The 144,179-nt window shown below is 47.5% G+C and overlaps 1 pseudogene; it reads left to right on the top strand.

The window, feature by feature from the left end:
- The first annotated feature begins 115,248 nt into the window (after positions 1-115,248).
- On the top strand, positions 115,249-115,988 carry LOC144504656 (peroxiredoxin-1 pseudogene; annotated as a pseudogene).
- Positions 115,989-144,179: the final 28,191 nt, after the last annotated feature.

The following is a 144,179-nucleotide window of genomic DNA, read 5'->3' as shown; positions in this document are numbered from 1 at the left end:
GTAGAGGGGGGAGGCCAGATGGATCTCTGGTGGGGGGAGAAGGGAGGGTCTGCTGTCACTCTGCGGGCGATCTGTGAGGGGGGGAAGCGAGGCAGAGGATCGCGATCGGTCTGGGTAGCGGGGGGGGGTGGGGGGCGGTGGGTGGATAAGGGCGACAGTTAGGTTGTGGGAGTGGGGTGATGTCTGTGGGGGCCTTCGCTCCTGCTTTTCGCTCCCGGTCCGCTTTATCCGCTTTTTTTAGTGTCAGGGTGATTAGAGCGGTAAATCCGTGGGGTTCAAGGGGGATAGGGCCTGAGCGGTATTGTTGTCGGCGCAGGCTTGATGGGCCGAATGGCCTCCTTCTGCACTATAGGGATTCTATGAGTCATCGAGCAATTATCCCCACCCCCACCACCTCACTGAAAGAAGTAACGGAGGGGAGAGAGAGGGCCAACGTATCCTCTGTTCAAAGCGATGGGTGTAAGGTACGGGTCCTGACTCTGATACTGGCACCTTGACAGACACGGAGCAGCGTGAGTGATCAGAATTATTCGGAAGGAACAGCAGTTCAAAGGTTTAGTCTGACCTTAATACGATGTACCCAGTGCAGGTCCGGACATCTTCCATTTCCTGCCTGCCAGTAGCACTGACAGTGAAATTAGTTAAGTAAACACGTTATAAACATTATTCATCCATTAATCCATACCTCACGGGTTGAATTTGAAAGATTGTGGAACTGATGTCTTTTATCTTGTAAAGTACCTTTGCCTGCATTTTCTCAAGCACCTTTCACATTTCAGTGATTTTATTTTGTGGCAGGATGTCTTATAAACCTAAAAATTAAAGCGAAGCTCAGAGTGACACAGACGTCACTTCCCCCACTTCCTGCTGGCAGGAGTGAATGCTCTGTCCCGCCTGACGGGTTCCAGAGTGGGGTTGCAGGGGGAGCGAGGGGCAAAGTTACAGTTTATTTATTAGTGTCACAAATAGGCGTGCATTAACACTGCAATGAGGTTACTGTGAAAATCCCCTAGTCGCCACACTCTGGCGTGTACTCTGGTACACTTCGGGTACACTTCGGGTACACTTCGGGTACACTGAGGGAGAATTTAGCACGGCCAATGCACCCTAACCAGGACGTCTTTGGACAGTGGGAGGAAACGGGAGCACCCGGAGGAATCCCTCACAGACAATGTGCAGACACCGCACAGACAGTGACCCAAGCCGGGAATCAAATCCAGGTCCCTGGAGTTGTGAGGCAGCGGTGCGAACCACTGCGCCACACAATGTACAACAGTTGAGGAAAACAGTTCAGGGAAACTTAGATGATTTGATATTAAGATGTGGTTGCAGTGGTATCTCAAACCTTCCCCATCTGTACACCTTGCAATTCTTTTTCAAACGAGGGAGGCAAAATCAAATTTGGTAACTGGATTGCAATCAGTTAATTCACACTAAGATTCACCCCACGTTGCTGATGCATTTAACTATTGGACGGCACGGTGGCACAGTGGTTAGCACTGCTGCCTCACAGCGCCAGGGACCTGGGTTTGATTCCTGGCTCGGGTCACTGTCTGTGTGGAGTTGGCACATTCTCCCCATGTCTGCGTGGGTTTCCTCTGGATGCTCCGGAGTGTGGCGACTAGGGGAATTTCCCAGTAACTTCATTGCAGTGCTAATGTAAGCCTTACTTGTGACACTAATAAATAAACTTTACTTTATTTTCCTTCACAAACCAACTGCTCCGAATGCTGAGGAATATCACATGGACTTGTACAGTTTCAAACCGGAACCTACTCCAAAAGAACCTCACCCCCTCCCCTTTAACCCCTTCTGCACCTCAGGATCTCTGTTCGGTTATAACAGGCATGGAGGACGTGGGGCAGAGAAAGCTACTCACGCATTCAAAAATCCTCTCCTTTCTGAGAAGATAACACCATTGTTAGTTTTTCCACATGGAATGCGCACAATGGTGTGACTCCATAAACATCTTTATATTTTCTTCAAATATATAGCGCTCTCCTCCGAGCGCACACATCACACAACACATGTACACCACGTGGAACAAGCACATATGCTCACATGCACACGTCGTGTTCCATTTCACCCACAGAGCAAGAGCTCCATGATCACTGTACATTTGGTTACTTCCTTTATATCAATGTGAATTGCCTCCGGAGTTTGGAATGGAGGCCTCCAGCGACTGTGGACCCTCGAACACGCACCAGCGGGTAGGAAGAGCGTCTCCAAGATCTTCCAGCCTCAGTGTCTTCGAGGAACTCCACCTTCCAGCCTCAGAGTGTTCCTGGTGATCCATTTTGATTTGATTTGATTTGATTTATTATTGTCACATGTATTAGTATACAGTGAAAAGTATTGTTTCTTGCGCGCTATACAGACAAAGCATACCGTTCACAGAGAAGGAAAGGAGAGAGTGCAGAATGTAGTGTTACAGTCACAGCTAGGGTCAACTTAATGCAAGGTAGGTCCATTGAAAAGTCTGTCAGCAGCAGGGAAGAAGATGTTCTTGAGTCGGTTGGTACGTGACCTCAGACTTTTGTATCTTTTTCCCGATGGAAGAAGGTGGAAGAGAGAATGTCCGGGGTGCGTGGGGTCCTGGATTATGCTGGCTGTTTTGCTGAGGCAGTAGGAAGTGTAGACAGAGTCAATGGATGGGAGGCTGGTTTGCGTGATGGATTGGGCTACATTCACAACCTCTTGTCGTTTCTTGCTTCCATCTTATTCCTTCAACAGTGGGTCAGTTTTGTCTGGGCACCTTTTAAAAACGGCACCTGGTTCTGATGGCTATCTAGCCCATGATGCACTATCAATCGAGCCAAGACTGGTTGAGAGCAAGACAAACAGGCTTTTATTGGCAAGAACTTGGAGTCATCCCTATCGGTGATCTGGTCTGAACTGAGAGCAAGGGGGGTGGAGCCACCGCCTTTATACCCAGACCAGGGGGAGGAGATTTGGGCGGAACCGACAGGGATGTGCCACATATACAGGTAATGAGAAGTGCTAACTACAGTGATTAACCACCACAGATAACAGATAACAGTGGTTTACCACAGCCCATCCCACTGCAAGACATCCCGCAAAACCCCCCTCCCCAACGGTGCATATTTAACGAGGCTGGGGTAACTGACGCAGCGCGAATTCCCAGCAGCCTCCTTGGCGGGAAATATTTAAGGGATAGAAACAGGTGCTCATTGCTTTCATTTTGAGAGACCAAAAGTGGGTTCCAAAAGGACCAGCCGAGGAGCAACAATATCTGGTGTCTTTACGCTTGCCTGAGAAACATCCAGCCTGAAATTTGGATTGACATATTTTCCAGGCATCTGCGTAACCCTCTGAAATCGGTGTTAGGCAACTTGCATGTCCTAATAAAAGGCTTGCTGCCTAATTAAGGGCTGGCAAGAGAAATTGGGAGCGCCCTGAGAAAAGCAGGCCTTAGGCCTCATGTCTGGGCCTCAGGCTTCAGACCTCGGGCCTACCTTGCTCAGGCTTTGGGACATGGTGAGGTCTAATCAACGGCTACCACTGAAAAAGTAAGTGCCAATTTTTAATATTTCCGACTTGCGACTTGACAGCATCTCAACTAGTTGCCCGATAGGGAAAAAGACAATTCAGACCAGTATTCTTATTTCCCTGTTTTTACTGGTGTACTATTTTAAGGTATACAAGACCTGTCCAGAACAGTATTCTCATTTTCCCCATTACACTTTTTTTTTCCTCACTCTACTCTTCCCCACACTCTGTCTCCTCCCACCGTGTTTCTCCCAGAATGGTCTAAGGGCCACTGTCAGCGAGGCAACAGGCCCAAACTAGTTTCACGAGGCCTGAGAATCAATTTTGCTGCAATATAAGGATATCTGGCACAGCAGGGGTTAATGTGGGTCCGGGAAACGACTGCCCACAGTGAGAGGTGAAGAGACAGATGACCTGAGGTGAGGGAGAGTTGTGAAGTGGAAAGAGACCTGCGTAGAAGCAAGCATGGAGTTGATGGAATTAGCTCATTGCTTGGGCTATACCTGTACGTACGTGCATAGTTACCTGTTATTAATAAACTCTTAGCGTTCAACCACACGAGACTCAGAGAACCTCATTGTGAGGTTCTACTGAAGATGTAACACTTGCCATCTTTGGACCTCTTAATCCTTGGATGGAAAGTTTGTTCCCTGATCTGCTAACCACAGTAACCTCCAGAACTTTCCATGCTGTTTTTATTTTTCCCAACTCCCACACTGGACATCCACTGCCCTAATTGAGTGACGTTGCCAATCTGGACTGCGGCGCCCACTCACACCAGGAGCTGAATAAACTCTGCCCACTCGCTTGGACACCGAGGGAGATGTTCCTGCCATTTGTCTGGAGCATGGCTTAAACCCAGGTCTCTCAATCTGGCTCGCTGCACCACCCAGTTCCTCAACTAGTTTTAATAAGCTAAAATGGGTTAAAAATAAAGAATGCTGAGGAAAGAACTGAAATATGAAAAGGAGACAGTGGATTAACACAACAGATTGGTCTTGGGTTAGTGATTTGAGTCATAGAATCCCTACAATGCAGAAGGAAGCCCATCGAGCCTGCACCCACAACAATCCCACCCAGGCCCTATCCCTGTAACCTCACGTATTTACCCTGCAAATCCCCCTGACACTAAGGGGCAATTTAGCATGGCCAATCCACCTAACCTACACACCCTGGGACAGTAAGGGGCAATTTAGCATGGCCAATCCACCTAACCTACACATCTTGGGACACTAAGGAGCAATTTAGCATGGCCAATCAACCTAACCTACACATCTTGGGACACTAAGGGGCAATTTAGCATGGCCAATCAACCTAACCTACACATCTTGGGACACTAAGGGGCAATTTAGCATGGCCAATCCACCTAACCTACACATCTTGGGACACTAAGGAGCAATTTAGCATGGCCAATCCACCTAACCTACACACCCTGGGACACTAAGGGACAATTTAGCATGGCCAATCAACCTAACCTACACATCTTGGGACACTAAGGGGCAATTTAGCATGGCCAATCCACCTAACCTACACATCTTGGGACACTAAGGAGCAATTTAGCATGGCCAATCCACCTAACCTACACACCCTGGGACAGTAAGGGGCAATTTAGCATGACCAATCAACCTAACCTACACATCTTGGGACACTAAGGGGCAATTTAGCATGGCCAATCCGCCTAACCTGCGCAACTTTGGACACTTAGGGTCAATTCAGCATAGCCAATCAACCTAACCCACACGTCTTTTGGGCTGTGGGAGGAAACCGGAGCACCTGGAGGGAACCCACGCAGACACGGGGAGAACGTGCAGACTCCGCACAGACAGTGACCCAAGCCGGGAATCGAACCCGGCTCCCTGGCACTGAGAGGCAGCAGTGCTAACCACTGTGCCAGCTTGCCGCCCACACTGCAAAGTTTCCAACGCCTCACCCTGAAGAGTCGCTTCACAAAGTGGCAACTTTCACTTCTCCTTTCTGAGGCTGGTAGTTTCTGTTTTTGTTTGAAGCTCGATAGAGATCCTATCTGCAGCGCAAGTGCTATCAATAAACCTCACAGACAGTGGTAGACTCTCCAAACTCATTCCCTAAAGGCATCTGCTGAATAACACAACCTAATTATAGTCAAACAGCAGTATGACGCCATAAAGCCAGTTTAGTTATTATCTTCAAACACTTACCCAGACAGCTCGAGTGAATTAGTAGGTGCCACCAATGTGAATGAACAAAATTCTTAGTTACTCGAAAGCAAAATAATTATTTTTCCTCTGCGATACATTCGACATTATTCCCTTCCTAAATATATATACACACAACACATAATTAGGGTAATGTGGCAGATGTGCAGTGTTTTGCTGCAATAGTGAGTTTTAGCAGATCATTACTTTCCATGTCTGAGGGTTTGTTCGGGAACAGAACCTTACTGAGACTTTTTTTAAATTCATTAGTGTCACAATTTGGCTTACATGAACACTGCAATGAAGTTACTGTGAAAATCCCCCAGTCGCCACGCTCTGGCACCTGTTCGGGTGCACTGAGGGAGAATTTAGCACGGCCAATGCACCTAGCCAGCACATCTTTCGGACTGTGGGAGGAAACCGGAGCACCCGGAGGAAACCCACACAGACACGGGGAGAATGTGCAGACTCCACACAGACAGTGACCCAAGCCGGGAATCGAACCCGGGTCCTTGGCGCTGTGAGACAGCAGTGCTAATCACAGTGCCACGGGGCCACCCCATGATTCATGATTGTCTGGACTGCGCAACGTGAAGCACAGTGAGATTTCAGTCACTTAGCCTCACACTGGCTCCTGCCACGCTGAATTGCGCATGTGTCAAAACTTCCGGGGTAAAAAGGTGGAATGATAGAAAGGAGATCCATGACCAATCGAGCAGCATCCCGGGAATTCAGTCAAGGGATTATCAAGGAAGCTGTTTGGACTTCCAACAAGATAAAAGAAAAGAAATCCCAGGAACAGAACATGACGAGGAATGGGGAAGATGCAACAAGTAGCCAATCATGCGGTGACTGTATCATTTTTCCTTTTCACGTCCCAAAGTCTCTGTGCCATCTTTCCACACGCTCATTAATCAGCAGAAAAGCTCTGACTCCGTTTTCTCTGTAAGTACTGGGCCACAATTCTCCAACCTTGCCCGAGGCTGGGATTCTCCAGTCCCGCTGCAGTGAATGGAGATTCGGCTGGGCGCCAAATTCTCCATCCTCCCTGGCAGCGGCGACGAGGCGTGAAGGGCCGGAGAATTCCGGCCATTGCCTAAAAAGAACAGCCTTGCATTCATCTATCGCCTTTCTCCACCTTCAGACCTCCTCATGAAACAGACGGCACGGTGGCACAGTGGTTAGCACTGCTGCCAGGGACCCGGGTTCGATTCCCGGCTTGGGTCTGTGTGGAGTTTGCACATTCTCCTCGTGTCTGCGTGGGTTTCCTCCGGGTGCTCCAGTTTCCTCCCACAGTCCAAAGATGTGCGGGTTCGGTTGACTGGCCGTGCTAAATTGACCCTGAGTGTCAAGAGATTAACAGGGTGAATGTGTGGGGTTAAGGGGATAGGGTCTGGGTGGGATGGTGGTCGGTGTAGAACCGATGGGCCAAATCACCTCCTTTTGCACTGTAGGGATTCTATGAAACCATTTTGAAGTGTAGTCACTGTTGCAATTCAGGACATGCAGAAGCCAATGTATGCAGAGCAAGATCCCACAAATGTCAATGTGATAATGACCCAGATAGTTTGAGCTAAGCGAAGGGTCAGCATTGGTCAGGACACCAGGGTGAATTTAAAAATCACACAGGGTGACGCACAAGGGCAGCAGCACTTCCTGAGTTTGTAATGTTTGCGTTAACGTTTGTCACTCATGATTAATTATGAAGTGTAAATCTTGAGCCAATGCAGGCTGACAGGTCCATCAGGGTTTACCTAAAGACAATCCAATCAGCAGGCTACAACTCCCAGCGTCAACATATAGCGACAATATCTGCAAAGTGTTACGGTTGAGAGCATGACCAATCATGCACACGGTGTCATGTTCAGGAAGTCCATACTCTTCAACGCAAAATTACTCGCAACACAAGTTACCAGGAAATTCTTGAAAACAGTTAAAAACTGTTACTTTATTTTTGTCCATTCCTGAGGACAGGAGAAAAGATGAATTCTACTGTTAAAATAGCCAATAACCTTTAGAAAGATATTCAGATATTCAACTAGAAAGATTATATGACTTCACAATAAGCTTTGATTTGATTTATTATTGTCACATGTATTAGTACACAGTGAAAAATATTGTTTCTTGCGTGCTATATAGACAGAGCATACTGTTCATAGAGAAGGAAACAAGAGAGGGTGCAGAGTGCAGTGTTACAGTCTTAGCTAGGATGTAGAGATAGATCAACTTAATGTGAGGTAGGTCCATTCAAAAATCTGATGGCAGCAGGGAAGAAGCTGTTCTTGAGTCGGTTGGTACGTGACCTCAGACTTTTGTATGGTGGAAGACAGTATGTCCGGGGTGCATTGGGTCCTTGATTATGCTGGCTGCTTTTCCGAGGCAGCAGGAAGTGTAGACAGAGTCAATGGGGGGGAGGCTGGTTCACGACCCTGCCCTTGCGGCAGAGCAGGAGCCCATACTAAGCTGTGATACAACCAGAAAGAATGCTTTCTCTGGTGCATCTGAAAAAGTTGGTGAGAGTCGTAGTGGATATCAAACTTTAAGACTTTAAATGTTACAACTAAAAAAAAGTAGCTAAACAGTATTTTAGTCGACAACTTACACTCTAAACTATTTGAAGGTTACTCCACTTGTAAAATAAATAAACATCCCCCTCCACATTTATATTTTATTTTGTTCCTTAAGTGAATACTTCCTTCTCCAGAAACCAGAACAAAGTTATTATCAGCTGCCGATGGCTTGCTTCCTTTTCCAACTAGGTAGCTTCTAATCCACCTAACTGTCTTTCATAGTGAAGGTTACCCTGGAAATGTCTCCCTCTCACCAAAGTTAGGTGAATCTTCCAGCCTCATTTAAATCCTTATGACTTGGCCTCTTTAATCTGAGCACAAGCTCCTCCCCATCTCATTCTACATGGTACACAATAGAGACTGGCTGCCTGTCTGTTAGGTTCAGTGTTACCTCAGGAAAAGCTACAACCCCATCTTCCTATGAACTACCCCCTCCTAAAGCACATCCACATGGCTGCATGAATCATATGGGCCTTGTATCCAGGTAGAAATGCTAAATCGCCATCCTTTCGACCCCCCAACTCCATTTTATTTTGAGAGTAAGTAGACAGTTTAAAGTATACCATTTATAAAACTTGACATTTCTAAAACCTCGCTGTAAGACTTGGAGATGGATAGTTCACCCGGATTCAGCATAGCAGCTCCTGCCATTGTCCACAGGGGTGAGATTCTTGCACCTATTTCACAGTTAGATAGCTGCCCCAGGAAAAAGAACTCCTATCCCCTACCCACGGCACCTTTTCCTGCAATCGCAGAAGGTGCAATACCTGCCCCTTTACCCCCTCACAGTTCCAAGCCCCAAACATTCCTTTCAGGTTAAGCAGGGCTTTATTTGCACCTCCTTCAATGTGGTCCATTGCATTCGCTGCTCTCAATGCATTCTCCTCTACACTGGGGAGACGAAACGCAGACTGGGTGACCACTTTGCAAGAACACCTTTGCTCAGTCCACAAGCACAATGTTAAAGAACAAAGAACAAAGAACAGTACAGCACAGGAAACAGGCCCTTCGGCCCTCCAAGCCCTCCAAGTAAATATTCATCATGGAGTGCGGTTACAAGTGGTGTACCTCAGGGATCTGTTTTGGGGCCACTGCTGTTTGTAATATTTATTAATGATCTGGATGAGGGTATAGTTGGGTGGATTAGCAAATTTGCTGATGACACCAAAGTCGGTGGTGTGGTAGACAGTGAGGAAGGGTGTCGTAGTTTGCAGGAAGACTTAGACAGGTTGCAAAGTTGGGCCGAGAGGTGGCGGATGGAGTTTAATGCGGAGAAGTGTGAGGTAATTCACTTTGGTAGGAATAACAGATGTGTTGAGTATAGGGCTAACGGGAGGACTTTGAATAGTGTGGAGGAGCAGAGGGATCTAGGTGTATGTGTGCATAGATCCCTGAAAGTTGGGAATCAAGTAGATAAGGTTGTTAAGAAGGCATATGGTGTCTTGGCGTTTATTGGTAGGGGGATTGAATTTAGGAGTCGTAGCGTTATGTTGCAACTGTACACAACTCTGGTGCGGCCGCACTTGGAGTACTGTGTGCAGTTCTGGTCCCCACATTACAGGAAGGATGTGGAGGCTTTGGAGAGGGTGCAGAGGAGGTTTACCAGGATGTTGCCTGGTATGGAGGGGAGATCCTATGAGGAGAGGCTGAGGGATTTGGGATTGTTTTCGCTGGAAAGGCGGCGGCTAAGAGGGGATCTTATTGAAACATATAAGATGATTAGAGGTTTAGATAGGGTGGATAGTGATAGCCTTTTTCCTCTGATGGAGAAATCCAGCACGAGGGGGCATGGCTTTAAATTGAGGGGGGGTAGTTATAGAACCGATGTCAGGGGTAGGTTCTTTACCCAGAGGGTGGTGAGGGATTGGAATGCCCTGCCAGCATCAGTAGTAAATGCGCCTAGTTTGGGGGCGTTTAAGAGATCCGTTGATAGGTTCATGGACGAAAAGAAATTGGTTTAGGTTGGAGGGTCACAGTTTTTTTTTAACTGGTCGGTGCAACATCGTGGGCCGAAGGGCCTGTTCTGCGCTGTAATGTTCTATGTTCTATGTTCTATGTTCTAAGCCTGTGCCGCTCCTTGGTCCAACTAGACCAATCGTTTGTATCCCTCCATTCCCAGGCTGCTCATGTGACTATCCAGGTAAGTCTTAAACGATGTCAGCGTGCCTGCCTCCACCACCCTACTTGGCAGCGCATTCCAGGCCCCCACCACCCTCTGTGTAAAAAACGTCCCTCTGATGTCTGAGTTATACTTCGCCCCTCTCAGCTTGAGCCCGTGACCCCTCGTGATCGTCACCTCCGACCTGGGAAAAAGCTTCCCACTGTTCACCCTATCTATACCCTTCATAATCTTGTACACCTCTATTAGATCTCCCCTCATTCTCCGTCTTTCCAAGGAGAACAACCCCAGTCTACCCAATCTCTCCTCATAGCTAAGACCCTCCATACCAGGCAACATCCTGGTAAACCTTCTCTGCACTCTCTCCAATGCCTCCACGTCCTTCTGGTAGTGCGGCGACCAGAACTGGACGCAGTATTCCAAATGTGGCCTAACCAGCGTTCTATACAGCTGCATCATCAGACTCCAGCTTTTATACTCTATACCCCGTCCTATAAAGGCAAGCATACCATATGCCTTCTTCACCACCTTCTCCACCTGTGTTGCCACCTTCAAGGATTTGTGGACTTGCACACCTAGGTCCCTCTGTGTTTCTATACTCCTGATGACTCTGCCATTTATTGTATTTAAAGTTTATTTATTAGTCACAAGTAAGGCTTACGTTAACACTGCAATGAAGTTACTGTGAAATAGCATGTTCCCGACCTTTCTGCTGCATGCCATTTGAACTCAATACCTTTGCTCTTGTGCCTACATGTCTGTCCTTAGCCTGTTGCAATTCTCCAGTTAAGCCCAATGCAAACTGGAGGAACAACGCCTCATCCTCTGATTAGGCACATCACAGCCCTCAGGACTCAACATTAAGCTCAACAACTTTACACCCTGACCGTTCATCTCCTTCTTAAACCCTTTTATTAATATCCCGTACATTTGTCTCAATGCAAACCCTGCTGCCCCCGCCACCCTCCCTAGCTGGGCTATCTGTCTCGTGTTCTTGAAGTTGCTACCTCTCGTTGCGATCTCTCCGAGCTATGGTTTAATATCCAACACATTTCTTCCTCTTTTCAGGTCTGGTGAGTCAGAGGGCCTCAAAATATTAACTCTGTGGCCGGAATTCTCCTCCTCCTCTTTGTCTCTCAGTCAAATCTCTGTTCACCGCAGCAGGACTGGAGAATCCCAGCTGCGGGCGAGGCTGGAAAATTCTGGCCCGTTTTTCTCTCTCTCCCTACAGATGCTGCCAGGCCGGCAGAGTTTTTCCAGCGTTCTCTGCTCTTGTTATACAAGTGCGAACTGTTGTTGAGTAAGACATTCCATCCTTACCCCCGCCCTTTCTTGCAAATGTTAAAGATCTTGCAGCAGAGACTCATGACAGGAATGGAGAGATTGAAATCTCTCAAGCCGCTTCCAGTTTTTTTGCCGTTAAATTTTGGCACCCAAGTCCATGGTTAACAGACAAACCAAGTCTTCCTGGTTTTGACCTCAGCAAGGGAAAGTCAATCGTGTTCAAACGTAATGAAGCTTTACTGCTGATGTTTCAATCTGTTCCCATCAGCATTTTATGGTAAAAATGGAATAACGCAACTCATACCGATTGTCATCCTGGTCAAAGTAAGAACTTAACCAGTAGTTTAAGTGTTGTTAACAGTCTGTATAGTCAAGGAAATCATAGAATAGATCATAGTTCCCGACAGTGCAGAAGGAGGCTATTTGGCCCATCGCGTCTGCACCGACTCTCCAACAGAGCATCTTACCCTCTCCCCCGCCCTATCCCCGTAAACCCACACATCTCCCAAAGAACAAAACAAAGAACAAAGAAAAATACAGCACAGGAACAGGCCCTTCGGCCCTCCAAGCCCATGCCAATCATGATGTCCTAATTAAATTAAACAAAGACTTTCTGTCCTTACTCGGTCCGTATCCCTCTATTCCCTCCCTATTCATGGACCCATCCAGATGCCTCTTAAATGTTGCTAATGTGCCCGCTTCCACCACCTCCTCTGGCAGCGCGTTCCAGGCACCCACCACTCTCTGCATGAAAAACTTCCCCCGCACATCTCCCTTAAACTTTCCCCCTCTCACCTTGAACCTGTGCCCCCTTGTAATTGACATTTCCACCTGGGGAAAAGCCTCTGACTATCCACCCTGTCCATGTTTCTCATAATTTTGTAGACCTCTATCAGGTCTCCCCTCAGCCTCTGTCTTTCCAGTGAAAACAATCCCAGTTTATTCAACCTCTCCTCATAGCCAACACCCTCGAGACCAGGCAACATCCTGGTGAACCTTCTTTGCACTCTTTCCAAAGCTTCCACGTCCTTCTGGTAGTGTGGCGACCCGAACTGCACACAGTACTCCAAATGCTGCCTAACCAAGGTTTTATATAGCTGTAACATGATTTGCTAACTCTTGTACTCAATGCCCCAGCCACTAATTCCCATGGTTAATCCATCTAACCTACACATCTTGGGACACTAAGGGGCAATTTAGCCTGGCCAAGCTGCACATCTTTGAACTGTGGGAGGAAACCAGAGCACCCGGAGGAAACCCACGCAGACACGGGGAAAATGTGCAAATTCCACACAGTGACCCAAGGCCGGAATTGAACCAGGGTCCTTGGCGCTGTGATGCAGCAGGTGCTAATCACTGTGCCACCGTGCCGCCCTGTAATGTATAATGATAATGAATATTTTCTGAATTTTGTACGATAAGGGAATCTGGACTTGCTCACAGCACAGTATTTGAAGTAAGAAATGCTGATGTCAGGTGTAATAGGAACTGTCTCCACACCAGTAATTAAGATTATAATATCTTATCTCGAATGTCATTCCAATCGCCCTTCACACACAAAGAGATTCCGTCGCTGTTGTTTAGTCAGTAAATGCAATGGTTACATTAGTCCATTAAAAGAGCAATGAGATGATTGATCTTTGATCTGTCTTCCTTTCAGAAGACTGTAACCTCAGTAACCTCTGGATTCTGCAAATCCTTTACCGTGGGATCTTGAGCACAGGTTGAGCAGCAGCTCATCCAGAGCCTGGAGTCACTGTCAGTGCAGCGCTATCTCCATACTGCCCTTGCCATGTTAGCCTAGGCTGAGGACTCAAATTCTAGAATGGCTCTCGGACCCCAAAGCCTTCTGGTTTAGACAAAAGGGTGGTACACACTGAGCCAGGCTGACAGGTCCTCCATCTATACCAGAGTCAGGGCTTATGGGTGGTTCAGGCAGGAAAGTGGTGTTAAGGCCACAATCAGGCCGGCACGGTGGCACAGTGGTTACCACTGCAGCCTCACAGAACCAGGGACCCGGGTTCAATTCCCGGCTTGGGTCACTGCCTGTGTGGGGTTTGCACATTCTCCCCGCGTCGGTGTGGGCTTCCTCCGGGTGCTCCGGTTTCCTCCCACAGTCCCAAAGACGTGCTGGTAAGGTGCATTGTCCGTGCTAAATTCTCCCTCAGTGTATCCGAACAGGCACCAGAGTGTGACCACCAGGGGATTTTCACAGTAACTTCATTGTAGTGTTAATGTAAGTCTACTTGTGACTAATAAATAAATAAACTTTAAAACTAAAACATCGGAGGCTGAGGGAGGCGACCTGATAGAATTTTACAAAATGATTTTCACAGTAACTTCATTGCAGTGTTAATGTAAGCCTACTTGTGATACTAATAAATAAACTTTAAAACTTTATTTTCATAGAATCCCGACAGTGCAGAAGGAGGCCATTTGGCCCATCGAGTCTGCACCAACAACAATCCCACTCAGGCCCTATCCCCGTAACCCCATATATTTACCCTGCTAATCCCCCTGACACTAGGGGCAATTTAGCATGGCCAATCAACCTACCTCACACATCTCTGGCGTGTGGGGGGAAATCGGAGCACCCGGAGGAAACCCACGCAGACACAGGGAGAATGTGTAAACTCCACACAGACAGTCACCCGAGGCCGGAATTGAACCCGGGTCCCAGCGCTGTGATATTCATCCCATAGATTGGAATCATAGAATCATAGAAACCCTACAGTGCAAAAAGAGGTCATCTGGCCCATCGAGTCTGCACCGACCACAATCCCACCCAGGTCCTACCTCCATATCCCTACACATTTACCCACTAATCCTTCTAACCCACACATCTCAGGATACTAAGGGGCAATTTTAGCATGGCCAATCAACCTAACCCACACATCTTTGGACTGTGGGAGGAAACCGGAGCACCCGGAGGAAACCCACGCAGACACGAGGAGAATGTGCAAACACAGACAGTGACCAAAGCCGGGAATCGAACACAAGTCCCTGGAGCTGTGAAGCAGCAGTGCTAACCACTGTGCTACCGCGCCGCCCTAGATAAAGACTTAGATCCTCTTTTTCTTTAGAATGGGTAAATAGTGGCTTGGAAATCGGGATAATTCCCTTTTCTTCCTCTAAGGAGCATGGGAATGTTTACACCCTCCCAAGAGGGCCGAGAGACCTCAGATTAACACCTCTGACAGTGCAGCACCCCCCGCAGTGCTGCACTGCAATGGTCTGCCCTGATTCCTTCTCTGCTTGAACCCTGCGTCTCGAACTCCCAACCTTCCGACGCAGAGAGCAGGCTGCTGTCCCCCTGAAGCACGGCAAACAATCGGGATCTGGCCTGGGAATGTGCACACGAGAACAAGGCAGAAGGTCAACAAGGAAAGGAAAGGAGTGCGGCCTTTGGGCGACTGTGTTTCCACACCATGCTCAGAAGGTTCAAACGGTGATGTGTTGCAATTAAACTACAAGTTGAGTCGGTTTGGAGTGGAAACCCATTTGAGTGGCTCGATGCCAGGAAAAATAATGTTTTACAATCAGAGCTCCGTGAAGTAAAAACACTTGCTGCTTATCTGAAGCACACTGGGGTTTTATTCTCAGTATATCTGATTCCTGAGCAGGTGTGAATGAAATTCTCCAGCACCCAGACAGTGAAACAACTATCACAGACCCATTGTGAATCCCAGGGAGTCTGAAAGCATTGGGAGTCCAAGCGGTCTGTCGATCCCACACGCAAAACCGGCAGGAGCTATTGTGGGCTCCCATTTTCCTCCTTCCCCATGACGACAGGGGGTTAAGGTGGCACAGTGGGTTAGCACTGCTGCCTCACAGCGCCAGGGACCCGGGTTCAATTCCCGGCTTGGATCACTGTCCGTTCTGCACATTCCCCCCGTGTCTGCGAGGGTTTCCTCCGGGTGCTCCGGTTTTCTCCCACAGTCCAAAGGTGTGCGGATTAGGTTGATGCTAAATTGACCCTGGTTTAGCAGGGTTAACATGTGGGGTTATGGGAATAGGGCCTGGGTGGGATTGTGGTTGGTGCAGACTCGATGGGCCGAATGGCCTCCTTCTGCATTGTAGGGATTCTATGGATTCTATGATCCTATGAGAGGGCTTAAGGTGGCAAACTGGTTAGCACTGCTGCCTCACAGTGCCACCTGGATTTGGTTCCCGGCTTGGGTCACTGTCTGTGTGGAGTCTGCACTTTCTCCCCGTGTCTGCGTGGGTTTCCTCCGGGTGCTCCAGTTTCCTCCCACAGTCTGAAAGACGTGCTGGTTAGGTGCACTGGCCGTGCTAAATTCTCCCTCAGTGTTACCTGAACAGGTGCCGGAGTGTGGCGACTAGGGGATTTTCACAGTAACTTCATTGCAGTGTTAATGTAAGCCGACTTGTGACACTAATAAATAGGTGGTCAGGGTTATGGCCATGTGAGAATGGTAGCCATGAGAGGGGGCCAAAACTGAAGAGGCCATGAAACCAGCACACCAGCTATCAGCGGGAAATACTAGCCCCACGCACTTCAGTGCAGGAGGAGGCCATTTGGGCCATCGAGCCTGCACGGACAACAGTCCCACCCTACTCCCCTAACCCCACGTATTTACCCTGCCATTACCCTTGACATTAAGGGGCAATTAAGCCTGGCCAATGCACCTAACCAGCACGTCTTTCGGACTGTGGGAGGAAACCGGAGCACCTGGAGGAAACCCACGCAGACACGGGGAGAACGTGCAAACTCCACACAGACGGTGACCCAAGCCAGGAATCGAACCCGGGTCCCTGGCGCTGTGAGGCAGCAGTGCTAACCACTGTGTCACCCCTCATTACAGTGCAGAAAGAGGCCATTCAACCCATCGTGTCTGCACCGACCACAATCCCACCCAGACCTTATCTCCCGTAACCCCACATATTACCCTGCTCATCCCCCTGACACCAAGGGGCAATTTAGCATGGCCAATGCAGCTAACCAGCACATCTTTTGGACGGTGGGAGGAAACCGGAGCACTCGGAGGAAACCCACGCCGACACGGGGAGAATGTGCAAACTCCACACAGTCAGTAACCCGAGGTGGGAATTGAACCCGGGTCCCTGGCGCTGTGAGGCAGCAGTTCTAACCACTGTGCCACCGTGCCACCCCCGATGCAGGCAGCCTTATTTGCCTGCATGACAAAATAGTTTGGATTGTAATTGGGCTTTTCCTGGCAATGTCATGGAAAGAGGAAGGATTCCTTTTATGTTGTGGATTCACAAATTCATTGTTTATCGCAATGGTTTCTGGAAAGAATGTTCTCCATCAAAAGAAAAACTGGTTGCAATAAATGGAGTGCTGATTCACTGCTGCCGCTGTGTGAACACCTTTCCCCAGATCAGAAGCTCGTGGCTGGACAAGTGAGTTCAGTCTTTCTCTACACTTCCTGGCTATTCTTCCAGCTCAAAATGCAAGCTCACCACAGTGACAGCGTCTCTCTCTATCTCCGTCTGCCCGAGAGGAGGGGAGCTCAATTAGAACTGTGGCCTTCTGGGCTCTGGTCAAAAAGCCTGAGATAAATGAAGATTGTACCCAAGAAAAAACAGCTCGTTATCGTCCCCAAAGGCCAAACGTTCCACAGTTTCTGCCAAATGCCATCTATTTACAAAGAAACAAAACATAGTTCATATCAAACTGGGGACTTTCACTTTGAACCCAAGCAGTATTCCCTCAAGACGTGTTCGGAAACCAAGTCTCAAAAACAAGACATTGAAAAGGGGACGGACGGGAGTGTTCAAAGCTCTTGTGGTTGTGACTCACTTGAGTCCTCTGGGAGACCAAGTGCCACATTCCCAGCTGCCTATTTTGTTCCATGAATATATCGGTGGCACTTTTTGAGATACTTGACCTTATTTTAAGGTATGTTACGCAGAGAAAAATAGATAATTGCTTTGCAACGTCGAGAAGTTCCATCGCATTCACATAGGTGATCCCGTTTGCTGAAATCACATCAGCGCATTTTAACTCTTGCTGATATTATCACCAACTTTTACAGATGCACCATAGAAAGCATTCTTTCTGGTTGTATCACAGCTTGGTGTGGCTCCTGCTCTGCCCAGGACCACAAGGAACTACAAAAGGTCGTGAATGTAGCCCAATCCATTACGCAAACCAGCCTCCCATCCATTGACTCTGTCTACACTTCTCGCTGCCTCGGCAAAGCAGCCAGCATAATCAAGGACCCCACGCACCCCAGACATTCTCTCTTCCACCTTCTTCCATCGGGAAAACGGTACAAAAGTCTGAGGTCACGTACCAACTGACTCAAGAACAGCTTCGGTCCTTCTGCCATCAGACTTCTGAATAGACTTACCTCGCATTAACCTGATCTTTCTCTACACCCTAGCTATGACTGTAACACTACATTCTGCACTCTCTCCTTTCCTTCTCTATGAACGGTATGCTTTGTCTGTCTAACGTGCAAGAAACAATACTTTTCACTGTATGTTAATACATGTGACAATAAATCAAATCAAATCAAAATATTGGCTGGAGAATTTCAGCTGATATATCGACGGTCAATCTGTGATGAGTGAATAAGGTTGTGGCGACACTGGGGGTCTGCTGATATATCGACAGTCCTTTTACATTTCCTTCTGACCATAGGTGGATTTTTATTGCGTGTTAGGTGGATAGAAACGGCATTGTGTGCTTATAAAATGATACTGATGAATTGACTTTAATAAAAGTGAGATCCCACCGATGCCTGCGAAGGCTGGAATTTTCTGTTACGATGCAGAGGTTAATCTCCTTTACCTCGTTTCATAGTCTGTTAAAAGTGTTTGGGAAGGTGTTAACTATTCTTCATTAACGTTTAGAGGTTCATTAATATAAAGACCTGACACTCACTTTAAGTGAATGATTCACAACTTATTTATTTAACCAACCGGGAACTTTAACTAAACGAGTAATATGTCAATTAAAGTAATGTTCGACTGGAACGCTGTTCAAATAAATACAACGATCATTCATTCCCAAAAAATAATGATACTAACGTCGCCACTCTCAAAAAATATGTACAAACAGGTTTTGTGGCTTTGGAAAAAATCCTTTGGAGTTGTTTTATCGATGTTGCTGTTGGTAAACTCTGATTTGGTATCCTGCTGGTAGATAGATGGAGATTTCTCTTAAGAGATATTTTAAGCTGGTCGAGAGCCACTCTTGCCCTCTCTACATGTTGAGAGGTGGCAGCTTTTCAGTTCCACTCCACTGAACTGAACGAACTGCAGGCAGGCAGTTGAGTGCGTCTTTATAATCCTGATGACCTATCAATTTTCCTATACCAGGATTGTTCTGATGTTGTCAAGAACAGCAAATTCAAATTTGATAGGTTCCTGATCGCTGAGTGTCTTCTTTAAAATGATAGGCTGTCAAAGTGCAAAAGCCTGCAAAGCCTGTTACAAAGGCAACCCTGATGCTTGGTCCTTGTTACAAATGTTGCAGTCTGTGTACTCTGTGTGCCTGCATTTTAAATATCCAAGCACTGAACACAAAACCAGCTTTTAAAGGGGCCACACTTACCCCAAACTCAACTTTACAACATTTCCATCAGGTCCCACCACCACTGGCCAATGGTGAGCCATCTCCGTTGTCACGAAACACGTGGGGAGCAGCGGGGAGGGGAGGGGGTAAGAATTCAGCCCAAAAGGGAAAAGAAAACAGCAGAAGTTGGAAATTAAGAATGCCGGTAAAATCTATCTGAATTGGTCTTATCCAGGGAGGCGATGGCCAAGTGATATTATCGCTAGACTATTGATCCAGAAACTCAGCTAATGTTCTGGGGACCCGGGTTCGAATCCCGCCACGGCAGGTGGTGGAATTTGAATTCAATAAAAAAAATCTGGAATTAGGAATCTACTGATGACCATGAAACCATTGCCGATTGTCGGAAAAACTCATCTGCAGTACCACTGGCCCACTGCAATAGTTTAAGTTTATTTATTAGTGTCACAAGTAGGCTTACATTAACACTGATGTGGAGTTGTGGCATTGGACTGGGATGGGCGCAGTAAGAAGTCTCACAACATTCCGCAGCGCTCCGAAAGCTCGTGATTCCAAATAAACCTGTTGGACTTTAACCTGGTGTTGTGAGACTTCTTACTTTACATTAACACTGCAATGAAGTTACTATGAAAATTGCAACACTCCGGCACCTGTTCAGGTACACTGAGGGAGATTCCCCTTTGAAAGCCATAGAACTGAGGTGAGGAGAAATTTCTTCACCCAGAGGGTGGTGAATGTGTGGAATTCACTACCACAGAATGCAGCTGAGGCCAAAACGTTGTGTGATTTCAAGAAGAAATTAGATATAGCTCTTGGGGCTAAAGGGATCAAGGGATATGGGAGGAAGGGGGGGGATCAGGATATTGAATTTGATGATCAACCATGATCAAAATGAATGGTGGAGCAGGCTCGAAGGGCCGAATGGCCTACTCCTGCTTCTAGTTTCTATGTTTCCATAATTGAATCTCCCTCCACCAGCCTCGCAGTGCAGTGCAATCCAAATCCTAACCACCTGTGTAAGTTTAAAGTTTATTTATTCGTGCCACCAGTAGGCTTACAATGAAGCTACTGTGAAAATCCCCTAGTCGCCACACTCTGGCGCCTGACCGGATACACTAAGGGAGAATTCAGCATGGCCAATGCGCCTAACCAGCACATCTTTTGGACTGTGGGAGGAAACCGGAGCACCCGGAGGAAACCCACGCATCGAAGGAGACATGAGATAGAGTTTGGAAGTGTAAATAAATTTGAAACACAAAACTTCAACTGCAGGGTGAACAAGCTTGGAAATTGTGCAAGATTTTGGTTGAAGTTACCTCCAGCCTAGAAAGGGTTACTGAGAGCCAGGATCGGTCCTGTTGCGTATGTTTATCCAGTTATTCATAGAGAGGCTGTGTTGTATATGGAGTGTTACAAGGGGTAGTCTCCACTCAAGTGCATTCTTAAGAAAATAAATGCGAGGCTGCTAGTCAGAGAAGCGTTCTCTTTATTTAAACGGTCACTTGAGATTGCTCCTAGATTCGGAACGCGGCCTCGAGTCTGTCTGTCAGGTAGCAGCACCCACAGAATCTATACGAGATTGGGAAATGATTGAATCAAGGGCTCAGCTGAAGCTTTTAATTACTATTCTCACTCGCTAATGGGATGGCTAAACCACTGAAAGCGGGGCGGGGGAGGGAGTGTAAAAACATTTCAAAAAGAGCTTTGTGTGGGAGGGTTTTTACTTTATTGATGCTGGCTGAAATGGTACCTATTCCAGAAGCCGTGTGTGTGGGTATAATGCTTGTGCGCGGTGAAGTAATATATATCTGAGGAAGTGATGATGGGCCGTAAGGGGATAAGTGTTAAAACAAACTCAATGGCCAAAGTGAAGCAAGACTGTGTAGCTTCAGGTTAATTCACACATCCCACTCATTGGACAGGATGATATATAGAATATAGAACAGTACAGCACAGTACAGGCCCTTCGGCCCACGATGATATGTCTTCCACATCAGTGACACAGATAGGGTGGTCTAATCTGAAGGGCCATTTCAGCGGAGCACTGGGTTGACAGTTTTAACAGGGTTAAGCAGAATACTGTACATTCTTAAAGCATTCCTTCTACTTAAGCACACTTTGTTTAACCCACCTTAGAAGGGCTGAAGGACTTCAGTCACATGGGGAGACTGGGGAAGTTCCCAGGTGTCCAGGTCATCAACAACCTGTCCTGGTCCCCCCCATGCCGACACTATAGTTAAGAAAGCCCACCAACGCCTCTACTTTCTCAGAAGACGAAGGAAATTTGGCAGATCAGCTACAACTCTCACCAACTTTTACAGATGCACCATAGAAACCATTCTTTCTGGTTGTATCACAGCTTGGTATGGCTCCTGCTCTGCCCAAGACTGCAAGAAACTACAAAAGGTCGTGAATGTAGCCCAATCTATCACTCAAACCAGCCTCCCATTCATTGACTCTGTCTACACTTCCCACTACCTCGGAAAAGCAGCCAGCATAATCAAGGACCCCACGCAACCCGGACATTCTCTCTTCCACCTTCTTCCATCGGGAAAAAGGTACAAAAGCCTGAGGTCACGTACCAACCGATTCAAGAACAGCTTCTTCCCTGCTGCCATCAGACTTTTGAACAGACCGACCTCGCATTAAGTTGATCTTTCTCTACACCCTAGCAATGACTGAAGCACTACATTCTGCACTCTCTCCTTTACTTCTCTATGAACGGTATGCTTTGTCTGTATAGCGCGTGAGAAACAATACTTTTCACTGTATACTAATACATGCGACAATAATAAATCAAATCAAATCAAAGCTTGGATCATTCTCCTTAGAGCAGAAAAGGTCAAGGATGTTCAGAGTTATGAATGGTTTTTGTAAAGTAAATAAGGAGAAAATGTTCCCAGTGGCAGAAGAATTGACAACCAGAGGGTCACAGACTGAGGGTGATTAATTGATGAATGAACAGGGGCAGCAGAAGGTTAATGTGTCGAGGGTTGTGATCTGGAATGCAGTGCCTGGAAGTGTGGTGAAAGCAGATTGGACGGGAACTTTCAAATGAAAATCAGATAAATGCTTGACGGGGAAACATTTGCAGAATTGGGGGAAGGGAGAGGAACTATTGGGACAATAGAGGAGGCAGTGGCCTATTGGTTACTGTCATTGGACTAGCAACCCAGGGACCCATCATCAGGGGACCCAGGTTCGAATCCCACCACGGCAGATGGTGAAATTTGAATTCAGTAAAAATATCTGGAATTAAGAATCTACCGATGACCATGAAATCACTGTTGGAAAAAACGCATCTGGTTCACTAATGTCCTTTAGGGAAGGAAATCTGCCGTCCTTACCTGGCCTGGCCTACATGTGACTCCAGAGCCACAGCAATGTGGTTGACTCTCAACTGCCCTCCAAGGGCAACTAGGGATGGGCAATAAATGCTGGCCCAGCCAGCGATGCCCACATTATGTAAATTCATAAAAAAATATTGGATAGCTGTTTTGAAGGGCCAGCGTAGCCAACAACAGGCTGAATGGTTTCATTGTGTATTCTACAATCTGTGACGATGCGACAAATAGGGACTGGCAAGGCACTGTTCCTGTCTGATGGTGTACGGTCAGAAATGTGGGGAAACAAAAGTGTGATGGAAACATAGAAACATAGAGGATAGGAGCAGGAGGAGGCCATTCAGCCCTTCGAGCCTGCTCCGCCATTCATCACAATCATGGCTGATCATCCAACTCAATAGCCTAATCCTGCTTTCTCCCCATAACCTTTGATCCCATTCGCCCCAAGTGCTATATCCAGCCGCCTCTTGAATACATTCAATATTTTGGCATCAACTACTTCCTGTGGTGATGAATTCCACAGGCTCATCACTCCTTGGGTGAAGAAATGACTCCTCACCTCCGTCCTAAATGGTCTACCCTGAATCCTCAGACTGTGACCCCTCGTTCTGGACTCCCCCCACCATGGGGAACATCCTCCCTGCATCTAGCCTGCCTAGTCCTGTTAGAATTTTATAAGTCTCTATGACATCCCCCCTCAATCAACTGAACTCCAGTGAAAACAATCCTAACCTTCATGCCTTCAAACAATATAGCTGATGGCTCTCGGGTGATAGGTTCAGTTAGATTTTAGCCATTGCGCATAGATTGAAAACAGTTAAGTTTAGACAGCGACAGGCTCTCAACCCACCATTAGTAAGGAAGCAATTATTTGATATACGACATGTCATGTCTGGTGAAATGTGAGAGAGAGTGCACAGGTTTGGGTACAGGAGCTTAGCACGTTCCTCAACAAATAATTCTAGATTAAGATTTGTAGGCCGCAAAGTATTATTATTTATTTTTGAATGGGGTCAATACCTCGAGGTGGCATGGTGGCACAGTGGTTGGCACTGTTGCCTCACAGTGCCAGGGACCCGGGTTCAATTCCCAGCTTGGGTCACTGTCTGTGCAGAGTCTGCACATTCTCCCCATGTCTGCGTGGGTTTCCTCCGGGTGCTCCGGTTTCCTCCCACAGTCTGAAAGATGTGCTGGTTAGGGTGCATTGGCCATGCTAAATTCTCCCTCAGTGTACCCGAACAGGCGCCGGTGTGTGACGACGAGGGGATTTTCGCAGTAACTTCATTGCAGTGTTAATGTAAGCCTATTTGTCACACTAATAAATAAACTTTAAAACTTCTATGAGAAAACGCATTGAGCGCTGAATTTGAAATGTGTGGAATAAATCTGATACAAGAACATTGCCCCGCGTAATCTCTCTCCTAATGTGTTCATATCCAAGAGTGGCGCGGATTAAAGGAGCAAGGACTTGGGAGATTATTCCGACTCGGGAAGATGTATCCCAGTCCAGTTCCTTCTGTGGCCCAAGGGAGAGATAAGGAACAATCACAGGAAAAGGGTATAGTCGCACAGAGATACAATCATCTAATTGAATGGCAGAGCAGCCTTGAATGGGCTGAATGGCCTCCTGTAGCGGCTATTGTGCCCACAAGCAGCTCGAACAAACAAGCTGCCGTGTGGTTATCAGAGCGATGTAGAATCATAGAACCATTACAGTGCAGAAGGAGGCCATTCAGCCCATCGAGCCTGCACTAACATCAATCCCACTCAGGCCCTATCCCCCTAACCCCACGTATTTACCCTGCGAATCCCCCTGATACTAAGGGACAATTTAGCATGGCCAATCCACCTAACCCGCACATCTTTGGATACAAAGGGGCAATTTAGCATGGCCAATCTACCTAACCCGCACATCTTTGGATACTAAGGGGCAATTTAGCATGGCCAATCCACCTAACCTACACATTTGTGGATACTAAGGAGCAATTTAGCATGGTCAATCCACCTAACCCGCACATCTTTGGACTGTGGGAGGAAACCGGAGCACCCAGAGGAAACCCACGCAGACACGGGGAGAACGTGCAAACTCCACACAGACAGTGACCCAAGGCCGGAATTGAACCTGGGTCCCTGACGCTGTGAGGCAGCAGTGCTAACCACTGTGCCACCGTGTTGGATGTATTAACTGTTTCATTGCTTCTTTAGGGCCCCGTGCTAAATGCATTTGGCTGCTGGCCCAGTGAAGTAAAACATTTTGCGATTCCGTTTCCCCCCCCGTCTCCTCAAGTTCAAATTATGGGTGAAAAGGTTACGTTTTTATTGGAACAGGAGTCGCTGTCAGCAAATTACTGATCAAAAACGGCAATTTAAAGCACTCAGCCTTCAGTATAACAAGCTGCATACAGCAAGGTGGAGCCTGGTGACATTTCAGATTGTGATTCATTGGGTGCCTAGCTGGACATTCCTTTGCCAGATTTCCAGCACCCATTAGCATTCAATCACTAATCCTGCTGGGCTGATAACAGAAGAGCGAGGTTATCCACTTTAGTAAGGATAATACAAAATCTGACTACTTTTAAAGGGTGAGACACTGACAGAGTATTAATCATGGAATCCACACAGTGCAGAAGGAGGCCATTCGGCCCATCGAGTCTGCACCGACCACAATCCCACCCACGTCCTATTCCTGTAACCCCACATATTTACCCTGCTAATCCCCCTGACACTAAGGGTCAATTTAGCATGGCTAAAGAGATGTGTAGGTTGGAGGGATTAGCGGGTGGATATGGGGGTAGGGCCTGGGTGGGATTGTGGTCGGTGCAGACTCGATGGGCCCAATGGCCTCTTTCTGCACTGTAGGGTTTCTATGATAGGTCTCAGACACATCGTCAGACTTTAGGAGGAAACCAGAGCACCTGGAGGAAACCCACGCAGATACGGGGAGAATGTGCAAACTCCACACAGACAGTGACCCAAGGCTGGAATTGAACCCAGGTCCCTGGAGCTGTGAGGCAACAGCGCTAATCACTGTGCCACCGTGCCGTCCTAAATTACAGGGACCCTTGTGCACAGATCACAGAAAGTTAACATTTTGATTTTGATTTGATTTGATTTATTATTGTCACATGTATTAGTATACAGTGAAAAATGTTATTTCGTGCGCGCTATACAGATAAAGCATACCGTTCATAGAGAAGGAAAGGAGAGAGTGCAGAATGTAATGTTACAGTCATAGCTAGAGTGTAGAGAAAGATCAACTTAATGCGAGGTAGGTCCATTCAAAACCCTGATGGCAGCAGGGAAGATGCTGTTCTTGAGTCATTGCATATAGGTACAGTAAAGGAAACCAAGTGATATGCAAACCTTTCTTACAAGAGGTTAAAGTTAGGTTTAAGTTTATTTATTATTGTCACAAGTAGGTTTACATTAACACTGCAATGAAGTTACTGTGACAACCCCCTAGTCGCCACACTCCGGTGCCTGAGGATTGCACTATAAGATGTTTAACTCGAATTATATAAAGCCTTTGATAAGATCACACCTGGATTAGAATCCCTGCAGCGCAGAAAGAAGCCCTTCGGTCCATTGTGTCTGCACCGACTCCTGGGAAGAGCATCCTACCCAGGCCCCCTTTCCGCCTTGTCCCCGTAACCCCACACATTTAGCACGGCCAATCCACCTAACCTTTGAACACTTAGGGGCAATTTAGCATGGCTAATCCACCTAACCTGCACATCTTTGGACACTAAAGGACAATTTAGCATGGCCAGTCCACCAAACTTGCACATCTTTGGACATTAAGGGACAATTTAGCATGGCTAATCCACCTAACCTACACATCTTTGGACACTAAGGAGCAATTTAGCATGGCCAATCCACCTAACCTACACATCTTTGGACAAAAAGGAGCAATTTAGCATGACCAGTCCACCAAACTTGCACATCTTTGGACATTAAGGGACAATTTAGCATGGCTAATCCACCTAACCTACACATCTTTGGACAAAAAGGAGCAATTTAGCATGGCTAATCCACCTAACCTACACATCTTTGGACACTAAGGAGCAATTTAGCATGGCCAATCCACCTAACCTACACATCTTTGGACAAAAAGGAGCAATTTAGCATGGCCAGTCCACCAAACCTGCACATCTTTGGACATTAAGGGACAATTTAGCATGGTCAATCCCCCAGAGGGATATGGACCGCACAGAGGCAAAAAGTCTTTAGTTTAGTAAGGCGTCATGTGTTGGCGCAAGGTAAGCCGGAGGGCCTGTCCCGCTGCTGTACTGCTCTCTGTTCTTTGATAGATATTTGGGGAGTGAGAGAATGAGGAATATGGAGACAGGGCAGGAGGGTGGGATGGAGGTAGATCAAGCCACGATCTGGTGGAGTGGCAGAGCAAGATCCGAGGGGCCAAATGGACGACTCCAGCCGGTGCTTGTGTTGAGCACGAAAGTAAAAACATCGTCCAAGCAACAGGTTCACATCGGTGCGGGAAAGCTAAATATTTCCAACTGCACAACGCAGTCCGGGGGAATTATTACATCATCCCCTGGACATCATGTGTGCGACTTATCTTATTTTTGATAACGTTACAAGTTAAACATTCCATCACTCCTAACCACCAAACCTCGCAACCCCCCCCCAACAACCTCCCCCTCCCCACCCAATATTTTTATTCCCCCTTTTCTCAGTCTGATTAATTCTATACTGCGGTGCAATGAACATGACCAAATTTAGAATTTGTTCACGTTACGCCTTTTGGGTTTTCTTCCTGAGTTTAACATTATTATTGTTAGAGTTGGATCGTAAAGCCCTGCAACTTTTATAGCCTGGCTGTACATTTTCCAGAAGGTCCGATAGTCAGATACACGCAGTCCTGGTTATCATTAGCAAACCAATACCGGGTTTCGGTGACAGACTATAATTCATGTATTCAGGGCCCTTTTTTTTTCTCCAGCCTGTGAATGGTTTGATGTCTCTGGGAACCTGCGATATGAAAATGTTTAACTGTGGGGAAGCGGAGTGTTTATTCCCACGGCAGTCTCGCTTCAGACGGCTATTAGACGTTTTTTTTCCTCTCTCTTCCCTCTTTGGCTAATTTGGATGACACTTGTACCGCCCCCCCCCCCCCCCGTTGAAATCCCAGGCCACTTATCATAGCCACCCCCAACCCCCCGCCCCAACCTCACCACCCCCTCCACAATTAAACCACAGGAAATGTGGTGGCCATGGGCTAATAGAGCAAATCATTACACAGACTCATAGTTAATATCCCGCTTTGCCAGTGATCATTCACTTCCTGTGACGCTTTAGTGACATGCTTTTCCCCCCTCGCTGTCAGCCCGTGTCTGTCTGGTCAGGATGTTCACATGCTTTTGTGCATGATTTATTGCGTGTCATTTGTGCCCCCATGGCCGTAATTATGGATCGGCCGTACCTGACCTCACCTGCACAATGTGCGTTTCGATGGGAGGAAGGGAGGGGGCAGTCCTTGCCTGCCACCTGATGCTCTAACAACACCAGGTTAACATGGCGTTGTTAGACTTCCTACTGTGTTTACCCCAGTCCAACGCCGGCATCTCCACATCATGACCTGATGCTCCCACCAGGAATAGTGCGGGTGGCAGTGACATTATTTAGACGTTGACGCTATTTCACAGGCCTCGCTCCAGAAATGAACTAGATCCTCATTTCACTCGCAAATCAGCAGACCCCCAGTGTCGCCACGACCTTATTCACTCATCACAGATTGATTTGATTTGATTTATTATTGTCACATGTCGTAACATACACTGAAAAGTATTGTTTCTTGTGCTACACAGACAAAGCATACTGTTCATAGAGAAGGAAAGGAGAGAGTGCAGAATGTAGTGTTACAGTCATAGCTAGGGTGTAGAGAAAGATCAACTTAGTGCGAGGTAGGTCCATTCAAAAGTCTGATGGCAGCAGGGAAGAAGCTGTTCTTGAGTCGGTTGGTACGTGACTTCAGACTTCAGTATCTTTTTCCCGACAGAAGAAGGTGGAAGAGAGAATGTCCGGGGTGCATGGAGTCCTTAATTATGCTGCCTGCTTTGCCGAGGCAGCGGGAAGTGTAGACGGAGTCAATGGATGGGAGGCTGGTTTGCGTGATGGATTGGGCTACATTCACGACCTCTTGTAGTTCCTTGCGGTCTTGGGCAGAGCAGGAGCCATACCAAGCTGTGATGCAACCAGAAAGAATGCTTTCTATTTTGCATCTGTAAAAGTTGGTGAGAGTCGTAGCTGACATGCCAAATTTTCTTAGTCTTCTGAGAAAGTAGAGGCATTGGTGGGCTTTCTTAACTATAATAATCCCTGCAGTGCAGAAGGAGGCCATTGGGCCCATCAGGTCTCTCTGAGAGAACAACTTACCCAGGCCCTATCCCCGTAAACCCCATGGATTTAACAAAAATAGAAAATGCCGGAAAACCTCAGCAGGTCTGAGATTGCATCTGTGGCGAAAGTCAACTTTTCAAATCTGACAAAGGGTCATCCAGACTCGAAACGTTGGCTCTATTCTCTCTCCACAGATGCTGTCAGACCTGCTGAGATTTTCCAGCATGTTCTGTTTTTGTTTCAGATTCCAGCATCCGCAGTATTTTGCTTTTACCCCACTTATTTACCCTGTTAATCCCCCTAACCCACATATCCTGGGAAATTCAGGGGCAATTTAGAATGGCAAATCCACCTAACCCGCACAACTTGGGACTGTGGGAGGAAACCGGAGCACCCGGAGGAAACCCAAGCAGACACAAGGAGAACATGCAGACTCCACGCAGTCAGTGACCTGAGGCTGGAATTGAACCCGGGTCCCTGGCGCTGTGAGGCAGCAGTGCTAAATACTCATTCCTGCTCTGTAACAGTGTGTCGATCACAGGATCAGTCCATGACCACAGAATCATAGAACCCCACAACGCAGAAGGAGGCCATTCGTCCCATCGAGTCTGCACCGACCACAATCCCACCCAGGCCCTATTCCCATAACACATTTACCCTGCTAATGTCCCTGACATTAGGGTCAATTTAATATGGCCAATTTACCTAACCTGAGCAGCTTTGGACTGTGTGAGGAAACCGGAGCACCCGGTGGAAACCCAGGCAGACACAGGGAGAACATGCAGACTCCACACAGACAGTGACCCAAGCCGGGAATCGAACCCTAGCGCTGTGAGGCAGCACTTGCCCAACAGAAGTGCCAGTGCCTTTATTTTACTCTAAAGCAGCCCACTATGTTCCCCTTGTTGGGTTTCGTAAGAAAACATCCAATGCCAACTCCCGAACACCATGAGACACAGAGGTTTACAACACAGCAAGAGGCCCTTCGGCCCAATGTGCCATTAAGTGTCTATCTATTCTAATCCCATTTTCCAGCACCTGTTCCGCGGCCTCGTACGCTATGGTGTTTCAAGTGCTCATCTCAATGCTTCTCAAAACTGCTTAACGATCGAACGATCGAACGATCAGGACTAGGCCTTTCAGTCCATCGAGCCTGCTCCGCCATTCCATACAATCATGGCTGATTGGACACTTCAATGCCTTTTACATCCATTATCCTCATAACATTATTGCCAATCAGAACTCTATCAATCTTTTCCCTAAACATATTCAATGATGGAGCTTCCACAGCCCCCCGGGGTTGAGAACTCCAAAGACTCACAACCCTCTGAGTAAAAATATTTCTCCTCATCTCGGTCCTAAGTGGCCTCCTTTTATTTTGAAATTGTGCCCCCGGGTTTTGACTGCCCAACCAGGAGAAACATCTGACCCTGTATATTCCTTTATGTATTTTGTAGGTTTCAATGAGACCATCTCTCATTCTTCAAAACTCTATAAATTGCAAGCCCAATTTTCCCAATCTCTTTTCACAAGACAGTCCCACCATCCCCCGAACAAGTCTGGTGAACCTTTGTTGAACTCCCTGAATGGCAACAATATCCTTTCTGAGGTAAGGGGACCAAAACTGCCCGCAGTACTCTAGGTGTGATCTAACCAAACTTCTATACAATTGAAGCAAGACTTCACTACTCAAATCCTCTTGCGATAAAGGCCAACAGGTAGTATTGAGGAGGTGGGGAGGCTGCAGAAAGATTTAGACAGTTTAGGAGAGTGGTCCAAGAAGTGGCTGATGAAATTCAACGTGGGCAAGTGCGAGGTTGTACACTTTGGAAAAAAGAATAGAGGCATGGACTATTTTCTAAACGGTGACAAAATTCATAATGCTAAAGTGCAAAGGGACTTGGGAGTCCTAGTCCAGGATTCTCTAAAGGTAAACTTGCAGGTTGAGTCCGTAATTAAGAAAGCAAATGTAATGTTGTCATTTATCTCAAGAGGCTTGGAATACAAAAGCAGGGATGTACTTCTGAGGCTTTATAAAGCACTGGTTAGGCCCCATTTGGAGTACTGTGAGCAATTTTGGGCCCCACACCTCAGGAAGGACATACTGGCACTGGAGCGGGTCCAGCGGAGATTCACACGGATGATCCCAGGAATGGTAGGCCTGACATACGATGAACGTCTGAGGATCGTGGGATTATATTCATTGGAGTTTAGGAGGTTGAGGGGAGATCTGATAGAAACTTACAAGATAATGAACGGCTTAGATAGGATGGACGTAGGGAAGTTGTTTCCATTAACAGGGGAGACTAGGACGCGGGGGCACAGCCTTAGAATAAAAGGGAGTCACTTTAGAACAGAGATGAGGAGAAATTTCTTCAGCCAGAGAGTGGTGGGTCTGTGGAATTCATTGCCACAGAGGGCTGTGGAGGCCGAGACGTTGAGCGTCTTCAAGACAGAAATTGATAAATTCTTGATTTCTCGAGGAATTAAGGGCTATGGGGAGAGAGCGGGTAAATGGAGTTGAAATCAACCATGATTGAATGGTGGAGTGGACTCGATGGGCCGAATGGCCTTACTTCCGCTCCTATGTCTTATGGTCTAACATTCCATTAGCCTTCCTAATAGCTTGCTACACCTGCACATTAGCCTTCAGTGACTTATGGACAAGGACACCCAGGTCCCTCTACACTTTCTAATCTCTTACCATTTAGAAAATACTCTGAACATCTGTTCCTTCTACCAAAGTGCACATGCTCAGTTGCAGTGTCAGAGTATCAGCTGGCAGTGTTAAAGCATACAAGTTGGCTTGACACAGACTAATAATAAAGTTCATGTTGCCCATTCTTATCTCTATGTTCCCCTTAACCATATTTGGTCCACCTTTTATTAAACAACTGTTCCCTCTATAAAACATGCTTCTGATGATTCAGTAAAATGATGAAGATATAGAAAAATATATATATAATCCAGATATTTCAGTAAACAAAATTCTCAACTTCCAATGTGAAGAATTAATTGTAATAGAAACATAGAAAACTACAGCACAAAACAGGCCCTTCGGCCCCACAAGTTGTGCCGAACATATTCCTACCTTTTAGGCCTACCTATAACCCTCCATCCTATTAAGTCCCATGTACTCATCCAGGAGTCTCTTAAAAGACCCTATTGAGTTTGCCTCCACCACCACTGACGGCAGCCGATTCCACTCGCCCACCACCCTCTGTGTGAAAAACTTCCCCCTAACATTTCCCCTGTACCTACCCCCCAGCACCTTAAACCTGTGTCCTCTCGTAGCAGCCATTTCCACCCTGGGAAAAAGCCTCTGAGAGTCCACCTGATCTATGCCTCTCAACATGTAGTTTAATATTTAGTTTAAATCACCTTTTGGTAAAAATCCAAGTATTCTAACTCAAATATTGAAGAAAAGGAATAATTACCTAACTCAAAATCATGTCCTGGCGAAGGTACCGGATTTACTCAGCACTCCGAGAGACAGGGGGAGTCAGTCACTAATTTCCTGACGAGATTCAAACGGTTAGCAGAGGCCTGCGAATTCGGTTTGACATTAAATGAAATGCTCCGAGACCGTTTGGTGTGCGGAATCAATAATATGACCATACGAAAACGCCTGTTGGAGGAGGCCCAGCTGGACTACAAAACAAGCATTACAGCTGGCTTTGTCTTTGGAGAAAGCTGCGAGCGGAGACATGAATTACAGGGTATTCCAATGGAGGTAGATGCCCACACCAGTGCAACTGAGTTAAGGGACTACCACTGTGGGGCAGGTGACTATGTAGCTGCCCTCAGGGTGGATTCAGATACTAGGGAACCCAGGCCTGCTCACAGAACCACTCCTGAACAAGGCCAAATTAGGACTAAAGGAGTCCTATCATCTACTGGTTGAGTGACATGGGCGATGTAGGAACTCCATGTCCAAAGCCTTGGATTTAGTTTACGGAGGCAAAACTCACATCAAATCTCGTTAAGGTTGATTTGATTGTGATTTGATTTTGATTTATTATTGTCACATGTATTAGTATACAGTGAAAAGTACTGTTTCTTGCACGCTATACAGACAAAACATACCGTTCATAGAGAAGGAAAGGAGAGAGTGCAGAAGGTAGTGTTACAGTTACAGTAGCTAGGGTGTAGAGAAAGGTCAACTTAATGCAAGGTAAGTCCATTCAAAAGCCTGACAGCAGCAGGGAAGAACCTGTTCTTGAGTCAGGTGGTACGTGACCTCAGACTTTTGTATCTTTTTCCCGACGGAAGAAGGTGGAAGAGAGAATGTTTGGGGTGCGTGGGGTCCTTAATTATGCTGGCTGCTTTTCCCCGAGGCAGCGGGAAGTGTAGACAGAGTCAATGTATGGGAGGCTGGTTTGCACGATGGATTGGGCTACATTCATGGCCTTTTGTAGTTCCTTGCGGTCTTGGGCAGAGCAGGAGCCATACCAAGCTGTGATACAACCAGAAAGAATGCTTTCTATGGTGCATCTGTAAAGGTTGTGATCCCATCACAGAGATATATTGCTGCTGGAAAATTATATTGGAATTCCCATTATAATGCAATTTGGTGGAATTTTAGCATAGGAATTCTCATGGGAAATGTTTCTATTGCAGGTTCCATTGCAGAGTGAGACTGCACAGCCTTCGATAGGTCCACACTCCAGCCACAGACCAGAAAGGCATCACTGCACATTCCTGACACCTTTCCAATCGGTGGCAGGAGTTACAGTGTTTATGGGTGGCATGGTGGCACAGTGGTTAGCACTGCTGCCTCACAGCGCCAGGGACCCGCGTTCAATTCTGGCATAAATGTTGGAAGCCGTGCTATCGTGTTGTTCTTGTGTTGTAGCATTTGGTGTTATTCACCAATGGAAACATCCGGTGATTTGATTTATTATTGTCACATGTATTAGTATACAGTGAAAAGTATTGTTTCTTGTGCAGTATATAGACAAAGCATACCGTTTGGGCGGCACGGTGGCACAGTGGTTAGCACTGCTGCCTCACAGCGCCAGGGACCTAGGTTCAGATTCCCAGTTTGGGTCACTGTCTGTGTGGAGTCTGCACGTTCTCCCTGTGTCTGCGTGGGTTTCCTCCGGTTTCCTCCCACAGACTGAAAGACGTGTTGGTTAGGTGAATTGGCCATGCTAAATTCTCCCTCAGTGTACCCGAACAGGTGCCAGAGTGTGGCGACCAAGGGAATTTCACAGTAACTTCATTGCAGTGTTAATGTAAGCCTTACCTGTGACTAATAAATAAACTTTAACTTTTTGATTTGATTTGATTTATTATTCTCATATGTACTAGTATACAGTGAAAAGCATTGTTTCTTGTGCGCTATACAGACAAAACATACCGCTCATTGAGAAGGAAAGGAGAGAGTGCAGAATGTAGTGATACAGTCATAGCTAGGGTGCAGAGAAAGATCAGTTTAATGCAAGATAAGTCCATTCAAAAGTCTGACAGCAGCAGGGAAGAAGCTGTGGTCTATTGGAGTGAATCCTGGCCCGATGACCAGATACTGATTTGCGATCTCACTCTAATCCTCACTCTAATTTCTGGGTTAAAAAATAGCGATATGTTTCCCTCTACCCCTCCCAACAACCCCCTCTCCCCCACCCCCACCCCCCACCGCCCAAACACAGCAGGAGATAAAATAGTCCGGACACTGTGCATATCTAACCAAAAACAAGAGGCTGTGCAATGAGAAGTTAACCGGGAGGCGAGGAATGAATTTTTACACCAGTAATCTTTCCTATTTGAAGGAAGCTCCTTGATAAACTGTGTTTTTTTTCACACAAAATAGTTGTGTGTTGTGGCGGCGGAGTATCCCTTTTCAGGCCAAGCATTCTTTTGTCTCGCTGCATCAGTTCCTCCGTGGTATAGTGGTTAGTATCCCTGCCTGTCACACAGGAGAATGGGGTTCAATTCCCCACCGGGGAGGACATGATCTTTGTGGGGCAGCATGGTGGCACAGTGGTTAACACTGCTGCCTCACAGCGCCAGGGACCCGGGTTTGATTCCTGGCTTGAGTCACTGGTTGTGTGGAGTCTGCACATTCTCCACGTGTCTGTATGGGTTTCCTGTGGGTGAACATAAGAACTAGGAGCAGGAGTAGGCCATCTGGCCCTTTGAGCCTGCTCTGATATTCAATAAGACCATGGCTGATCTTTTCGAGGACTCAGCTCCATTTACCCATCCACTCACCATAACCCTAAATTCCTTTACTGTTGAAAAATCTATCTATCCTAGCCTTAAAAACATTCAATGAGGTAGCCTCAACTGCTTCACTGGGCAGGGAATTCCACAGATTCACAACCCTTTGGATGAAGAAGTTCCTCCTCAACTCAGTCCTAAATCTGTTTCCCCTTATTTTGAGGCCGTGCCCCCTAGTTCTAGTTTCACCTGTGTGGTGAACCATTGTTGGTTCCCACCAGGTAGTACTGAGCCAGGGTCTGGCCAGTACTATGAGTCTGTATATATGTTGCTGTCGGGGTTAGGGTTGGGTTGTTCTACTTGTTACTGTCGGGGTTAGGGTTGGGCTGTTCTACCTGTATTATAGTTATTATGGTACATCCCAGTCGGGCTCCGCCTCCTGGGAGAGGTATAAAGGTCACTGCTCTGTCTGGGACCCCTCAGTCTGGGATCGTGTATTATATATGGTAGCTCTATTGTAGTAGTTAATAAAATTGATGCGCGATATAACTCACGAGGCTAGAGATGCTCGAGGAAATAAAGGCTTTTATTAACTACTACAATAGAGCTACCATATATAATACACGATCCCAGACTGAGGGGTCCCAGACAGAGCAGTGACCTTTATACCTCTCCCAGGAGGCGGAGCCCGACTGGGATGTACCACAATAACTATAATACAGGTAGAACAGCCCAACCCTAACCCCAACAGTAACAAGTAGAACAACCCAACCCTAACCCCAACAGCAACATATATACAGACTCATAGTACTGGCCAGACCCTGGCTCAGTACTACCTGGTGGGAACCAACGATGGTTCACCACAACCTGCCAGTGGAAACAACTTCTATCTTAGCTATTCCCTTCATAATCTTATAAGTTTCTATAAGATCTCCCCTCATTCTTCTGAATTCCAGTGAGTATAGCCCCAGGTGCTCCAGTTTCTTCCCGGAGTCCGAAAGACGTGCTGGTTAGGTGGATTGACCATGCTAAATTCTCCCTCAGTGTACCCGAACAGGCGCCGGAGTGTGGTGACCAGGGGATTTTCACAGTAACTTCATTGCAATTTGAATGTAAGCCTACTTCTGACACAAGTACTTAAACTCATAGAACATAGAACAGTACAGCACAGAACAGGCCCTTCGGCCCACGATGTTGTGCCGAGCTTTATCTGAAACCAAGATCAAGCTATCCCACTCCCTATCATCCTGGTGTGCTCCATGTGCCTATCCAATAACCGCTTAAATGTTCCTAAAGTGTCTGACTCCACTATCACTGCAGGCAGTCCATTCCACACCCCAACCACTCTCTGCGTAAAGAACCTACCTCTGATATCCTTCCTATATCTCCCACCACGAACCCTATAGTTATGCCCCCTTGTAATAGCTCCATCCACCCGAGGAAATAGTCTTTGAACGTTCACTCTATCTATCCCCTTCATCATTTTATAAACCTCTATTAAGTCTCCCCTCAGCCTCCTCCGCTCCAGAGAGAACAGCCCTAGCTCCCTCAACCTTTCCTCATAAGACCTACCCTCCAAACCAGGCAGCATCCTGGTAAATCTCCTCTGCACTCTTTCCAGCGCTTCCACATCCTTCTTATAGTGAGGTGACCAGAACTGCGCACAATATTCCAAATGTGGTCTCACCAAGGTCCTGTACAGTTGCAGCATAACCCCACGGCTCTTAAACTCCAACCCCCTGTTAATAAAAGCTAACACACTATAGGCCTTCTTCACAGCTCTATCCACTTGAGTGGCAACCTTTAGAGATCTGTGGATATGAACCCCAAGATCTCTCTGTTCCTCCACAGTCTTCAGAACCCTACCTTTGACCCTGTAATCCACATTTAAATTAGTCCTAAATTAAACTCAAAATGAGAAGACGCGTGCTGTTCCCAGATATGGGAGGAAGTACAGTGACTGTCTCTCTCTCTCTCTCGGTCACTCCTGTCAATCCAGTTATCAGAACAGGGTTGGGACCAGTTTGCGACTATGCTCTATGCTGCCTGGCCTGATATGACTTCAGGGGCTTGGAATTCTAAACACTGCCAAGCCCGTGTGGGAGCCTGGGAACGAGGCCTGTCGAACTAAAATGGCATCAAGAAAGGAGCGGCTGTCAAAAAAAAACCTTTGAGGGGGTGGCTGATAAGGGGAAGGGATCGACAGACAGTCGTTTCAGAGAACACCACAAGCTCTGTGGATTCACTCGGCTAATAAAGCCAAGGAAATATGGAGGTTTCTGCACATTCTTTGATAGCAAAACGGCTAAGGAACAACATTTGCTTTGGCCCCGCACAGGAGTTTTCACCCTGGTCTCCAGTCTCCATTCCCACGCGCTTTTGGTTTATTTTGCTCCAGCCTGAAGGGGAAGAGGAAAATATAATCATGTCATTACGAGGCTTTAAATGGTCCAGTGTGGAATATCGACTGTAAAGTTAATACAAAGCCCAGCCCCATAATTGAGTTACTCTGGCAGTTCATCAAATTGCTTTTAGACTTCACCTCTTGCGAGTGTAGTCTCTAATTCAGTGGCGACCGGTGACTTTGATTTGTGCAGCTGCTAAATGCCTAATTTCCTGTTTACATAGCGTAGTTGTCTGTTGATGACGGTGATAGCTGAGCTGGCTCAGGCCACTTTGAAGTGATTTCAGATGTCAATGATGCCTTATTATTTTTAAGGACAGATCAGCCCAACATCCGCACGGTGGCACAGCGGTTAGCACTGCTGCTTCACAGCGCCAGGGACCCGGGTTCGCTTCCCGGCTCGGGTCACTGTCTATGTGGAGTCTGTACGTTCTCCCCGTGTCTGCGTGGGTTTCCTCCCACAGTCTGAAAGTCGTGCTGGTTAGGGTGCATTGACCCGAACGGGTGTCGTCGGACTGTGGCGACCAGGGGATTTTCACAGTAACTTCATTGCAATGTTAATGTAAGCATACAAAAGAGTGGTCTAGTTTGGACCAGGGGGCGGCGCGGGCTAATTGTTCTTTGTTTCTCGTTTCAAGGCTTCATTCTATGATCATCTTGCTGGTGCCAGTACAGAGCGAGACTGCGGATAGTTGGGAACCTGTCTCGGGGGCAGGGAATTCAGATGGTGTTCGTGGAAGTGGAAATGACTAGGGTTGGGAAGCATTTTCCGATCAGGGCCATTGTGATCTCCTGGACTCGTTTCGATCGCCTCAGGGGGTCGGAGAGGAATTTCCCAGATTTTTTTTCCCCATATTGGCCCTGGGGTTTTCACTCTGGGTTTTCGCCTCTCCCTGGAGATCACATGGTCTGGAATGGGGGGGTGGGGGTGAGTTAATAGGTTGTGATGAACAAAGCATCGTAGCTGAGAGGGACAGCTCGGTGGATAGGATATTAGGATGTAGATAGGCTGGAAAATTGGGCGGGGATCCTGGATTCAAGATTCAATCCTGGACCGGGGAGCGGCGCGGGCTTGGAGGGCCGAAGGGCCTGTTCCTGTGCTGTATTGTTCTTTGTTCTTTGTTCTATTACTTGTGGCTAATAAATAAACTTTACTTTAAATGGGGCACATGGGCAAGGACTGGAAAATCGCCCTCGTTAGGGCGGCACGGTAGCACAGTGGTTAGCACTGCTGCACAGCTCCAGGGTCCCGGGTTCAATTCTGGCCTCGGGTCACTGTCTGTGTGGAGTTTGCACATTCTCCCCGTGTCTGTGTGGGTTTCCTCCGGGTAATCCGGTTTCCTCCCACAGTCCAAAGATGTGCGGGTTAGAGTAACTGGCCATGCTAAATTGACCCTTAGCGTCCTGGAATGTGTAGGTTAGAGGGATTAGCGGGGTAAATATTTGGAGTTACGGAGATAGCCTGGGTGGGATAGTGGTCGGTGCAGACTTGATGGGCCAAATGGCCTTCTTCTGCACTGTCGGATTTCTATGGTTAACAAAGGGCTTTTTAAAAATTCCCCAACCAACACCAAAAAATTCAAACAAAGCGACTCATCAGACACTTTGATACATCGTACCCTCCAGCTCCAACCAACCCCCCCCCCACCACCCCACCATCCTGCAACAGCTTCTCCCTCCCCCGGTGACCTCCACACCGTCAGTAAGGTGTGTCTTATTCCTTTAGGAGTCATTTCCCTTGGCTAAAGTTCAATCGAGTGTACAGAGTGGTGAGGTGATTTCATGAGAGTTCTCGCTCACCCGCTGAGTGAGTAACTTGTAACGCATTCTTCGGATCTGTTTTCTCTGAGTGTAATGTATCACAGGTTTCATGGCTGGTGCTTATTACGTAATCATTTATTTTATTGGTTAGTCATCCTCACCGGTCTAGCCAAAGAAAGCAACAACTCACATTAATGCAGTGCCTTTACTGCAATAAAATGGCTCGGGACACTTCAGAGGCGCGATAGGCAAACAGAATCTGACACCGAGACACATACACAGTGTACGCGACCCAAATCCTGGTCAAAGGGATGGGTCTTAAGGAGAAGAGAGGGCAGTAGATAGACAGAGTGGCTTAAGGAGGGAATTTCAGAGCTTAGGATCATGTCAGCTGAAAATACAGTCACCAGTGTTGGGGCAATTAAGAATCAGGGATGCTCAAGAGGCCATCTACTTTCTCAGGAGGCTAAGGAAATTCGGCATGCCCACTACGACTCTCGCCATTTTTTACAGATGCACCATAGAAAGCATTCTTTCTGGTTGTATCACAGCTTGGTATGGCTCCTGCTCTGCCCAAGACCGCAAGAAACTACAAAGAGTTGTGAACGTAGCCCAATCCATCACTCAAACCAACCTCCCATCCATTGACTCTGTCGACACTTCCCGCTGCCTCGGGAAAAGCAGCCAGCATAATTAAGGACCCCACACACCCTGGGCATTCTCTCTTCCACCTTCTTCCGTCGGGAAAAAGATACAGAAGTCTGAAAACACGTGCCAACCGACTCAAGAACAGCTTCTTCCCTGCTGCTGTCAGACTTTTGAATGGAATATATTAAGTTGATCTTTCTCTTCACCCTTACTGCAACTGCAACACTGTATTCTGCATCCTCTCCTTTCCCTTCTCCCCTGTGTACTCTATGAACAGTATGCTTTGTCTTAATAGCACGCAAGAAACAATACTCACTGTATCCCAGTACATTTGTTTTATTCATTCGTGGGACATGGGCGTCGCTGGCTGGGCCAGCATTTATTGCCCATCCCTAGTTGCCCGAGGGCAGTTGAGAGTCAACCACATTGCTGTGGCTCTGGAGTCACATGTATAGAATCATTGAATCCTACAGTGCAGAAGGAGGCCATTCAGCCCATCGGGTCTACACCGACCACCATCCCACCCAGGCCCTATTCCCATAACCCCATACATTTACCCTAGCTAGTTCTCCTGTCACTAAGGGAGAATTTAGCGTGGCTAATCCACCTAACCGGCACATCTTTCAGACTGTGGGAGGAAACCCATGCAAATAGGGGGAGAATGTGCAAACTCCACACAGGCAGTGACCCAAGCCAGGAATCGAACCCAGGTCCCTGGCGCTGTGAGACAGCACTACTAACCACTGTGCCACCATGCCGCCCGTAGGCCTGATCAAGTAAGGATGGCAGATTTCCTTCCTTTAGTGAACCAGATGGGCTTTTCCGACAATCGACAATGGCTTCACGATCATCAGTAGATTCTTAATTCCAGATATTTTTATTGAATTCAAATTCCACCATCTGCCGTGGCGGGATTCGAACCCGGGTCCCCAGAATATCAGCTGAGTTTCTGGATTAATAGTCTGGCAATAATACCACTAGGCCACCGCCTCCCCACATGCGGCAATGATAAATCAAGTCAAATCAAGTCAAATCACGAAGCTGTCCCAACCTTCTCAACTTCACCACCTCCAACTGTCTGTCTGCCTGTTGCCACGGGGGTCTGACCAAGCAAAGTAACAGGGTCTTAGCTTCAGAAGCACCTGTGGAACAGGAGGGTAAGGAATTGGATCATTAGAAAAAATATTTAGTTGTATCCCCTTGGGTTCGTATCAGGGGGACGGGCTCCAAGAAGGGGCAAGCAACGCTATGTGACTGAATCTGTGCCAGGAGCAAGGAATCTCACTTGTTGTCTGTGCCATTCAGAGATTCTATTTGATTTGACTTGTTATTGTCACATGTATTAGCATACAGTGAAAAGTATTGCTTCTTGCGCGCTATACAGACAAAACATACCGTTCATAGAGAAGGAAAGAACAGAGTGCAGAATGTAGTGTTACAGTCATAGCTAGGGTGTAGAGAAAGATCAACTTAATGCAAGGTAGGTCCATTCAAAAGTCTGATGGCAGCAGACAGAAATTGTTCTTGAGTCGGGTGGTACGTGTTTTCAGACTTTTGTATCTTTTTCCCGACGGAAGAAGGTGTAAGAGAGAATGTCCGGGGTGCGTGGGGTCCTTAATTATGCTGGCTGCTTTGCCGAGGCAGTGGGAAGTGTAGACAGAGTCAATGGATGGGAGGCTGGTTTGCGTGATGGACTGGGCTTCGTTCACGACCCTTTGTAGTTTCTTGCGGTCTTGGGCAGAGCGGGAGCCATACCAAGCTGTGATACAACCGGAAAGAATGCCTTCTATGGTGCATCTGTAGAAGTTGGTGAGAGGCGTAGTGTTTGCAACCATAGCTCTTGAGGCTTCCCACTGGCACAGGTTAAACCCCCATTGCAAACATAACCTGACGGTTGATGGCTGGAAATGTAAAAGAGATGGCACAGCTTCCAGCAGAAGTCGAGGGCACTGGTTTCCATGGGGTACCTCCACGTGCCAGCACTAGTGTCATGGCAACACCAAGAGTATTCAGGATTGATTCCTGGGAAGAGAGAGTTGGCCCATAGAAACCATAGAAACCCTACAGTGCAGAAGGAGGCCATTCGGCCCATCAAGTCTTCACCGACCACAATCCCACCCAGGCCCTACCCCCACATATTTACCCGCTAATCCCTCTAACCTATGCAATTTAGGATTCTAAGGGGCAATTTTTAACCTGGCCAATCAACCTAACCCGCACATCTTTGGACTGTGGGAGGAAACCGGAGCATCCGGAGGAAACCCACGCAGACACGCGGAGAATGTGCAAACTCCACACAGACAGTGACCCGAGCCGGGAATCGAACCCGGGACCCTGGAGCTGTGAAGCAGCAGTGCTAACCACTGTGCCACCGTGCCGTCCCGTGAGGTGAAATCGAGTTAAATATGCCCACACGCAATGGAGAGGTGATCTCATTGAAATGTCTAAAGGGTTTGACAGGGCAAGTGTTGAGAGGTTGTCTCTCCTGGATGGAGACTCCAGCGATCTTGGGGTTGTCACAGGCGCAGGATAAGGGGTCAGCCAATTTGGTTTGAGATGAGAATTTTCTTCACTCAGACGGTTTGGGATTCCCCGTCCCAGCGAGCAGTGGGGGCTCAGTCATTGAATCCGCTCACGGATGAGATCGAGAGACACTCGGAATCAAGGGATTTGGGAATCGGGTGAGAAACTGAGGCTGATCTTATTGACAGAGGGTGGTGAGTGTCTGGAACAAGCTCCCTGAGGCAGTAGTAGAGGCGGGTACAATTTTGTCTTTTAAAAAGCGTTTAGACAGTTGCGTGGGTAAGATGGGTATAGAGGGATATGGGCCAAATGCGGGCAATTGGGTAAAAACCAGGTGGCATGGACAAGTTGGGCCGAAGGGCCTGTTTCCATGCTTCAAACCTTTATAATTCTATGAATGCTGCAGCAGGCTCAAGGGGCTGAATGGCCTCCTTCCTGCTCCTATTGCTTATGTTTTTGGAATTCAGCCCTGAGTCAGCATTTTGCCGGCTCCCGTACCTGGGCTCAGCAGTTCAGACTATGTGTGGTTTTGTACATTGTGAGGACTGTGAGGTCTTTATCCAACCGCGGGGCGATTGCTCAACTGCCAGTTACACGCAGTTGGTACATAATTGTTCGAAAAGCCGACCTGATTGCCCAACCCCAGTGTATAAATGAAACTCTTTCTATTGCACTGGGGAACTGTGCTGAAAACTCATGGATCTAAATCACTAACTCTGTCCCTCCCTCGCTCTCTCTCTCTCTTCCTCTCTCCACTGCTTGGCCAGTATGAACGTGATGCGCGTTATCACACACGCGGCTTGATGCTCAGGAAATAAAGGCTTTTATTTGCTGTAACAAGGCAGCTACTAATTATATACACGATCCCAGACTGAGGGGTCCCAGACAGAGCAGAGACCTTTATACCTCTCCCAGGAGGCGGAGCCCGACTGGGATGTACCACAATAACTATAATACAAGGTGTAACAGCCCAACCCTAACCCCAACAGCAACAAGTAGAACAACCCATCCCTAACCCCAACAGCAACATATATACATACTTGTAGAACTGGCCAGACCCTGGCTCAGTACTATCTAGTGGGAACCAACGATGGTTCACCACAGAACGTCAATCTGCATTTGCTGCTATTGTTATAGAATCACTTCCTGGAGAGGATCTAAAATATGCCTCGACTGGAAGGTGAATCCCCCAAGGTCCTGGGGTCCTGGGGTCTAATGTTGCACAATGTTAATGGGACAATACTATGATTAAATCGCATTCTATATTATGAGCAGCAAGGTGGCACAGTGGTTAGCACTACTGCCTCACAGCGCCAGAGACCTGAGTTCAATTCCAGCCTCGGGTCATTGTCTGTGTTGAGTCTGCACGTTCTCCCCATGTCTGCGTGGGTTTCCTCCGGGTGCTCCGGTTTCCCCCCCACAGTCCAAGGATGTGTAGGTTAGGTGGATTGTCCATGCTAAATTGCCCCTTAGTGTCAGGGGGACCAGCAGAGTAAATATGTGGGGTTATGGGGATAGGGCCTGAGTGGGATTGTCATTGGTGCAGGCTCAAATGGCCTCCTTCTTTCTGCACTGTTGGGATTCTATGATTCAATACAAAGAACAAATAAAATTACAGCACAGGAACAGGCCCTTCAGCCCTCCAAGGCTGCACCAACCATGCTGTCCGACTGAACCAAAGCCCACTACCCATCCGGGGACTATATCCCTCTATTCCCATCCTACTCATGTATTTGTCAAGACGCCCCTTAAAAGTCACTATCGTATCCGCTTCCACTACCTCCCCCGGCAGTGAGATCCAGGCAAAAAGAACAAAGAAATAAATCATAGAAACCCGACAGTGCAGAAGGAGGCCATTCGGCCCATCGAATCTCCATCGACAACAATCCCTCCAGGCCCTATCCCCGTTTAGTTACCCTGCTAATCCCTCTAACCTTTCACATCCCCAGAACTAAGGGTTAGTTTAGCATGTCCAATCCACCTAACCTGCACATCTTTGGACTGTGGGAGGAAACTGGAGCACCTGGAAGAAACCCATGCAGACACGGGGAGAACATGCAAACTCCACACAGACAGTGACCCGAGGCGGGAATTGAACCCAGGTCCCTGGCGCTGTGAGGCAGCAGTGCTAACCACTGTGCCGCCCAAATTCATTTAAGAAATTGACAAGACAAAATAAAACAACGCATTACAACTCTTGTTTTCATTCATGCCGAATATCATATTAATTTACAGCGATGATCCATAGAAAGCATTCTTTCTGGTTGTATCACAGCTTGGTCTGGCTCCTGCTCTGTCCAAGACCGCAAGGAACTACAAAAGGTCATGAATGTAGCCCAATCCATCACGCAAGCCAATCTCCCATCCATTGACTCTGTCTACTCTTCTCGCTGCCTCGACAAAGCAGCCAGCATAATTAAGGACTCACGCACCCCGCACATTCTCTCTTCCACCCTCTTCCTTGGAGATAAAGATACAAAGGTCTGAGGTCACGTACCAACCAACTCTTCCCTTCTGCTGTCAGACTTTTGAATGGACTTACCTTGCATTAAGTTGATCCTTCTCTACACCCTAGCTATGACTGTAACACTACATTCTGCACTCTCTCCTTTCCTTCTCTATGAACGGTATGCTTTGTCTGCATAGCGCGCAAGAAACAATACTTTTCACTGTATGTTAATGCATGTGACAATAATAAATCAAATCAAACCGAATCAAAACTTTAACATGGCACTTAGTGGCTTCTCTTCCATTCCGATGCACATTTCACCACACCAGTTCAAGTGTCCAAATATTTGCCAGACAAACACGCTGTGTTAAGCACACCTTCCGGCAGGTTTTAAGTGTCAATCGAGCCTGAAGGGCCCAATATCAGCGTGTAGATAAAAAACTAAGGATTGTTCAAACTAAACAGTAACTTTGCATTGTTGACACAACCAGGAATGTGGAAAAGAGCTTTCGCAATTGGGCTACTCTGCGTTGACTTAAGCTTTGCTTGTGCTGACGTCAGCTGCAGCCCTATAGGTAACCTGCCATGACTGAGTTAGCATGGCGTGGGTTCAAATCCCACTCCGGGATGTGAACACACATGTTCAGGCTGCCACTGTAGTGCTGAGGGAGTGCCGCCCTGTCAGGGAAGGCATTCAACCTGAGGCTTTATTAGTTCTCATGGTCGTTGACCAGACATTCCAGGGTGCTGTTTTGAAGAAAAGAATTGGGGTGTGGTCCCTGGAGTCCCGTTTAAATTTATCCCTTAATCAACATCGGTTAAAGCTACAGATTATTATCTGGGCCATTGTCTCATTGCTGTTTCTGGGAGCTTGCTGAGTACAAATTAATTGCCTATATTACAACAGTGACTAAAAGCACTTAATTAATTGTCAAGTGCTTTGGAACGCCCTGTGGTTGTGAAAGGTGCTATATAAATGCACCTCTTTCTTTTTTGATCAGCTGTGACTTTGAAAACAAGGAGTCAAAGTAACAGCAGCACTGGCCGTTACCCAGGTAACGCTTTCACTGGTTGGAGTCAGTAAGCTTTAAGGTGATTGGGCAGTGTACCATCTGAGGGAGTGCAGAGAAGTTTACCAGGCTGATTCCAGGGATGGCGGGACTGATGTATGAGGAGAGATTGAGTCGGTTAGGATTGTTTTCACTGGAGTTCAGATGAATGAGGACGGATCTCATAGAGACTTATAAAATTCTAACAGGACTAGACAGGGTAGATGCAGGGAGGATGTTCCCGATGGTGGGGAATCCAGAACCAGGGGCCACAGTCTGAGGATTCGGGGTCGACCATTTAGGACGGAGATGAGGAGACATTTCTTCACCCAAAGAGTGGTGAGCCTGTGGAATTCATTACCACAGGAAGTAGTTGATGCCAAAACATTGAATGTATTCAAGAGGCGGCTGGATATAGCACTTGGGATGAATGGGATGAAAGGTTATGGGGAGAAAGCAGGATTAGGCTATTGAGTTGGACGATCAGCCATGATCGTAATGAATGGCAGCGCAGGCTCAAAGGGCCAAATGGTCTCCTCCTGCTCCTATCTTCTGTGTTTCTATGGCCATTAGATATAGGAGCAGAATTAGGCCATTCGGCCCATTGAGTCTGCTCCGCCATTCGATCGTGGCTGATAAGTTTCTCAACCCCATTCTTTTTTTTAACTTATTAGTGTCACAAGTGAGGCTTACATTAACATTGCAATGAAGTGACTGTGAAAATCCTCTAGTCGCCACACTCCGGCGCCTGTTCGGGTACACTGAGGGAGAATTTAGCATGGCCAATCCACCTAACCCGCACTTCTTTGGACTGTGGGAGGAAACCGGAGCACCCGGAGGAAACCCACGCAGACACGGGGAGAACATGCAGACACCACACAGACAGTGACCCGAGCCGGGAATCGAACCCTGGCGCTGTGAGGCAGCAGTGCTAACCACCGTGCCGCCGCTGTCATCTATGTCCTGATCTTAAATTCTTTGTTGATTCCCAGGGAAGATATGCGTGATAGCTATGCGGACCGGGCAAGGAGAGGACAAAGATCAATAATGCAATGAGGAACGATGTCTCGATAAAACATGGTGGCTATGACGTATTCGCTGTTAAGCTCCCTGCGCGGTATTTGTGGTAGGTGGCTGCTGCAGTGACAGGCACTGTCAGCGCATACAGAATACAGCCCCGGCAACTGAGTAACTCACCTTCCCAACCCCCCGTCTGCCAAAAATAAAACAAAATAAACACCACACTCCGTAAAAATTAAGGTTCCCCAGGAGTCTTGAGCAGGCAATAAAGTTCGAGAGCTTATAATATCATCAGATCGCTGCCTGGGTAATCACTCCCAGGTAGCCAGGGCTGTCTGACACATGATGAATGGAGCTCTGCAGCGTCAGTTCACATCATTCTCAACCATGGATTAATGCTAACCATCAGTTCAAGTCCCACCATGGCAGTCAGGGGAATGTAAAATGGTTCATAAAAGGCTAGTATCAATAATGAAACTATCAGATTGTTGTAGAGGCTTATCTAATCCATTGACATGCTTCGGGGAAGAAAATCTGCCATCCTTACCTGGCCTGACTTATATGTGACTCCAGCAATGTGACTGAGTTTAATCCGGCCACTTGGTTATATCACTGTGTTCTGAAGATGGTCATGATGTGGAGATGCCGGCGTTGGACTGGGGTAAACACTGGGCTAAGAGCTCCGAAAGCTTGTGTGGCTTTTGCTACCAAATAAACCTGTTGGACGTTAACCTGGTGTTGTTAAACTTCTTATTCTGAAGATGGGCCATAAAGAGCTGGAAGGTTATGCTGAATTTGTCCAAGATGTGGAGATGCCGGCGTTGGACTGGGATGGGCACAGTAAGAAGTCCCACAACACCAGGTTAAAGTCCAATAGGTTTATTTGGAATCACAAGCTTTCGGAGCACTGCTCCTTCAGGTGCTCCGAAAGCTTGTGATTCCAAATAAACCTGTTGGACTTTAACCTGGTGTTGTGAGACTTCTTACTGAACTTACCCAAGACACTAGTTAGACCTCAGCTTGAATAATGTGCATCGTTCTGGGTGCCACGCTATAGGAAGGATGTGAACGCATTGGAGAGAGTGGAGAAGAGGTCTACAAGAATTTGATTTGATTTATTATTGTCACATGTATTGATATACAGTGAAAAGTATTGTTTCTTGCTCACTATACAAAGCATACCATTCAAGAGAAGGAGAGGAGAGGGTACAGAATGTAGTGTTACAGTCATAGCTAGAGTGTAGAGAAAGATCAACTTAATGCGAGGTAGGTCCATTCAAAGGTCTGACAGCAGCAGGGAAGAAGCTGTTCTTGAGTCAGTTGGTACGTGACCTCAGACTTTTGTATCTTTTTCCCGATGGAAGAAGGAGGAAGAGAGAATGTCCGGGGGTGCGTGGGGGTCCTTGATTATGCCGGCTGCTTTTGAGAAACTTCAGTTGTGGAGATAGACTGGAGAGGTTGGGACTTGTTCTCCTTGGAGAGAAGAAGGCTGAGAGGAGATTTGATTGGGATGTTCAGAATGATGAGGGGACTGGACAGAGTAGAGAGGGAGAAACTGTTCCTGCTCGGAAAAGGATCGAGAACGAGAGGGCAACAGATTTAAAGGGATTTGCGAAAGAAGCAAATGCGATGTCAGAAAAAAAACTTATTCACCCAGCAAGTGGTTGGGGTCTGGAATGTTTTTGCCTGGAAGTGTGGTGGAGGCAGGTTCAATCGAGGCATGCCAGAGGGCATTAGGTGATTATTTGAATATAAACACTGTGCAGGTGTACAGGGAAATCACAGGAGAATGGCAGCAATACATGGTACTCGTTTGGAGAGCCGGCGCAGGTATGATGGGCCGAATAGCCTCCTCCCATGCCGTAAAAATCCAGTGATTCTGTGAAATTTGAGCCTTGGCAGTGACGTCTACATTCAGTGGATGAATTACAATATATAACAGTGCCTGCTTTAATCATCTGGAATGGTAAAATATTTCAAATGTCAGTTAAAATTAGACTAAACAATCTATGGGATGATTTTGTTTTGAGTATCCAGATAAAGGCAGGATCCAGAGGGTCCGATTCCATCCAGAAAGATCTGTCAATAATGATAAAATTAATGTTGGATAACTCTTCAAAAGCTTTTTCAATCACTGCACTTCATTCAGAATGCAGGCAATTAATTGGATTGAATAATGTAATATTGATAATTGAGTACTTCCCCGTCTATTGGAGAGTTATTGCGCATGATTGGATTAGTATTCAAAGGGAAATAACTTGAAGGGGTAGATGGGGATAGAGCAGGGAACTGAGATAAAAGGACCCCCGCGCACCCCGGGCATTCTCTCTTCCACCTTCTTCCGTCGGGAAAAAGATACAAAAGTCTGAGATCACGTACCAACCGACTCAAGAACAGCTTCTTCCCATCAGACTTTTGAATGGACCTACCTCGCACGAAGTTGATCTTTCTCGACACCCTAGCTATGACTGTAACACTACATTCTGCACCCTCTTCTTTCCTTCTCCCCTATGTACACTATGAACGGTATGCTTTGTCTGTATAGCGCGCAAGAAACAATACTTTTCACTGTATCCCAATACACGTGACGATAATAAATCAATTCAAATATTAAGTTGATCTTTCTCTACACCCTAGCTGTGACTGTAACACTACATTCTGCATCCTCCCCTCTCCTTCTCCCCTACGTACTCTATGAACGGTATGTCTGAATAGCTCACCAAGTAATCACGGGCGAGATTCTTTGGCCTCCCAGCCACGTGTTTCCCGTTGGCGGGAGGTGGTATGTTGTTTGCTAGTGGCGAGATTCCCTGATCCTGCCGCTGTCAATGGGAATTCCCACGCTGGCGGGAAACCCGCAGGCTGGGGTGCACTGCCAGCAGAACCGCAGAATCCCGCCGCTGTGAACGGCCAGGAAATCCGGCCAATCCGTTTCACTGTATCCCAATACATGTGACAATAGTAGATCAATCAATCTTTCAAAGAACTGGCACGGGGATGATGGACAGAGTGGCCTGCTGAGCTGTGTGGTTCTCTGATACTGTGCTTACACAGTCCTGGTATTCCCTCCCCCACTGATAGGTGAGATCTTAGTGTCGCGTCTGATGAACGATTCTTAATCCTCCGCAGAGGTGCGATGCGGTGCTGATTCTTCTGCCAAAGTGATCGGAAAGTTTTAACTGGCTCGCTGAGTGGAATGGGATCCACTCCACCCCTGGGAAAGCAGTAGGGTCGGCACTCCCACCTCCCCAGGTTTTATTTTAAAGAAACTAAAAATCCCTGTCGTGCAATATTCGTGTCAACATGTGGACAGATGATACAAAGATATATAGAGGGACAGGTAGTGTTGAGGAAGCAGGGGGGCTGCAGAAGGACTTGGACAGGTTAGGAGAGTGGGCAAAGAAGTGGCAGATGGAATACAATGCGGAAAAGTGTGAGGTTATGAAGGAGCAATGGAGGCATCGACTAATGGGAAAATGCTTAGGAAATCAGAAGCACAAAGGAACTTGGGAGTCATTGTTCAAGATTCTCTTAAGGTTAACATGTAGGTTCAGTTGGCAGTTAGGAAGGCAAATGCAATGTTAGCATTCATGTCGAGAGGGCTAGAATACAAGAGCAGGGATGTACTTCTGAGACTGTGTAAGGCTCTGGTCAGACCCCATTTGGAGTATTGTGAGCAGTTTTGGTCCCACATCTAAGGAAGGATGTGCTGGCCTTGGAAAGGGTCCAGGGGAGGTTCACAAAAATGATCCCTGGAATGAAGAGCTTGTCGTATGAGGAACGGTTTCTGGGTCTGTACTCGTTGGGGTTTAGAAGGATGGGAGGGGATCTTATTGAAACTTACAGGATACTGTGAGGCCTGGATAGAGTGGATGTGGAGAGGATATTTCCACTAGTAGGAAAAACTAGAACCAGAGGGCACAACCTCAGGCTAAAGGCACGATCCTTTAAAACAGGAGGAATTTCTTCAGCCAGTGAGTGGTGAATCTGTGGAACTCTTTGCCACAGAAGGCTGTGGAGGCCAGGTCATTGTGTGTCTTTAAGACAGAGATGGATAGGTTCTTGATTAATAAGGGGATCAGAGGTTATGGGGAAAAGACAGGAGAATGGGGATGAGAAAAATATCTGCCATGATTGAATGGCAGAGCAGACTCGATGGACCGAATGGCCTAATTCTGCTTCTATGTCTTATGGCTTATGGATGGCCAGCCCCTTGCTGGGAATGCCATGCTACTGGAATGAGAAAGCTGGAAGCTAATAATGAAGACATTCCTCACAATAAAATAGCCTTCTGTTACAATTTCCTGCTTTAGACTCCGTACACCAGTCTAAGGTAATTAAAGCAGAAGAATATCATGTCCCGGGCTGGATAACTGTTCCAATGTTATTGTAGGATTGGCCATGTTAAACTGCCCTGTAGTGTCAGGGAGACTAGCTAGGGTAAATGCATGGGGTTATGGGGATAGGGCCTGGGTGGGATTGTGGCCGGTGCAGACTCGATGGGCCAAATGGCCTCCTTCTGCACTGTAGGATTCTATGATTCTATGATAATGCACATTCGAGGCAATTTTAACATACTTCGTCTAATGGGCATATCAATGATTCACAAAGTTCCTTAACATTCCCTGGTGGACAGTTCCACCATGCCAAACAGAGAAGTTATTATAAAATCCCTATGGCCATTCAGCCCATTGAATCTTCATCGACTCTCTGATAGAACAGAGGGGCGGCACGGTAGCACAGTGGTTAGCACTGCTGCTTCACAGCTCCAGGGTCCCGGGTTCGATTCCCGGCTCGGGTCACTGTCTGTGTGGAGTTTGCACATTCTCCTCGTGTCTGCGTGGGTTTCCTCCGGGTGCTCCGGTTTCCTCCCACAGTCCAAAGATGTGCGGGTTAGGTTGATTGGCCAGGTTAAAAATTGCCCCTTAGAGTTCTGAGATGCGTGGATTAGCGGGTAAATATGTGGGGGTAGGGCCTGGGTGGGATTGTGGTCGGTGCAGACTCGATGGGCCGAATGGCCTCCTTCTGCACTGTAGGGTTTCTATGATTTCTATGAGAACATCTCATCTGGGCCATGGCACAGTGGGTTAGCACTGCTGCCTCACAACGCCAGGGACGTGGGTTCAATTCCCGGCTTGGGTCACTGTCTGTGTGGAGTTTGCACATTCTCCCTGCGTCTGCGTGGGTTTCTCCGGGTGCTCCGGTTTCCTCCCACAGTCCGAAAGGCGTGCTGGTTAGGTGCATAAACCATGCTAAATTCTCCCTCAGTGTACCCGAACAAGTGTCAGAGTGTGGCGACTAGGGGATTTTCACAGCAACTTCATTGCAGTGTTAATGTAAGCCTACTTGTGACTAATAAATAAACTTTAAACAGTGTGGAAAGATGCCATTCGGCCCATCAGTTTGCACCGACTCTCTGACAGATCATCCCATCCAGGCCCTATTCCCGTAGTCCCACGTATTTACTCTGCTAATCCCCTTAATCTACACATCTTCTGGACACTAAGGGACAATTTAGCATGGGCAATCCCCCTAACCTGCACCATTTAGGAGTGTGGGAGGAAACTGGAGCACCTGGAGGAAACCCACGCAGATACTGGGAGGGCGTGGAACCTCCACACAGACTCGATTTTGGCTTTGGGTCTCTGGCGCTGTGAGGCAGCAGTGCTAACCATCGTGCCATCCTTTCTACCCAGTGAATAAAGTTTATTTAGATGTGCAAGCAAGTGGAACGGAGCAAGGAACCTTCAGGATTTGGACTCTATACTGAACCCCAGAACAATCAAGTTATTCCATGCGGACGCTATAGTTAAGAAAGCCCACTAACGCCTCTGCTTTCTCAGAAGACTAAGGAAATTTGGCATGTCAGCTACAACCCTCACCAACTTTTACAGATGTACCATAGAAAGCATTCTTTCTGGTTGTATCACAGCTTGGTATGGCTCCTGCTCTGCCCAAGATCACAAGAAAATACAAAAGGTTGTGAATGTAGCCCAATCCATCACGCAAACCAGTCTCCCATCCATTGACTCTGTCTACACTTCCCGCTGCCTTGGCAAAGCAGCCAGCATAATTAAGGACCCCATGTACCCCGGACATTCTCTCTTCCACCTTCTTCCGTCAGGAAAAAGATACAAAAGTCTGAGGTCACGTACCGACCGACTCAAGGACAGCTTCTTCCCTGCTGCCATCAGGCTTTTGAATGGACCTACCTCGCATTAAGTTGATCTTTCTCTACACCCTAGCTATGACTGCAACACTACATTCTGCACTCTCTCCTTTCCTTTTCTATGAAAGGTATGCCTTGCCTTTATAGTGCGCAAGAAACAATACTTTCCACTGTATGTTAAACAGGTGACAGTAATTAGGTGGCATGCCTTATGAGGATAGGTTGAGAGAGCTAGGTCTTTTCTCCTTCGAGAAGCGAAGGATGAGAGGTGACCTGATAGAGGTGTATAAGATGTTGAGAGGTATTGATAGAGTGGATTCTCAGAGGCTTTTACCCAGGGCTGAAATGGTTGCTACAAGAGGTCACAGGTTTAGGGGAGTAGGCACAGAGGAGATGTTAGGGGTAAGTTTTTCACTCAGAGGGTGATGGGTGCGTGGAATCGGCTGCCGGTAGTGGTGGTGGAGGCGGATTCGATAGGGTCTTTTAAGAGACTTTTGGATAAGTTCATAGAAGTTAGTAAGATAGAGGGTTCTAGGTAGGCCTAGTAGGTAGGGACATGTTTGGCACAACTTGTGGGCCGAAGGGCCTGTTTGTGCTGTAGCTTTTCTATGTTCTATAATAAATCAAATCAAATCAAAAAAGTTTCTACTGAGGAATAACCACACTGACAAAAAGGACAATCACTAATTTAGAATGCAAAACAACAGGGTTTATTGGGCGGTAAAGATTGATGCTTAATATTTCATTAGTTGAGGAACGGCACGATGCACAAGTCCAACATGCGTCGGTCTGTCTTTTCCCTGGATCCCGGGGATTCCGTGATGTTCTTTTTTTTGTTCCTTGAATCTGTTCTCTTGACTCATGACATGTTCCGAGATTCCAGCTTCGCCAATCTAAACCTACGTACAACTCCCTTGGCAGCTTGAAGAGTTGAACTCGAGTACATCATTTTCCAACCCACAGACTCCCTCTGGGTGCAGAGACTCCGCGCAGACAAGCTGGCTCCAATGCAATACCCATGGCCTTAGCAGGGCTGGTCCGGGAAAACTTGGAGTTCAAAACAGATGCCCCCCTCCCCCGGTGACCAATTGTCGAGCTTTATCTTGATTAATTCCATATTTCCCGGCCAGCCCTAGTTGGTTCTTTAATGTTAGGACCAGGCTCCGCCATCTGTTATTTCTTTCCCACCCACTAACACCCTCCCTGCCCTCCCCTTTCCCCATTGACAGAATGCCCACTTGATCAATACAAACTCACCTGATCCCGGGATCAGGACAATAACCTGTGCCAGAGATCAGACGCCCCGTTCCTCCGTTGCTAGGGTATCAGATCCAAATATGGAGATTTTTCAAGCACTGTAAATGCAAAGTGGGTGACCTGGCCCCATTATCACGAAGACCAGTGCGTAAAACTGGACAGATCCTTCTTCATTTCTCAATGAGAATTGACTAACCTTCCTCGCTGTCTGGACTCCAAAAGTAATTAGGTCAAAGATTGCTCGCTGCCTCGGAAGACACCATTTGAAATGTATACCAGTGCACAGACGGGGGAATATGCTTGGAAGGAGAATGGCTAATACCTCACTGACATCTGTGACATAAAACTTGGCATGAAAAGGCTAGCTGCTCGATCTTAATTGAGCTTGTTAGCGATATTGAATCCTATCGGTTTGAGGTAGGAATTACGTTGTTTACCAATGTCGTCATATTCGGAAGTCCGGGACAAAAGTCTTAACATTAACAGGACTGATTATGTTTTTTTTATTCATTCATGAGATGGGGTGACGCTGGCTGGGCCAGCATTTATTACCCATCCCTAATTGCCCTTGAACTGAGTTTTCAGACAGTACTTAAGAGTCACATTGCTGTGGATCTGGACCCACATGTCGGCCAGGCCAGGCAAGGACGGCAGATTTCCTTCCCTAAAGGACATTAGTGAACCAGATGGGATTTTTACAACAATCGACAATGCTTTCATGGTCATCATTAGACTTTTAATTCCAGATTTTTATTGAATCATGGAGTCGTAGAATCCCTCCAACGCAGAAGGAGGCCGTTCGGCCCATCGAGCCTGCACCGACAACAATTCCACCAAGTCTCTATCCCCATAATCCCATGTATTTACCCTGCCAGTCTCCCTGACACTAAGAGGCAACGTACCATGGTCAATCCACCTAACCTGCACACCTTTGGGCTGTGGGAGGAAACCGGAGCACCCGGAGGAAACCCACGCAGACACGGAGAAAACGTGCAAACTCCACACAGACAGTGACCCGAGGCTGGAATTGAACCCGGGTCCCTGGCACTGTGAGGCAGCAGTGCTAATCGCTGTGTCACCGTGCCAGCCCAATTTCAATTGAATTCCAATTTTACCATCTGCCGTGATGGGATTCGAACCTGGGTTCCCAGAGCATTACCCTGGGTCTCTGGACTACTAATGCACACCAAAGAGGATATTTCAACATTTTGCTGACTGATTGAAGCTTTAATATTTTAAGTCTTGTATTAACGGCTTGCTGCCTCTGTGTAATTATTGTACTTATAAGTAAATCTGACTATTTATTTTAACCTGAACATGGTAACACAACAGCACAGTATCTACCATCTTGGATGCAGAGAAGGCATGGTGATCATTACTTAAAATCCCTGGTGAGCTATACCATAGTTAAAAAGGAATTGTTAGTGTCCTGCCACTCACAGTACTTTGAAAGCCATGTAAAGAAAGGAAGGCTTACATATACTTACTTACTTACTTACTTTCTGGATAGACTGGACGTGGAGAGGGTGTTTCCACTAGTAGGAAAAACTAGAACCAGAGGGCACAACCTCAGGCTAAAGGGACGATCCTTTAAAACAGAGATGAGGAGGAATTTCTTCAGCCAGAGAGTAGTGAATCTGTGGAACTCTTTGCTGCAGAAGGGTGTGGAGGCCGGGTCATTGAGTGTCTTTAAGACAGAGATAGTTAAGTTCTTGATTAATAAGGGGATCAGGGATTATGGGGAAAAGGCAGGAGAATGGGGATGAGAAAAATATCAGCCATGATTGAATGGCGGAGCAGACTCGATGGGCCGAGTGGCCTAATTCTGCTCCTATGTCTTATGGTCTTATATAGCACTCTTCATGACCATTGGGTGTCTCAAAGCACTTAACAGCTAATGAAATGGAGTTACTGCTGTAATGTATGCGGCAGCCAATTTGCACACAGCAAGTTCCCTCAAATAACAATATGATAAGGACCAGATAATCTGGGGTAGTTTATCAGACGCTGTTAAACAGTGGTCAGAACTCTGGGGTAAACTCCCCTGCTCATCTTCAAAATAGTGTCGTGGAATTTTTTGTATCCACTCAAACTGGCAAATGGGGTTTCTGGTTTAATATCTCATTCACAGCACCAGGGACCCAGGTTCGATTCCTGGCTTGGGTCACTGTCTGTGTGGAGTTTGCACATTCTCCCCGTGTCTGCGTGGGTTTCCTCCGGGTGCTCCAGTTTCCTCCCACAGTCCAAAGATGTGCAAGTTAGGTTGATTGGCCATGATAAGCTGATCCTAGTGTCAGGGAGACTAGCTAGGGTAAATACATGGGGTTGTGGGGATCAGGCCTGGGTGGGATTGTTGCCGGTGCAGGCTCGATGGGCCGAATGGTCTCCTTCTACATTGTAGGGATTCTATGATTCTATGAAAAGACAATGCAGCACTCCCTCAAGGCTACACAGGAGTATCGACCTGGCCTTTTGTACCCAGCCCTGGAGTGGGATTTGATCCCAAGACTTGATTACTCAGAGGTATGAGTGCCACCCACTGAGTCACAGCTGATGTCTGAAGTTTGCATAAGTTTTGGTTTGTAACAGATAGTGGTCTACTCATGGCAACTGCTTTTCCGCTGTAAATGACCATAAGACCATAAGATATAGGGGAAGAATTAGGCCATTCGGCCCATCGAGTCTGCTCCACCATTCAATTTTGGCTGATATGATTCTCATCCCCATTCTCCTGCCTTCTCCCCGTAACCCTTGATCCTCTTATTAATCAAGAACCTATCTATCTCTGTTTAAAAACACTCAATGACCTGGCCTCCACAACCTTCTGTGGCAATGAGTTCCACAGATTCACCACTCTCTGGCTGAAGAAATTCCTCCTCATCTCAATTTTAAAGGAATGTCCCTTCACTCTGAGGTTGTGCCCTCGAGTTCTAGTCTCTCCCACCAGTGGAAACATCCTCTCCACATCCACTCTATCTAGGCTTCTTAGTATTCTGTAAGTTTCAATTAGATCCCCCCTCATCCTTCTAAACTCCATCGAGTATAGACCCAGAGTCCTCAACTGCTCCTCATATGACAAACCCTTCATTCCTGGGATCATTCTTGTGAGCCTCCTCTGGACCCCCTCCAAGGCCGGCACATCCTTCCTTAGGCATGGGGCTCAAAACTGCTCACAATATTGGTTAGGTGCAACGGCCGTGCTAAATTCTCCCTCAGTGTACCCAAACAGGCTCCGGAGTGTAGCGACTGGGGGATTTTCACAGTAACTTCATTGCATCTATTGGTGTCCCAAGTCGGCTTACATGAACACTGTTCGGGTACAACGAGGGAGAATTTAGCACGCCCAATACCCCTAACCAACACATCTTTGGACTGTGGGAGGAAACCGGAGCACCCGGAGGAAACCCACGCAGACACGGGGAGAGCGTGCAAACTCCGCACAGACAGTGACCCAAACCGGAAATTGAACCCAGGTCCCTGGCACTGTGAGGCAGCAGTGCTAACCACTGTGCTGCCCCTGAAAATGCTGAGTTAAGTTCAATACTAAAAAGGTATTTTTGGGGGTTTTTTTTCAACAAATTATAACTTCATATCTGATCTTAATGAGTATGAAATACCTCCACTGACTATAACGTAACACTTGCTAGAACGAGGAAAGTATGTGTTATTTTGGATTGTGAGTTTGTAAAAACCAATATCTGTAATAGAATAAATCATTGCCTGAATATATAAGGATGAAAATGATCACCTATGCGTCCAAGAATTTTTATATCTACTTCAAGCAATTGCTTAAGAAAAGGATTCTTAAATACCTTTCTAAATCACACTGCTTGATCTCATAAATTATTTAGTTCCAACAATGCTAACCTGCCAAATGTAGCAAATCATTCCAATAAGAAAGAACTTAGCCAATAACATTAAATTATTTAAAGCTTGTTATTTCTACCCAATTATTTTAATTGCAAACTTACCAATTGTGCTGAGATCACAAGAAAATGTTGTCGGGTGTATTTGTGTGTGTGTGTGTGTGTAGGGCAGCACCATGGCACAAGGATGGCAACAGTGGTTAGCGCTGTTGCCTCACAGCACTAGGGGCCCAGGTTCAATTCCAGCCTCGGGGTCACTGTCTGTATGGAATCTGCACGTTCTCCCCATGTCTGCGTGGGTTTCCTCCGGGTGCTCTGGTTTCCTCCCACTGCCCAAAGATCTACGGGTTAGATTGATTGGCTGTGCTAAATTGACCCTAGTGTCAGGGGTTCAGCAAGGCTGGGATTGTGGTCGGTGCAGACCCGATGGGCCAAATGGCCTCCACCTCCCCCCATTCTTCTGAATTCCAATGAGTATAGTCCCCTCAGTCTCTCCTCATGAGCCAACCCTTTCAGCTCCGGAATCAACCGAGTGAATCTCTTCTGCACCCCCTCCAGGGCCAGTATATCCTTTCTCAAGTAAGGAGACCATTGAACTGTAGGGACTCTGCGGATTCGATGTCTATGTGTATACATATGGGTGGGATTTTCCAACCCCGCCCACCACTGGGATCATCCGATCTTGTGGAAAGTCACTGGGATTATGGTTGGGTTGCTGAATGATGGGATGGCTGGAAAATCTGAGGCTATGTTTTGACTTATGCGAGGATGGGCTGGTTGGGGAGGGTCAGTACTTTGCCTGTTACAAAGCGACGTGCTGTTTGGTACGATCGCACAGTATTTGGGACTTACCTTACGTCACATCGGCTCTGACATTCACCAGCACTGAAAAAAAAGCAAGGTCAAAGGGTGGGATTTTCCAGCCGCACTCGCCCCAAGGATCTTTGCATTGTCCGTGTCCTGCCAGCTGCAATTCCCGTGGCGGGCGGGATGGGAAAATTATGTCCAAAGCCATTGGCCGGAATTCTCTGGCCGTTTACGCCTTGCCGCTGCTGCCAGCGAGGATGGAGAATTTGATGCTGAGTCAGATCTCTGTTCACTGCAGCGGGACTGGAGAATCTCGGCTGTGAGCGAGGTCAGAGAATCCAGCTGATTATTGTCGAATTCCCTCCCTAACCCTCTCCGCCTCTCCTCTTTCTCCTACTTTAAGAGCTATCTCTTTGATCAGTTTTTTGGTCACATATCTCCTTATGTGCAACAGTGTCAAATCGTTCTTTACGATGCTGCCATGACATTAGAACATTAGAACTCGGAGCGGGAGTAGGCCATCTGGCCCCTGGAGCCTGCTCCGCCATTCAATAAGATCGTGGCTGATCTTTTCATGGACTCAGCTCCACTTACCTGCCCGCTCACCATAACCCTTAATTCCTTTACTGTTCAAAAATATTTCTATCCTTGCGTTAAAAACATTCACTGAGGTAGCCTCAACTGCTTCACTGGGCAGGGAATTCCACAGATTCACAACCCTTTGGGCGAAGAAGTTCCTCCTCAACTCAGTCCTAAATCTGCTCCCCCTTATTTTGAGGCCATGACCCCTAGTTCTGGTTTCACCCGCCAATGGAAACAACTTCCCTGCTTCTATCTTATCTATTCCCTTCCTAATCTTATATGTTTCTATAAGATCTCCCCTCATTCTTCTGAATTCCAATGAGTATAGCCCCAGTCTACTCAGTCTCTGCTCATAAGCCAACCCTCTCAACTCCGGAATCAACCTAGTGAATCTCCTCTGCACCACCTCCAGTGCCAGTATATCCTTTCTCAAGTAAGGAGACCAAAACTGTACACGGTACTCCAAGTGTGGCCTCACCAGCACTTTATACATTGGCATTGATAATGTTAAATGTGCTGTATAAATACCAATTGTTTATTTTATTTATTCGTGTCACAAGTAGGCTTACATTAACACTGCAATGAAGTTACTGTGAAATTCCCCTAGTCGCCACACTCCAACGCCTGTTCAGGTAACACTGAGGGAGAATTTAGCATGGCCAACACGTCTTTGGGGTTGTGGGAGGAAACCAGAGCACCCGGAGGAAACACATGCAGACACGGGGAGAACGTGCAGACTTCCAAGCCGGGAATCGAACCCGGGTCCCTGGCGCTGTGAGGCAGCAATGCTAACCACTGGGCCACCATGCCAATTGTATCTGTTGCATCATTTTAGTGATTATTCCTGTCACCCCGGCTTGATTATTGAAGCAAAAACAGAAAATGCTGGAAAATCTCAACAGGTCTGACAGCATCTGTGGGGAGCGAATAGAGCCAACGTTTTGAGTCTGGGTGACCCTTGACAAAGGGGCAGCACGGTGGCACAGTGGTTCGCATTGCTGCCTCACAGCACCAAGGACCTGGGTTCGATTCCCAGCCTTGGGTCACTGTCTGTGCATGTTCTGCACATGGCCCTGGGGTCATCCAGACTCAGAACATTGGCTCTATTCTCTCCCCATAGACGCTGTCAAACCTGCTGAGAGTTTCCAGCATTTTCTGTTTTTGTTTCAGATTCCAGCAGCTGCAGTATCTTGCTTTGACCTTGATTATCGATGTCTCGTGTGGTCTGTGGCCTCTCGACCTTTAGTAAAATTGAATATACCATGTGCACAAGCAGGCTGGTGAATTCTAATGCGGTGTAGTTCGTGTCAAGTATGCTGCAAGACATTTGAAACATTGAGGAACTGTTTTGACTGGTTGCTGATTTTATGCAAGTTAGAAACGGGAATAGGGGACAAACACGGAGCTGATAAAAATGCAAAGGTGAATTGGAGATGGAGGCCAGTCCGATTGTGGAAGCCTTTGAATCTTGCACTCCCCGGACCGCCTGTAAGTGGGTTGCTTCACATTCTGTGTGTGTCTGATCTTGCGTCGGGATATCTGCAGCCATCAAACTGCTATCGTTTGCAGTGCCAGTTCTGTTGAGTTTACATGCAAATTGAAGATGTTAACTGATATGTTCTATTTATAGACACCCGCTGAGCCTCTTCCCAGCACCGCGATTAGGCTCGATATGCAATCGAAACAAATCAAATCACAACAAACCCAGCCACTCACTTTTCCTTCCATTCACCCTTGGTTTGCCAGGAACGCTGGGGGGGGGGGATTCAACTCTTCCAAAGCAGGTTTGTTCCTATCACATTCCAGGTCACCCACTGTGAATCCCTACAGTGCAGGAAGAAGCCATTCAGGCCCTATTCTTGTCACCCCACGTATCTACTCTGCACATCTCCTGACAATAAAGCGCAATTTAACATGGCCAATCCACCTAATCTTCACATCTTTGGACAAGGAGCAATTTATCACGGCCAATCCACCTAATCAGCGCATCTTTGGACTGTGGGAGGAAACCGAGGTACCCGGAGGAAACCCACGCAGACATGGGGAGAACGTGCAAACTCCACACCCAAGTCTGGGAATCGAACCTGGGCCCCTGGCGCTGTGAGAAAGCAGTGCTAACCACTGGGCCACCGTGCTGTCCCTAAAGGTAAAATAAATGTAACTTTACAGTAACTGGAGTATTGAACAGTCAGGAAGAACCTATTGCTGCAATCGCCTTCTAAATTAAACTCGATTTTGCGTTCAAATAAAACACCGCTATACCTTTTGGGTCCTCTCGGGGTTGGGACTTTTGGATTCCACTCTTTCCACTCTCCAAAATGATTGGACTATTTATTACAATCGTTTGCAGCGATATAATACCTCTAATGAGGTCAAACATCTCACAGAAATATTACGTCACAAGATAGAGAGTTGGACAGAATTCAGGCGGGGAATTCCAGAGCTTAGGATCGCAGGCTGCTGAAGGCACGCCCGCCAAGGGTGGAGCGACTCAAACTGGACAGGGAGGTAGAGTTTACAGAGATCAGCCATGATCTTACTGAATGGGAGAACAGGCTCGAGGGGCCTGATTTTGTCCCAGTTCGTATGTTTTTAATAAGTTTTCAGTCATTCCTTTTTAGCCAGCTCCTTATTGAAGCAATCAACACTTATAGCTCAAAAGGTCTAAATTTTCAGGATGGCGCATAACGTGTCTCTGCCAACTCATAGAAGCAGGAGGAGGCCATTCAGCCCTTTTAGCCTGCTCCACCATTCATTTGGATCATGGCCGATGATCAAACTCAATATCCTGATACCCTTCCCCTCCATATCCCCTTGGCCCAAAGAGCCATAATTTCTTCTTGAGGTGGAGATGCCGGCGTTGGACTGGGGTAAACACAGTAAGAAGCCTCACAACACCAGGTTAAAGTCCAACAGGTTTATTTGGAATCACGAGCTTCGATGAATTCACCTGATGAAGGAGCAGCGCTCCAAAAGCTCGTGATTCCAAATAAACCTGTTGGACTTTAACCTGGTGTCGCGAGACTTCTAATCTCTTCTTGAAATGGCTCACTGCCATCTCATGCCCACTTGAGCCTTGATTGGCGACAGGCAGGATCTCCATCTGCCCGCTCACCCTCCAGCCCATCCAGGCACAGCGCTGCAGTGGCCAGAAGGTGAACTGCAGCACAGGTCTCTAAGCTGAAGTCCCATCCCAGGGCTGCTGAGGTAAGTCCTGGGGGTCCCCGGGGGGGGGAGCCTGGGGATGTCCTGGAGGAGTCAGGTGGGGGCGGGGGGGCACAGCTAGGGGTGAAAGAGGGAGGGCCAGAGCTCCAAGGTCTCAGAGGAGTGGGTGCCCCAAATCTGAAGGGGGTCTCCAGGCTGAGGCACCCCTCCCCCTCCCTCTCCTAGTTCATTTTACAGTTTTCCACCCTCCCCTGGCCACTAAAATTTGCGTTTTGGTGGGAAGGGCCCCTCAGTGGCCTGTAGGTGGCGACTCAAGTGCCTTAATGGGGAAAGAATGGGCGATCCAGCCTAGGCCTGCTCGCCGCAGCGTGAAATTGCATCTGGGATCCTGAGGGAATCCTGTTCATACAATTTTACGTTCATTCTTACCCACCGTTACACCCACTGCGCTGTTAGGGAGCAAGTCCCAAGATGTTGGCCCGGTGACAGCGAAGGCGGCAGCGATATATTTCCAAGCCGGTATCTTCACACTTGGAGGTGTCAATGTGAGAGGAAGGAGACTATCAGCTGTAAATATAGTGCCAGTATCCCTACGGGGTCCCTCCTGCCAGTTCAGGGAGTGTCAGCCTGGGTGCCAGTGTTGCTTTGGGAGGTTGTTTATAAATCACCCTGCGCCAAGGGAAGGTGTAGTTGGCGGCCCAAGTTTCCCGTTGGCATTCAAGACTCTGAGGAGGAATATAGACATGTAGTTGGCACCGTGTTATGAGTGAAACAGGACCCGACCACTATTTGCGTCCAGCGCTGGCAAAACATCAGGGCAGCAGCTGCTGATGCAACAAGAGAGCGTTAATGTTTCTTCATGAGGTCCAGGCACACAAGTGTAAGATTACCTCCAAGGAGAAGGAGGTTCATTCATTTTACGCAAATAAAATCCCTACGTGTGTGCACACGCACACGTGTGTGTGCGAGAGTGTGTGTGTGTGTGTGCGAGAGTGTGTGTGTGAGAGTGTGTGTGTGTGTGTGTGCGAGAGTGTGTGTGTGTGTGTGCACATGCGTGTGTGTGTGAGAGTGAGTGTGTGTGTGTGAGTGTGTGCGTGAGTGTGAGAGTGTGTGTGTGTGCGTGTGTGTGTGTGTGAGAGTGTGTGTGAGAGTGTGTGTGAGTGTGTGTGAGAGTGTGTGTGTGAGAGTGTGTGTGCGTGTGAGTGTGTGTGTGAGTGTGCGTGTGAGAGTGTGTGAGATTGTGTGTGTGAGTGTGAGAGTGTGTGTGTGTGCGTGTGTGTGTGTGAGAGTGTGTGTGCGTGTGCGTGTGTGTGTGTGTGAGTGTGTGTGTGCGTGTGAGTGCGTGTGTGCGTGTGAGTGTGAGAGTGTGTGTGTGTGTGTGTGAGAGTGAGTGTGTGTGCGTGTGTGTGCGTGTGTGTGTGAGTGTGTGTGCGTGTGAGTGTGTGTGTGCATGTGAGAGTGTGTGTGTGCACACGCATGTGTGTATGTGTGTGTGTGCACCCACACACGTGTGTGTGTGTGCATGTGTGTGTATGCACACGCGCGTGTGTCTGCATGTATGTGTGTGTGCACGCGAGTTGTATGTGTGTGCTTGTGCGAGTGTGTGTGTATGCAAGCATGTGTGTGTGTGTGTGTGGGTGCACACGCGTGTGTGTATGTGTGCATGTGCATGTGTTGTGTGTGTGCATGTGTGTGTGTATGTGTGTGCGTGTGTGTGTGTATGTGTGTGCGTGTGTGTGTTGTGTGCGTGTGTGTGTTGTGTGTGTGTGCGTGTGTGTGTGGAGAGATTGTCCAGCGTAAGTGAAGAAGATTCATCCCAACTGGGAACAATCCCACCTCCCCGCAGGGAAAAACATCTTACATAAATTCACACTTCCACTCGGGCCTGCCCCCCCCCCCGTAACTTATCATCCGATTTAACTCAAGATGACTTTCCATTTATGTCTTCATTTACTCACAGCTGTGGGGCAAGCTAACATTTGCACGCTTTCTCTTTACCGAGGTATTTGGATTAGGTTACTTCTCCCTCCCACTCCCCCCTCCCACCCCCCCCCCCCCCCCCCCCCCAACCTCTGCCAGCAAATGCCAGAAACAAGGATTTAACCGCACCCATCTGGAAGGAGCAAACTGGGAGAATCCCAGGGTCCATCGCAGGGTTGGATTCTATTCCCCCCGCCCCAAGGCTGTTCCCAGTGAGCCTGGGCTGCGGATAAGAAGTGACTCGGGTTCTCGGCGCACACACAGTAGTTAGCCAGTTGGGTCAGCTGTAACGTTAGCCGAATTCTAGCCACCTAATCTGGACGGTTTGAACAAGACTGGGACTGACTCACTATACTGGATATTTCTTTTCCCCTGGTGCACAAACACTCCTCAAACCTATTTTAGCCGTTCATATTTACTGGTACAATTTAAGGATCATTAGTTGTGCGATAAGTCGCAGACACAAGTCTTTTGCACGATGCAGCTATTTATAGGGAACAGAGTTTGGTCTCTGTGCCTGCAACACGAGAAGGAAGGGAGCCCAGTGTGTTTACTGGCAGTGACATCACTCAGAACTCCACAGCTGACGGAAGGCTGTGCTCCTTCACATAAGCAAGGGGGGATCTGTTTGCATTCAACTCCCAGAGAACTGGCGCTACCCACAACTAACAGCCATGGTCTATCTTTGAGAGTAAGAAGTCTCACAACACCAGGTTAAAGTCCAACAGGTTTATTTGGTAGCAAATACCATAAGCTTTCGGAGCACTGCTCCTTCGTCAGATGGAGTGGATATTTGTTCTCCAACAGTGCACAGAGACACAGAAATCTTTGAGAGAACACTCCTTTTCCTACCCCACTTCCATTATTCTTGTAGTGCACACGACCTGGTTACACTCAGAGTCACGTCCCATGGAGTCGAGCGCAGAGACATCTCCACCCACACTGAGATTAGCCATTGAACCACAGAATCCCTACACTGCAGAAGGAGGCCACTCAACCCATTGATCCTGCAGCGACAACAATCCCAACCCAGGCCCTATCTCATGGGTGGCACGGTGGTTAGCACTGCTGTCTCCCGGTGTCAGGGACCCGGGTTCGATTCCCGGCCTTGGGTCACTGTCTGTGCGGAGTCTGCACGTTCTCCCCGTGCCTGCGTGGGGTTCCTCCGGGTGCTCCGGTTTCCTCACAATGCACCAACATCAGTGTCCTTTCGCAAGCTGGCAACACAAGCATTGAGGCTATGATCACCGGCCATCAGCCTTGTTGAGTTGGTCACATCGTTCAGATGTCAGCTCCCACCTCCCAAAGCAGATCCTCTTCTTCCAGCTCAATCAGGGCAGACGCACCAGAGGAGGACAGGAGAAGGGCTTCGAGGATGTGCTGAAACATGAAGAAATGCAACACTGACAACAGCTCTCGGAGACCATCACCGTGGATGGAACCAGATGGCGGCAGAGTCTGCGGGAAGGATCCCAGCATTTTGAGACCCAAAGATGACAAAATGAAGAGGGAAACAGAGAGCGGCCAACAGATCGCACCATGAACCCTGAACTGATCACACATGACAACAAATGTCCCGCGTTCCATAAAGGCTGCAGCTCCCAAATCAGCCTCATCAGCCATAGAATCATAGAACTATTGGATCCCTACAGTGCAGAAGGAGGCCATTTGGCCCATTGAGTCTATACTGACTCAGCATCCTACCCAGGCCCACACATCTTACCCAGCCCTCCACCCACCCACTTCCAATAATCCCTAATCCCCCTAACCTACACAATTTGTGACACTAAGGGGCAAGTTACCACGACCAATCCACACAACCTGCACACCTTTCGACTGTGGGAGGAAACCGGAGCACCTGGAGGAAACCCACGCAGACACGGGGAGACCGTGCAGACTCCGCACAGACAGTGACCCAATCCGGGAATCGAATCCGGGTCCCTGTTGCTGTGAGGCAGTGGTACTAACCACTGTGCCACCGTGCCACCCCTACGGAGGCCATTTGGCCCATCAAATCTGCACCAACACAATCCCTCCAGACCCGATCCCCGTAATCCCACGAATTTACCCTGCTAATCCCCCTGACACTAAGGGGCAATTTAGCACGGCCAATCCATCTAACCCGCACAACTTTGGAGTGTGGGAGGAAACCGGAGCACCCGGAGGAAACCCACGCAGACATTGGGAGAGCGTGCAAACCCCACACAGAATCATCTGAGCTGGGAATCGAACCCGGGTCCCTGGCGCTGTGAGGCAGCAGTGCTAACCACTGTGCCACCGTGCCACCCAAAGTTGGCACAAGAAAACAGCAGGCATAATGTAGCAGCAAAAGATTTTTTCAAAATGAATGACAGGCCTACATTCAAAAGGCTATCACCCCAAACATGCCTTCTGCAGAGTGCGGAGGTCATTTTTATCGCACATACAGAAAGCTGGAAGATTTTAACCAGGCATTTAGAACATCAGCACTTAATCAATATTAAGAGCTCGCTGACTAAAGTTAAGTGACTGTCAAGTTAAGGAAACAGAAAACAAGTTCAGTTTGAGTTCCTGACGCAAAGCCATTGAACTGTTTACATTCATTCGAAGGGCTGATTCAGAATCACCCCGTTCCAAATAAGGTGCCATCGTCTTTTCCTGCTCTTGAGCTCGATGGGAAACTAAGCAGATGCTTTGGTGGAGGGACTGTGTCCCCGAATGTTTCTCGGAGTGAAGCAAATATTGGTTGGGATTTTCCAGCCGCGCTCACCCCGAAACCGGAAAATCCCGCCCGAGGTCAACGGATCTTTCTGACGGTCCGCCCCCTCGCCCGCTATGATTCCCGTGGCGGGCGGAACGGGAGAAATTCCCACCGTAGTTTGGAGGGAAAACAGCATCAAGAGAACCCCGTGAATTCACAAGTGAGCACTGAGTGCATCAGCTGCATTGCTCTGTGAGGTACAGTCGACCGAATCATTTACAGCGAGTGAGGAACAATTTTTTTTTTAAATTCATTCGTGGGAAACGAGCGTCGCTGGCTGAGCCAGCATTTATCGCCCATCCCTAGTTGCCCGAGGGCATAGAAACATAGAAAACTACAGCACAAAACAGGCCCTTCGGCCCCACAAGTTGTGCCGAACATATCCCTACCTTTTAGGCCTATCTATAACCCTCCATCCTATTAATAGAAACATAGGCAGTTGAGAGTCAACCACATTGCTGTGGCTCTGGAGTCACATGTGGGCCAGACCGGGTAAGGACGGCAGATTTCCTTCTCTAAAGGACAATAGTGAACAAGTGGGTTTTTCCGACAATGGTTTCATGGTCATCAGTGGATTCTTAATTCCAGATATTTTTTATTGAATTCAAATTCCACCTCCTGCCGCGACGGGATTCGAACCCGGGTCCCCAGAACGTTAGCTGAGTTTCTGGGTTAATAATCTAGTGATAATACCACTAGGCCATCGCCTTCCCTGTAAATGCTTGGCGCACTTCATGGGGTGAGGTTGGTGAGGTTGGCATGTCCGCGGAATTTTCCCCCACCTTTCTGCCCATCCTGGCAAATTTCAAACTCCGATTCCCAGATGCCGTCATCTTCCAGCACAGCCCGGCGAGATTTATCTTTAACAGCGAATTGGTAATCTGGGGAATAGGTAATCTTTCCGTTTGCAAAATCCACTGATTTAAATCAGCCTAATTTTAAAAATAAGCAGCATCTGTACTTGTCGGGCAATTGGCCCCTTGAGATTGCCATGAGAACTCATCCTCTCTCGTTCAATTTCTGAATAAAGTTGGCAAGTGTGATTGAGACATTAAAACTAAGTCCCTGCCTGTCCTGTTAAGTGGTCAAGTGAATGCCCAGGGATATTTTACAATTTGAGAGGTGATGTGTGAATCAATTCCTCGCTGTTGGAATGTTCTGGCATCTAACCTATTGTGTCCCACACTCCGCGCCAACATCAGCTCTCAGCCTTTGGATCTCTTTCCCATCTGGCCGCCTCCCTCACCTTCAAAACTCATAAAAACACAGACATAGAAACATAGAAGATAGGAGCAGGAGGAGGCCATTTGGCCCTTCGAGCCTGCTCCGCCATTTTTCCATCACGATCATGGCTGATCATCCAACTCAACAGCCTAATCCTGCTTTCTCCCCATAACCTTTGATCCCATTCACCCCAAGTGCTATATCCAGCCGTCTCTTGAATACATTCAACGTTTTGGCATCAACTACTTCCTGTGGTAATGAAATTCACAGGCTCGCCACTCTTTGGATGAAGAAATGTCTCCTCATTTCCGTCCTAAATGGTCTACCCCGAATCCTCAGACCGTGACCCGTGGTTCTGGACTCCCCCACCATCGGGAACATCCTCCCTGCATCTACTCTGTCTAGTCCTTTTAGAATTTTATAAGTCTCTATGAGATCCCCCTTCATTTGTCTGAACTCCAGCGAAAACAATCCTAACCTAGTCAATCTCTCCTCATACGTCAGTCCCGCCATCCCCGGAATCAGCCTGGTAAACCTTCGCTGCACTCCCTCGAGAGCAAGAACATCCTTCTTCAGAAAAGGAGACCAAAACTGCACACAATACTCTAGGTGTGGCCTCACCAAGGCCCTGTGTAATCGCAACAACACATCCCTGCTCCTGTACTCGAAACCTCTCGCAGTGAAGACCAACATATAATTTGCCTTCTTTACCGCCTGCTGCACCTATATCCTTACCTTCAGCGACTGGTGCACAAGGACACCCAGGTCCAGCTGCACACTCCCCTCTCCCAATTTACAGCCATTCAGGTAGTAATCTACCTTCTTGCTTTTGCTTCCAAAGTGAATAACCTCACACTTATCCAAATTTTACTGCATCTGCCATTGATTTGCCCACTCGCCCAACCTGTCTAGACCATGCTGAAGGATCTCTGCATCCTCGTCACAGTTCACCCTCCCACCCAACTTGGTATCATCTGCAACCTTTGAGATGTTACATTTTGTTCCCTCATCCAAATCATTAATATATATTGTGACTAGCTGGGGTCCCAGCACCAATCCCTGCGGCACCCCATTAGTTACTGCCTGCTGAAAAGGACCCATTAATTCCGACTCTTTGTTTCCTCTCTGCCAACCAGTATTCTATCCATCTCAATACACTTCCCCAATCCCATGTGCTTTAATCTTGTACGATAATCTCTTATCGGGACTTTGTCAAACACTTTCTGAAAGTCCAAATATACCACATCAACTGGCTCCCCCTTGTCAAACTCAACCTGAAAGACTTTCCTTTGACTGTGCTTTCAGCCTCTTGTTTTCAACTTTCTTTCCACTTCTGCAGTGGGCGGCACGGTGGCACAGTGGTTAGCACTGCTGCCCCACAGCGTCAGGGAGCCGGGTTCGCTTCCTGGCTTGGGTCACTGTCTGTGTGGAGTAAGCACATTTTCCCTGCGTGGGTTTCCTCCGGGTGCTCCGGTTTCCTCCCATAGTCTGAAAGGTGTACAGGTTAGGGTGCATTGACTGTGCTAGATTCTCCCTCAGTGTACCCGAACAGGTGCCGGAGTGTGGCGACTAGGGGAATGTCACAGTAACTTCATTGCAGTGTTAATGTAAGCCTTACTTGTGATGAATAAAAAAACTTTTTATTCAATTCATGGGACATGGGCATCGCTGGCTGGCCAGAATCAAGAATTTTAAGATCTTTGCAGAACAAGCCACCCATTTGGTCATTTTGCAGTAATTTTAAAATTCAATTTTATAGATATTTATGGATAATTAAGATTTGCTCGATGTTTAAACCATTTCTAATTAGATGCATGTTTTATCACGGTTTGTCTTTTTAATATTGTGTTTTATATTTTTATATTCATAGTTTTAATCATAAAATTTATTATTTTAGCGATAGTTAATTGGTAATGATTACACATATCAAATGATAAAGGTCCAAACCAATGTTGAGAGACGGTATATAAAATGCCCACTCATATCCTCCTTTGTGCTTTCTGAGGCTACAATGGTTTAATTTTAATAATAGTCAAGCTTATTCTCTTTTATAAATCTATTGTCCTGGCTTGCTAAGTAGGGGTCAATTCTTTTCTTGGACATGTCATGTTAACTCATGGAATGTGCATCATGTGTGTGGTAACAACTAGGGATGTTGCCCAAGGACAGTTGAGAGTCAACCACATTGCTGTGGCTCTGGAGTCACATGTAGGCCAGACCGGGTAAGGACGGCAGGTTTCCTTTCCTAAAGGACATTAGCAGACCAGTTTTACGACAATCGACAATGGTTTCATGGTCATTAGTAGATTCTTAATTCCAGGTTTTCTTTCATTGAATTCAAATTCCTACCGGGATTCGAACCCGGGTCCCCAGAACATTAGTTGAGTTTCTGGATTAATAGCCTAACGATAATGCCACTCGGCCATCGTAACTTATCCAAAAGATGAAAGATTTCCTCTAGATCCACCATCTTTTTGGTGGAGGATTATTTCCCCTTTTCCTCCTCTTCCTTTGGGGCGGCACGGTGGCACAGTGGTTAGCACTGCTGCCTCACAGCGCCAGGGACCCAGGATCAATTCTCGGCTGGGGCCACTGTCTGGTGTGGAGTTTGCTCATTCCCCCTGTGTCTGCGTGGGTTTCCTCCGGGTGCTCTGGTTTCCTCCCACAGTCCAAAGATGTGTGGGTTAGTTGGATTGGCCGTGCTAAATTGCCCCTCAGTGTCAGGGGGGCAAGCTAGGGTAAATGCATGGTGTTATGGGGATAGGGCCTGGGTGGGATTGTGGTCGGTGCAGACTCAATGGGCCAAATGGCCTCCTTCTGATGACCATGAAACCATTGTCGATTGTTGGAAAAACTCATCTGGTTCACTAATGTCCTTCAGGGAAGGAAATCTGCTGTCCTTACCCAGTCTGTGACTCCAGATCCTCAGCAATATGGTTGACTCCCAACTGCCCTCTGGACAAGGCCAACTAAGGATGGCAATAAATGCTGGCCCAGCCAGCAAAGCCCATGTCCCACTGTAGGATTCCATGATTCTTGCAAGTATTTGGACTCCTTTAAATGACCAGATCAGGACCAAACAGAACGGAATTCCTGGATGGCTTGGAAACACCCTAGGACATGCCTCTCTGTATCAGTCAGTGATGTAGTGGAGGGTGGTGGGGAGGGGGCACACAATATAAACTTGTCGTTAAATATAGGACATGATTTCCATTTGTTATTTTAGTGAACGATAGCTTTTGGACAAGAAATATAACGTGTATTTTTTTAACTCAAAAATATACTCAATAATATTGTTTCAAACCCCTAATGGTAAAGGAAGTCTAAAGGTTCTGTAATGGGAAACATTCAAAATGAAAATCTTGGTTAATGGAAGAGTTATAAACCTAGTGAAATTGTTTACTTTTATGTAATATGTAATAAAGAAATTATGTAATTTTTAACCAATTCGCGGGACATGGGCGCCGCTGGCTGGCCAGCATTTATTGCCCATCCCTAGTTGCCCTTGGAGGGCAGTTGAGAGTCAACCACATTGCTGTGGCTCTGGAGTCACATGTAGGCCAGACCGGGTAAGGACGGCAGATTTCCTTCCCTAAAGGACATTAGTGAACCAGATGGGTTTTTCCGACAATCATAGAAATCATAGAATCATAGAAACCCTACAGTGCAGAAGGAGGCCATTCAGCCCATCGAGTCTGCACCGACCACAATTCCACCCAGGCCCTACCCCCACATATTTACCCGCTAATCCCTCTCACTTACGCATCTTAGGACTCTAAGGGGCAATTTTTAACCTGGCCATCAACTTAACCCGCACATCTTTGGACTGAGGGAGGAAACCGGAGCACCCGGAGGAAACCTACGCAGACACGAGGAGAATGTGCAAACTCTACACAGACAGTGACCCGAGCCGGGAATCGAACCCGGGACCCTGGAGCTGTGAAGCAGCAGTGCTAACCACTGTGCTACCATGCCGCCCTTGGCATGGGGATCCATCGACGAAACCATCGACAATGGTTTCATGGTCATCAGTAGATTCTTAATTCCACATTTAATTTTTATCATTTGGAAGCAAGTAGGGCTTGAGATTTTTAAAATTTTAATATTTCACCCCAGTTAACAGGTCTTGTTCAAAAGCAAGCCCCGCTGACAGTGCGGCACACCCTCAGTACTGCACTGGAGTAAAGGTCTGGAGCTTTGTCCTCAAGCATCCAGTGTAGGATTTAAAGCAACCACCTTCTGATTCTAAAGCAAGAGCTCTATCCACCAAGCTTTAACACGTCTATTCCAAGAAGATGTCTACCGTATTGCCAATGGCTACATTTATACAACGTCAAATGCTCGCATTACCAACATCAGCTAAGAAATCTCATTTTAAAAAGAGTTGCAAACATGTCCTGAAATAAAGGTTTATCGATACCAAGAGCCAAATCAAAAGGCTGAACTGGATTCAGGTACACGGTGCCCCTGGAATGTTTAAATGTGTGGAGGTTAGGACCTGCATCAAATATTCTTGCTGCAGAAGCACAGAAACATAGAAACTAGAAGCAGGAGTAGGCCATTCGGCCCTTCGAGCCTGCTGCGCCATTCATCTTGATCATGGCTGATCATCTAATTCAACATCCTCATCCCCCCTTCCCCCCATATCCCTTGATCCTTTAGCCCCAAGAGCTATATCGAATTTCTTCTTGAAATCACATAACGTTTTGACCTCAACTACTTTCTGTGTTAGTGAATTCCACACATTCACCACCCTCTGGGTGAAGAAATTTCTCCTCACCTCAGTTCTAAAAGGTTTATCTCTTATCCTCAAACTATGACTCCTCGTTCTGAACTCCCCACCATCAGGAACATTCTTTCTGAATACTGAATTCTTTCTAATCCTGTTAGAATTTTATAAGTTTCTCTGAGATCCCCTCTCACTCTTCTAAACTCCAGTGAATATAATCTTAACCGATTTAGTTTCTCCTCATATGACAGACCTGTGATCCCAGGAATCGTAAGTAGTCTCAAAACATCAGGTTAAAATCGAACAGGTTTATTTGGTAGCACTGTTCCGAAAACTCGTTCTACCAAATAAACCTGTTAGACTTTAACCTGGTGTTGTGAGATTATTTACTGTGCCTACTCCAGTCCAACGCTGGCATCTCCATATCATCCCAGGAATCAGCCTGGTAAACCTTTGCTGTGCTCCCTCTATAGCAAGGACATCCTTCCTCAGGTAAAGACACCAAAATTGCACACAGTACTCCAGTGTGGCCTCACCAACACCCTGTATAGTTGCAGTAAAACATCCCTATCCCTGTACTCTCACTATGAAGGCCAACATACCATTTGCCTTCGCTACTGCCTGCTGTACCTGCGCGCTTACTTTCAGTGGTAAAAATAAGTCTTTGAAAACCTAAAAAATGCCAAAAACTGAAACAGGTTTCAAACATGGTCGGGGTTTCAGAATCAGAATCACAGAATACTACAGTGCAGAAGAGGCCCTTCGGCCCATCAAGTCTGCACCGATGCATGAAAGGCCCTGACCTGTCTACCTAACCCCACTTGCCAGCACTTAACCCATAGCCTTGAGTGTTATGGCGGTGCCAAGTACTCATCCAGGTACTTTTTAAAGGATGTGAGGCATCCCGCCTCCACCACCCTCCCAGGCAGCGCATTCCAGACCGTCACCACCCTCTGGGTAAAAACGTTTTTCCTCAAATTTCCCCTAAACCTCCCACCCCTCACCTTTAACTTGTGTCCCCTCGTGACTGACCCTTCAACTAAGGGGAACAGCTGCTCCCTATCCACCCTGTCCATGCCCCTCATAATCTTGAGCACCTCAATCAGGTCGCCCCTCAGTCTTCTCTGCTCCAGAGAAAACAACCCAAGCCTATCCAACCTTTCTTCATAACTTAAATGTTCCATCCCGGGCAACATCCTGGTGAACTCCTCTGCACCCCCTCCAGTGCGACCAAGTCCTTCCTACAATGTGGCGACCAGAACTGCACACAGTTTAGTTGGAGTGGATTTAATCAGTTAAAGTTTAATCAGTTCAATTTAGAGTTTCAGTGTGCACAGAGGCTCTGTGATTCAACAAGGATTATAATCAGAGTTAAAACTTACATTAAATTGTGACTTGAACACACCCTACACTGTGGCCACCCACAATTCTTGGTGTTCTACATTAGAGTGGCGCAGTATGGGAGTTCAGAACTATTCTCTCTCATTCTGAATGAAGGAGGGCAAGTATTTTCTTGGCAGGGCTAAGATTGAACAATGTTACTTAAGTGTTGAGAGAGAGGGATCAAAAAATGGCCAAGTCAGCTGCCTGTTCTAGCCTGGCCATGATCCAGGATTCAATTGACAGAGAATTCCTAAACTCCCTACATTCTCAGTAGGACCAGTTGTCCTGACTTTAGGATTGGTTTGTCATTCAACAGTGGAGGCGATAGCCTAGTGGTATTATCACTAGACTATTAATCCAGAAACTCGGCTAATGTTCTGGGGACCCAGGTTTGAATCCCGCCACGGCAGATGGCGGATTTTGAATTCACTAAAAAATATCTGGAATTAAGAATCTACTGATGATCGTGAAACCATTGTCAATTGTCAGAAAAATCCATCTGGGTCACTAATGTCCTTTGGGGAAAGCAATCTGCCGTCCTTACCCGGTCTGGCCTACATGTGACTCCAGAGCCACAGCAATGTGGTTGACTCTCAGCTGCCCTTGGGCAACTAGGAATGGGCAATAAATGCTGGCCCAGCCAGTGATGCCCACGTCTCATGAATGAATACAAAAAAAAATCTGGGATATTCAAACAGAATATTCCAACCCAAAACCACAAGAAACGACAAAGGGTCGTGAACGAAGCCCAGTCCATCACTCAAACCAGCCTCCCATCCATTGACTCCGCCTACACTCCCCGCTGCCTCAGCAAAGCAGCCAGCAGAATCAAGGACCCCACGCACCCCGGACAGACTCTCTTCCACCTTCTTCCGTTGGGAAAAAAATACAGAAGTCTGAGATCACGTTGCAACCGACTCAAGAACAGCTTCTTCCCTGCTGCTGTCAGACTTTTGAATGAACCTACCATATAGTAAGCTGCTCTTTCTCTACACTCTAGCTATAACTGCAACACTGTATTCTGCTCCCTTTCCTTCTCCCCTGTACTCTATGAACGGTATGCTTTGACTGTGTAGCGTGCAAGAAACAATACTTTTCACTGTATCCCAATATATGTGGCAATAATAAATCAAATCAAACATTAAGTTGATCTTTCTCTACACCCTAGCTGTGACTTTCTACACTCTCTCGTTTCCTTCTCCCCATGTACTCTATGAATGGTATGCTTCGTCTGTCGCGCGCGCAAGAAACAATACTTTTCACTGTATCCCAATACGTATGGCAATAATAAATCAAATCAAATATTAAATTGTTCTTTCTCTACTCCCTAGCTATGACTGTAACACTACATTCTGCACCCTCTCCTTTCCTTCTCCCCTATGTGCTCTATGAACAGTATGCTCTGTCTGTATAGCGCGCAAGAAACAATACTTTTCACTGTATCCCAATTCACGTGACAATAACAAATCAAATAAAAAAGTTGGCATTTTCCCTGGGTCTCCCAGCTCCTTTGGCACTAGCAGGATTAATGAGCTCAGCCAGCTGATAGAAGAGTCAGTGATGTATATTATTAACACCGCCCATTGCCACAGGAAACCTGTCGGAAATAGGAAACTTCACATTTGACCTTGAATCATGTGTGCAAGTGACAAATTGTGGTCACAGATGAAGACTAATTCACAAAAGTCAGCAAACATCAATTCCAGCACTTAATGGTAATTTAGCCAGCGACAGGTTTAACACGCTGGGAGGGGGAGTTATTAGATTTTAAAATAAGTGATATGGCTCCCGGGAATAGTAATGAGGTCAGTACATAAACCAGATGCTACACATCCAGGCTTTAACAGGGACTCAGATGGGGACAATCAGCCCCTGAAAATTCAATTTCTGGAAGATAGATTTCTCCCCGGAGATTTAGAAAGTGAATCGAGGTGATAATGTTTCCAGTGACTCATCCAGCAGCAGTTTGAGTCCAGTTTCTGAACTATTTTTTTTGGTACCTTTCGGTACTTTATTTCGAATCAAAGAGCCAATTCAAGTTAAGTCCAATCATGGTCCCCACATGAAGGGCGAAGCAGATCCAAGGCGGCAAGGCAGGATATACATCCCATCTTGGGCTCAGTCAAACAAAGATCTAAGCTTACAGGGTGGTGCATTAAGCTGGCGACATGGTGGCACAGTGGTCAGCGCCAGGGACCCAGGTTTGATCCCGGGCTTGGGTCACTGTCTGTGCAGAGTCGGCACGTCCTGCCCATGTCTGCAATGAAGTTACTGTGAAAATCCCCCAGTTGCCACACACCGGCGCCTGTTCGGGTACACTGGGGGAGAATTTAGCACGGCCAATGCACCTAACCGGCATGTCTTTCGGACCGTGGGAGGAAACCGGAGCACCCGGAGGAAACCCACATGGGCCACAGGGGCGGCACGATGGCACAGTGGTTAACACGGGTGCCTCACAGAGCCAGGGACCAGGATTCGATCCCCAGCTTGGGTCACTGACTGTGGGGAGTCTGCACATTCTCCCCATGTCTGTGATAGGTGCATTGGCCGTGCTAAATTCTCCCTCAGTGTACCCGAACAGGCGCCGGAGTGTGGCGACTAGGGGATTTTCACAGTAACTTCATTGCAGTGTTAATGTTAGCCTACTTGTGATGCTAATAAATAAACTTTAACTTTTAACTCTAGCACAATGTCACAGTTAGCATTTCACCAATTACACCACACATGGGGACGTAACAGCACGTCGAACTTGTCTGCCCTCGCTTTTAATCACTAACCAGCAGTGATGGGCAACCTAGGCCACTGAGTAGGCCCCATGAGTGGCCCTCCTTCATCTCAGTGGGTCACAAGATTGAAATCGGGCCTGTTCACTAATTATGACCCCATAAATAAGATTAAATGATGCATTTTGGTAGAAATAATGTAGGGAGGAGCTATACGATAAATGGCAGAACCATAAAGGGTGTAGATACGCAGAGGGACCTGGGTGTGCAAGTCCACAGATCCTTGAAAGTGACGTCACAGGTGGAGAAGGTGGTGAAGAAGGCATATGGCATGCTTGCCTTTATAGGACGGGGCATAGAGTATAAAAGTTGGGGTCTGATGTTGCAGATGTATAGAACGTTGGTTCGGCCGCATCTGGAATACTGCGTCCAGTTCTGGTCGCCACACTACCAGAAGGACGTGGAGGCTTTGGAGGGAGTACAGAGGATGTTTACCAGGATGTTACCTGGTATGGAGGGGCTTAGTTATGAGGAGAGATTGGGTAAACTGGGGTTGTTCTCCCTGGAAAGACGGAGGATGAGGGGAGACTTGATAGAGGTGTATAAAATTATGAAAGGCATAGATAGGGTGAACGGTGGGAAGCTCTTCCCCAGGTCGGTGGTGACGTTCACGAGAGGTCATAGGTTCAAGGTGAAGGGGGGGAGGTTTAACACAGATATCAGACGGACATATTTTACACAGAGGGTGGTGGGGGCCTGGAATGCGCTGCCAGGCAAGGTGGTGGAGGCGGACACACTGGGAACGTTTAAGACTTATCTAGACAGCCACATGAACGGAGTGGGAATGGAGGGATACAAAAGAATGGTCTAGTTTGGACCAGGGAGCGGCGTGGGCTTGGAGGGCCGAAGGGCCTGTTCCTGTGCTGTATTGTTCTTTGTTCTTTGTTCTAAATACATTTAATACGCACTGGATATTCAATAACGAGTTATAGAAAATGCCTTATCGTTTATAAATTTCGAATGGTAAAAGAAATATTGACGCTCTGGACACAGAGGGAGCGCACGGCTTTCACAGTCAATGTGAGCAGTCAGCACACACCTCACTTCACTCGCCCTTGCTGTACGTGCAAATCGCTTCAGTCACACCGGTAGGAAAAAAAACTACACGGACGGAAATCAGTGGAATGTGGCAACCCCGCACCCAGGCAACGGTCAACAAAGTGTCTTGTGGGGCCGCACTCAGAATCCAGAGGGGTCGCTTGTGGACTCTGGCTCACAGGTTGCCCGCCTCTGCTTTTTAACACTGCTGCCTCACAGCGACAACTTCAGAACAGAGTCCATTCCTGTCCTAACCCTGATGTCCACATTTGCACACATCCATCTTTTACCTGGGATTGCTATCATAGAATCCCCACGGTGCAGAAGGAGGCCATTCAGCCCGGAGATAATCTGTGGTTGCAGATTCAAGCTTATAATCGGATCAAGAATCTTCATAGAATCTTCATAGGAACCCTACAGTGCAGAAAGAGGCCATTCGGCCCATCGAGTCTGCACCGACCACAATCCCACCCAGACCCTACCCCCATATCCCTACATATTTACCCGCTAATCCCTCTAACCTATGCTTCTCAGAACACTAAGGGGCAATTTTTAGCATGGTCAATCAACCTAACCCGCACATCTTTGGACTGTGGGAGGAAACCGGAGCACCCGGAGGAAACCCACGCAGACACAAGGAGAATGTGCAAACTCAACACAGACAGTGACCCGAGCCGGGAATCGAACCCAGGTCCCTGGAGCTGTGAATCAGCAGTGCTAACCACTGTGCTACCGCGCCGCCTGTGCCGCCCGCTGAATAAGATCAATCCTGATCTTATTCAGCGAGGGGCTGAATGGCCTACTCCTGAATCCAGATGTCCCTTTTCAATGTCCTTTAGGGAAAGAAATCTGCCGTCTTTACCCGGTCTGGCCTACATGTGACTCCAGAGCCACAGCAATGTGGTTGACTCTCAACTGCCCTCAGGCAACTAGGGATGGGCAATAAATGCTGGCCCGCCAGCAAAGCCCATGTCTCATGAATGAATTTTTTAAAATGTTGTACCATCTTGTCTCAACAGAAGGTGGATGTGTGTGAAATCAACATTGCAGAGTGACAGACCCCTGCCCAATCTGTGGACCAATCCAGTTGTCCACGAGTTACCATGTTGTTAAGTCGTGCTACAATGATCTGAAGCGTGAAGCTGTTTTCTTTAAAGTTGATTCAACGTCCCCTCCCCAAAAGGGAACCTTCTTTTGCTCAATTAGTAATAGAACTCCAGACAGAAGAGTGAGATTCTTCAGTGTATCACTGCACCACACGCAGCCTGCGAAATCAGACCAGGGTGTGTGTGGCTGGAAACATGCAGCCACAGACTATCTCCAGAAAATTGAAGGAATATGTTCCTGAGAATTAATTTTGGGTGACTTTTCTTCCCCTTTCTCTTCAGTCTCTCCTCAAGACAATGACTCATTCTGAAGGATACATATTACAGTCTTTTAAAGGCACTGGAGGAGGCCATTCGGTCCATTGAGTCTATACCGGCTCTCCTTGGTGCTTGTCCCCAATAACCTATCACCCCTCACAAATTTGATAGAATTTTTTGAGGAGGTAACTAGGTGTGTTGATGAAGGTAGGGCGGTTGATGTCATATACATGGATTTTAGTAAGGCGTTTGATAAGGTCCCCCATGGTCGGCTTATGATGAAAGTAAGGAGGTGTGGGATAGAGGGAAAGTTGGCCGATTGGATAGGTAACTGGCTATCTGATCGAAGACAGAGGGTGGTGGTGGATGGAAAATTTTCGGACTGGAGGCAGGTTGCTAGCGGAGTGCCGCAGGGATCGGTGCTTGGTCCTCTGCTCTTTGTGATTTTTATTAATGACTTAGAGGAGGGGGCTGAAGGGTGGATCAGTAAATTTGCTGATGACACCAAGATTGGTGGAGTAGTGGATGAGGTGGAGGGCTGTTGTAGGCTGCAAAGAGACATAGATAGGATGCAAAGCTGGGCTGAAAAATGGCAAATGGAGTTTAACCCTGATAAATGTGAGGTGATTCATTTTGGTAGGACTAATTTAAATGTGGATTACAGGGTCAAAGGTAGGGTTCTGAAGACTGTGGAGGAACAGAGAGATCTTGGGGTCCATATCCACAGATCTCTAAAGGTTGCCACTCAAGTGGATAGAGCTGTGAAGAAGGCATATAGTGTGTTAGCTTTTATTAACAGGGGGTTGGAGTTTAAGAGCCGTGGGGTTATGCTGCAACTGTACAGGACCTTGGTGAGACCGCATTTGGAATATTGCGTGCAGTTCTGGTCACCTCACTATAAGAAGGATGTGGAAGCGCTGGAAAGAGTGCAGAGGAGATTTACCAGGATGCTGCCTGGTTTGGAGTGTCGGTCTTATGAGGAAAGGTTGAGGGAGCTGGGGCTGTTCTCTCTGGAGCGGAGGAGATTGAGGGGAGACTTAATAGAGGTTTATAAAATGATGAAGGGGATAGATCGAGTGAACGTTCAAAGACTATTTCCTCGGGTGGATGGAGCTATTACAAGGGGGCATAACTATAGGGTTCATGGTGGGAGATATAGGAAGGATATCAGAGGTAGGTTCTTCACGCAGAGAGTGGTTGGGGTGTGGAATGGACTGCCTGCAGTGATAGTGGAGTCAGACACTTTAGGAACATTTAAGCGGTTATTGGATAGGCACATGGAGCACACCAGGATGGTAGGGAGTGGGATAGCTTGATCTTGGTTTCAGATGAAGGTCGGCACAACATCGTGGGCCGAAGGGCCTGTTCTGTGCTGTAATGTTCTATGTTCTATGTTCTACCCCCACTTCCTTGCTTATCAAGAATCTATCCACCTCACCCTTAAGATTATTCAGTCTCTGCTCCCATCACCTTTTCAGGAAGCGAGTTCCAAAGGCTCACCACCTCTGAGAGGAATAAATTCTCCTCATCTCCGTTTTAAAGGGCTGGCCCCTTATTTTTAAACAGTGACCCCACCCCTGGTTTTTATTTTCTCCCACAAACATCCTCTCCACATCCACCCTGCCAAGGCCCCTCAGTGTTCAATTAAGTCATATCTTACTCTTCTAAACTCCAGCGGATACAAGCCTAACCGCTCCAACCTTTCCTCATAAGACAAGCAGTCTATTCCAGGTATTAGTCTGGTAAACCTTCTCTGAACTGCTTCCAATGCATTTACATCTTTCCTCATATAAGGAGACTAATACTGTTTACGGTACTCCAGATGTGGTCTCACTAATGCTCTGTATAACTGAAGCATAACTTCCTACCTTTGTATTCAATTCCCCTCGCAATAAATGATAACATTCTATGAGCTTTCTTAACTACCTGCTGTACTTGACAAATTCAGAAAGTCCAGTGTTATATGTGTACACTGGAGGGGGTGCAGAGGAGATTCACCAGGATGCTGCCTGGCTTGATGGAACATTTAAGTTATGAAGAGAGGTTGGGTAGGCTTGGGTTGTTTTCTCTGGAGAAGAGAAGGCTGAGGGGAGCGACCTGATCGAGGTGTACAAGATTATGAGGGGTATGGACAGGGTGGATAAGGAGTTCCCCTTAGTTGAAGTCATGGTGGGACATAGGTTCAAGGTGAGGGGCAGAAGGTTTCTAAAGTAAAAAGTAAAGTTTATTTATTAGTTACAAGTAAGGCTTACATTAACACTGCAATGAAGTTACTGTGAAATTCCCCTAGTCACCACACTCTGGTGCCTGTTCGGGTCAATGCATCTAACCAGCACGTCTTTCAGACTGTGGGAGGAACCCGGAGCACCCGGAGGAAACCCATGCAGACACGGGGAGAACATGCAGACTCCGCACAGACAGTGACCCAAGCCAGGAGTCGAACCTGGGTCCCTGGCACTGTGAGGCAGCAGTGCTAACCACTGTGCCACCGTGCCGCCCACGGGGGGATGTGGTTTAGGGGTTTAGGGAGAATGTGAGGAAAATCTTTCTACCCAGAGGGTGGTGAGGGTCTGGAATGCGCTGCCTGGGAGGGTGGTGGGGGCGGGATGCCTCACATCCTTTAAAAAGTACCTGGATGAGCACTTGGCACGCCATAACATTCAAGGCTATGGGCAAAGTGCTGGCAAGTGGGATTAGGTGGGAGTTCAGGTGTCGCAAATGTGTCAGTGCCGCCTCGATGGGTCGAATGGCCTCTTCTGCGCTGTATGATTCTCTGATTCTGTGCCTCCAGTGAAAGAGCTAGAAGAGGTTCACTTGATGAAGAACGTTAAAGAAATAGCTCCACATGTAGCAGCTGCGACAGATTTAACACTGACCCAAAATGAGGTAACTGTGCATCTTTTAAAGAATGGATTGATCCAAATTAGAGTGTGTCTCGGTGAAGTCCGCATTCACACAAAGCTCCCTCACTTCATTCAAGCAGATTAGAAATAAGAAGCATTGCATCACAGGTCCCAACATTAGGAGATAAATGCTGTGCTTGTTGACCGCTTAATGCATCTGAAACCTTCGGAGGCATTGGTCAGTAAACTTACAGATGACACCAAGACTGGTGGCAGAATGGACAGTGACGGAGATTATCCCAGATTGCAACGGGATCTTGATCAATTGGGCCAGTGGGCTGATGAATGGCAGATGGAGTTTAATTTAGATAAATGGGAGGTGATGCATTTTGCTAGATTGAACCAGGGCAGGACTTACTCAGTTAATGGCAGGGCGTTAGGGAGAGTTACAGAACAAAGAGATCTCGGGGTACAGGTTCATAGCTCCTTGAAACTGGAGTCACAGGTGGACAGAGTGGTGAAGAAGGCATTCGGCATGCTTGGTTTCATTAGTCAGGACATTGAATATAGGAGTTGGAACGTCTTGTTGAAGTTGTACAAGACATTGGTAAGGTCACACTTGGAATACTGTGTACAGTTCTGGTCACCCTATTATAGAAAGGATATTATTAAACTAGAAAGAGTGCAGAAAAGATTTACTATGATGTTACCGGGACTTGATGGTTTGAGTTATAAGGAGAGGCTGGATAGACTGGGACTTTTTTCCCTGGTGGGTAGGAGGCTGAGGGGTGATCTTACAGAGATCTATAAAATAATGAGGGGCATAGATAAGGTAGATAGTCAACATATTTTCCCAAAGGTAGGGGAGTCTAAAATGAGAGGGAATAGATTTAAGGTGAGAGGGGAGAGGTACAAAAGTGTCCAGAGGGGCAATTCTTTCACACAGAGGGTGGTGAGTGTCTGGAACAAACTGCCAGAGGGAGTAGTAGAGGCGGGTACAACTTTGTCTTTTAAAAAGCATTTAGATAATTACATGGGTAAGATGGGTATAGAGAGATATGGGCCAAACGCAGGCAATTGGGACTAGCTTCGTGGTTAAAAAAAAGGGCGGCATGGACAAGTTGGGCCTAAGGGCCCATTTCCATGCTGTAAACCTCTATGACTCTGTGACTTACAAGTAAAATTCGAACGTCCCTAAGCCTGACTGGATTTGGGTTTGCACCTGGCTATCGGAGCTGGGGTGAGGCTAATGTGGTGACATGCTACCTAATGTGTCGCCAGTGACTCAGTGATAGACATTTTGCAAAGCTGAATCTGCTTTGTCTGAAAGATAAAAAGCCAGACGCCCAAGATGGGGTGAGATGCCTCACCTTGCCAGCTTGGATCTTGTTTCTCTCCCTTGTGGGGACCTTGAATTGGTCACAATTCGATTTTGAATTTGGGGTGGGATTTTCCTGCCGCGCTCACCCACACGGCTGGAAAATCCCGCCCCAGGTCAACGGGCCTTTGCATGCTCCGTGTCCCGCCCACTACCAGTCCTGTGGCAGGCGGGACGGGAAAATTCCACCCTTGGTTTTTAGAGCAAGAAGGAATGGATTTGAGTCCTCCCGGTCCATTCTGAGCATTGGCTTTGTAACTTTAAGAATGGAGTAAAACATTTCAAATATAAAAAATAATAAAACCCAGAATTTTACAACTGTTTGCACCGGCTGGATTTTCCCATCCCGCTGCAGTGAGCGGAGATTTGGTTTGTTGCCAAATTCCCCGTCTTCGCTGCAGCGGGAGCGTGGTGTGAGCGGGCAGTAAGATCACGTCCAAAGATATCCTTGCACTCATTAAGTGCCCTTCACCGCCATTGGCCCTCCCCAAGCGCTCGACAGCCAATGGAGCACTTTTTTTCAAGTGTATTCAACGTTGTAATGCCGAAAATGCAGCAGCCAGTTGGTGCACAGCAAGATCCCACAGACACCGATGTGTCAGTTTGTTTTTTTGGTCACGCTGATTGAGGGGTAATTATTGACCAAGTCACCAGGAGATAGCTCCCTTTGGGGCAGCACGGTGGCACAGTGGTTAGCATTGCTGCCTCACAGCGTCAGGGACCCGGGTTCGATTCCAGCCTTGGGTCACTGTCTGGGTGGAGTCTGCACGTTCTCCCCGTGTCTGTGTGGGTTTCCTTCGGGTGCTCCGGTTTCCTCGCACAGTCCAAAGATGTGTGGGTTAGGTAGATTGGCCACACTAAATTGCCCCATAGTGTCAGGGGACTAGCTAGGGTAAATGCAAGGGGTTATGGGCATGGGGCCTGGGTGGGATTGTAGTCAGTGCAGACTCGATGGGCCGAATGGCCTCCTTCTCTTCCGTAGGGATTCTATAATTCTAAAAATAGCCCACTCTGCCCTGAGGCACAAATGCTGTCTTAATCACATAATCTCCACAGTGCAGAAGAAGGCCATTTGGCCCTTCAAATTTGATTTGATTTATTATTGTCACATGTATTAACATACAGTGAAAAGTATTGTTTCTTGTGTGCAATACAGACAAAGCATACCGTTCATAGAGAAGGAAGGGAGACAGTGCAGAATGTAGTGTTACAGTCATAGCTAGGGTGGAGAGAAAGATCAACTTAATGCAAGGTAGGTCCATTCAAAAGTCTGACAGCAGCAGGGAAGAAGCTGTTCTTGAGTCGGTTGGTACGTGACCTCAGACTTTTGTATCTTTTTCCCGACGGACTGGCCAATGTCACTCAATCAACATCACAAAGACACAGAGGGCGGAATTTTCCCGTGCTGCCCACCACGGGAATCGTAGCAGGCGGGACATGGACCATGCACAGGTCTGCTGACCTCAGGCAGGATTTCCGGTCTCAGGGCGAGCTCGGCTGGAAAATCCTGCCCCGGGTAATCTGATCATGATCACATTTGTGTTTGTGGGATCTTGCTATGTGCAAATTGGCTGCCACACTTCCTACATTACCGCAGCGGCTCACCCGATGAAGGAGCAGCGCTCCGAAAGCTCGCGATTCCAAATAAACCTGTTGGACTTTAACCTGGTGTTGTGAGACTTCCGACTGTGGGAGGAAACCGGAGCATCCAGAGGAAACCCACGCAGACATGGGGAGAATGTGCAAACTTTGCACAGACAGTGACCCGATACCGGAATCGAGCCCAGGTTCCTGGCATGGTGAGGTAGCAGTGTTGACCACTGTGCCACCGTGCCGCCCAGTGTATGTTCTTTACACACTGGATATGTGCCACCTGCGATGTTGGTCAGGGTATGAGAAGAGAGGTGTCCTGGGCACGTATCTCAAACAGCTGGTGGGTCTCAAGGGAAGGATCTTCACCCTTGAGTACGGTCCCCCTTTGCAAAAAGCAGATTGTACTCAAAGTGCTGGGTTCTGGGCCGCCCTTACGAAAATGGATTCAGTGCGGCCTTACAGGCAGGGAAAGGTAAATTTATTTCAAATATACTTACCCCAAATGTTGAGACATGAGGTGTGGGGCTGAGGATCCCAGAGAACCCACCATCACCTCCCCACCCCAATCTGATCGCACCCCTCCTGTCTCTCTCTCAACTCTCAACTCTCCCATTGTCTCTGTTTCCCCATTCACCATCGATCGCTTTCCCTCCTATCTCCCCTTTTCCACCAGAGGACCTCCTCATGCCAATGGCGCGTTGGGACCAACATTGAAACCTGGTCAGTCGTGAATGAGGCCTGAGGCCCAAAATCATAGAATCATAGGATCACTACAGTACTGAAGGAGGCCATTCAGCCCATCGAGCCTGCACCAACAACAATCCCCCCCCAGGCTCTATTCCCATAATCCCACGTGGTTACCCTGCTAACGTCTCTGACACTAAGGGGCAATTAAGCATTGCCAATCAACCTAACCTAGAACTGCAGAAGGAGGGCCATTGAGTCTGCACCGACAACAATCCCAATAGGCCCTATCCCCACATATTTATCCCGCTAATCCCTCTAACCTACGCATCCCAGGACACTAAGGGGCAATTTAGCATGGCCAATCCACCTAACCCGCACAACTTTGGAGTGTGGGAGGAAACTGGAGCACCCGGAGGAAACCCACGCAGACACGGGGAGAACGTGCAGACTCCACACAGACAATATCAGGTGTGCCTCAAGCCTACCTGTGAGGAAATTCTCAACTGTGTCCACTTCTTGCCTTCTTCTCTTGGCCATTTGTTCATGTGGAGCATAGCGCCAGCACGGATGGGCTGAATGGCCTGTTTCTGTGCCGTAAATACTTTGCATTTTGTCTCCATCAGACCCACGGATGCAGATCTCCCTCCAAACGCCTTCTAATTGTCCCTCCTCGGACAATTAGTAGTGGACAGCAAACTCCGTTGCAATGTGGGGCAGCATCTACTAATTAGCAAACATGTTGCAGAGCGTTGCTTTTGAAGATATGAACTTTACTGATGAACTCTCCTTGACCCTGGAGGAGAGGTTAGGGGGTTGGGGTGCACGGGGGGGCAGGTGGAATGGATGAGGAGGAGGAAGAGGAGAGAAGGATGTGTAAATTTACAAAGAGCTGTGGTGTTTTTAAGCAGGTTAGTGTGAATGACAGGCACTTTAGGGTTAAATGGCACAGTAATCTCCCAGTAATCAGGGGGAGAACCAGGGAAATGGGTCCAATTGACTCCTGAGGATCAAAGGAAGTAGTATTTCAACGCCTAATAACATACTCCCATGTTTCCCACTCAGCTGACAGTGTGAACTATTTACAACCACCTTACACAATGTGGTTTGCCGGAGGGCACCGTGTATATATGTGCCCAGTAAATGTGTGCGTAATCAGAACAAAGGGTGAAAAACTGACGTGCCTGTTGGGATGATATTAAATTGTTCTGGATCTCGATTGCCCTGGGCGGATAAAGAATCAGGACTCATTCCGTTACTGGCGCTGCACTTAACTATCCGCCAATCGAACGTCCCAAAAACTGGCCACCAACGATTTGTAACAAACAACACTTTATTCAACAGCTGAGTGCTCTGCCCGCAATCCGGCGAGATCTCCCACACTTACGTCACGTGACTGCTTACGTAACCACGGCGTCATGTGACCACTCGGTCTACACATACCAATACTGCCATGAGGAAGGGACACGAGTGTTTGAGCCTCTGGGTTGCAGTTCAGTAAAGGAGACATGCTTTTTACTGCCTCATAAACTACCTTTATTTCTTTGATCCAACTCCCCATACAGTTCTCCACTAACACCCAGTGCCACCTGTAACCCCTTTCTATATCAGTGACTTCGTTTGGACAAATGACATCAAATTAGGACTTAATTGGAAGGTGTGTTAACTCATTCCTCACAATGAGTTCATGTGTCATTGGTCTGTGCAATTCAATGTTCCTTTCTCAAAGTTAAAATGGAGGCCGGGATTCCAACTCCCTCTCACCCCCGGGATTCCTATCACCCTCTCCCCCATCCCCCTCCCCCCCCTGGGATTTCCATCCCCTTCTCCCACATCCCCAGGATTCCCATCCCCCTCCCGGGATTCCTATCACCCTCTCCCCCATCCCCCTCCCCCCTCGGGATTTCCATCCCCTTCTCCCCCATCCCCAGGATTCCCATCCCCCTCCCGGGATTCCCATCAGCCTCACCCCCATCCCTGGGATTCCCACCCCCCTCCCCCCTCCACCCACAGGATTCCCATCCCCTTCCCCCCCCAGGATTCCCATCCCCCTCCCCCCTCCACTCTGGGATTCCCATCCCCCTCTCTCCCATCCCCAGGATTCCCATCCCCCTCCTCCCCCAGGATTCCCATCCCCCCCCCCCCGGGATTCCTCTCACCCTTGCCCCCATCCCTGGGATTCCCATCCCCCTCTCTCCCATCCCCAGGATTCCCATCCCCCTCCCCCCGCCACCACCGGGATTCCCATCCCGCTCTCCCCCATCCTCCCCCCCCCCCCCCCCCCCCCCGATGGAGGCAGTTTGCCATTGGCGATGTCAAATTCTGTGGTATTGCGCTGTCTCCTCAAGAACTGCTCCAGGCGTCAAGGGAACACAAATCTTTATTCAGTCTACTCTCCCCACACTCCAAACGCCGACTGCCCTCTCAGGGCAGTTCCCGTCAGCTTGCCCCACACCCTGAGTCACCTGACCCATTCCCTTAAAGGGCCACACCCCAACATACATAACAGCCGGGATCTTCCTGTCCCACCGAGGTCTATGGCTTTTTTTTAATGGCTTGTCTAACCCACCATCAAGGACCCACCATGCTGGGGGGGATGGGGGAAGGCCTGGAAAATCCCGCCCGTGATGTTTGTTGAATATTTTCTCCATCATGTCCGCAAGACTGATGGCGATTTCCTCTCATGATACAGGATCCAATCCAATGATGGTGACATAGTGGTTACCACCCACAAGATCTGAGTGGCATGGTGGCACAGTGGTCACCATCCACAGGATCTGGGTGGCATGGTGGTGCAGTGGTTAGCACTGCTGCCTCACAGCGTCAGGGACCCAGGTTCGGTTCCCGGCCTTGGGCCACTGTCTGTGCAAAGTCTGCATGTTCTCCCCGTGTCTGTGTGGGTTTCCTCCGGGTGCTCCGGTTTCCTCCCACACTCCAAAGATGTGCGGGTTAGGTAGATTGGCCATGCTAAATTGCCTTTTAGTGTCAGGTGGACTAGCTAGGGTAAATACGTAGGGATATGGGGATAGGGCCTGGTTGGGGTTGTGGTCGGTGCAGACTCGATGGGCCGAATGGCCTCCTTCTGCACTGTAGGGATTCTAAGATTCTGCTGTATGATAAATCAGAGAAGCTTGAGCTGTTCTCCTGCGAGATTGAAAGGTGGACAGGAGATTCGGTAGAGGTGTTCAAAATCATGAAGGGTCTGGAGCAGAGAGAGAGAGAGACGGCGATCCCATCAGAATCACTGAGAACCAACTGGATTTCAGGTGAGTAAGGGTGGAATGAGGGAGGATTTTTTTTAATGCAGCAGGTAGTTAGGATCTGGATTGCGCTGCCTGAGACACTGGTGGAGGGAGATTCAATCATGGCTTTCAAAGGGGAATTGGATAATTACCTGTCGAGTAAACAATTACTGGACTATGAGGAAGAAGTGTAGGAGTGGGACTAGCTGAGTTACCCAGACATGATGGGCCCAATATGTACCGTAACCAATGCCACCATCCTATGCTTTTTTTAAAAACTTGATCACAACTGTTTTAAAGCTTATTTATTCTCCAAGTTTCTCTCATCCTCTCCCCCTCGCTGGAGTATAATTTAAAAGGCAAATTATCACATCCATGACCCCATCTTGAAGCCCTTTTTCCCAGTCAGGGCCTAGAAAGCCTTGGGCAAATGGCTTTTTAGCAGAGGCCTATAGTAGGCTGTGTTTGTCAGCCTATCAGCATGTACTGAAGAGAAGGGAAGCAACAGGTCATGAATAAATTCAAATCTTTACCTTTGCCCATTGGTACTCTTCATTATCTCTCTCACCTAAAGTTTAAAAATTATTTATTAGTCTCACAAGTAGACTTACATTAACACTGCAATGAAGTTACTGTGAAAATCTGCCAGTCGCCACACTCCGGCGCCTGTTCAGGTACTCTGAGGCAGAATTTTGCATGGCCAATGCACCCTAACCAGCACGTCTTTTGGACTGTGGGAGGAAACCGGAGCACCCGGAGGAAACCCACGCAGACACGGGGAGAATGTGTAGACTCCACACAGACAGTGACCCGAGCTGGGAATTGAACCCGGGTCCCTCGCGCTAACCACTGTGCCTCTGTGCCGCCCTGAGTGTCTCTAAGTGTGTCTCTATCAAATTAACACAGGGAGCCTCTGAAAGACTACCAGAACAACAGAGATTTGTCGGTATTCTATCGAGTCTTTGACCGAGTGATAATCATTCCTGAGATATCGATGCTTTCGGTAGGGGGGGGGGGTGCGATAATGTGGTTGAGGTGAAATAAGGCAGGCAGCTGGCCACATGATGGGACATGCTCACCCCGGTTTTACACATGACATGTTGACATAATGAAATGAGACGGGCTTTGTTTGGGTTGTAAATAATGTGTGCACCATGTGTGAACCAGAAGTAGCCAGTTCAGCCGGTGGCTCACCCAACAATAGGGCAGATTTGCGAATGCCTAAAGTCTGGCCGGGGCCGCGAGGGACAAAAAGAGAGAGGGAGAGAGCAGAGATTCCTGCCTTTTGTGTTGTGTTTTTGCGTGTGCGGTCAGATTGGAAAGTGATATAATTCAGAGAGTCGCAATGCCTTTTGTTTCTTGCAGGGGTGCAGATGTCAGCATTTGGGATCAGCACCACTGTAGCCAGTCTGAGGGTTTCAGATGGGCAAACGTGGAGTGGTTAACAGGATGCGTTTGTTCCATCTTTCCTTCCCTGTGGCCATCTCCCTCCCGAGGCTACAGCACAATTCCTCACTGGCTTTAAACTGGGAAGGACCTGACCGAGGAAACAGCTCACACTAGGAAGGCAACAGGGAGGCGATGGCCGAGTAGTATTATTGCTCGGCTACTAATGCAGAAACTCAAAATAGAAAAGGTTTATTTATTAGTCACAAGTAAGGCTTACATTAACACTGCAATGAAGTTACTGTGAAATTCCCCTAGTCGCCACAGTCCCAGCGCCTGTTTGGGTCAATCCACCATAACCAGCACATCTTTCGGACTGTGGGAGGAAACCGGAGGAAACCCACGCAGAGAACGTGCAAACTCCACACAGACAGTGACCCAAGCTGGGAATCGAACCCTGGTCCCTGGCGCTGTGAGGCAGCAGTGCTAACCACTGTGCCGCCCTGCTCGTGTTCTGGGGACCCGGGTTTGAATCCCGTCTTAGCAGATGGTGGAACTTATAAGCTATAGGAGCGGAATTAGGCCATTCGGCCCATCGAGTTCGCTTTGCCATTCGATCATGGCTGATGTGCTCCTCATCCCCATTTTCCTGCCTTCTCCCCATAACCTTTCAACCCATTACCAATTAAAAATCTATCCAACTCCTCCTTAAATGTACTCACTGTCCCAGCATCCACCGCACTTTGGGGTAGCGAATTCCACAGATTCACAGCCCTTTGGGAGAAGTAGTTTCTCCTCAACTCTGTTTTAAATTTGCTGCCCCTTATCCTAAGACTATGACCTCTTGTCCTAGAATGCCCCACAAGAGGAAGCATCTGCTCCACGTCTACTTTATCCAGACCTTTTATCATCTTGTATACCTCAATTTGATCTCCCCTCATTCTTCTAAATTCCAGAGAGTATCGGCCTAAATTGTTCAATCTCTCTTCATACTACAAATCCCTCATCTCTGGAATCAATCCAATGAACCTCCTCTGAACTGCCTCCAATACCACCACATCTTTCCCCTAATAAGGGGACCAGAGCTGTGCACAATACTCTAGGTGCGGCCTCACCAATGCCTTGTATAGTTGCAACAATACTTCCTTCCCTTTATATTCTATTCCTTTAGCTATAAATGCTCATTTGAATTTGAATTTCATAAAAAATATCTGGAATTAAGAACCTACTGATGACCATGAAACCATTGTCAGAAAAACGCATGTGGTTCACTAAGGTCCTTTAGGGAAGGAAATCTGCTATCTTTACCTGGTCTGGCCTACATGTGACTCCAGACACACAGCAGTGTGGTTGGCTGCCCTCTGAACAAGGGCAACTAGGGATGGGCAATAAATGCTGGCCAGCCAGCGATGAAGGAGCAGCGCTCCGAAAGCTTGTGGCTTGTGCTACCAAATAAACCTGTTGGACTTTAACCTGGTGTTGTGAGACTTCTTACTGTGCCAGCGACGCCCATGTCCCACGAATGAATTAAAAAAAGAAGCTGCAGTTGATGAAGGTTTGGTTGCTGTCGCAGTTGGTAATACAGTTAGAAAAACTTGGTGTTCTTTATTTTAACGCTACATCGTGCCACGTTACTCATTTGGGAGCACGAATTATCTGCACACAGTCTAAACATTAGTTAGTTTCTGCTCTGGGTACATTGAGGTCACCATCAATTCAGTGGTAGCAGCAATTATAACCTTTCAAAGGGGATTTGTTACAAGGGAAAGGTTTGCAGGGTTAATGGCAGAAAGGGCAGTGGGAGTAATTGGATAGCTCCTTCAAAGAGCTGGCACGGGCAAGTTGGGCAGAATGGCCTCCTTCGGTGCTGTATCATTCCCTGATTCCTTTGGGATGCGGGTATCGCTGGAAAAGCCAGCATTTATTTCCCTTCAAGTGAATGGCTTGTTCGGCCATTTCAGAGGACAGTGAAGAGCCAACCACATTGCTGTGGCTCTGGAGTCACGTGTAGGCCAGACCAGGTAAGGGCGGCAGATTTCCTTCCCTAAAGGACATTAGTGAACCAGATGGGTTTATGTGACAATCGACAATGATCATCATTAGAATCATAGGATCCCCGCAATGCAGAAGAAGGCCATTCGGCCCATTGAGTCTGCACCGAGACTCTGAAACAGCATCCCACCCAGACCCACCCCCCCGTCCCACCCACCCCTGTGCATTTACAGCGGCTAATCCGCCCAACACGCACGCGTTTGGAGTGTGGGAGGAAACCGGAGCACCCCGGAGGAAGCCCACGCAGGGAGAAGAAGCAAACTCCACACAGACAGTGACTCAAGGCCGGAATTGAACCCGGGTCCCTGGCGCTGTGAGGCGGCAGCGCCTCATTGTGCCACCGTGCCGCCCACCTTTCAATTCCAGATTATTTTTTCACTGAATTTGACCATCTGCCGCGTTGGGATTTGAACCTGGGTCCACCGAGCATTGCCTTGGGTCTCTGGAATACCAGTCCAGTGACAATACCAATGCCACTGCCTGCCCTTGTGTTGGCAGCCACTTGTTTCACTCTAACGTTACACTGTTGCCTGGTATGGAGGGGCTTGGTTATGAGGAGAGATTGGGTAAACTGGGGTTGTTCTCCCTGGAAAGACGGAGGATGAGGGGAGACTTAATAGAGGTGTATAAAATTATGAAAGGCATAGATAGGGTGAACGGTGGGAAGCTTTTCCCCGGGTCGGTGGTGACGTTCACGAGGGGTCATAGGTTCAAGGTGAAGGGGGGGAGGTTTAACACAGATATCAGAAGGACATATTTCACACAGAGGGTCGTGGGGGCCTGGAATGCGTTGCCGGGCAAGGTGGTGGAGGCGGACACACTGGGAACGTTTAAGACTTATCTAGACAGCTATATGAACGGAGTGGGAATGGAGGGATACAAAAGAGTGGTCTAGTTTGGACCAGGGAGCGGCGCGGGCTAATTGTTCTTTGTTTCTCGTTTCAAGGCTTCATTCTATGATCATCTTGCTGGTGCCAGTACAGAGCAAGACTGCGGATAGTTGGGAACCTGTCTCGGGGGCAGGGAATTCATATGGTGTTCATGGAAGTGGAAATGAATAGGGTTGGGAAGCATTTTCCGATCAGGGCCAGTGTGATCTCCTGGACTCGTTTCGATCGCCTCAGGGGGTCGGAGAGGAATTTCCCAGATTTTTTTTTTCCCCATATTGGCCCTGGGGTTTTCACTCTGGGTTTTCGCCTCTCCCTGGAGATCACATGGTCTGGAATGGGGGGGTAGGGGTGAGTTAATAGGTTGTGATGAACAAAGCATCATAGCTGTGAGGGACAGCTCGGTGGATAGGATATTAGTATGTAGATAGGCTGGAAAATTGGGCGGGGATCCTGGATTCAGGATTCAATCCTGGACCGGGGAGCGGCACGGGCTTGGAGGGCCGAAGGGCCTGTTCCTGTGCTGTATTGTTCTTTGTTCTTTGTTCCTACTGCCCCTACGCTTTGCCCCTGTGCTGGATTGTTGACCTGAGTGCTTGACATTAAATCACAGTGACTTCATTCTCACAAACCCGAAATCCAATTCACTGGCGGGCCCTCCAGCAAACATTGTGTAAAGCAGAGTATCAGGAGTGGCAGTGGAGGTGGGCCTTGGCTGGGTGGGGTGGGGGGAGTTTGCCTTGGCCTTGCTGAATGGAAACCAGATGGTTAATATCCCGGAAATCACAGGGAAAAGCTTCTGCCTATTTCCCACTCCCAATCCTTTCAGGATCACCCTGAAATCAGGCCTGCTGCACAGTGGTTTCAGAGCCAACTCGTTTCAAATGGTGAGGCCTTCAAGTATGGAGATCGGGTCCTCTAACACACATAGAACCCCGAGAGCCATTTCGAATTAAAATCTGGTGGAAAATGTGCTCCCTTAGTTTTTGTTTTAAGTTTTAGGTTATTTATTAGCGTCAGAAGTAGGCTTACTTTAACACTGCAATGAAGTTACAGTGAGAATCCCCTAGCCGCCGCACTCCGGCGTCTGTTCGGGTACACTGAGGGAGAATTTAGCGCGGCCAATGCACCCTAACCAGCACGTCTTTCAGACTGTGGGAGGAAACCGGAGCATCCGGAGGAAACCCACGCAGGCACGGGGGAGAACATGCAGTCTCCGCAAGGACAGTGACCCAAGGCTGGGAATCGAATCCGTGTCCCTGGAGCTGTGAGGCAGCGGTACTAACCGCTGTGCCACCGTGCCGTCCCTACTCTGTCCCTGTGAAGTAGATACTGAGAAACTGGGTGAGATTTAGCGGCTGGATTTTGCCAGATCTTCCAGGTCCCGTCGCTGTTAACGGGTTTTCCCGTGTTCTCACACGGTTCCCTTTGGGGAACCCGTGGCGTGGGGTTTGCTGTCAGTGGGATCCTAACAGCGGGAAAATCCCGATGATTGTTTCCGCTGGTCGGGGAATCCAAAACACCAGGTGGCGGGGGGGGGGGGGGGGGGTGGCGGTGGCACAATCTCGGGATAAGGGGGACAATCATTTCTGACTGAGATGAGGAGAAATTATTTCACTCAAAGGGTTGTGAATCTTTCCAATTCTCTACCCCAGAGAGTTTTGGACATTCGCTGCTGAATATACTTAAGGCTGTGGGATTGACAGATTTTTGGTCTCTGAGGGAAATAAGAGATATGGACGGTTGATCAAGCCCAAGATCACACATGACCATATTGAATGGCAGATTAGGCTCAATGGTCCATATGGCCTGCTCCTATTTCTTGTGTTTTTACCTCAGGGATTATCCGGCGGTGCAGTTGCAGAGGACCAGAACAGGATAAGAAGTGTGAAATTATTTTTAAGGGGACGCACACCTCTCGCCCTGGACTCCAGTCAATGCCCAGACTTGTGCCAGTCTGGAATCAGCAGGTTTAGTGTCGCACGGTGGTTAGCACGGCTGCCTCACGGCGCCAGAGGCCCGGATTCAATTCCCGGCTCGGGTCACTGTCCAGAGTTTACACGTTCTCCCCGTGTCTGCGTGGGTTTCCTCCGGGTGCCCCGGTTTCCTCCCACAGTCCGAAAGACGTGCAGGTTAGGGTGCATTGGCCGTGCTAAATTCTCCCTCAGTGTTACCCAAACAGGCACCGGAGTGTGGCGACTAGGGGATTTTCACAGTAGCTTCATTGCAGTGTTAATGTAAGCCTTACTTGTGACACTAATAAATAAACTTCAAACTAGTTCTCACATGCTGACAACAGAGTAACGAAGTCCTGTCCTCAAAATGGCCGCCCATATTCCCAAGGAGGCATCTATTAAAAGTGTTTGGAAAGGTGAACTGTCCTTCAGTAATGGTTACTGGGTAACTGACACTCACTTTAAAATGAACACTTGACAGTTTATTTATTTAAATAACTGGGAACTTTAACTAAACAAGTAACATACCGAACAAAATAGGATTCTAATGGAATGTTGTTCAAATAAATACAATGCCCATTCATTAACGAAATAAAAATATGGGCAGCACGGTGGCACAGTGGGTTAGCACTGCTGCCTCACAGCGCCAGGGACCCGGGTTCAATTCCCGGCTTGGGTCACTGTCTGTGTGGAGTCTGCACGTTCTCCCCGTGTCTGCGTGGGTTTCCTCCGGGTGCTCCAGTTTCCTTCCACACTCCAAAGATGTGCAGATTAGGTGGATTGGCCGTGCTAGATTGACCGTAGTGTCAGCTGGTTAGTAGGGTAAATAAGTAGGGTTATGGGGATTGTGGTCGGTACAGACTGGATGGGCTGAATGGCCTCCTTCTACACTGTCGTGATTCTATGTAACGGGCGGCTAGCCAACTGCCCGATTTGTAATCGACTCTAAAGCAAAATGCACTCAGAAATTGTGGCATAAACTCCTTTTCTCTTTCAAGAGTTTTCAGACAGGTTTTTACGGGTTTTTTTTGAGCATTTTACAGCGGGACAAAATATTTAGCTCGGCTTTGCTGTCAGTGAACTCAGTAAATCCTCTCCGGTGTGGTACCCGGTGTCAAAGAGACTTCAGTTAGGGCCTATTAGCGATGATGTAAGAGATTCCCAGGGGTTTGAACACCTGCTGCCCATAGAAAGTGAAATAATTAGTTTTGAGGGACAATTGTCCTTCCTGGGTGCTTAAATAGGTGGACAGACCGAAGCAAAGGGCGAAAGAATTGACCCGTTTATCCAGCGAGCCACGTTCTTGACAAGTGTCACTTTACCCATTCATTACCCAGTGATTTCTCTCCATTCATTAATTGGTGTTCAATCAGTCGCTTACCACTTTAGTGCAGGATTGCATTCACTGCGGGCAAGGCACTGAACCCAGTCTATAATTATTCCCCGCAGTCAACTGCTGTTGAGCAAAATGCGATACTACCCAGCGTACAAAGGCAACACGCTGGCAAATTCACTTGATGCTGGAGATCCGGGAGCGCGGCCGGATCTGTCTTTTAAGAAAGTCCTGATTTTGCAGGAATTGCAGACGTGAGGCCTGAGGCTAAAGGGAATCTTGCCAATCCCCAAACTTTTCCAGACACGCTCAACAACGTCTCTTGTCGGAACAGTCAGCCAATAACTTTCGTAGCAACTGAGGGCTCGAATATTAACGTAAAAACACAGAAACATAGAAGCAGCCGGCATAATCAAGGACCCCAGGCATCCCGGACATTCTCTCTTCCTCCTTCTTCCGTCGGGAAAAGAATAAAAAGTCTGAGGTCACGTACCAACCGACTCAAGAACAGCTTCTTCCCTGCTGCCGTCAGACTTTTGAATGGACCTACCTCGCACTAAGTTGATCTTTCTCTACACCCTAGCTATGACTGTAACACTACATTCTGCATTTTCTCCTTTCCTTCACTGTGAACAGTATGCTTTGTCTGTGTAGCGCACAAGAAACAATACTTTTCACTGTATGCTAATACATGTGACAATAATAAATCAAATCAAATCAAAAAAGAAACTAGAAGCAGGAGGAGGCCATTCGGCCCTTCGAGCCTGCTCCGCCATTCATTTTGATCATGGCTGATCATTGAATTCAATATCCTGATCCCCCTTCCTCCCATATCCCTTGATCTCTTTAGCCCCAAGAGCTGTATCTAATTTCTTCTTGAAATCAGACAATGTTTTGGCCTCAACTCCTTTCTGTGGGAGTGAATTCCACACATTCACCACTCTCTGGGTGAAGAAATTTCTCCTCACCTCAGTTCTGAAAGGTTTATCCCTTATCCTCAAACTATGACCCCTAGTTCTGGACTCCCCCACCATCGGGAACATTCTTTCTGAATCTACCCTGTCTAACCCTGTTAGAATTTTATAAGTTTCTATGAGATCTCCTCTCACTTTTCTAAACTCCAGTGAATACAATTCTAACCAATTTAATCTCTCCTCATTTGACAGACCTATGATTAGTCACTGGGGAATCCGTTCCCGTTGCGTTTGTTCATTTATTTATCCGGCGTCTGGGAAGAAAAGACTTTCTTTCCTCCAGCACCGTTCACTAATGGACATCCCAAAGCTCATTTCAGCCAATGAATGAAGTGCTTCTGAAACGTGCTCATTGTTGTGTTGGTGGCAGCCAACTGTCGCACAGCAAGATCCCATAAAGAACAATGTGACCTCGTACATAGCATCGTTTATTCTGACATTGATTGAGTGATAGCAATGGCAGAGTGGTTAGCACCGCTACCTCATAGCACCAAGAACCCAGGTTCAATTCTCGCCTCAGGTCTTTGATTTTGATTTATTATTGTCGCATGTATTAGTATCGAGTGAAAAGTATTGTTTCTTGCGTGCTATACAGAACAAAGCATACCGTCCATAGAGAAGGAAAGGAGAGAGTGCAGAATGTTACAGTCATAGCTAGGATGTAGAGAAAGATCAACTTAGTGCAAGGTAGGTCCATTCAAAAGTCTGACGGCAGCAGGGAAGAAGCTGTTCTTGAGTCGGTTTGTACGTGACCTCAGACTTTTGTATCTTTTTCCCGATGAAGGTGGAAGAGAGAATGTCTGGGGTGCGTGGGGTCCTTAATTATGCTGGCTGCTTTTCCGAGGCAGCGGGAAGTGTAGACAGAGTCAATGGATGGGAGGCTGGTTTGAGTGATGGATTGGGCTACATTCTCGACTCTTTGTAGTTCCTTGTGGTCTTGGGCAGAGCAGGGGCCCATACCAAGCTGTGATACAACCAGAAAGAATGCTTTCTATGGTGCACCTGTAAAAGTTGGTGAGAGTCGTAGCTGTCATTGTCTGTGTGGAGTTTGCACGTTCTCTCTCCCCATGTCTGCGTGGGTTTCCTCCCACACTCCAAAGGTGTGCAGGTTAGGTGGATTGGGCCATGCTAAATTGCCCCTTAGTGTCAGGGGGATTAGGAGGGTAAATACATGGGGTTATGGGGATAGGATTGTTGTTGGTGCAGGCTTGATAGGCTGAACGGCCTCATTCTGCACTGTAGGGATTCTACTCTGTGATAAATTTTGACCAGGACACCATGCAGGGAGAACTCCCCTCTGCTTTGTAAATATTGCAAGAAGTTTAACAACACCAGGTTAAAGTCCAACAGGTTTATTTGGTAGCAAAAGCCACACAAGCTTTCGGAGCTCCAAGCCCCTTTTTCAGGTGAGTGGGAATTCTGTTCACAAACAGAGCATATAAAGACACAAACTCAATTTACATGAATAATGGTTGGAATGCGAATACTTACAACTAATCAAGTCTTTAAGAAACAAAAAGACTTGATTAGTTGTAAGTATTCGCATTCCAACCATTATTCATGTAAATTGAGTTTGTGTCTTTATATGCTCTGTTTGTGAACAGAATTCCCACTCACCTGAAGAAGGGGCTTGGAGCTCCGAAAGCTTGTGTGGCTTTTGCTACCAAATAAACCTGTTGGACTTTAACCTGGTGTTGTTAAACTTCTTACTGTGTTTACCCCAGTCCAACGCCGGCATCTCCACATTGTAAATATTGCATCATGGGATCTGTTACTTTTGTAAACAGTTTGAGTGTGAGTAGGTCATTTTAGAGACAACCACATTGCTGTGAGTCCAGGGTTACATGTAGGCCAGAGCAGAAATTTCTCATTCAAAGAACATCAGGGAGTCAGATAGTTTTTATACCTGCTGATAGTTTTATGTTCAAGATAACTAGCATTAGCTTTTAATTTCAACTGCATTAATTAAGCTTCATTAGCTGCAGGGGTGGGATTTGGACCCATGCTCATGGGAGCTTTTTTGGTTTGCTAATCCAGTAACGTTACCACTATACCACTGCCTCCTTCCAACTGAGGCGGCAGGCTGGGCCTTATAAGTGCGAAAACAGCACCTCTACCAGTCAAGCACTCCCTATGTACTTGACAGGAAAGCCAGACTAAGATTTTGTCACGTGTCAGAGAGTGGGGCTCGAACCACATACTTCAGAAACAAGGGGGTTGTATACTGAACCACAGCTGACAGTGAAGGAGCTCTACTTTCTCAGGAGGCTAAGGAAATTCAGCATGTCCACTACGGCTCTCACCAATTATTACAGGTGCACCATAGAAAGCATTCTTTCTGGTTGTATCACAGCTTGGTATGGCTCCTGCTCTGCCCAAGACCGCAAGAAACTACAAAGGGACATGAATGTTGCCCAGTCCATCACTCAAACCAGCCTCCTATCCATTGACTCCATCTACACTTCCCGCTGACTGGGTAAAGCAGCCAGCATAATTAAGGACCCCACGCACCCCGGACATTCTCTCTTCCACCTTCTTCCATTGGGAAAAAGATACAAAAGTCTGAGGCCACGTAACAACTGACTCAAGAACAGCTTCTTCCCTGCTGCCATCAGAGTTTTAACTGGACCTACCTCGCATTAAGTTGATCTTTCTCTACACCCTAGCTATGACTGTAACACTACATTCTGCACTCTCTCCTTTCTTTCTCTATGTACGGTATGCTTTGTCTGTATAGCACACAAGAAACAATACTTTTCACTGTATACTAATACATGTGACAATAATAAATCAAATCAAATCAACCTCCTGGTATCATGGTGGGGAATTAGTGAGCTCTCCATTATTCCTTTGGTCTTTTCTTGCCAGCACAACAGCCGAACCAACACCATTGGCTCTGCTTAAAGTGATTCCCCTAAAGCAATTGTGGCACGGTGGCACAGTGATTAGCACTGCTGCCTTACAGTACTGGGACCCGGGTTCAATTCCCGGCTTGGGTCACTGTCTGTGTGGAGTCTGCACATTCTCCCCGTGTCTGCGTGGGTTTCCTCCGGGTGCTCCGGTTTCCTCCCACAGTCTGAAAGACATGCTGGTTAGGTGCATTGGCCATGCTAAATTCACCCTCAGTGTACCCGAACAGGCACCGGAGTGTGGCGACTGGGGGATTTTCACAGTAATTTCATTGCAGTGTTAATGTACGCCTACTTGTGACACTAATACTTAAACTTTGAACTAGAAACAAGATTCCACCTCAGAAACTTAATATTTTTAAAACAAAATGAGTAGCCTCTCTCGGAATGTGATTTTCACAGTGTCTCTGGGCGGAATTTTCCAGTCCCTCCCGCTATGAGAATCATCGCAGGCAAGACAGAGACAATGCAAAGGGCGGCACGGTGGCTCAGTTGTTAGCACTGCTGCCTCATAGCGCCAGGGACCTGGGTTCGATTCCGGCTTTGGGTGACTGCGTGGACTTTAAACATTCTCCCCGCATCTGCGTGGGTTTCCTCCGGGTGCTCCAGTTTCCTCCCACTCTCCAAAGATGTGTTGGTTAGGTTGATTGACCATGCTAAATTGCTCCTTCATATCTCACAATTAGGGGGATTAGCGGGGTAAGTAGGTGGGGTTACTGTGGTGAACCATAGATGGTTACCACTATGGGTACTGAACCATAGATGGTTATCACTATGGGTACTTGTACATATGTTACTCTTGTTACTGTTGGGGTTAGGGTTGGGGTGTTCCACCTGTTAGCATTGTTCTGTGGTACACTCCGTTTGGCTCCGCCTTCCTATAGGAGTATAAAGGTCACTGCACTTCCTAGTGACCCTTAGTCTGGGATTGTACTGTTAAGCAGTATGCTCTATTCTTGTTGCGAATAAAAGCCTTTATTCCCGGGTACGATCTAGCCTCCCGAGTGGATTAATCGCGCATCAGTTACGAGACTAGGGCATGGGTGGAATGATCTGTCAGGGATTCGGTGCAGACTCGATGGGCCGAATGGTCCCCTTCTGCACCGTAGGGATTCTATAACTTCGGTCGGGATTTTCTGATCTTGGGGCGAGCGCGGCCGTAAAATCCCCCCCTCTGTGTCTAAAGAAATGTTGTTGCTTCTCACTGCCATGCCACTGAGCTGTGTTACACATCTATCCAGCTACTCCGTGAATTAATGAGCCAGGACTGCCCTGGACCAGGGACAAAGTCACCAGGAATGCGATCAACGTCCCTTGCTATGATATGATAGGTGAACTTTACCAGCACGGGGTAAATCTCGGAATGGACTGTGGGCGGTCCTAGACACAAAAGACGGCCAGTCTATTATCACTGTCGTTCTTTCAAGAATCGGCTGGACAGATGAGCGGACACCATGGGATTGTTTGAAGAGGGGTGGGAGGCTCTCAAAGCCGGTGTCACATTGCTGACACATATCCCAGGCTGACAAAGGGAGAGGGGGGGAGGCAGCTTCACCCTATTTAGTGTCATTAAATTCATTGATTTGCTTTTGTTAAAGGGGACACGCGCTCTTTGTGAGCCCAGAAGGGTTGAGTGGCGAGCGTTCTGTTTTTTAACTTTGACGCTGCTTCGGATTGGTCCATTGTGTCTGCCAGGCCACTGCTTGGACAGCTGGTATGTTGTGAAGGAGGGCAGCGGCTGGAGAAAGATCTCCGCTGACCACGTGATTTTCAGTGAAATGAATCGAGAATCGGCCGCTCCACAACCTCTGCCTCCCCCCCATCACCCCCTCCGCCCTCCCCTAAAAGACATATGGGTCACAGGCCTTGGTGAGCCAATCTGTGCGACACATTTCTTTCTCATGCGTCGCCAATCCATCTTCCTCTGGCAGCTTGCGTCCATTCCTCTGCTCGCTCGGACCTGAAATCGCTCCAGTCTCATTCGGATCAGAAAGGTCGAAACCAGACGCAGTGCGGCACGGTGGCACAGTGGTTAGCACTGCTGCATCACAGCGCCAGGGACCCGGGTTCAATTCCCGGCTTGGGTCACTGTCTGTGCGGAGTCTGCATGTTCTCCCCGTGTCTGCGTGGGTTTCCTCCGGGTGCTCCGGTTTTCTCCCACAATCAGAAAGACGTGCTGGTTAGGGTGCATTGGCCGTGCTAAATTCTCCCTCAGTGTTACCCGAACAGGTGCCGGAGTGTGGCGGCTAGGGGATTTTCACGCTAACTTCATTGCAGTGTTAATGTAAGCCTACTTGTGACTAATAAATAAACTTTACTTTACATAAAGGAGGAGGCCATTCAGCCCTTCGAGCCTGCTCCACCATTCATTTTGATCATGACTAATCATTGAATTAGAGTCATAGAGTCATTGAGGTTTGCAGCATAGAAACAGGTCCTTCGGCCCAACCTGTCCATGCCGCCCTTATTTTTTTTAAACACCTAAGCTGATCCCAATTACCCGCATTTGGCCCATATCCCTCTATACCATCGTACCCATGTAACTGTCTAAATGCTTTTTAAAAGATAAAATTGTACCCGCCTCTACTACTACCTCTGGCAGCTTGTTCCAGACACTCACCACCCTCTGTGTGAAAAAATTGCCCCTCTGGACACTTTTGTATCTCTCCCCTCTCACCTTAAACCTATGCCCTCTAGTTTTAGACTCCCCTACCTTTGGGAAAAGATATTGACGATCTACCTTGTCTATGCCCCTCATTATTTTATAGACCTCTATGAGGTCACCCCTCAGCCTACTACGCTCCAAAGAAAAAAGTCCCAGTCTATTCAGCCTCTCCTTATAACTCAATCCATCAAGCCCCGGTAACACCCTAGTAAATCTTTTCTGCACTCTTTCGAGTTTAATAATATCCTTTCTATAATAGGGTGACCAGAATTGCACACAGTATTCCAAGTGTGGTCTTACCAATGTCTTGTACAACTTCAACAAGATGTCCCAACTCCTGTATTCAATGTTCTGACTGATGAAACCAAGCATGCCGAATGCCTTCTTCACCATTCTGTCCACCTGTGACTCCACTTTCAAGGAGCTATGAACATTTACCCCTAGATTTCTTTGTTCTGTAACTCTCCCCAATGCCCTACCATTAACTGAGTAAGTCCTGCCCTGGTTCAATCTACCAAAATGCATTACCTCGCATTTGTCTAAATTAAACTCCATCTGCCATTCGTCAGCCCACTGGCCCAATTGATCAAGATCCCGCTGCAATTGGAGATAACCTTCCTCACTGTCCACCATGCCACCAATCTTGGTGTCATCTGCAAACTTACTAACCATGCCCCCTATATTCTCATCCAAATCATTAATATAAATGACAATAACAGTGGGCCCAGCACTGATCCCTGAGGCACACCGCTGGTCACAGGCCTCCAGTTTGAAAAACAACTCTCTACAACCACCAGTTGTCAAGAAGCTAATTTTGTATCCATTTAGATACCTCACCCTGGATCCCGTGAGATTTAACTTTATGCAACAATCTACCATGCGGTACCTTGTCAAAGGCCTTGCTAAAGTCCATGTAGACAACATCAACTGCACTGCCCTCATCTACCTTCTTGGTTACCCCTTCAAAAAACTCAATTAAATTTGTGAGACATGATTTTCCACTCACAAAGCCATACTGTGTGTCCCTAATCAGTCCTTGCATCTCTAAATGCCTGTAGAAATTCAGTATCCTGATCCTGCCTTCACCCCCCTTGATCAATGTTACAAACATCAATGGAAGTCCAAGGGAATTCAGGGCAAAATTGATAGAAGGATGTATTGATAATGATGGAGGGCAGGGGGAGTTCAAGGAGGTGTGTGTGGAGGATCAACACCAACAGAGACCCCCTCCCCCCCCCAGGCCAATTGGCCTGTTTCTGTGCTTGTTGTAAGTCGATGTAAATTCATTCAGTAAATATTAATGCTACAGTGTCCCGTAGTTGCAATTCAGTGCTACCAAAATCTGCCTGTGCCAATTACTGAAATACCCGACCATTTTGTTCCTCATAGCGAATATAGGTTTATCAATGTAGAACATCATCTATATATCTCTGTGAGCCTCCCTATTCCATTATTGGCATTGTTGGTAAACCAAAGAGTTCATTGCCATGACTACACAATCCAATACATTCAAAGAGAATAACTTCATTATGGAGCACACAGAGCAAATAGATGTAAAGTAAAGCTCCTTCTGACGGGTCAGATACAGAGTAAAGCTCCCACTACACTGTCCCCATCAAACACTCCCAGGACAGGTACAGCACGGGGTTAGATACAGAGTAAAGCTCCCTCTACACTGTCCCGATGAAACACTCCCAGGACAGGTACAGCACGGGGTTAGATACAGAGTAAAGCTCCCTCCACACTGTCCCTCATCAAACACTCCCAGGACAGGTACAACACGGGGTTAGGTATAGAGTAAAGCTCCCTCTACACTGTCCCCATGAAACACTCCCAGGACAAGTACAGCACGGGGTTAGATACAGAATAAAGCTCCCTCTACACTGTCCCCATCAAACATTCCCAGGACAGGTACAGCACGGGGTTAGATACAGAGTAAAGCTCCATCTACACTGCCCCCCATCAAAACTCCCAGGACAGGTACAGCACGGGGTTAGATACAGAGTAAATTTCCCTCTACACTGTCCCCATGAAACACTCCCAGGACAAGTACAGCACGGGGTTAGATACAGAGTAAAGCTCCCTCTACACTCTCCCCATCAAACACTCCCAGGACAGTTACAGCATGGGGTTAGATACAGAGTAAGGCTCCCTCTACACTGCCCCATTAAACACTCCAGAGCAGCTGCAGCAGAGATTATCGGTTCTGGTGAGTTTAAACTTCAGTCTGTATATTCAGTTGGCCCTTCAGGCTTCCAATACACTGCCAAATAGGACTGCTGAATAAGATCATAAGACCATAAGATATAGCAGCAGAATTAGGCCATTCGGCCCATCGAGTCCGCTCCGCCATTCAATCGTGGCTGATATGATTCTCATCCTCATTCTCCTGCCTTCTCGCCGTAACCCTTGACCCCCTTATTAATCAAGAACCTATCCATCTCTGTCTTAAAGACACTCAATGACCCGGCCTCCACAGCCTTCTGCGGCAAAGAGCTCCACAGATTCACCACTCTCTGGCTGAAGAAATTCCTCCTCATCTCAGTTTTAAAGGAGCGTCCCTTCACTCTGAGGCTGTGCCTTCGAGTTCTAGTCTCTCCCACTAGGGGAAACATCCTCTCCATGTCCACTCTATCCAGGCCTCTCAGTATTGTGTAAGTTTCAATTAGATTCCCCCCTTATCCTTCTAAACTCCATCGAGTATAGGCCCAGACTCCTCAACCGCTCCTCATATGACAAACCCTTGATTCCTGGGATCATTCTTGTGAGCCTCCTCTGAATCCCTTCCAAGGCCGGCACATCCTTCCTTAGGTATGGGGCCCAAAACTGCTCACAATATTCCAAATGGGGTCTGACCAGAACCTTACACAGCCTCAGCAGTACATCCCTGCTCTTGTATTCTAGCACTCTCGACATGAATGCTAATACTGAATTTGCCTATGAATTTGAATAATTTGACAATGCGCCGCACTGCCTCAAGACAAACATTATCCTTTGAAGAATTTTGCTTTCCATGTCAGCTGTCTTCACAATGAAATTATGAATATCAATGGATTTTCTGTGGTGGACATTTTAAAGTGATGAACATTCACTGAATTTCATCAGAGTTATAGATGTCTGGGATGACAGCCAAACCTCATTATGTATGCCTGGCTGAGAGCCCAGAAATTCATTTAACTAATTAAATACTTGAACCCCAGAGAAAATATTGCTTAATTGGCTGCTCTGTCCCTCTGTCCTCTGCTGTCCATTTGAAATTATCTGTTTTGAACATTTAACATAGAACAAATGACTTTTAAAGATTTTTTTAACACACCCTATTGTCACTATCGGGTTTAATTGGTTCTATACAGTGGGTCAATCGGAATGTAAGTGCTGGCATGGGGACATGAGGGCCCATGGAGGTCGGTGGAGGGACATCGTTTGGCATAGGGGACAGGAGGAACCGTTGGACTGGTTGAGGCACATGAGGTGGCATGGATGGGGCATGGGGAGTGTGTGGGGGGAGGACTGGAGGGCTCTCTGTTTTTACTTGAACTGGGATGATACTCCGCAACACCGAGGCTCTCCTTTTAAACAGACCGCCTCTGCACCCAGCTGCCCTTCCGAGGGCTCTGACCTCTTTCCCAGGTCAACAGGCCCAACCGGTGCTCACCCGCCCCTCAAGGTGCTGGGGGGTTAATTATTGGATAATTATCCAATTTCCATTCGATAGCCGAGATGGAGTTTGCCTCCGCCACATTAGCAAGTGCTGTATTCCAGATCCTAACCACTCACTGCATATAAATATTATTCCTCTCGTCAGCTTTGGTTCTTTTGCCATTCTAGGACGGTGAGAAATAGAAGGGGCAGCCATTCAGCCCCTCTCGCCTGATCCACCATTCAACTCGATCATGGCAGATCTTCAACCCCATTGCCATTTTCCTGCACTCTCCCCACATCCCTGATGTTTTAATATTTATTATATCTATCAACCATCTTCAGCTGCTTCATCAATGATCTTCCTTCCATCAAAAACTCAGAAGTCGGAGTGTTCGCTGATGATTGCACAATGTTCAGCACCATATGTGACTCCTCAGAGTCTGTGTCCAAATGCAGCAAGATCTGGACAATATCCAGGCTTGGGCTGACAAGTGGCAAGTAACATTCACACCATACAAGTACCAGGCAGTGATCTTGTCCAACAAGAGAGAACCTAACCATCGCCCCTTGACATTCAATGGTAGCATCATTGCTGAATCCCCCACTACCAACATCCTTGGGGTTACTATTGACCAAATCTGGACTGGACTAGCCATATAAACATTGTGGCTACAAGAGAAAATCATAGGTTGGGAATCCTGCGACGAGTAACTCACCTCCTGACTCCCCAAAGCCTGTCCACCATCTACAAGCCACAAGTCAGGGGTGGGATGGAATCCTCCCCACTTGCCTGGACGGGTGCAACCCCAACAACACTCAAGAAGCTCGACATCATCCAGGACAAATCAACCCACTTGACTGACACCCCATCCACAAACATTCACTCCCTTCACCACCGACGCTCAGTAGCAGCAGTGTGTACTATCTACAAGATGCACTGCAGCAATTCACCAAAGATCCTTAGGCAGCACCTTCCAAATACACGACCACTTCCATCTAGAAGGACAAGGGCAGCAGACACATGGGAACACCACCACCTGGGAGTTCCCCTCCAAGTCACTCACCATCCTGACTTGGAAATATATCGGCCGTTCCTTCACTGTTGCTGGTCAAAATCCTGGAACTCCCTCCCTAACAGCACTGTGGATGTATCTACAACACACGGACTGCAGTGGTTCCGGAAGGCAGCTCACCATCCCCTTCTCAAGGGCAATTAGGGATGGACAATAAATGATTGAATTAATCCCTTGAATGAATAAATAAAATAAAAATCTCTGACTTGAACTTGCTGGAATATTAAGCCTCCACAGCCCTTTGGGGGGGGAGAATTCCAAAGATTCACCACCCACAGGATCTGGGCAGCGCGGTGGCACAGTGGTTAGCACTGCTGCCTCACAGCGTCAGGGACCCGGGTTCAATTCCCAGCCTTGGGTCACTGTCTGTGTGGAGTTTGCACGTTCTCCCCATGTCTGCATGGCTTTCCTCCGAGTGCTCCAGTTTCCTCCCACAGTCCAAAGATGTGTAGGTTAAGTGGATTGGCCATGCTAAATTGCCCCTTAGTGTCAGGGGGATTAGCTAGGGTAAATGCATGGGGTTACGGGAATAGGGCCTGGGTGGGATTGTGGTCGGTGCAGACTCGATGGGCTGAATGGCCTCCTTCTGTTCTGCAGGGTTCTATGATTCTACACCCTCTGGGTGAAGAAATTCTTCCTCATCTCATTCTTTAATGGACTGCCTCTTATTCTGAGAAAGTGTCCCCTGGTTCTAGACCTGCCCCCGAGCCACCCCACCCCCAACCCAGCCTGGGGAAACATCCTTCCTGCATCTGTCCTGTCGCGTATCCATGAGATCATCTCCCATTCTCCTAAAGTCGAGAGAATGGTCTCCTCAATCTCTCCTCATGTGATGGGGCGGCACGGTGGCACAGTGGTTGGCACTGCTGCCTCACAGCGACCTGGGTTCGATTCCCGGCTTGGGTCACTGTCTGTGTGGAGTCTTCACGTTCTCCTGTGTCTGCGTGGGTTTCCTCCGGGTGCTCCGGTTTCCGAAAGACATGCGGGTTAGATTGATTAGCCATGCTAAATTTACCCTAGTTTCTGGGGGAATAGCAGGGCAAATTTGTGGGGTTACGGGGATAGGGTGGGATTGTTGGTGCAGGCTCGATGGGCTGAATGGCCTCGTTCTGTAGTGTTGGGATTCTGTGATGATTCTAACTTATCTGAGTGTGGGGGAGGACTATAGGATGGGCACAAATGCCTTAGTGGGTGCATTGTTGGCACCTAGCCCACCCCATGGTGGTGGAAACTCTAGATTGTGTGGTGGGACAGGGCTGGTGGGGATGGCTTGTCCATGACCTGCCAACTTTGACAATGTGCCCATCTGCTCCTGTGAGCATTCCATCACCAGCTGGGACGGTACCTGCCCATGTGGAGCCTGTTACATCTCCACCCAATCAGCAGACAGGTCCCTGTTATTTATTTAATTTATGTATTCTCTCTATGCAGAGATCACAGAAACCCTACTGTGCAGAAGGAGGCCATTTGGCCGATCGGGTCTGCACCAACTCTCTGTTAGAGTATCTTACCCAGGCTCTCTCCCCCTGCCCTATCCCCGTAATCCCATACATTTACCATGACCAATCCACCTAACCTGCACATCCTTTGGACTGTGGGAGGAAACCGGAGCACCCGGAGGAAACCCACGCAGACACGGGGAGAACGTGCAGACTTCGCACAGATACTCATCCGAGGCCGGGAATCGAATCGGGGTCCCTGGCGCCGTGAGGCAGCAGTCACTGTGCCACCGTGCCGCCCCCATCACATACTTGATGATCCAGCCTCTACAGGCCTCTGCGGTAAAGAGTGCCACAGATTCACTACCCTCTGAGAGAAGAAATTCCTCCTCATCTCTGTCCTCAATGGTTGACCCCCTTACTCTGAGATTACGCCCCCTGGTCCTAGACTCTCCCACCAGGGCAAACAACCTCTCAGCACCGATCCTGTCAAGCCCCCTGAGAATCCTAAATGTCTCAATAAGGTTTGCTCTGAATCTCCTAAACTCCAACGAGTACAGGCCCAACCCAAGAGACAGTGGAACAGACTTAAAGCACAAGGTCAGTTCTCTGGGGGCATATTCTCTGTTTAACCATACCAAGTGGACTGTTTTGTGTCTGCATCACTCTCGCTCTCTCACACAATCCACCCTGTGGAGGGGGTACCCCTTTAAGAATGCAGGCCTGGAGACCCTGTGACTGGCAGCTCCTTTGCATTAAGAACACAGGAATGATATGTTTATGCCTCTTAAAATCAGTAGTTCTACATGGGGAAGCCAGCCCAGACTGCTACAGCAAGCACCATATATGGGGAAATCCTGTGGAGCCAAGCTAAAAATAGACAGCCCTCAGAGTCACTGTAATATGATACACTTACAATCGATTCCAATCTGGCAATTTAGTGCCGTGACGAATTTGATTGCATCCAGTCTGATATTTATCGTTCGCTAAAGCTCGAAGCTGAAAAATAATTGGCTTCCATTGATGCCGTTTTTAACACGCTGATGCCACTATTGCAATTAGGGTGACCTACAGGGATTCAATGTATTCCTGGAAGTTCCATTGACTGTCTTTCTCCCATTATCCAGCCAACAAATCCACCCTTGTGACGCACTGCCTTCCTACACCAGTCGGAAAGCCAAAAGACACATGGCACAGTGACACAGTGGTTAGCACTGTGGTCTCACAACTCCAAGGACTTGGGTTCGATTCCCGGCTCGGGTCACTGTCTGTGTGGAGTTTGCATGTTCTCCCCGTGTCTGCATGGGTTTCCTCCAGGTGCTCCGGTTTCCTCCCACAGTCCGAAGATGTGCGGGTTAGGTGCATTGGCCGTGCTAAATTGCCCCTTAGTGTCCTAGGATGCGTAGGTTAGAGGGATTAGTGGGGTAAATATATGGAGTTATGGGGAAAGGGCCTGGGTGGGATTGTTGTAGGTGCAGGCTCGATGGGCCAAATGGCCTCCTTCTGCACTGTCGAGATTCTAATACCCCATTGGCCGATGCTTGTCTCTCAGCCAGGCAGCCTTTTATTTTCGGATAATGGGTGGCAGATTTAAAACAGCGATGAGAAGGAATTACTTCACTCAAATGGTGTTGAATCTGTGGAATCCTCTACCCCAGAGTGCAGTGGATTCCAGAACACTAAACAAATATGGGCGGCACGGTGGCGCAGTGGTCGGCACTGCTGCCTCACAGCGCCAGGGACCCGGGTTCGATTCCTGGCTTGGGCCACTGTCTGTGTGGAGTCTGCACGTTCTCCCCGTGTCTGCGTGGGTTTCTTCCAGGTGCGCTGGTTTCCTCCCACACTCCAGAAGATGTGCTGGTTCAGGTGCGTCAATAGGTTTTTCATTGGTAGCGGGATGGAGGGTCATGGGGAGTAGGAAGGTCGAGATGAGATCAGCCATGATCTTATTGAATGGTGGAGTAAGGGGCAGAATTGCCAACCCTGCTTCAGTTCTTATATTTATTACCCTCATCTTACAAAGAACATGGAGCAGTACAGCACAGGAACAGGCCCTTCGGCCCACCATGTTATGCCAAACATGACACCAAATTAAACAAATCCCTTCTGCCTGCCCTTGCTCCATATCCCTCTATCCCTTGCACATTCATGTGCTTATCTAAAAGCCTCCTAAACCTCCCCCTACCCCCCCTCCATTGTATCTGCCTCCACCACCACCCCTGGCAGCGCGTTCCTGACACCTTTCGCTCTCTGTGTAATAACATTTGTCCCTCACATCTCCTTTGAACTTTCCCCCTCTCCCCTTAAATGCATGCCCCCTAGTATCAGACATTTCAGCTCTGCTATATTTTTATATCCGGTAAAAAGAAATGTTCCAAGAAAATGTTTAAACGTTGATCTTTTGGAATGTGCCGATGGTTTTTCCCCAGGATGGCACACAGCAGTCTCCTGGAGATTGGTCTTCAGTTCTCCGACACCCCAGGCCAATCCTGGAGTGTTGGCAACCCGAACTGCACTGGAGATAAAATGGCTGATGATGGAATAAACGGTTTTCAGCTATCAAGCATCTTTAATGTGTAAAAAGTCCCAAGATACATCACAGGAGCATGATCAAGCAAAATGTGACACCAGCCCTTGTCCAGTAGACACCATTGTGGTGTGCAGGGATGACTGCATCACAATGGCACAGTGGTTAGCACTGCTGCCTCTCAGCACCAGGGACCTGGGTTCGATTCCGGCCTTGGGTGACTGTGTAGAGTTTACACGTTCTCCACGTGTCTGCGTGGGTTTCCTCTGGGTGCTCCGTTTTCCTCCCACAGTCCAAAGATGTGCAGGTTAAGTGGATTGGCCATGGTAAATTGCCCCTTAGTGTCCAAAGACGTGCAGGTTAGATGGATTGGCCATGCTAAATTGTCCCTTAGTGTCCAAAGATGTGCGGGTTAGGCAGATTGGCTATGCTAAATTGCCCCTTAGTGTCCAAAGATATGCAAGTTAGGTAGATTGGCCATGCTAAATTGTCCCTCAGTGTCCAAAGATGTGTGGGTTAAGTTGATTGGCCATGCTGAATTGTCCCTTAGTGTCCAAAGATGTGTAGGTTAGATGGATTGGCCGTGCTAAATTGCCCCTTAGTGTCCAAAGATGTGTAGGTTAGGTGGATTGGCCATGCTAAATTGCCCCTTAGTGTCCAAAGATGTGTAGGTTAGGTGGATGGGCCATGCTAAATTGCCCCTGAGTGTCCAAAGATGTGTAGGTTAGGTGGATTGGCCATGCTAAATTGCCCCTTAGTGTCCAAAGATGTGTAGGTTAGATGGATTGGCCATGCTAAATTGCCCCTTAGTGTCCAAAGATGTGTAGGTTAGGTGGATTGGCCATGCTAAGTTGTCCCTTAGTGTCCAAAGATGTGCAGGTTAGGCAGATTGGCTATGCTAAATTGCCCCTTAGTGTCCAAAGATGTGCCCGTTAGGTAGATTGGCCATGCTAAGTTGCCCCTTAGAGTCCAAAGATGTGTAGGTTAGGTGGATTGGCCATGGTAAATTGCCCCTTAGTGTCCAAAGATGTGTAGGTTAGGCAGATTGGCTATGCTAAATTTCCCCTTAGTGTCCAAAGATGTGCAAGTTAGGTAGATTGGCCATGGTAAATTGCCCCTTAGTGTCAGGGGGATTAGCAGGGTAAATGCATGGGTTACCAAGACAGGGCCTCGGGTGGGATTGTTGTCGGTGCAGGTTCGATGGGCCGAATGGCCTCCTTCAGCACTGTAGGGATTCTATTCTATGTACAGGGGTGGCATCATCACGTACTGAGATCCATCGCGATACAAGACAGGGAGGGTTGAAATTGCAAGTCAGTGAAAGTCGACAGGACGCCCCCAGGTGGGCCGTCAATTTGAAAACCAACCTCTGATTTCAATGTCAGCTCGAGTTAGGGAAAGGAACGAGAGACCCTGTAAGTGTCTCACTCAGTGCGTACGGCACAAAATACTGAATATATATAAAACCATCCAGTGCCGGATGGAGGCCGGATCAGCTAAAAACCGGACCACCCAGTGTGAAACCGGGCAAATGGCCACCCGAAGATATTAGGACAGGTGACCAAAAGCTTGGTCAAAAGGATAGATTTTTGGCAGCGTTTTAAATGAGGAGACAGAGTTAAAGAAGAGCGATTTAGTCAGAAAATTCCAGACCTTGGGACCTCGGCAGCTGGAGGTGAGGCCACCCAAAGCTGGACAATGAACATAGAACATAGAACATAGAACATTACAGCGCAGAACAGGCCCTTCGGCCCACGATGTTGCACCGACCAGTTAAAAAAAAAGGTGAGAATTAAAGGAGTACAGATATCTGTTACGTATGTTGGGGCCTGTCCCTTTAAGAGAATGGGTCAGGTGACAGAGGATACAAGTTCCACCCTGGGTGGAGCTGGCCAAGTGAGTTTTGTGCTGAAAGTGCTGGAGAATAGACACGTTAATAAACAGTTGCAGTTAGTTTTCCCCCACTTACCTCGTAGTCTTATATTGGTCCATATTGGACCTCATACATTATAGTACCTCAGAGGGTGGTATGTGTGGAGAGGATTGCAGAGATCAGGAGGAGCAAGGCCAGGGAAAGGTTTGAAAAGAATCAAGAATCATAGAGGTTTACAGCATGGAAACAGACTGTTCAGCCCAACTTGTCCATGCCGCCCTTTTCTTTTTAAAGCTCGTCCCAATTGCTCATGTTTGGCCCATATCTCTTGATAGCCATCTTACCCATGTAACTGGAGCTACGCAGAATCATAGAAACCCTACAGCACAGAAAGAGGCCATTCGGCCCATCGAGTCTGCACCGCCAACAATCCCACCCCGGCCCTACTGCCATATCCCTACATATTTACCCACTAATCCCTCTAACCTACGCATCTCAGGACACTAAGGGCAATTTTAGCATGGCCAATCAACCTAACCCGCACACCTTTGGACTGTGGGAGGAAACCGGGGCACCCGGAGGAAACCCACGCAGACACGAGGAGAATGTGCAGACTCCACACAGACAGTGACCCAAGCCGGGAATCGAACCCAGGTCCCTGGAGCTGTGAAGCAGCAGTGCTAACCACTGTGCTACCGTGCCGCCCATAATGAGGTGGGGACACCGGGATTCGAACCCTGGTCCTCAGGCTGCCAAGCATGCGCTCTGCCACTGAGCTATGTCCCCACCCCACCCCTATCTACAGGAGCACTGAGCAGACAGGTAACCATTCACAATGGCAGCTGGAAATGCTAAGATTGGCCACCCTGCCCCAGACTTCACTGCCAAGGCAGTGATGCCGAATGGAGAATTCCAGGACCTGACACTGTCCTCTTACAAAGGGAAGTATGTTGTATTTTTCTTCTATCTTCTGGATTTCACCTTTGTCTGCCCGACGGAGATCATAGCATTCAGTGGCCGGGCTGCTGAGTTTCGCAAGATCAACTGTGAAGTAATTGGTGCCTCCACAGATTCTCACTTCAGTCACTTGGCCTGGACTAAGACTGCTCGTAAGCAGGGTGGTATTGGTAGCATGGATATCCCACTGGTTGCTGACCTGACACAGTCCATCTCCAGAGACGATGGCATTCTGAAGGAGGATGAAGGAATTGCTTACAGAGGACTCTTTATAATTGATGAGAAAGGAATTCTGCGGCAGATCACAATCAATGACCTCCCTGTTGGCCGCTCGGTGGATGAGACCCTGAGGCTGGTTCAGGCCTTCCAATTCACTGATAAACATGGAGAAGTTTGCCCTGCTGGCTGGAAGCCCGGCCAAGACGCCATCAAGCCTGATGTGAAAGACAGCAAAAAGTTCTTTGAGAAACAATAGATGGGTCCAACCCCAGTGCTGAGGGTTAAAGGAGAAAATGTTGTATTTTTGTTAATTGCAGGCACGTGTGGAGACCAAATGTAGGTTGTTGCACACTAGGATGCTTTCAGTATTTCAGAGATGATACTTGTTCCTAGATGTGCAACAGATTTTATTCCCAGTGCTTGAGAATGTCTGCTCCCCGCTTCAACTCTGGCTTCCGACTCTTTCTACAGCTTTGAATGTTTCTCTCTGAGTCCACACCCAGGCTTAACCAATCAAGCACAGTGAACGCCAAAAGTAAACGGACGCACATAAGCAAGCACACAACAATTAAGCACTGCAGCCTCCTTCTGCATTGTTTCACTTGACGATTCGATGGGACTGACTGAATCACAGCAAAACAAAGAGAGTGGCCAACCAGAACACAACTCCTTTCCCCGTTAAGCCAACACTGAGCGGGTGCCAACCCCCTATGTCCAACTGTGCTCCGTGTCGATCGAACTGTTTGGATAAGTGAATGGCTGAGTTCTCCGGAGAGCAATGAGAAAGATTGACGCATCTGCCGTTGATTACAGGGGTGGGAGACAACTGCGAGAGTCAGCCAGTTCTCAGACACGATGACCAGTTGTAGTCTCTCCACCCTGTCCCGTAAGAGAGTGTATTTTCCAACTTCAGCAGACACCTCAGGTGCAAAGCTCCCGCCACCATGAAATGGTTATAAAAATGTGCCAGGATCAAATTAGAAACACATTGGTAAGTAATATGGAAATTGTCCACTCGATTTATTGTTCTACCCACTGAGATTATTAATTTTGAGTAATTTAAGATGGCAATGTTGCAATCAAGCCCTGTCTTCTCTCTGCTGTTGGAATAAAGTCAAATGCTTTGGCTTTTTCTCCTGATGCATTAATGATCTTAACTCCTTAACTCCTTTCTACTTTTAGTTAACACACCATTTTGCTCTTTCCTGAGGCGGCACAGTGGTTAGCACTGCTGCCTCACAGCGACAGGGACCCGGGTTCGACTCCCGGCTTGGGTAACTGTCTAATTTTTTTTTAAGTTTCAAAGTTCATTTATTAGTGTCACAAGTCGGCTTACATTAACACTGCAATGAAGCTACTGTGAAAATCCCCCAGTTGCCACACTCCGACTCGGGTACACTGAGGGAGAATTTAGCATGGCCAATGCACCTAACCAGCACGTCTTTCGGACTGTGGGGGGAAACCCACGCAGACATGGGGAGAATGTGCCAACTCCGCAGACAGTGACCCAAGCTGGGAATCGAACCCGGGTCCCTGGCGCAGTGAGGCAACAGTGCTGACCACTGTACCACCGTGCAACCCCTGTCTGGATTCAGCAGCACTGTATTGTTATTGCAGCCACATAATTGATCTTAATTGATGCAGCATTTGCTTTGATCTGAATTAATGCAGGGTTCTGTTGTTTTGTGTTTTCCCCTGGGATATTGCAAAGTGGGGCTTGATTAGGTTGATTGATAGATCCTGTCATATAAAGAACAAAGAACAAAGAAAATTACAGTACAGGAACAGGCCCTTCGGCCCTCCAAGCCTGCACCAACCATGCTGCCCGACTTAACTAAAACCCCCTACCCTTCCGGGGACCATATCCCTCTATTCCCATCCTATTCATGTACTTGTCAAGACGCCCCTTAAAAGTCACTACCGTATCCGCTTCCACTACCTCCCCCGGCAACGAGTTCCAGGCACCCACTACTCTCTGTGTAAAACATTTGACTTGTAGATCTCCTTTAAACCTTGCCCCTCGCACCTTAAACCTATGCCCCCTAGTAATTGACTCTTCTATCCTGGGAAAAGGCTTCTGACTATCCACTCTGTCCATGCCTCTCATAATCTTGTAGACTTCTATCAGGTCGCCCCTCAACCTCCGTCGCTCCAGTGAGAACAAACCAACTTTCTCCAACCTCTCCTCATAGCTAATGCCCTCCAAACCAGGCAACATCCTGGTAAATCTTTTCTGTACCCTCTCCAAAGCCTCCACATCCTTCTGGCAGTGTGGCGACCAGAATTGAACACTATATTCCAAGTGCGGCCTAAATAAGGTTCTATAAAGCTGCAACATGACTTGCCAACTTTTAAACTCAATACCCCAACCGATGAAGGCAAGCATATGCTATATGCCTTCTTGACTACCTTCTCCACCTGCATTGCCACTTTCAGTGACCTGTATACCTGTACACCCAGATCCCTTTGCCTATCAATACTCTTAAGGGTTCTGCCATTTACTGTATATTTCTTATCTGTATTAGACCTTCCAAAATACATTATCTCACATTTGTCCGGATTAAACTCTATCTGCCATCTCGCCACTCAAGTCTCCAACTGATTTATATCCTGCTGTATCCTCTGATGGTCCTCATCGCTATCTGCAAATCCACCAACTTTTGTGTTGTCCGCAAACTTACTAATCAATCCAGTTACATTTTCCTCCAAATCATTTATATATATTACAAACAGCAAAGGTCCCAGCACTGATCCCTGAGGAATGCCACTTGTCACAGCCCTCCATTTAGAAACGCACCCTTCCACTGCTACCCTCTCTGTCTTCTTTGACCGAGCCAGTTTTGTATCCACCTTGCCAGCTCACCTCTGATCCCATGCGACTTCACCTTCTGCACCAGACATATAACTGGATACAGCTAGGCTTTCACAGAGAACTCATTGCAGTCCATTTTTTGGGATCTTTAGCGAGAGATCTCTTTATCTCTTGCTCTGTCTGAAGTGGAGACTGGAATCTGCCAAGAAATAAACTTTCTCTGAGATTCTACTGTTTGGGAGTGGAACTTTCTCTGGAAGTGGCTGCCTGAGAATGAGAAAATAAGTGTCTGTCTGGATCGCTCTCCAGAGGTGTCAAAAGGCTGGAAATCCCATACTTAAGTAAGCATTTTTGGTTTTGTGCGAGCTGGTTCTAAAAAAGGGATCGATGTGTATGAGAGATACTGCTCAATTGGAACAATAGAGATAGCTAGCTGTTAAGAATTAAATGTTTTCAGGATTAAGTATTTTAATTGGTAAAAGTTATGCTAATTCTTTATGTTATATTCTAACTGTTGCTAAATAAAGTTTGTTTTGATCAAACTGCCTCGTGGGTCACTGGAATCATACCTGGAGTGAAACACCTTATGCTCACTGATGCCAAAATCAAAAATAAAAGTCAGAGTTCTAGGCTAACTTCATAAAATACCTTGGAGTTTTAACACACTGCTGCAAAACACAGCACCGCTGATTTCACAATAGCATGCACCAAGTTCAGGAACGCATCAGAGCATAGGACGTCAGATCAGGAGTCGACCATTCTGTCCTTTGAACCTGCTCGGACGTTCAATAAGATCATGTTGATCTGCTTGTGGTATCATCTCCCGCTTTGCCATCTGCTACTCCCCCCTCCTGCCCCCCCACCTCCCCACTATCTCACCTAACAAAAATCTGTCTAACTCCGCCTTGAATAAATTCAATGACCACAGCCTCTGGAGAAAATAATTCTAATGACCAATAATCCAAAACAAAATGTCTCCTCATTTCTATTTGGAGTGGTAGACCTATTGTTAACCTGTGCCCCCTGGTTCTCATCATCCTCCTGCTTCCTATCTATCTATCTATCTATCTATCTATCTATCTATCTATCTATCTATCTATCTATCTATCTATCTATCTATCTATCTATCTATCTATCTATCTATCTATCTATCTATCTATCTATCTGTCTATCTATCTGTCTATCTATCTGTCTATCTGTCTATCTATCTATCTATCTATCTATCTATCTATCTATCTATCTATCTATCTGTCTATCTATCTGTCTATCTGTCTATCTATCTATCTACCTGTCTATCTATCTATCTGTCTGTCTGTCCATTTATATGTCTATCTATCTATCTATCTATCTATCTATCTATCTATCTATCTATCTATCTATCTATCTATCTATCTATCTATCTATCTATCTATCTATCTATCTATCCCACAAACATTCTGACACATTGTGGGAAATGGCTGGTGCTCCTGTTTTCCACCTTCTTCCATTGGGAAAAAGATACAAAAGTCTGAGGTCACGCACCAACCGACTCAAGAACAGCTTCTTCCCTGCTGCCGTCAGACTTTTGAATGGACTTACCTTGCATTAAATTGATCTTTCTCTACACCCTAGCTATGACTGTAACACTACATTCTGCACTCTCTCGTTTCCTTCTCTATGAAAGGTATGCTTTGCCTGTATAGTGCGCAAGAAACAATACTTTTCACTGTATGTTAATACACGTGACAATAATAAATCAAATCAAAATCTTTCAGACTGTGAGAAGAAACTGGAGCACCCGGAGAAAACCTACACAGACACGGGCAGACTCCGCATGGACAGTAACCCCCAAGCCAGGAATCGAACCCGTGCCCCTGGCGCTGTGAGGCAGCAGTGCTAACCACCGTGCCACACGGAGCATCATTGGTTGGTCGTTTGCTGCTGCGTCTTGGCTGGGAGTCACACGTCTTCAGTTAGGAAACAGAAGAAAGAAAAATATGTCATTTCTCTTTTCGTGTTGTGTCCACGTTTTGCCACATTTTTAGTGGGGCTCTTTGATCTTGTCGTTTGACCTGTTCAGTGGGTTCGGTCTGCGCTCCTTTCTGGGGCTGTGAACAATTGGAGCACTTCTGCGCATGTAAAAGTCATATCGACCGGTCAGTATGTGTGGCAGGGCTTGTGCCCTGCGTGGGCTGCCATTGTTCCCAATGGCAGAGAGGACAAGAATCTTGATAAACATCGTACAGCCCATAGTTACCCTCAGGTTTGTGACGGTGTTTCTACAATACAAAAAAAACACAACCGCAACGAAGCATTTTCTTTTTAAAAAAAGTTACGATCCATCCTATGTCATAGCTCTGACAGCACAAGCCTTTTCCTAACCCAGCGCAGAGGTTTCTCTGAACTGCAATTGCCTTGAGGTTCGATTGTGTCGCACAGAATGATACAGAGCACGGGGGAGGCATTCAGCCCATCAAATTTGTGCTGGCCCTCTGGTAGAATTAACCAATTATTCCAGCTCTCCTGCCTCTTTCCACACAACCCTGGAATGTCCTTTTTTCCATCCTGTATTCAAAGAACAAAGAAAATTACAGCACAGGAAGAGGCCCTTCGGCCCTCCAAGCCTGCTCCGACCATGCAGCCCATCTGAACTGAAACCCCCTAAAAGAACAAAGATAATCCGCCCAATTACGACTTGAAAGTTGTTTAAATCTGCTTCACATATCCTTCCAGGCAGTGCATTCCAGATCACAACCGCGTGCTTGGTAAGAAGGGTTTTTCACGCATCACCCCTTGTTCTTTCGTCAGGTATCTTAAGTTAATAACCTCTAGTTACCAAGCTTTGTGCTACTGGAAACAGTTTCTCCTCATTCCCACTTTAACAAAAAGACTTCATGATGTTGAGCGCCTCCATCAAATCTCCCAGCAACCTTTTCAGCCCCAAGGAGAACACCAAGGGTATTATCGGAACATTTCAGAATTGGGTGGGGTGATTATGCCACATGAATTTGCACGTTCGCCCCGTGTCTGCGTGGGTTTCCTCTGGGTGCTCCGGTTTCCTCCCACAGTCCAAAGATGTGCAGGTTAGGTGAATTGGCCATGCTAAATTGCCGCTTAGTGTCAGGGGGACTAGCTAGGGTTATGGGGTTATGGGGATTGAGCGTGGGTGGGATTGTGGTTAGTGCAGACTCAATGGGCCGAATGGCCTCCTTCTGCACCGTAGGAATCTATGATTCTATGAATTCTCCCAGTCATGGAGTATTATTCATCAATCAGAGTAATGGTGGCACAGTGGTTAGCACTGCTGCCTCGCAGCGCCAGGGACTCAGGTTAAATTCTGCCCTTGCGTGACTGTCCGTGTGGAGTTTGCACATTCTCCCCATGCCTGTGTGGGTTTCCTCCGGGTTCCCCGGTTTCCTCCCACACTCCAAAGATGCACAGGTTAGGTGGATTGGTCATGCCAAGTGCCCCTTAGTGTCCAAAGACATGCTGGCCAGGTACATTGACCATGCTAAATTCTCCCTCAGTGTACCCGAACAGGCGTCAGAGTGTGGTGACTAGGGGATTTTCACAGTAATTTCATTGCAGTGTAAATGTAAGCCTACTTGTGACACTAATAAATAAACTTCAAACAAGATGTGCAGGTTAGGTGGATTGGCCATGTTAAATATGCAGCATTACAAGGATAGGGTGGAGGGGAGGGCCTGGGTGGGATGGTCTTTTGGAGAGTCTGTGCAGATTTGATGGGCCAAATGGCCTCTTCCTGCACTGTAGGGACTCTTTGGTTCTAGTCTGTGGCTGTTAGGTGATGCGGTAGGCTGGTCTGGGGAGATGTAAAATAGAACAATTTATGTTTAGCCCCCATGCACAGAAATAAGTGACTTTATTAAGTATCTCTGTTGGAGCACCTGAGATTTGACCCTGGTCCAAATGGAGCTGAAGGAGGGGGAGGAGCCAATTGTCAAGTGTTTCAGGGAGGTGGGAGCCTATTGGTTGTGTGACTGGATTGGTGATTCAGAGGTGTGGACTCATGTTCCAGAGTTTAAAACCCACCACAGCAATTTGGGGAATTTTAATTCAATAAATAAAAAGGAATAAAATGCAAATCTCCATCAATAATGTTCATGAAACCACTGGATTGTTGTAAAAAAATCCATCTGGTTCTTTAATGCCCTTCCGGGGAGGAAATCCATCATCCTTAACTGGCCAGGTCTCCACGTGACTCCAGAACCGCGGCAAAGTGGTTGCCTCTTAACCGCTGTGGTATGCCTTTAAGAGATAGTATGACATCATTGGAAGGGAAATGTGTCATGTGATCCAGTCACAGTTACACTTTGGCCTGTGCACGGAACACAGCACACACAGCTCTGCTGTTGATGCCTTCACATTTTCTACCTCTGTATGAATGTTCCTAATCTTAATAAACGGATCCGTGGCATGTTTACACAAACTCTGATGGGTGATTAGGTGCCTTTATATTGTGATAAAAATGTGACACTAACTGCCCCCTGAGATAGCCAATTGAGCCACTCTGTTGTATCAAAATGCCACAGAACAAAAGAACAGTGGAGTGAACCCACACCTTGTGGTCTGCCACGATTAAAGCGGGCAGCTCACCACCACCTTCTGGAGGGCAACAAGAGATGGAGAGAGCTGGCATCAGGCGCTCACTGAGAAACTTGGCCGTGACACCAAAAGGACCCAGTGCAGTAAATCTCATTGTGTTACCGAACAGAAAGTGAACGAGACGCTGTTTAATATTCACTGCTTGGAGATTTGTGTCCGTGTCTTAGCCAAAGCTCCGGGCGTGCCTCCATCGCAATCTCCAGAAGCACTCTGAGCCTGCGTCAAGAGTAAATACGAATGCAAACGCCCACACTAAAATCCTGGTGCTGATTATCAGGGCACTGTGCCACATCCACGAGCAAGAAGGGTTGTGGCCCCACGTTACAGCTTGGTATCAAGCTGGTGACTATTGGCGGATTTCTTTGAAAGATAAAAGTGTCTAGTTGCCCAGCTCAGCACAAACAGTTTCACTGCACAGTGGACATACTCAATCTCAGCAAACATGACCACGCCCAGGTTAACATAGTGATGCATTCTGCTGAAACAGTGCTTTCACTGAGCACTCATTCAGAGCATCCACTGGGAAAACAGCAATTTAATACTTCCAGCTACTTTTCAATCTCAGCATCCACAGGACAAAGGAGCTGAGTGTTCAGCTGTGATCAGAGTTTTGTCACACTAACGTCTCGCACAGATATCGTCATGAAGCATTGATTTGATTTGATCATAGAATCCCTACCGTGCAGAAGGAGGCCATTCGGCCCACCGAGTCTGCACCGACCACAATCCCACCCAGGCCCTATCCACATAACCCCATGCATTTACCCTAGCTAATCCCCCTGACACCAAGGGACAATTTAGCATGGCCAATCCACCTAACCCACACATCTTTGGACTGTGGGAGGAAACTGGAGCACCCGGAGGAAACCCACGCAGACACGGGGAGAATGTGCAAACTCCACACAGACGTTTGAATAGATCTACCTCGCATTAAGTTGATCTTTCTCTCCACCCTAACTATGACTGTAACACTACATTCTGCACCCTCTCCTCTATGAACAATATGCTTTGCCTGTAGAGTGCGCCAGGAATCGAACCCGGGCCCCTGGCGCTGTAGGGCAGCAGTGCTAACCACTGTGCCTCCATGCCACTGCCACATGTATTCGTATACAGTGAAAAGTATTGTTTCTTGCGCACTATACAGACAAAGCATACTGTTCATAGAGAAGGAAAGGAGAGGGTGCAGAATGTAGTGTTACAGTCACAGCTAGGGTGTAGAGAAAGATCAACTTAATGCGAGGTAGATCCATTCAAAAGTCTGATGGCAGCAGGGAAGAAGCTGTTCTTGAGTCGGTTGGTGCGTGTCCTCAGACTTTTGTATCTTTATCCCAAAGGAAAAAGGTGGAAGAGAGAATGTCTGGGGTGCGGGAGGTCCTTAATTATGCTGGCTGCTTTTCCGAGGCAACGGGAAGTGTAGACAGAGTCAATGGATGGGAGGCTGGTTTGAGTGATGGACTGGGCTTTGTTCACACCCCTTTGTAGCTTTTTGCAGTCTTGGGCAGAGCCAGAGCCATACCGAGCTGTGATACAAACGGAAAGAATGCTTTCTAAGTTGCATATGGTGAGAGTTGTAGCAATCATATCAAATTTCCTTCGTCTTCTGACTAAGAAATTGCCAGGTGACTTTGATTGTTGCAGAACTCAACTACAATAAACAGCAAACAGGTTTTATTCTCGAGCTTTGAACGTGACTCAGAAACCGCAAGGAACGCTCCACCGACTGTCAATAATCCCGGACTATGTAAAAGACATAGTAAAAACTGCAAGCGCAAAGTATAACAAGCACTTTGTACACGGCTGAAAGAACATTGTGATCTGGAAAGGAAGGCTGGACCAGCATCTGAAGGGTTACCCTTAACCAAAAGCATAGCTGCACTGGCTACATAGATACCGTGCCTACAAGAGCAGTCTGAGACTGGGAATCCTGCGGTGAGGAACTCATCTCCTGACTTCCCAAAGCTTGTCCATCATCTACAAGGCACAAATCAGGAGTGGGTTGGGATACTCTCCACTTGCCTGGATGAGTGCAGCTCAAACAACACTCAAGAAGGTCGACACCATCCAGGAAAAATCAGCCCCTCCATTTGGACACCCCATCCACCACCTTGAACATTCGCTCACTCCACCATTGACCAGAGCAGTGACTCACCAAGCCTCCTTCAACAGCACCTTCTAAACCCACAACCCATCTCGAAGGATAAGGACAATGGATGTATGGTAACGTGCAGCTTCTCCTTTAAGCCGCTCATAATCCTGACTTAGAAATATATTGTCGTTCCTTCACTATCGCTAGGTTAAAATCCCACAATCCCCTCCCTAACAGCTCTGTGGGTGTACCTACACCACAAGAACTGCCGCGGTTCAAGAAGGTAGCTCGCCACCACCTTCTCAAGGGTCAATTAGGGATGGACAGTAATTGCTGGCCAGCCAGCGACACCCACATCCCATAAACAAATAAAATGAAAGGAACACCCCTGTTCTATAATCAATGAGGTCTTTTTTTATGAGCAACCATGCAGTGAAATGGTTAATATGAGCTCCAGAGAACTGGCAGCATCTCGTGCTGGCCACGCTGGACTTTTTCCATGTCTCCAGATGTCCACTTTTAACGCTCAGAACTTCAGCTTTCAATTTTTCAAAATTTACTCAAGCGCAGATGAAATCATTTGCAAAGGGGTAACATTATTCTCCATTTATCCGGGAGAAGCAGAACGCTCTGAAGACAGAGATGCAGCGTAAACAAATTAAGGAAATTCCAGAACTGAGTGCCATAAAAACTTATCGAGAAATATACCAGCACCAATGCTGTAAGAAATACAAATGTAATATCAGAGAGTTAGGACCTTGAAACGCTATTTTTAAGTCCATCAGTAAAGAAGGGGCAGTCAGTTGGACCAAAAGACCTCCTTCTGTGTTGTATTATTCAATGATTCTATACGTTAAGGACTTCCCCTCTTGGCATTATCTACTCGACTGCAGAGTATTAGGTACCAGTTTGGTACAACACATCCCATACCAGTCTTTTAGATACCCATCTCAACACAACAATTGTGTACCATCTCGGTACCCTCCAAGCGACTCAGTGTTAGGGTGTCACAGTGGTTAGCACCGCGGTCTCAGAGCGCCTGGGACGCGGGCTCAATTCCAGCCTCGGGTCACCGTCTGTGTGGAGTTTGCATACATTCTCCCTGTGTCTGCCTGGGTTTCCTCCGGGCGTTCCGGTTTCCTCCCACAGTCCGAAAGACAGTGACCCAAGCCGGGAATCGAATCCGGGTCCCTGGCGCTGTGAGGCGGCAGCACTAACCGCTGTGCCACCGTGCCGCCCCGGGTCCCTGGCGCTGTGAGGCGGCAGCACTAACCGCTGTGCCACCGTGCCGCCCCGGGTCCCTGGCGCTGTGAGGCGGCAGCACTAACCGCTGTGCCACCGTGCCGCCCCGGGTCCCTGGCGCTGTGAGGCGGCAGCACTAACCACTGTGCCACCGTGCCGCCCCGGGTCCCTGGCGCTGTGAGGCGGCAGCACTAACCGCTGTGCCACCGTGCCGCCCCGGGTCCCTGGCGCTGTGAGGCGGCAGCACTAACCGCTGTGCCACCGTGCCGCCCCGGGTCCCTGGCGCTGTGAGGCGGCAGCACTAACCGCTGTGCCACCGTGCCACCCCGGGTCCCTGGCGCTGTGAGGCGGCAGCACTAACCGCTGTGCCACCTTGCCGCCCCGGGTCCCTGGCGCTGTGAGGCGGCAGCACTAACCGCTGTGCCACCTTTGCCGCTTCACATAAGCCATCTTCCACCCTTCTTCATGTGAGGAAAAAGTAAGGTCGAATTTTGCAAGAATGTGAATGGTTAAGGCATCGACTGTTCTGATAATATTAAATGTTTCATTAATGTAATTACACTTTGAGAGAAATCATGGCGCACTCCAGCAGTAGAAAGTGTCCGACAGTGGGGGAGATTGTGTGGGTTGCGTGACATGTTCCAAAATCCAATATATATTGACCTACAGTTTATTGGAATGCTGTAAAACATGTAAGTCTGGTGATTGCTGCATGGGACCATTCATTCAAGCCACATGAACAGGCTGAAAACTCATTAAACTCAAGTGGAGGTGCCAGTTATGTACCGTACTTCATTTTCTTAATTCATTCACAGGATGTGGGTGCCGCTGGCTGGGCCCCGCATTTATTGCCAAATTCCTAATTGTCCTTGAGAAGGTGGTGGTGAGCTGGCTACTTGAACAGCTGCAGTCCATGTGGTATAAGTATACCCCGCAGTGCTGTTAGGAAGGGAGCTCCAGGATTTTGACCCAGCGACTGTGAAGGAACGGCGATACAGTTCCAAGTCAGGATGATGTGTGGCTCGGAGGGGAACTTCCAGGTGTTCCCGTGTATCTGCTGCCCTTGTTCTTCTAGATGATAGTGGCCTTGAGTTTGGAAGTGTGATAACCCTCATGATCTGCACGCGGAATCACTAATTGACCTCCCAGTTGGGCTTGTTGAATACAAGCGCCCTGGGGACTGGTAATTAGATAACCAGATGGAGCTCTTGTATACCGAGCCTTATGTAAAGCAAGACCCCGAGAGGGTCCATTATCCTTTTAGTCCTGGTTGGGACCTGTTGGGTTCACCACGGGCTTGTGGCCATTGTTTATTTTCATTTTGTGCAATAAAAGCACAGTCCCTTCACAGCAAACTCCTGGAGTTATAAAAGGAAGGCGCCATCTAAGGAGCCTTGGTGAGCTGTAGCAGTACATCTTGTAGAGGGTACACACTGTGCGTTGGTGGTAGAGGGAGTGAATGTTGAAGGAGGTGCATGGGGTCCCAATCAAGCGAGGCTGCTTTGTCCTGGATGCTGTCAAGCTGCACCCATCCAAGCAAGTGGGGAGTATTCCATCACACTCCTGACTTGCGCCTTGTAGATGGTGGACAGGTTTTGGGGGAGTCGGCCATGTTGAACTATGCCTTGTCCTGTTGGGATCTGGTCTCTGTTTTTCCAAATTAAAGTATCTAATCATCGTCTTTGGGCTGCAAAGGCAAACGTAAACACAGATGAACCTCTTTATAGCAAACATTGCTGCGAACAATCTTCCTGAGGTCTGGCTCAAATCACATGGTCGAAGGAGAGTAAGCCAATCTCTCTGGTATGAGGTACTTCTTGTGGCACTCGAGGGAAGTGGGCTCGAACTGTAAATCAGCACAAGGAGCTGAATTCAAAAAGATTACCGCTTTCAGAGTTATTTACATTTATGGCAAAAAAAAGTAAAAAGAAAGAGAACAGGCATTAATTGTGGCGCTAATTGATGTTTACTGTAAGTTAAATAGCAGTTTAGCAACAGAGCCATTGTACAAAATCAACAAGCAGGACAAAATATGATTTGATTCCAATTGATCTGGTTTGGTTTACATTTGAATGAATAGGCCGAGGGCTGCATAAGAGTAAATGTGTACAGTATTCCTCTGGTGTCTATATTAATTTCCATCTCTCTTCCTGTACTCTCTGCAAGCTAATTATATCTTTGCACTGCTTATTTATCCCCAATGGTTACCAGTCAACAGACCACAGGCGGTGCAGTGGGTTTTTAAGCTATACAGAGCAGTAACTAAATACCAGCATGTCTTGAGAATGATAGGACCAACCTTGCGCTGCAGTCTATTTGTGAGATGGGAAGTAGAGCTGGAGGCTTGAAGAAGAGATTAAATGACCTCAAACTGATTGCCATCAGTTTTGAGGTGTTCAGATCACCAACAATCTGTCCTGGACCCTCCATGCCGAGACTATGGTTAAGAAAATTCCCTAACTTTCTCAGGAGGCTAAGGAAATTCAGCATGTCCACTACGACTTTCACCAATTCTTACAGATGCATCATAGAAAGTATCCTATCCTGATCTATAGGAATGTAGGAACATAGGAATTAGGAGCAGAAGTAGGCAAATTCAGCTCTCCAAGCCTGCTCCGCCGTTCAATCAGATCATGGCTGATCTCTCCCTGGTCTCAAATCCACCTCCCCACCTGTTCACCACATCCCCTTATTCCTTTTGTTATCATCACAGCTTGGTCTGGCTCCTGCTTTGACCAAGGCCACAAAAAACTATGAGGGGTCGTGAATGAAGCCCAATCCATCACTCAAACCAGCCTCCCATCCATTGACTCTGTCTACACTTCCCGCTGCCTCGGCAAAGCAGCCAGCATAATCAAGGACCCCACGCGCCCCGGACATACTCACCGGAATTCTACCGCCCTACCCCCCGTCACGGAATCGGAACGGCCGAAAGGCAAACAGCGGAAATGTCCATTGATCTCGGGCAGGAATTTCCGGTCTCGCTCCAGCGAGGTCATAAAATCCCGCCCACTCTCTTCCACCTTCTTCCGATGGAAAAAAGATACAAAAGTCTGCGGTCATGTACCAACCAACTCAAGAACAGCTTCTTCCCTGCTGCCATCAGGCTTTTGAATGGACCTACCTTGCATTAAGTTGATCTTTCTCTACACTCTAGCTGTGACTGTAACACTACATTCCGCACTCTCTTCTTCCCTTCTCCCCTAGGTACTCTATGAACGGTATGCTTTGCCTGTATAGTGCGCAAGAAACAATGCTTTTCACTGTATACTAATACATGTGACAATAATAAATCAAATCAAAGCAAGTAAGGCCTTTATGTAATATTATTTCTTACCTAAAAGTGACAGATCCTTCAGCCACAAATTACCTGTTGGAACACGGCCTACAAGCAGTAAGTATGTCGGTGGAATGGAGCCAGCTGAGATGACAGAACGTGTGCTGGAGCTTTCACTCAGATACATTAGAGAAGAGTTTCAATTAGAAGTTATTCATTATCAAATAAAATATGTCCAAATGATTCATGTTAGGGCTAAACATTTATTGGGGAAAGTAAGTTCAATGAATTGAGTAGCCTTTTCCTATCACACGATGTGATGTAATTGCTTACTGCTGTAGAGCAGTGCGGTGGCACAGTGGTTAGCACTGCTGCCTCATAGTGCCAGGGACCCAGGTTCAATTATGGCCTCAGGTCACTGTCTGTGTGGAGTTTGCACGTTCTCCCCGTGTCAGTGTGGGTTTCCTCCGGGTCCTCCGATTTCCTCCCACACTCCAAAGATGTGCAGATTAGGCTGATTGGCCATACTAAGTTGCTCTTTAGTGTCCCAAGATGTACAGCTTAGTGGAATTGGGGGGTAAATGTGTGAGGTTACAGAGATAGGGATTGGGTAAGAATCTCTACCAGAATGTTGGTGCAGGCTCAATGGGCTAAATGGCCTCCTTCTGCACTGTAGGGATTCTATGAGTTTTCAAAGTGCAAAACAGTTTTCCCTTGCTTGGACAAGATGTCCAATATGAAGACCAGCAATGAGTTTGAGCTTCGGCCCTCAATGGTTAGTTAGTTCTCTTGTTGCAGTGGTCTCCACCATTCTTTCAAACAGTGCACTCCGGGTCAAAGAAAGTCTCCATGCAAAACAAATGCCCTCATTCCGCACTCCCTTCCATTTGTTTTGCCAATTGTCTTAAATCAATGTCCTTTAGGGCGGCACGGTGGCGCAGTAGTTAGCGTGCCACCTCACAGTGCCAGGAACCTGGGTTCGATTTCCGATCTCGGGTCACTATCTGTGTGGAGTTTGCACGTTCTCCCCATGTCTGCATGGGTTTCCTCCTGGTGCACCAGTTTCCTCCCACAGTCTGAAAGATGTGCTGGTTAGGTGCATTGGCCATGCTAAATTCTCCCTCAGTGTACCCAAACAGGCGCCGGAGTGTGGCGACTCAGGGATTTTCACAGTAACTTTATTACAGTGTGGATGTAAGCCTACTTGTGACACTAATAAATAAACTTTACTTTCCTTACAAACCCTTTCAGCCGTGGAAACAGCTTCTTTTTATTTCTTCTATCAAAGATTTTGAACGTCTCAATTAAATTTCCCCTTAACCTTCACTGCTGGAGGGACAACCGCTCCTTCTCCTAGAATCATAGAATCATAGAAACCCTACAGTGCAGAAGGAGGCCATTCGGCCCATTGAGTCTGCACCGACCACAATCCCACCCAGGCCCTACCCCCACACATTTACCCACTAATCCCTCTAACCTACGCATCCCAGGACTCTAAGGGGCAATTTTTTACCTGGCCAATCAACCTAACCCGCACATCTTTGGACTGTCTCTCCATGTAACTGATCCTTGGAACCTTATCTCTGTGCCCTTACCAGGGTCCCGAGATCCTTCCTAAAGTTTTTTTATTAATGTCACAAGTAGGCTTACATTAACACTGCAGTGAAGTTACCATGAAAATCCCCTAGTCGCCGCACTCTGGTGCCTGTTCGGGTACACTGAGGGAGAATTTAGCATGGCCAATGCACCTAACCAGCACGTCTTTCGGACTGTGGGAGGGAACCGAAGCACCCAGAGGAAACCCACACAGACACGGGGAGAACGTGCAGACTCCACACAGCCAGTGGCCCAAGCCGGGAATCGAACCCGTGTTTCTGGTGCTGTGAGGCAGCAGTGCTAACCACTGTGCCAAAGTGTGCTGCTCTGAATTGGACACATTACTCCAGCTGTGGCCAAACCAATGTTTTATAAAGGATTAACATGATCTCCTCGCTTTTGTACTCTATTTAGAAAGTCAATCATAATTTAGTTTTAATTTGGTTTGCATGTTATAAATAGCGATTACATACCAGTACATCGCATTGATAAAAAAAATCTACTTTTGCAGGTTCAATACTAAGAACATAGTCAACATATTATTGAGGTGTCAAATACAAAAGTGCATATCTAAGCTGTGAAATCATTCATTTTGAGGAGTGCCCCTTGGATCTTGATTAGCCTTGGCTGGCAGGTTGAGTAAATATTAGACGTGTGACTAAATGAGGTTGGCCCAGGTTACCAGAATTCTCTCGCTCTGATTCATTAACTGCTGGAAATGCGTGTCCTCCATTGGTAACACATGGTTTCTCCCTACTGGAACAAGCAGCATACCCTGTAACTAGAAACATAGAAACTAGAAGCAGGAGGAGGCCATTCAGCCCTTCGAGCCTGCTCCACCATTCACCTTGATCATGACTGATCATCAAATTCAATATCCTGATCTCCCCTTTCCCCCCATATCCCTTGATCCCTTTAGCCCCAAGAGCTACATCTAATTTCTTCTTGAAATCACACAATGTTTTGGTCTCAACTGCATTCTGTGGTAGTGAATTCCACACATTCACCACCCTCTGGGTAAAGAAATTTCTCCTCACCTCAGTTCTAAAAGGTTTACCTCTTATCCTCAAACTATGAGGGAAGGCGATGGCCCAATGGTATTATCGCTAGACTATTAATCCAGAAACTCAGCTAATGTTCTGGGAACCCGAGTTCGAATCCCGCCACGGCAGATGGTGGAATTTGAGTTCAATATAAAATATCTGGAATTAAGAATCTACTGATGACCATAGAACCATTGGCGGAAAAACCCACTTGGTTCACTAATGTTGTTTAGGGAAGGAAATCTGCCGTCCTTACCTGATCTAGGGGGAGTTATTTCACTCTCTGTCCACTAGGGATGGGTATTAAAAGCTGGCCAGCCAGCGACGCCCATATCCAACGAATAAAAAAAATGACCCCAACTTTTGGACTCCCCCACCATCAGGACCATTCTTTCTGAATGTACATGTACAATCCTGACGTAGGGGTTACTTGAGGTCACACCTTCCCCAGTCAGAACGGTGGGAGGGCATTTTTATTAAGGCAAAAGGCCGCAATATAATCGACGCAAGAAGACTTCAGATATCTTATTGCGTACAAGAACAGCATAAGAGATAGGAGCAGGAGTAGGCCATTCAGCCCCTCGAGCCCACTCTGCCATTCAGTGAGATCATGGCTGATCTTCAACATCAACACCATTTTCCTGCACTGTCCCCATCTCTCTTGATACTTTGAATATGTCAAAATCTATCGACATCAGTCCTGAACATACGCAATGAACACAGCCCTCTGGGACAGAGAATCCCAAACATTCACCACCCTCTGAGGGAAGAGATTCCTCCGCATCTCAGCTCTAAACAGCCTGGCCCCTCATTCTGAGACTGTGCCCTATTGGTACTAGAATATGAAGGGTGGGTAAAGTTAGCGAAGAGAATCTCAGCCACCTCAGCTGCCGGCTCATAGCCAACGCTACAATCTTGTCTCAAACACGGCTGCCCGACTCTCCTCTGTGGAGTTGTCCATGCCTGGAGAAGCCTGAGGATGTCCACCGACACACTTGGACACCACAAGAACTGCAGTGGCTTGGATGTGAACACCAGGGATAATATTACAATTTAGCTTCATTACTTACCCTTTGAATGGTTCAAAGTTATAAAAGAACAAACAAAGAACAAAGAACAATACAGCACAGGAACAGGCCCTTCGGCCCTCCAAGCCTGCGCCGCTCATGTGCCCAACTAGACCATTAGTTTGTATCCCTCTATTCCCAGTCTGTTCATGTGGTTATAGAACATAGAACATAGAAAGCCACAGCACAAACAGGCCCTTCGGCCCACAAGTTGCGCTGATCATATCCCTACCTCTAGGCCTATCTATAGCCCTCAATCCCATTAAATCCCATGTACTCATCCAGAAGTCTCTTAAAAGACCCCAACGAGTTTGCCTCCACCACCACCGACGTCAGCCGATTCCACTCACCCACCACCCTCTGAGTGAAAAACTTACCCCTGACATCTCCTCTGTACCTACCCCCCAGCACCTTAAACCTGTGTCCTCTCGTAGCAACCATTTCAGCTCTTGGAAATAGCCTCTGAGAGTCTACCCTATCCAGACCTCTCAACATCTTGTAAACCTCTATCAGGTCACCTCTCATCCTTCGTCTCTCCAGGGAGAAGAGACCAAGCTCCCTCAACCTATCCTCATAAGGCATGCCCCCCAATCCAGGCAACATCCTTGTAAATCTCCTCTGCACCCTTTCAATGGCTTCAACATCTTTCCTGTAATGAGGTGACCAGAACTGCGCGCAGTACTCCAAGTGGGGTCTAACCAGGGTCCTATAAAGCTGCAGCATTATCTCCCGACTCCTAAACTCAATCCCTCGATTAATGAAGGCTAGTACGCCGTACGCCTTCTTGACCGCATCCTCCACCTGCGAGGCCGATTTAAGAGTCCTATGGACCCGGACCCCAAGGTCCTTCTGATCCTCTACACTGCTAAGAATGGTACCCTTCATATTATACTGCTGCTTCATCCCATTGGATCTGCCAAAATGGATCACTACACACTTATCCGGGTTGAAGTCCATCTGCCACTTCTCCGCCCAGTCTTGCATTCTATCTATGTCTCGCTGCAACTTCTGACATCCCTCCAAACTATCCACAACACCACCTACCTTGGTGTCGTCAGCAAACTTACCAACCCATCCCTCCACTTCCTCATCCAGGTCATTTATGAAAATGACAAACAGCAAGGGTCCCAGAACAGATCCCTGGGGCACTCCACTGGTCACTGACCTCCATGCAGAGAAAGACCCCTCCACAGCCACTCTCTGCCTTCTGCAGGCAAGCCAGTTCTGGATCCACAAGGCAACAGCCCCTTGGATCCCATGCCCTCTCACTTTCTCAAGAAGTCTTGCATGGGGGACCTTATCGAACGCCTTGCTGAAGTCCATATAGACCACATCCACCGCTCTTCCTTCGTCAATGTGTTTGGTCACATTTTCAAAGAACTCAACCAGGCTCGTAAGGCACGACCTGCCCTTGACAAAGCCGTGCTGACTACTTTTGATCATACTAAACTTCTCTAGATGATCATAAATCCTGTCTCTCAGGATCCTCTCCATCAACTTACCAACCACTGAGGTTAGACTCACCGGTCGGTAATTTCCCGGGCTGTCCCTGTTCCCTTTCTTGAATATAGGGACCACATCTGCAATCCTCCAATCCTCCGGAACCTCTCCCTTCTCCATCGACGATGCAAAGATCATCGCCAAAGGCTCCGCAATCTCCTCCCTCGCCTCCCACAGTAACCTGGGGTACATCCCATCCGGTCCCGGCGACTTACCAACCTTGATGCCATTCAATAGTTCCAACACATCCTCTTTCTTTATGTCCACATGCTCGATCCTTTCTGTCCACCGCAAACCAGCAGTACAACCACCCAGATCCCTTTCCACCGTGAATACCGAGGTAAAGTATTCATTAAGCACCTCCGCCATTTCTAGATAAGTCTTAAACGATGCCACCGTGTCCGCCTCAATCACCTTGCTTGGCAGTGCATTCCAGGCCCCTACCACCCTCTGTGTAAAATACGTCCCCCTGACATCTCTGTTGAACCTTGCCCCCCTCACCTTGAACCCATGACCCCTTGTGTCCGTCACCTCCGACCTGGGAAAAAGCTTCCCACTGTTCACCCTATCTATGCCCTTCATAATTTTATACACCTCTATTAGGTCGCCCCTCATCCTCCGTCTTTCCAGGGAGAACAACCCCAGTTTACCCAATCTCTCCTCATAGCTAAGACATCAGTCCTGAACATACGGCTCATAGCCAACAGGCAACATCCTGGTAAACCTTCTTTGCTCTCTCTCCAAAGCCTCCACGTCCTTCTGGTAGTGTGGCGACCAGAACTGGACGCAGTATTCCAAATGTGGCCTAACCATCGTTCTATACAGCTGCAACATCATATGCCAACTTTTATATTCTATGCCCCGTCCAATAAAGGCAAGCATGCCATATGCCTTCTTGACCACTCTCTCCACCTGTGCTGCCACCTTTAAGGATCTGTGGACTTGTACTCCCAGGTCCCTCTGTGTGTCTATACTCCTGATGGTTCTGCCATTTATTGTATAGCTCCCCCTTACATTAGATCTACCGAAATGTATCACTTCGCATTTATCTGGATTAAATTCCATCTGCCATTTCTCCGCCCAATGTTCCAGCCTATCTATATCCTGCTGTATTCTCTGACAATGTTCATCACTTTCCGCAACTCCGGAAATCTTCGTGTCGTCCGCAAACTTACTGATCACACCAGCTACATCTTCCTCCAAATCATTTATATATATCACAAACAGCAGAGGTCCCAGTACAGAGCCCTGCGGAACACCACTAGTCACAGACTTCCAACCGGAAAAAGACCCCTCCACTGTTACCCTCTGTCTTCTATGGCTAAGCCAGTTCTCCACCCATCTAGCTAGCTCACCTTTTATCCCGTGAGATTTAACCTTTTGCACCAGCCTGCCATGAGGGACCTTGTCAAACACTTACTAAAATCCATATAGACGACATCCATGGCCCTTCCCTCGTCAATCGTTTTTGTCAATCGTTTTTGTGAAAGAAATAAAATCCAGTCACAGTTAGATTGGGGTGGCAGTGAGGTGGCACGGTGGCACGGTGGTTAGCACTGCTGCCTCACAGCGCCAGGGACCTGGGTTCAATTCCCGGCTTGGGTCACTGTCTGTGTGGAGTTTTCATGTTCTCCTTGTGCCTGTGTGGGTTTCCTCCAGGTGCTCCAGTTTCCTCCCACAGTCCAAAGATGTGCAGGTTAGGTGCTAAATTGTCCCTTAATGTCAGGGGGGCTAGCTAGGGTTATGGGGATAGGGCCTGGATGGTATTGTGGTCGGTGCAGACTCAATGGGCCAAATGGCCTCCTTCTGCACTGTCGGGATTCTATGAGTAACGGAAGCTGAAAAAGGCCATGCTGATATAATTGTTATAATCCAGGTCAGAAACTCCAAGGCGATTTATAAAGTCAGCCTAGACCATAGGTTTTGCACTTTGAATTTGGCCAGGGTAAACATAAGATGGTTCACTCCAGGTATGATTCAAATGACCCACTAGGGAGCTTTTATCAAACAAAGTTTATTTAAGAATATAGTTAACATATAATATGACAATGAACAATAACTTTTACCAATGACAAACTAGAAAAAAAACAACCATGATATTGTATAAACCTTTACTCTCTAATTTTACCCTTGTAACTGAGTCTTGTCCTCTTCAGTGCCTCAATGTCCACTACCAGTTGCAGAGGTCAAAAGTGGATATCATACTTCTAGTGCAGACATACCAAAGCTTTGTAAAACTGAAATATAAGGACTTATTTCGAAAGACGTGCTGGTTAGGTACATTGGCCGTGCCAAATTCTCCCTCACCCCCTGTATCCTCAGCATGTGCTGCTATTGTCACTGTGTCCCTCACCCCCTGTATCCCGCTGGTAAAAGACCTCCATGATTGGGAAAGCAGATGGGATAACTAGGTTGGATGTCACGGGCAGAATGCCAGCCAGTTACGAACCCGTCTTAGTCCAGCTGATGCTCACACCACAACATCTCAGGGCAAAGGGTCTTGCTATCCAATTCTTTTGCCCCACTTGGCAATCAGCACTATGAGAGAGCAAGCAAAGTTAAAGCTTTTTCTCAGGATAACTAAATTCCCAACCCTGAGGGATGGGAAACTAAATCATCACTTCCCCTCACAAACAGGAAACTAGGTGGCTTCATTGGCAAAACACAATAGAAGCAATCGATGTTGTTTGGCCATGCTAAATTTCCCTTTAGTTTCCAAAGATGTGCAGGTTAGGTGAATTGGCCGTGCTAAATTGACTCTTAGTGTCCAAAGATGTGCAGATTAGGTGGATTGGCCTTGCTAAATTGCCCCTTAGTGTCCCAAGATGTGCAGGTTAGGTGGATTGACCGTGCTAAATTGCCCCTTAGTGTCCCAAGATGTGCAGGTTAGGTGGATTGGCCATGTTAAATTGCCCCTTAGTGTCCAACGATGTGCAGGTTAGGTGTATTGGCCGTGCTAAATTGCCCTTTAGTGTCCCACGATGTGCAGGTTAGGTGGATTGGCCGTGCTAAATTGCCCCTTAGTGTCCCAAGATGTGCAGGTTAGGTGGATTGGCCTTGCTAAATTGCCCCTTACTGTCCCAGGATGTACAGTTAGATGGATTGGCCATGCTAAATTGCCCCTTAGTGTCCAAAGATGTGCAGGTTAGGTGGATTGGCCATGCTAAATTGCCCCTTAGTGTCCAAAGATGTGCAGGTTAGATGGATTGGCCATGCTAAATTGCCCCTTAGTGTCCAAAGATGTGCAGGTTAGGTGGATTGGCCATGCTAAATTGCCCCTTAGTGTCCAAAGATGTGCAGGTTAGATGGATTGGCCATGCTAAATTGCCCCTTAGTGTCCAAAGATGTGCAGGTTAGGTGGATTGGCCATGCTAAATTGCCCCTTAGTGTCCAAAGATGTGCAGGTTAGATGGATTGGCCATGCTAAATTGCCCCTTAGTGTCCAAAGATGTGCAGGTTAGGTGGATTGGCCATGCTAAATTGCCCCTTAGTGTCCAAAGATGTGCAGGTTAGGTGGATTGGCCATGCTAAATGCGCGGGATTACTGGGATAGAGTGGGGGTGGTTGGACCTATGTAAGATGCTCTTTTGGAAAGTTGGCATAGACTCGATGGGCCAAATGGCCTCCTCCTGCACTGTCGGGATTCAATGGGTTTAATGGAAAAACTGCATTTGGCGATTTTACACGTGTAGATTTGTTTGATGCAATCTTTTCCCTTCTCATAGACGCAACGGTATGTGACGGTGTAAAAATTGGCACGGCAGGTTTGTTGCTATGAGGGAACTGCATGCTTCAGGGGAAAGGCAGTTTGCTTTCTGGCTGCAGTGTGTCAGATAAGTGGGACAATAGCAAAAAGATTGAAAGGCAACCTGTCGTGCTTGTCAGAATTTGCTGAATTTTTGGGATGTGAGCATCACTGGCTGGGCCAGCATTTATTGCCAGTCCCTAACTGGCCTCCATTTTAGAGGGCAGTTGAGGGTCAACCACATTGCAATCAACCACATTGAGAATCAACCACATCAAATGTAGGCCAGACCAGATAAGGACGGCAGATTTCCTTCCCTAAAGGACATTATTGAACCAGATGGTTTTTCCAACAATCAACAATGGTTTCATGGTCATCATTGGACTTTCAATTCCAGATTTTTATTGAATTCAAACTTCACCATCTGCCGTGGTGGGATTCGACTCCGGGTCCCCAGAGCATTATGGTGGGTCTCTGGATTACTAGTCCAGTGACAAAACCACTACACCGCTGCCTCCCCGGAGGAGGTATCCCCTTAGGATACCTACTGGGCAACACTACTGGACTCACAGGGTCAAACTATGAGGGCACGATTCACAGGAAACTCCCACCCGAGGCCAACGGACTTTAGCACGGTCCGCATCCCGCCCGCTACGATTCCGGTGGCGGGCAGGACGGGAAAATTCCGACCCACGTTCTTCACACAAAAGGCCGAGGAAATCACTTCCCAATGTCTCTCCCCCAACCCAGCTGTGGATGCTGGTGGGTCAGTTGAAATGTATGAGGCGGGGTGGGGGGAAGCGATAGCTTTTTGATGGTGAAGATTATTAAGGGGAATGAAGCAAAGGTGGGCGAAGAGGATAGTGGTGCAGGTCAGCCATCATCTATTGAGTGATGTACAGTACAGGGGTGAGGGGCTGAATGGCCAGCTCCAGCTCTGATGTAACAGAAGAACATCAGGCAGGATAATCTCTCTCGTCCCCTGTGTTTAACAAGCTGCTCTCTGAGTCCATGTGAATCATGTACTTGTATTTAGCGGTGGTTAATCAGTACATGACATGACTCCCCCTGCTATGCGTGCTTAGTTTAATCACATTGTGGGATTCGTGGAGTGGCAGCGTACAAGGCTATTTAATGGCACAGATATCTAGTCAACCATCAGACACTCAATTCCCTCTAACGAAAGCTAAACCCAAGTCACGCCATCCTGGCTTTCTGGATCAACCTTAGCTGGGTTCTGAACCTTTCGGAGTTGTTGGCAATCAGCCTGTGCGGTTTCAGTTACTCTGAGCGCTGAGTGGGTGTTGTACAACGTTGCAGTGATTTAGAGGAGGCAGGTGGTCCATATTTCAACTGTATAATTATATAAATGGAGAGTGAATCAATGGGCATAGGCTGGAATCATTAATGGGGTAACTGGGCTGTATCTGGGATTGCTAACTCTACTGAGTTTTTAACTCCAAACAAGCTTAGCGTACTGATCATGATCCTCAATTTTTTTTAAAAAGTAAATATTAGCTAAGAAGTTATGGAACTATGTAGCAAAAATTCCCCCTCAGACTCCTCTCATTTTCACTGAATCATAGAATCCCTACAGTGCAGAAGGAGGCCATTCTGTCCATCGAGTCTGCACCGACCGCAATCCCACCCAGGCTCTCCCCCCGTAACCCCACATATTTATCCTGTTAATCCCCCTGACACTAAGGGGTAATTTAGCATGGCCCATCCACCTAACCGGCACAGGTGGCACAGTGGTTAGCACTGCTGCTTCACAACACCAGGGACCCAGGTTCAATTCCAGTCTCCGGTGACTTTCTGTACGGAGTTTGCACGTGCTCCCCACATGTCTGCGAGGGTTTCCTCCGGGTGCTCCGGTTTCCCCCCCACAGTCCAAGCATGTGCGGGTTAGGTGGATTGGCCGTGCTAAATTGCTCCTTAATGTCAGGGAAATTGACAGGGTAAATATGTGGAGATAGGGCCTGGGTGAGATTGTTGTTCTGGCAGGATCGATGGGCTGAGTGGCCTCTTTCTACACTGTCAGGATTTTATTCTATTCTAATCTATGACCTTTGGACTGTGGGAGGAAACCGGAGCACCCGGAGGAAACCCACGCAGACACGGGGAGAACGTGCAAACTCTACACAGACAGTGACCCGAGCCGGGAATCGAACCCGGGTCCCTGGAGCTGTGAAGCAAATTTTCTTTCTGTAGCTGACAATACATGTAGAGGGTCCGGTCACTATGGAAACGAGTGCCGAGAGCTGGTGGGGTCTGTGGTGAGTGGGACAGCGTGGGTTAGAATTTGGGAGCAGTTTCTGCTTCATAGACTCGGTTCCAAGCTGATGTGCGCGCAGCAGTAAAGGTGTAACCGCTGCAAAGGAAATTTAATCTTCTTTAATTATTTCTTAAATACCCATTTCAACCATTAACAATGAATAGAATGAGCTCTGCAGTGTTGCAATGTGATAATGTGTCCGTTCATGGAATCATAGAATCCCTACAGTGCAGAAGAGACCATTCAGTCCATCCAGTCTGCACCAACTCTCTGACAGAGTATCCTACCCAGGTCGTATCCCCCTGCCCTTTCTCTGTAACCCTACACATTTACCAAGGCTAATCCACCTAACCTGCACATCATTGGACATTAAGGGACAATTTAGCATGGCCAATCCACCTAACCTGCACATCTATGGACACTAAAGGGCAATTTAGCATGGCCAATCCACCTAACCTACACACCTTTGGACACCAAGGCACAATTTAGCATGGCCAATCCACCTAACCTGCACATCTATGGACACTAAAGGGCAATTTAGCATGGCCAATCCACCTAACCTACACACCTTTGGACACCAAGCCACAATTTAGCATGGCCAATCCACCTAACCTACACACCTTTGGACACCAAGGCACAATTTAGCATGGCCAATCCACCTAACCTGCACATCTTTGGACACTAAAGGGCAATTTAGCATGGCCAATCCACCTAACCTGCACATCTTTGGACACTAAAGGGCAATTTAGCATGGCCAATCCACCTAACCTACACACCTTTGGACACCAAGGCACAATTTAGCATGGCCAATCCATCTAACCTGCAGATCGTTGTGACTGTGGGAGGAAACCGGAGCACCCGGAGGAAACCCACGCAGACACGTGGAGAACGTGCAGACTCCACACAGACAGTCACCCAAGGCCGGAATTGAACCCGGGTCCCCTGGCACTGTGAGGCAGCAGTGCTAACCACTGTGCCACCATGCCGCTTCTCTTCATAGCGGCTTGTTATTTGGGGAAATGTCTAATTGATGGCAACGCACGCTCAGTCACATGCTTTTAATTTGATCGGTACGACTCTGGAATATATTAAATGAACATGTCAGGTTTGTTCTCAGGAGCAAGTCACTGAAGAGTGGAACCTGTTGTGTTAGGTGACCACACAAAAGATTTGCCTTTCAACAGCACATTTCGTGGCCTCCGGATATCTCGATGTGTTTTCCAGGCAGTGAAATGCTTCTTCAAGCATAGTCACTATCGCAACAGATGAAAACATTTGCACAGTTTAAACAATTAATCAAGCAGGTTCTGGGTGAGATAAGATCAAATCCATGGAGGAGATTTGTCGACACATTTCCTACAATATAGGGGTCTGGCACATACATGGTTAATGTGGATCTGAGTATAGTCCCGCCCACAGTGATGTAAGAAGGCACCTGACCCAGACCTGGATCAGTGTGATGTTGAGCAGAAACGGATGGCACTGGGATAAGGGAAACTCTCAGGTGGCATGGTGGCACAGTGGTTAGCACTGCTGTCTCACAGTGCTAGGGACCCGGGTTCAATTCTGGCCTTGGGTCACTGTCCGTGTGCATCCTCTCTGTGTCAGCCTGGCTCAACTAAGGTTTGCTCGACTGGTTCCTTGGATGAAGGGATTGGCCAATGATAACTGATTGAGTAGGCTAGGCCTACATCTATTTAGAAGAATGAAAAGTGACCTAATTTATTTTTTATTCATCCGTGGGACATGGGTGTCACTGGCGGGCCAGCATTTATTGCCCATCCCTAATTGCCCGAGGGCAGTTGAGAGTCAACCACATTGCTGTGGCTCTGGAGTCACATGTAGGCCAGACCGGGTAAGGACGGCAGATTTCCTTCCCTAAAGGACATTAGTGAACCAGATGGGTTTTTCCGACAATTGACAATGGTTTCATAGCCACATTATTGGAGCGACACGGTGACACAGTGGTTAGCACTGCTGTCTCACAGTGCCAGGGACCCGGGTTCAATTCCGGCCTCGGTTGACTGCGTGGGTTTCCTCTGGGTGCTCCAGTTTCCAGAGAGCAGTGCAAGCTGCTGGGTCATTGAATATTTTTAAGGCAGAGTGAGATAGACTTTCAATTGGAAAGGGAGTCAAAGGCGATGTGCGGGGTGCAGATAGGAAAGTGGTGTTGGAGCTACAATCAGATCAGCCATGTTCTTACCAAATGGCAGAGCAAGTTTAAGGGACCGAATGGCTAATCCCGCTCCTATGTGGGTGTGTATTCTGTCCTGGCATTCCTCAGGGAGGAAACTTGTGTGGATGAAGAGTGTTAGCTGGAAGGAGAGGGAAAACACAGGAGTTAACAAAGGAGAACACCACCTGTATTAATTATTGCAGCAAAAGAGGCAGATCATTCAGGATGGAGGTGAGGAGACATTTCTTCACCCAAAGAGTGGTGAGCCTGTGGAATTCATTACCACAGGAAGTAGTTGATGCCAAAACATTGAATGTATTCAAGAGGCGGCTGGATATAGCACTTGGGGCAAATGGGATCAAAGGTTGTGGGGAGAAAGCAGGATTAGGCTATTGAGTTGGATGATCAGCCATGATCATGATGAATGGTGGAGCAGGCTCGAAGGGCCGAATGGCCTCCTCCTGCTCCTATCTTCTATGTTTCTATGTAACTCGGGCCATGGGAAAAGCTGTTAACTTTTGCTAAAAGCCTCCTTTGTAGCTCGGATCTCCATTCATGAAGACATTTGGCACACTTGCCTTCATCAGCCGGGGCATTGAGTACAAGAATTGGGAAATCATGCAGCTATATAAAAGCTATATAAAACCTTGGCTAGGCCAAGGCATGCAGTTCTGGTCACCACACTACCAGAAGGATGTGGAAGCGGATAAAGTGCAAAGAAGGTTCACCGGGATGTTGCCTGGTCTCGAGGGTATTGGCTATGAGGAGAGATTGAATAAACTAGGATTGTTTTCACTGGAAAGACAGCGGCTGAGGGGAGACCTGATAGAGGTCTACAAAATTATGAGAGTCATAGACAGGGTGGATAGTCAGAGGCTTTTTCCCTAGGGTGGAAGTGTCAATTACAAGGGGGCACAGGTTCAAAGTGAGAGGAGGAAAGTTTAAGGGAGATATGTGGGGGAAGTTTTTCACACAGCGAGTGGTGGGTGCCTGGGACGCGCTGCCAGAGGAGGTGGTGGAAGCCGGCACATTAGCAACATTTAAGAGGCATCTGGATGGGGACATGAATAGGGAGGGAATAGAGGGATACGGACTGAGTAAGGGCAGAAGATTTTTTTTTAGTTTAATTAAG

This window comes from Mustelus asterias, chromosome 15 (assembly GCF_964213995.1).
Source record: "Mustelus asterias chromosome 15, sMusAst1.hap1.1, whole genome shotgun sequence".
In the NCBI taxonomy this organism is placed as follows: domain Eukaryota; kingdom Metazoa; phylum Chordata; class Chondrichthyes; order Carcharhiniformes; family Triakidae; genus Mustelus; species Mustelus asterias.
Note: the sequence above shows the minus strand (reverse complement) of the source record. Positions and strands in the feature narration are given on the sequence as shown.